At 41.4% G+C, this 144,179-nt stretch overlaps 1 protein-coding gene and 2 long non-coding RNA genes across 8 annotated transcripts; all 3 read left to right on the top strand.

Moving 5' to 3' along the window:
• Positions 1-13,690: 13,690 nt before the first annotated feature.
• Positions 13,691-22,338, top strand: LOC110344476 (uncharacterized). Of its 2 annotated transcripts, XR_015447124.1 has the most exons (3): positions 13,691-14,639; positions 15,328-16,295; positions 18,747-22,338. It is a non-coding gene; the product is annotated as an uncharacterized LOC110344476 (long non-coding RNA). The 2 variants fall into 2 exon arrangements; XR_015447122.1 differs by lacking the exon at positions 13,691-14,639 and having other exon boundaries at positions 14,646-16,295.
• A 10,647-nt stretch (positions 22,339-32,985) lies between these two features.
• LOC147829964 (uncharacterized) lies at positions 32,986-54,445 on the top strand. Of its 2 annotated transcripts, XR_015447115.1 has the most exons (4): positions 45,828-48,008; positions 49,311-49,424; positions 52,700-52,807; positions 53,141-54,445. It is a non-coding gene; the product is annotated as an uncharacterized LOC147829964 (long non-coding RNA). The 2 variants fall into 2 exon arrangements; XR_015447116.1 differs by lacking the exons at positions 45,828-48,008; positions 49,311-49,424 and adding an exon at positions 32,986-33,530.
• An 18,011-nt stretch (positions 54,446-72,456) lies between these two features.
• Sp3 (Sp3 transcription factor) lies at positions 72,457-120,861 on the top strand. 4 transcript variants are annotated; one of them, XM_087200499.1, is made up of 7 exons: positions 72,457-72,630; positions 73,204-73,334; positions 73,703-73,828; positions 82,529-83,888; positions 110,595-110,787; positions 116,503-116,699; positions 119,125-120,861. In XM_087200499.1, exons 1-7 carry the CDS (start codon positions 72,624-72,626, stop codon positions 119,439-119,441), a joined length of 2,331 nt encoding a protein of 776 aa, XP_087056625.1. In that variant the 5' UTR covers positions 72,457-72,623; the 3' UTR covers positions 119,442-120,861. The 4 variants fall into 4 exon arrangements, with proteins under 4 accessions (XP_087056625.1, XP_087056640.1, XP_004857750.2 ...); XM_087200514.1 differs by lacking the exon at positions 119,125-120,861 and adding an exon at positions 118,023-119,114; XM_004857693.4 differs by lacking the exon at positions 73,703-73,828.
• The last annotated feature ends 23,318 nt before the right edge of the window (positions 120,862-144,179 follow it).

Below are 144,179 nucleotides of genomic sequence, written 5' to 3'. Positions count from 1 at the left end.
GCCATGGATAAGGGTCCAGGATGAGCTGGTGGGCTATGTTATAACAGAAGAGGGGAGAAAGCAAGGTCAGCAAGACAGGAGAGCTTTGGTAAGAGAGAAAATACTGTGCACAACTGACAGTGTGGCCTTCCCTTTCCACCTAAAGCCATTGCCAGGTGTGGCTGAGCAGGGGTTAGCAAGATACCGCTTGTGCCTCAGAACAGCCCACATCCAAATTCAAGCAAGATGGGTCTGCGTCTGTAGCTCAGTGGCAGGGCGTTTGTGTAGCATGCACCAGGCCCTGGTTTCGATGGCCAGCACATACACACACGCACGCATACCTGCCTAGAATTGAAGTGGGGAAACTACATGTAGCCTGTCCAGGGAGTGATGTTTAGAGACCTTTCTTATGAGAGACACTGTATTTTCCATCAGTCATTGTCATTCAGAATATCTATTTTTAATTCCAAACGTCTACATACATCTACCCTCTAGAGATCATGATGTCTTGTACTGTGTGCTATCTCAACGGAAAAAAATGTTTTCCCCGAATGTGTCAATTCTATTTTTAAAAAGGTTCAGTGACCTATTTCTGTAATTTTCATATACCCTGAAAGAACAGCAGAATCTGCTTAGTCTCTGCTCTGTTGCTGAAAAATATTACCCCTGCCAGGTGTTCCCCAGAAGGCCCCACTGTCTTTGCAGGGAGAAGCATAACCAAGAGGGAGGCGTGTGCAGCACACACACATTCACACACATACACACACCCTGCAGCATGCTTCTCCACTTGTGCACAATGTCATGATGACTACTCCCCAACAACTTTAGCCTAACTTGACACTAAGAGATTGCTTAAGAGTGAACCATTTCCTGGACAAAGAACTTGAAAAGATACTGAAGAAAAGAGGAACTACAACTCACCAACTAAGATGTGGAAAAACAGTTGGCTCTTCTAGTAATCCAGGAAATGAAAATTATAAAACCACTTTCCAAAACTAATCTCTGCTGTCAGGTCAAATAGCAATCACCCTTGGGTGGGGTGGAGGAGGGAGAAAGAGGCTGCGGCCTTGTCTCTGGGTTTGGGAGGCACAGCACTTAAACAGAGGTGTTTGCATGTCCTGCCCCATGCCCACCCCTGCCCCTGGGATTGGACTCAGGGCCTTTGCATTGAGCTGCATCCTCTAGACTTTTTTTTTTTTTTTCCCAGAGACAGGTTCTTGCTAAGTCACTGGTCTGGAACTTCCAGTCCTCCTACCTCAGCCTCCCAAATGCTGAAAGGACAGGGGTGTGACACCATGCCCATGCTGAAGGTGTTCACTTCTTTATGGAATGGACAATAATATATGACAAACCTCATTTTAAAGTTATGTATGTATTTTGATCATAGCCTACAAAATTGAAGCTATCATACACCTAAAAGTTTCAGATATTGCTAGTCATAGTACACATTAATATAGCCTTTTGGGGGAGCATTCAACACAATGGCTTTAAAATTCTTAGAAACATTCATATCAATTTACTCAATAATTTTATTTCTGAGACTCTATGTTAATGATCCTAAATGCTGAAAAAGCTTCATGTACATGTATGCATTACAAAAACATTCATAATAAAAAACTAGGCCAGGATTTAGCTCAGTTGTTACGCCGCCTGCCTCCCAAGCACAAGGTCCTGTGTTCGATCCCCAGTACTGAAGAAAAAGAAGAAGAAGAAGAAGAAGAAGAAGAAGAAGAAGAAGAAGAAGAAGAAGAAGAAGAAGAAGAAGAAGAAGAAGAAGAAGAAGAAGAAGGGGAACTTATAATAGCAAAACATTAAAAGCAATCTAAATATCCAACTATAGGGCAATGGTTAAGTAAACTTGGATAGTCACCTGATAACATTTTATTCAGTCATTTTATTCAAGTGAGTAATAACAGAAGGAAACACAGCATAGTAAGTAGGAAAAGCTGGATGTGAAATTGTACGATTATGAATATGTTTAAGAAGAGGAGGAGGATGGGGAAGAAGGAGGAGAAAGAGGAAGGGGAAGGAGAGGAGGAGAAGAGAAGCTTGGTGTGTTGGCACATGCCTGGAATCCCAGGACTCTGGGAGGCTAAAACAGCCTAAGCCCGGCCAGGGAATTTAGCAATTTAGCAAGACCCCCTCTCAAAATCAAAGGGCAAGGGCAGCACGGCGGAAGTAGCTCCATGCGAAAGCCCCAGATTCAATCCCCAGTGGCCGACACACACACACACACACACACACACACGCACGCACACCAGCACCAGCATCAACAATAGCCTTTCGCAGGGAAAACTGCCAGAAGGTAGAAGAGACGCTGTGCTTCATGTCCAGTGACATGTCCGGGTGATGTGTTTCCTGGTGGCTCTGGTGAAGGAGGGGTGCTGCAAGAGTGAGCTCTGTGTCCGAACCCCTTCCCCTCTTCTCAGAAGGCCCAGCCCTCTGGCTGTCCTGGTGACCTGTGGCCTCAGCAGGCAGACTGTGGTCTGGTGCCCAGTGTCACACTCCAGGCCAGTGGAGCCAGCATCATTTAAGCTGCTGGCCTCATTTCCTTCTTTCTGCAGGGCTGACTGTGAGCTGTCACCTCAGGGGAAACACCGAGGCGAGGGCTGCAGCCTTCTGTTCTGCGGCAATAAAGGAGGCTCCTGTTAGGGTTTATAGCTGGATGTCTTGCTGAAAGAGAAGAAATGTAGCTCTCAACCTGCTAGATGTCAGAGATGCCAAGTTCGTGGTCCCACGACATTGAGGAATGAAGTCGTAAACCAAAGGAAGAAGTCAGGAGAGTTTTATTGGAAATAAGTAGAGAAGAATAGCTCTTTATTTTCCAGGAGGGGTCCTGAATGGGGTGACCACCAAGGCCCTACGTCAGGTAATTTATACAGCAAAGTCATTACAATGTGGGCACAACGTGAGTCAAACTACCATCAACCTAAAGGATTACAAGTATGGCTGCTTAGCTAAGGATGCAATAGGGAAACAAGTCCCTTAGCAAGGGTACAAGGAAAGAACGAAGGCATTTTGGGAAGGGATGGGTCCAGATGCTTTGGTCACCCAACCACCTGAGCGACTGACTGATGCCTATCTCGACCTACTGGACCAGCTGGTGCTCATTACAGTATAATCTCAAGTTACTGTTTATCCCTTAGGGAGGCACATAGGCCTGGCCACTGCATCTTTATCCTGTGGCCTGGCCTTCTTCAGATGCACCTCCAGTCACAATTCTGGCATCTTTATTTTTGTGTTGATGTCCTTGAGAACCCAGTCCCTCTCTGACTGTATATCAATTTCTATCTAGCTTAGCTGCCTGTAATACCCCCAGACCTCATGTGCTCCCAGGTGGGGCTGGGGAGGTGACTGGATTGGTGTGTTATGGCTGAACGGGATGATGTCCTGGTTGGAGGAGTGGGCACTGGGGACATGGCCTGGGTCCATCTCCTCCCTCCTCCTTTGATCTCACTCTGCTCCCCACCCCCATGCCATGAGCTGCTGCCCCTCTCCCATGCTGCCCTGCCTTGGGCCAGCTGACTGTGGATGAAACCTCTACAAACTGTGAGCCAAGATAAACCTCTCCTTTCAGCTCGGTTGGCCAGTTGTGTGGTGGGTGATGGAGCAGTTGCAGTGTCCAGTGTATTCATTCTCTCTTCCTATCTGCCAACCCTTCCAGTTCAGGGAGAACCAGACGTCACTTTCTCCCTCCTTTCTTCCCAACAAAGACAAGTCTTTGATAAACTTCAAAGTCCATCTTCAGACCCCATTGCACCCCACTGCCCTGACCCCCATCCTTACCACCGATCCTGAGTGTCTCTGGCCCACATGTGACTTGGGAAGAGGGGTAGCCAGGACAATAGTGCCTGGATTGCAGAGAAGGGGACTAACAGGATTTTATTTTATTTTTAAATATTTTATTAGTATCCCAATTGCACAATAAATAACATCAAGAATCAACATGGGAGGCTGAGGCAGGAGGATTGCTGTGAGTTTGAGGCCACCCTGAACAACATAGCGCGACACTGTATCAAAAAACCAAAAGCTAAACCAAAACAAAGCAAAAGAATTAACAAATGGGGTCGTATCGAATTAAAAAGCTTCTGTACAGCAAAGAAAATAACAGAGTAAAGAGAGAACCTACAGAATGGGAAAAAAATTTCCAGCTATTCCCCAGATAGAAGACTAGTATCTAGAATATATGAAGAATTCAAAAAATTAGACTCCCCCAAAATAAAAGACCCAAACAAAAAATGGCACCAGAAATGAATAGGCACTTCCCAGAAGAAGGGTTTTAGGCCTAATCCCTACTTTAGTCAGTGCCTTTGTTCGCTCCCATATCCCCCGGTGAGCCACGCTGTCCACCTCCGGTTTGCCAAACGCATCTGTGACTCCGCCTTGGCAGCCCTCACACCTGCAGCTGAGCCTCCCTCCCTTCCAACACCCAGGAGGCAGCGCACCCAGCCCTCTTCAGGTCTCCTGCTCCATACAGTTGCTTCTCCTTCATGGACACTCCTAAAATATGGGCCATTCCCTTTGAACCCTGTTATGGCTTGTGTTTAGATGTCCCCCAAAGCCTCGTGTGGTCTTAGGAGGGGCTTTTCAGAGGTGGCTGGATATAGATTGTGTGATGCTGGGTTTAAGGGTATGTGATTGCTAAATTAGTCCACTGATTGGCTTGGCACAGTTCTGGGTAGGATTAAGGGTGCCCCAGCCTTAGGGTGGGTAGCCTGGATGGAATATAAGGAACAGATAGAGGGCCACTGTTGTCACTTGCTGCTGCTGCATCACTACTTTGCTGCTTTGCTGCCTTCTGCCTGCCATGAACTTTGCAGTGCCCCTCCACCATGCCCCCTGCCTTGGAGCCAGCCAGCTATGGACGGAAACTTCTGCAAACTGTGAGCCAAATAAACCTTTCCTCCTTTAACTTTGGGTGGCAGGTATTTTGTCTCAGCAATGAGAAAAGTCACCAAACTAAGGCAAATTTGTCCCTTCTCTCCATAACCTCCATCTCGAGGCTTCAGTTTCCTGAGGCTTCAGTTTCCCCTGGTTTCTGCCCACATCCTGTATTTGAGTGGTTCCAGAAATGGGCAGGGCATCACCACCTACATCTGTGTGTGACCTGGACAAGTTCCTTCACATCCCTCAGCTCAGGTTCATCTGCAGTGTGAAGGCAACAGTAGTGCCTTCCCCCACAGGGTTGTTGAGAGGACATGGTGCTGGCCTTTCTTAAATCTAAAACTGTAGTTCAGGATGATCTTGAACTCACTATGTAGCCCAGGCTGGCCTTGAACTCAGTGTGATCCTCCTGCCTCAGCCTCCTGGGTGCTTGGATTATAGGCATATGCCACCATGCCTGGCTAATAATTTTATTTATTTATTTACAGTGCTAGAGATCAGACCCAGGGCCTTGTACATGCTACGTGAGTGCTCTACCACTAAGCTACATCCAAAGCCCCGTTTCTTCTGAGACAGGATCTCACTAAGTTGCCAAAGCTGGCCCCAAATTTGCAATTCTCCTGCCTCAGCCTTTGGAGTATCTGGGATAACAAGTGTACACCACCATACCAGGTTTATTTATTCTTTTGAGATGGGATCTTGCTAGATTGCACAGGCTGGTCTTGAGCTCCTCCTGCCCCAGCCTCCTGAGCATTGGGTTACAGACATGTAGCAACATGTCTGACTATAAGTTACATAGAATGTCTCAGAAACAGCGATGCAGTGTAGTGACGTAAGATGTGGAACAGGCACACATTTCAAACCTGTGCCGAGGTGCCTGGGGCTGGGAGGTGGTGCCAGCCAAGCCATCCTTATATCTTCCCTGAGGCAGGAAGAGTCCTTAGGGTCCTGTCTCACCCATGAGCGGCTCCAAAATGAGCTTTTATTCAAGTCCTTTCCTGCTGACATCTGGCCCAGGCTCCTCAACAGTCCCACTCTTTGGGAACTAGGAATTTATTTCTTTGTTTTTAAAGTTTTATTAGTACATGCTTGCCTGACTTGAGGCCAGACGGGCCCCTCCCCGGCCTGCACTGCTTTTGTCCAGTGCTTTCCTCACCAGACTGTAATCACCTGTCCCCCGAAGCCCTGGGAGACCCGAGGGCAGGGACCGGTCCTAGAGAACTTGGCTGATGCCCCAGACATCAAATCCCAAACATTCAGATTCAGAATCCCTGGATTTAAACTGACTGAACCTCTGACTAAAAATATTCAGAAAACAAATTCCAGAAAGTTCCAAAAAGCAAAACTCGAATTTGTAGGGTGCTAAGCACTGCTGGGTCCCTGCAAGTGCCCTGACAGCAGGTCCACTGCCTCGGCCTCTGGCCACCCCACGACCCTCGCCTAACTCTACATCAGTTTGTATTTATTTATTTATTTATTTATTTATTTATTTATTTTTGGTACTGGGGATGGAACTCGGGTCCTTGTGCTTGTGCAGCAGGCAGTGAAACCACTGAGCTAAATCCCCGGCCTCCTCTACATCATTTTTATAAAAGGGACCTGGGACCCGCAGATGTCAGTACCCACGGGGACCCTGGAGCTTGTCTCACTGGAGTCCAAGGGTGGAGGCGCAGGGCTGGAGAAAGGTGGAAGGATGGGATGCTCAAGGGCTAGGGGTCTCTGGCTTGGTGCTCCATGTACAGGGGTCTCCAGTCTGAACCCAGGTGAGGGGCCAGGACAGAGAAACGGGGCTGGCAGCTACCAATATACACGCCCCGCCCCACCCCGCACCAGGCCCCATTTTACAGATGAGTCAGCTGAGGCCCGGAGTAACTCCCCTACAGGCTCACAGATGCTCAACTCGACTGTAAAGCAGGTGACATTCAAGGGAGAATGAGGCTGGAAATGGTCCAGGTGGTGGTGACAGCTGTGAGGAGGCAGCAGGCAGAAGCTGTGGGGTGGGACTGCTGGGGAGGGGAGGACCCGAGTCAGCAGGTGAGGAAGGCCAGGTTCAAGGAGCCTTTGCTGTTTTACACACATATTCATACTTTCTCCCACCTCAAGAAACAATTGTCAGTTAAGACTTCTATAATTTTCATATCTTTGAAACATTGTCTTTGAGTGTAGCAATAAAAACCTAAGTGCATCTCTATTACCTTTCTGTCTCTTCCTTAAAGCAGCAACATACTTTGGAGCCTTTTCATTCAGTATTCAACATCATGGAGGAGGAGGAGGAGGAGGAGGATGATGATGATGATGATGATGATGATGATGATGATGATGATTTGTACTGGGGATTGAACCCAGGGGGATTGTACCACTGGGCTACATCTTCAGGCCTTTTTTTCCTCTTTCTTTCTGTCTTTTTTTTTTGAGACAGGGTCTCGCTATGTAGTTCAGGCTGGCCTTGAACTCACAGCAGTCCTGCCTCAGCCTCCCAAGTGCTGAGATCATAGGCATGGGCCATCACACCCGGCATCCCTGGCTCTTTTTATTTTTTTACTTTGAGACAAGGACCCACTAATTGTCCAGGCTGGGTAGCCTCCCAGATCGCTAGGATTTCAGGAGGGGGCCGCCATCCCTGGCTGGGGTTTCCTGTATTATCTTTCCCTACTCTCCTTTCCAGAGCGCTGCTTCCTGCTGAGTCTCAGAGAAGCCAAGAGGGATGAGACAGGCCTGAGGATGAATTGTGGCTTTGCCTTTGTCGGAATTGGGAGGGACAAGGAGTACTGAAGACTTTGAAGGGGCCAGGGACTCACACAAGTGGCATCTTAGGATGGCTACGCTGGAGACGGGGTGGCCACTGGGCGAGAGGGTCCCTTTCCTGAAGTCCCATTCCCTCCTCCATGTCCCGTCCTCAGAGCCTTGCAGGTCAGCGGGGGCCTTCTCTGCACCCCCACTCTCTCCGAGCTCTCACCAGAATCGGGATCTGGAGGGGTGTTGAACAGCTTAGATTTGGAGGGAGGAGACAGACTTTGCTGTTCTCCTTTCTGGGGGGTGGGGGGTATCCACAGCTCGGGCATGGAAATGGCACCAGCGCTTCGAGCACTTCCTCCCACTTCTCCTACTTCAGTTCTGTGCAGCAGTGACGCTGGAGCTCCAAAGGAGTAAAAGGCCCTAGACCTTCCCCTGGTACATCAAGAATAAGGACGAACTTAGAACCACAGCCCGTGTTACAATCGGAAGGCAGACTCCAAGAGGGTACCCAGCCCATTAACGCAGGCACCTGGAAGCGGCTTCCCTGCCATCGCTCCACACACACGCACACGTGTGCACACTCACAGACATGCTTTCTTTGGGCCCTTGAAAGATCAAGGCCAACTGCGAAGCACCCATTCCCCAAGACTCCTAATTTATATTGGGAGCTAGCTAGAAAGCTTCTCCTAGCTCCCAGTCTTCCCTTGCAATAATACAGAGCACGTCACATCACACTAAGTGTGGCACTTAATCAAAACCCCTCTTCTTTAACAAACGCTTCACCTCCAGCACATGAGCGTCACCAGGGCCAAGGGAAAAACCAGGGAGCCAATTCAGGTGGCACACGCTTTGATTAAGATGATACAGATCTGCTTTTATTTCACTTTCATCAGAGTTGTAAAATTTCACATCTATCCCTTTTTTGATTTGACAACAGCATATTTCAATAGAAGTTGACGCCCAAAAAAAAAAAAAAAAGACCGAGACTTGTTCTCTCTTCAACCAGAGTAGGCCATAATTTCTCTGAATCCCCTTCAGTAATGATCGCCAGCACTTCTGATCTTCCTTCCCACGAGCAAGTTTGCAGGAACCTGGTTAAACTGAAGCACAAGTCCGGCTGGCACCGGGTCCCTTTCTTAAGTGATGTCCAAATACCGTTCATCCGTGGCCCTGGAAAAGACCTCCCCTTCTCTGTGTGCTTCCTCAGGGCGTTTTTTTGTTTGTTTGTTTTTTGTTTTTTCCTGAGACTTAAATCCTCAAGGGAATTCTTTTGCCAGATTTCTGGGGCAGGAAATAAACTTCCCTGCCACCCAGCACTTTAGGCCTTCTGGGGGTTCCAGCAATTGTCTATTTCTATTGCATGGACCATGACCTTTCTCGTGACCTATTTAGGACTGAAGTAAAGGGCACAACAGTAATGTGTGGTAGAATGGGACACGCAGGCACAAGTATCCCAACGCAACGTCAGTCCATGTATGCAGTGAGTTTGGGCATCCACCTCGTGCCAGCCCCAGGTTTAGGCACTGAGAGGTAGCAATGTACAAGACCAGATGACACACAACACTCCTGCCTACAAAGTACTTAGGTTCAATTAGGGCTAGGCAACATTTTCAACTTTTGTAAATTCTTTTTTTTTTGGTAAGGGACTAGGGGTTGAATCCAGGTCTTACACATGCTAAGCAAGCAGTCTACCACTAAGCTACATCCTCAGCCTTTCTTCTTCTTTTTTTTTTTTTTTTTTTGACAGTGTCTTGCTAAATTGCCTAAGCTGGTCTCAAACTTGCAATCCTCCTGCCTCAGGCTCCCAAGTTCAGTAGCTGCATCTGATGACTTGTAGTTCTTTTTACCTTATTACTGAGACAAAGATGGAAACTATAAAGAAGGCAGGGAAAAAAAGCAAAGCTGGAGAACCCAGCTAGAAAACTATATGAACATCAAATATTAAACCTGACAGATAAAGTACAACTAGAATTTTTTAAAAAATTACCTTTTGTTTCTGCAGGAGGAATCTTTCCTTATGAGTTGCTCATCACTCAGGCAAGATTTCAGCAACCAATTCCCCGGGTCCTACCTCTCCACATGCTACCTTCCCTTTCCCTCTGGAGGGCTGGTGCTGTGGTCAGCACAGGAAAGGATGAGGCATGGCCCTGCTTACCCTTTCCTCCAGGGTGTAAAGGGAAATAAAACATCGGGTGTAGCTCACCAGAGGGCTGGAGTGCTCGCTGAGGATCATGGGAAAGTGTGCACACTGTCACACAGAATCCCCACCAGAGCAAGGTCCCACACTGGTTCTGAACAGACAGAAGGAAGTCAGGGTTGGATAAACAGCTGGCTTGCCCAGTGGTCTGGATGCGAAGCTCTGTGAGGACCCAGAGTGAGTGAAGATGATTAGGACCCCCAGAGGCTGCACCCCCTCTGCAGCCCTCATGTGTGAGGCCTGCACGCAAGGGCATGTCGAAGAAGGAAGACCTCTGTAGGCCTTCGAATTAGTAAATAGTTTATATACCTAAAAAATAAGCAAAATCAAGTATATTTCAAGGCAGAGGGGAGAAAGGAAAAGAGTTTCCTAGAAAAGCCTATGTTACAGGCCAGGAAGACAAGCAGGAGTCAGTGCCCAGGCTGGGCCAGGCCAGCCAGAGGGAGTGTGTCTGGCCAGGCTTTGGCTCTTAGCAGACGCTGTCCCCACCCAGGGACAGCTTCCTCCCCGGCTCTGTGCCCAGTGTTGGGGAGGCTGGAGAAGGAGTCACAGTCAGCGCGCAGATGGGGCAGCACTCAAACCTAGGGCGGGCAGCAGGAGCAGCTGGGATGTAATGACAGGAACTGTCCTTGGTTGTCACTCAGCGGCACACAGTCTGTGACAGTCTGTGTCCTGCTTTCCCCTGGCAGCTTGGGCAGGAGGAAGCCACAGCCCTGGAAACTGCAAGTGGGGCAGAGGCTGCAGGGCCTCGAGAGACAGAGTCATCTTAGGCCCCTCCTGGTCACTTCCCTGGGAGGATTCAGTCACCACCAAGGCATGGAAACAGGTGTGTACTGGTCCTTCTCCATGAGTTGTTTTTTTTTCCTCCTGGTACCGGGGATCGAACTCAGGACCTTGTACTTGCCAGCCAGGCGCAATGCCACTGAGCTACATCCCCAGCCCTCTCCATGAGTTTTTGTAAGGATTCTTTATATTTCAGGCTTTTTACTACCAAAAAAAAAAATTCATTAAATAAAAGTGGAGAGAATAGTGTAAAGAATCTCACATATACATCACCTAGATTTAACCATTAACACCTTGGTATATTTGCTTCTTTTCTTTTCTTCCTTCTTCCTTCCTTCCTTTTTCTTTTCTTTTCTTTTCTTTTTTTTGTTCTTTTTTTGCTTTGCTTTTTGAAGTATTTAAAAACAAATCCCCCCAAAAAAATAAAAATAAAAAAAATAAAAACAAATCCCAGGGCTGGGGATTTAGATCAGTCACACTTGCCTCGAAAGCACAAGGTCCTGAGTTCAATCCTCAGTACCAAAACAAAACAAAACAAGACAAAACAAATCCCAGACATTACATTACATTTTACTCTTAAATGCTTCAATATACACCTTTGAAACAGTAAAGACAGAGCCAGGGATGGTGGCAACATGCCTGTTATTCCAGCATTCAGGAGGCTGAGGCAAGATGACCCCAAGTTTGAGACCAGCCTGGGAAAGATAGTGAGTTCAAAGCTGGCCTGGACTACATAGTGAGACCCTGTTTCAAAAAACCAAAAGCCAACCAAACAAAAAGATAAGGAGATTTTCTTCTATAACAACAAAATCACACACCAAAATGAACAATTCTTTAATATTTTGTAATTCCTGATAATCCCAAAATGTGTCTTTACAGTTGGTTTGTTTGAATGAGGATGCAAACAGGGCCTATATACTGCATGTGGCTGCTGTCTCTTTGTTCTCTGTCATCTGGAGGATGGCTGGGGAGTGTCATCCAGTGGACCATGCTCACCCCGCTACCCTCTGTCCTAGTCCCTCTGAGTACCCTCCAGGCGCAGACAGCCTGATGAGTGGCCAGGTCTGAAGGAATGAGCCCTGGCATGGAACCAGAAACTCATGGATTTTTAAAATTCCAGGCAAGAGACCACAAAATTTGTGTGTGTGGGTGAAATGTATGTAGTTTCTTTGCCCTGGCCCTGAACAAGATAACCCTTCCACCAGACCGGAAGAGGAAGACAGAGAGGCATTGGAGATAGAAGGGTGCAGGAGCTCGTGCAGAGGGCAGGCAGCCATCTTCCGTGGAGTCTCCCTGGGGTTTGGGGGGCTTGGCCCCTTTTGTTGTCCAGCGGGTAGGATGCCCATCTCTACCTGGGGAGCTTCACAGGATCCTGGGAAGATCTCTTCATGGGAAGCAGGGGCCCTGGCTGTCTAGAGGGTGGGTAATGCATAGAAAGAAGCCTCCTTGCCCACCTCAAAGCTGGCCACATGACTTAGACCCGGTCTGTCCAGCTGCCCTAGGTGTTCCTGCTGCACTTCTGAGAGTTCAGCCACGTGCTCAGCTGATTTCCCAAGTACCAGAAACTTGGATGGAAAAGAGGGGAGCCTGGAGCCTGAGCTTTGTCTCCCATGCTGTACTCTAGCTGGCCCCATTGCTGAGTCCCCAGACCAGGGGTCCCTGCAAGCCCTGCAGGCGAAGACAGCTGTGCGCTCAGCCTGGGCACTTCCAGAGCCAGCAGCATTTCTGTTTGAATCTATAGCATGTCTGAGGGCCATCCGTCTCTCTCAATGGCCCTTGAGTGCCCTTTGGGCTGTGTCCTCTCTTTGTGGGTTCTGGTGGCATTGACACTGGAAGGTGCTGCTCTCCTGGAGGTCCCCAGGGGACCCGAGGTCCTTACTGTACCTCGGTGGAGACACTGGGAAGATGCTGCCCTGCTGGCCTCTGCATGGAGCACAGACCTTGGTAGCTGGCAATCTGGCCTGCATCTGATCAATTTTATCTGTAAAGTATTCTGAACCCCCCACCCCCACCCCACATAACATATTGACCCTCTGAGGGGAGGAATGAAATGTGGGTCGCCTGTTTGAAGACATTCTCCATTCTGAGGAAGCTTGTTCGGAAACCCAAGATAAGCCTCAGAAGGCGAGCCAAGCGGGCAGGGGCGGGGCTCCTCTGGTGAGTCTCTGAATCTCCCTTGGCCTTCCATTTTATGTGTTTACCGATTGTGAAAGCAAATCCAGCTGTTGGGAGGAATTGCTTCCAGATGACATTATGGGAAAGGAAAACACGCATTATGAAAAAGTTGCAGAATAAAAACCAGAACATGTACACTCTGTGGGCCAGGATTTCATATGGACTATTTCCTGAGATTGTGCAATAAGTCAGCTCCAGAGGTAGTAAAAAGAACAGCACAGATGGGCTGCTGCTAGAGTCAGCAGATCAGAACTGGGACTGGACTTGGCAGAACTTGGGGAAAACTCACTTAATCTCACTGGGCTACTGTAGCTTTCTCCTCTTTTTTTTTTTTGTTGTTGTTCTTATTTTTGATACTGGAGATCGAACTCAAGACTTGGTGCTTGCTCGGCAGGCGCCAGAACCTCTGAGCTAAAGCCCTGGCCCTAGGTTTCTCTTCTTGAAGACTCGGTTCCTACCTTCCCTAGGGATCCTTGTGACAGCCCCAGAAAGGGTCTTCTGTGTGCTGAATCACGTGGGTAAGAGAACCAGGGGGGGAAGAAGCAAGGACATTTCACTTTTGGAAATGGGATGTTTCTCGGCTCCCCTGCACAGAATTTGCTGCGTTGGCTTTCACAAAGATTTTAGAAGCTCTCTAACAAGCTGGAATTAAAGTGTCCCTTTACTAATTTGGTTTTACAGGTCACTGGATAAACTTACTTAGAGTGCTTTGGAAGAGGATTAGGACATTTTTGTCTCTTCCAAGTTGACTTTCCAGGCAGGATCAGTCAGCAGCTGGAGACTCCCTTGGCCAGGGGCCAAGCTCTCACAAGCTGCACGTTTTGAAGGGCCTGGCGAGCACACTGCAGCTCTGCTCAGTTGCGTAAAATGAAAATGCTTCCATGCAGGATGTGCATCCCACGTTTGCCTGCCCGGAGAGAACCAGAAAGCTCAGCAGCCCAGGTCCCCAGGGCAGGCTGACCCACCGGCGCCGTCACTCTGCTGCTTCAGCCTTGAGCAACTCTCCACCCTCGAGGGCAGAGTGGGCCTTAGGAGCTGGAGAGTTGGCTCCTAGATGGCACTGTAGTCACTGGCCACAGGGGCTGTGTACATTAGAATTTAAAATTCAGTCTTTCAGTCTCACTGGACAGATTGTAAGTGCCACACACAGCTAGCGACAACCATACGAAACGGTACAGATAATGAGCCTGCACTCATTGAACAAATATGTGTGGGGTGCCACTGCAGTGAACAAAGCGTACTAAATCTCTGCCCTCCTGAAGTTCATGTTCTAAAGAGGAAGAAAACTAGACAATAGCTGGGCAGGGTAGCGCACGCCTGTGATCCCAGCACTCTTCGAGGCTGAATGAAGCAGGAGAATGGTGAGTTCGAACCCAGCCTGGGTAATTTAGTAATTTAGCGAGACTCTGTCTCAAAATTTATTTACTTATTTATTTAGTTTTTGGGGTTTTTTTGAGACAAGGTCTCACTATGTAGTTCAGGCTGGCCTTGAACTCACTAGGTAGCCCAATCTGGCCTCGAAGCGATCCCCCTGCCTCAGCCTCCGGAGTGCTGGGATTACAGGCATGCACTACTACACCCGGCTCTTTCTCAAAATTTAAAGAAAAAAAAAAGACTGAGTTGAAAAACAGACAATAAACATAAGTCACTTTCAGTTGCCGTCCCAGTGGGTAAAGAGCAGGGGAGGTTCCCAAGAGACAGTGGGAGAGGTCGGCATGGGGCTCAGAGCCCAGCCAGTGAGCTCCACCCCCGACCCCCAGTGGCCCAGGGGGAGCCAGAGGCAGGATGGGAAAGAGCGGGGCGGGGGGCGGCACTGTGTCCCGCATGATCTTTCAGCCTGGCAGCCTGTTAGAAGGCAGCTGGTGCAGGGAGGCAGCAGAACAGGGTAAGAGGCAAGCGCTGGGGCGAGCGGTCACGGTGGGGAGGGCGCGTGGGGCGCAGGACTTCTCTTTGTCATCCTGTCCCTTCCTTCTGCTCTTAGGCAGGACTGTGCCTCCTCCCCCGTGCCTGGCATCAGTGGCTCTTGCTCCTGCCACTCGTTGCCTTCTCTCTGGGCCTCTCTCCAGTTCCTCGAGGGCGGCTCTGCGGCTGTCAGGGAGTCTCTGTCCTATGCCACAGGTGGAGCCGATTTTTATTTCTTACTACGAAGACTGTTTTTAGACAAAATAATTTTAGCATAGAGAAAAATTGAGAAAATAGCATAGAGAATTCCCATATCCCCTACATCCAACTTTCCCTATTACTAATACCTCACTGTAGCATGGGACATTTGTTAAAATCAATGAACCAATCATGACATATTATTAAGATCTATATTTTATTCTGATTTCCTGGGTTTATTTTAAATGCCAGAAGATACTTTTATTTTCTTTTGCTGCTATTTAGAAGATGTTCTTCTGTGTTTTAGCTTTGTATTTATTTTATTTGTATTTATCCATGTTAATAGCAAATTTTTTCACCACAGCTGAAACGCCGCAGAGATCGTCTGAGCTGTTACTGTCAGACGGACCTGTCTCCATGTCTGCTCTGCCACTCTCTAACCCCAGTGCCTGTTTTTTCTACTTCTCTCCCAGGGTTGCCAAAGCTAATAGAGAAAAATCATGAGTCTGTGGTGAAGCGGCCCAGTCCACTGAGGTAATGTGTGGAACCAGGAGGCTGTCAGAACACAGGTGACAAATGCCAGGTGTCCTCAACAGCTTCCCAGCCAACCACAGCTTCGGGGTGCTCCCTGCTGAAAGCCCTCAGAGTCCCTCAGAGTGTATCCATCGTCCCCTGATGTTCCCCGATCACGTAGCCAGGGCTTAGTTATACAAACTAAGAGATTAACATTGACAGGAGGCTATTAACTAAAATACAGACTTTATTTAGATTTCACCAGTTTTCCCACTAATGTTTCTTCCTGTTCAGAAACCAACCCAGGATGCCACACAATACTCCGCTGTCAGGCTGCCTTAGGCATCGCTGGTCAGTGGCCGTTTTGCAGGCTTTCCTTGTTTTTCATGACCTTGAGACTTTGGAGTAGTACTGGTTGGGTTTTTTGTAGACCCTTTCCTTTGATTTAGGTTTTTGTAGTGTTCATGCCCCTGACCACACTGGGGAAGAATAAGGGATGTCCCTTCTCCTTCAGCGCATCAGCAGTGCATGACCTCCCCATGTCAGGCGACAGCTGCTGTTGACCTTGATCACTAGGTTAAGGTGGTGCCTGCCAGGTTTCGCCACTCTGGAGTTATTACTTTATTTTTACATATTCTATCTGCTAGTGGTAAATTACTAAGTTCAGCCCATACTCTGGGGATGAGCAGGGGAAGGAGTCTCCTTTCTTCTCTGGAAGACATAGTATCAAAGAATTTTTGAACATTAAAACCACCATAATAACTAATATTTGGGATTTTGGTGGGGTTTTTTTTGGTGTTTTCTTTTTTGAGACAGGTTCTTGCTCTGTAATTCAGGTTGACCTTTAACTCACTATGTAACTGAGGCTGTCCTTGAACTTAATTAAGATGATCCTCCTGCTTCAGCCTCCTGAGTGCTGGGATTACAGGTATGCATCTCCACACCCAGCTGTTAACTAATATTTTTGGATAGATGCTTTGAGACTACACAAAGGTTCTGTTTCTCCTTATAGTTTCACCCTCTAAGTTTAGCATGCATCCATAAACCTGTCCTGCAGCAGTTATTACTGTGGGGTTCAAATGGTGATTTCCTGATTCCTTCATTCTTCTACTTTTGTAATTTGGGCTCCTTCCATAAGAACAGTCTGTCTCTTCTAGTCACGTATTTATTTATTTATTCAGTTAATTATTTATACCAGTATGCACTGATGGATGTGTGTGTTATTCTTTGGGTTATAATCCAATGCTGTTGTTATTTTATTGCTCAAATCGTCCTAGTTTTGGACATCGGGAGCTTTTCGGCCTTGATCCTATGACCTTTCCACATGACCTCACATCCCTTTTTGTGTTTTACATTGTGTAAATGTGCGTGTTGGTTTGAGCACTACTTTACTGCCTGTCAGTGGAAGGCTCACCAGGCCCACCATGTAGCTTCCAGCCCCTGCTGCCCCAGCCCCAGCCCTGACCACTCCCCAGCGGGCCTCCTGGGCCTTGAAAGTGTCCCTCCCACCATGCAGGTCCTTTCATTTAGGGCCTGCCCCAGATCCTTGCCTTAGGAGCAGCTCTCACAGCGGTGGAGTTCAGTAGAGCTCTTGTTCAGAGATCATGCTCTCTTCCATGAGATGAGGGATGGCAAAGGTGCTTCCTCAAGGGCTGGCTGCAAGGATTAAAGGTGAAGGCTAGTGGGGTGGCTGCACTCCTGTTCTAGTTCTCAGCACATATTTGTTGGTGATGATGGAGGCCTGTGGCTTCTGGTGAGGACAATGATTCCCAGGGTGCAGGCTCTGGACGAAAACTGCCTGGCGCTGTAACCCTAGTAAAATGCTCTGTACCTCAGTTTCCCATCTGCTGACAATTTTGGGGTGTTTTCTCTGAGAAAAAAGTGGGGATAGTAACAATGCCTATGTTACAGAGTTTTTGGAGGATTAAAGGAGTCAGTATACACAGAGCACACAGAACAGGGTCTAGTGTATAGGATGGATTTGTTGATTGTTAACTATCAATGTTTTTGTAATTGTTTTTATTGTAGCCTAAATGTCTGGCTCTTTTGGTGGTATCCTACCTTCAACTGGTAGGCCAAGAATTATGGTAATACAAATTAAACTACCTTGTATTATCAACAAAAAACTATACCATTTAAAGGTATAATGGTTAGCATCATGAGTTTCATCCTGTAGCAGAAAGAACAGCCAGATTCATACTCAGAACTACTGCAGTTTGTTTGCCGCCCTGTGCCACCAACACCCTCCTCTGAGGTGTTGACAAATGGCCGAGACAAAATTACTCAGCTCACATTTGTCTACACTGATGCACAAGGCCCCAGTGGCCAGTGGCTTTGGGGAAACTGTGTAAATCCATCAAATTTGGCCATTAAAAAATGATAACTATGATCAGCCAGTGCTGAGGGACCCATTTTGTGGAAGAAAGAAATGAAACCAACACAGTTAGTGACACAATAATTAGGATGCAGGGGAGACTGCTGACAATTTGGAGATGTTTTCTCAGGGAAAATATCAAATGCCTTACAGTTTGCAGGACATTAATAGATAATTAAATTGGCAATTTATTGCCACAGAGTGACAGTTGTGGCCCTCTCCTCCATGTACACAGAGCCAAACATCCGAAGGCAGTTCCTGCTCTGTCTTAATTGCAGGACAGAGGGTCATGAGAATGCCCTCCCTCCCACTGAAAGCCCCACTGGGCTGTCTTTCAAGAATGTTGGGATTTTCTTACTGTTAGTGTGAAAAGTACAGCCGAAAGTATAATCTCTGGTTTGGTTATTGCCCATAATCACAAAGATACACGTCCTTCAGCATCAAAGATTGTTGAATAAAATTTCTGTCAGGCCACTGTCATTTATTTGTTTTTTCAGACAAAGCCTCACTATTTAGTTTAGGCTGATGTCAAACTCTCAGTGATCCTCCTGCCTCAGCCTCCTGACTGTTGAGATTATAGGCACGTACCACCACACCTCATGGGGCCACTCGTTTGGACTGAACACCTGCACTAGACCCATCTGGCCAAATGAAAATGGAGTCACTCATACTGAAGTTCCTCATCACCAAGCTGAAACTAAGTTGCTACCTGACTCTGAGAAATCAGAACAGAGAGAAAGATTATAGTGAAGTCCCCAAACAAGCCAGTTTTAGCTGCATGGTAAAAGGTACCCACTGCTTTTGCCACTACAGGGAAAGTGCCTTTGAAATAACCATCCTGCATTACGTTTTCTGTTTCTGCGTTCCTCAGTCTTCTGTTATAAACCAAACTGTTTTGCTCAGCTCGCCAGAACACTGCGACAAGGCATTGCCCAAATGTAGGATAGCAGATAAAAGCCACTGAAGATCTTTGGACTAAATTTGTTGTTATTTTGTCTTTGACAGGCCTAAAGTGGATGAAGATGCCAAGTGACAAACACCGGATCCCCCCCGATACTAGCTAGGCAGAGACGGTTCTACTGGAGCCCAGAGTGCCTAAGAGGAGGCTGATGGGAGGGGCCAAGCACAGCCAGGCCCCAGGGGACCGGAGCACACAGGCAGGGGAGCGCAGGGGAGCGGGGACCTTACAATGGAAGCCCTGGAGGGCTGTGAGCAGGGAGTGACATGGACAGGTTGGTGTGTTTTGGCCATGCTGCGGCTGAGAACTCAGGTCAGAAGCTTCAGGACTGGGCACAGTGGGGTTACTACTGCCGCGTCCAGATGAGAAGCCCAGGCAGGGTGGCTAGCTGAGGTAGACGCGATGACAGACTCGAGACAGCTGAGCCGGCGTGGGGAGGTAGGAGGAAAAGCAGCTTAGGATGACCCTGGCCGCTGGCATAGGGGACAGTTATAAACAGGGGCAGGAAGAGGAGAGGAGGGTCAGGATTTGGGGACAGGGGACACATTCAGTCATTCACATGATGAACTGGAGGGGTCGGTGACCCTTTCTTTTGGAGACTTCTGCTCTTTAGACTCAGTGACTTGGAGCTCAGGATGGAGGGCTGGGCTTGAGAAACAGATTTAAGAGTCCTAGTGTCTATAACAGGCACCGGAGAGCTCATCCATGCTTGTTTTCAATAAAATAAGGTGCATTTTGAAGCATAGTAAAATTCATGTAAAAACTGCCATACTAGCTGGGTGTGGTGGCGCACACCTGTGATCCCAGCACGTTGGGAGGCTGAGGCAGGAGGGTCACAAGTCTGCGCCCAGCCTGAGCAATTTAACAACTTAAGAAGGCCCTGTCTCAAAAAGCTTTTAAAAAGGGCTAGAAATATAGCTCATCAAAGGCCCTAGGTTCAATCTCTAGTACTGAAAACAAAATCACCATACTCACTCTTTTAAAGTATACAATTCAGTGACATTTAATATATGCCCAGTGTATGGGCCAGGGATTTAGCTCAGTGGTTCTGACGCCTGCCTCACAAGCACAAGGTCATGAGTTCGATCCCCAGTACCAAAAAAAAAAAAAAAAAGAAAAAAAATCTTTGCAACTTTTGGGCAGGGGATTTAGCTCAGTGGTTCCACCGGCTGCCTCGCAAGCAGAAGGAGCTGAGTTCGATCTCCGGTACCAAAAAAAAAAAAAATATATATATATATATATATATATATATATGCCCAGTGTTTTACAATTATCTCCACTGTCTAATTCATGAATATCTTCATTGTTCCAACAGTAAAGTCCAACACAATTAAACTCTATCACAATTAAGCTCCCCATGCCTACCCCAGCCCTAGCAACCACTAATCTGTTTCTGTCTATACCTATTTGCCTAATCTAGACATTTGATATAAATGGAATGATATAGTATGTGGCCTTGTGTGTCTGGCTTTTTTTCAATTTTACATTCTCAAGTACACATTCAAATTTCATTTATACATTCATAAAACATTTCATAATGTTTTTAGGTTTCCATGTTGCTGTCTGTATTTGTACTCCATTCCTTTTTATGGCTGGGGTAGATACACTGGTTTGTCCATTCACTGCCTGAAGGACAACTAGGTTATTTGCAAAGAGGTAAATTTAATAAAGTATGGAAAGGAAGGGGAGACTAAGAAAGAGATGGAGAAAGGAAAGTCTGAGAAATTGGGGAAACAGCACCTGAGAGAGGATAATGTCAGAAAAGGAGGGTCTGGTAAGCAATGTTAGATGTTCAGAGAAATACTGGACATTAGCCATTGAGAGTTTGACCCAAGAAAAGACCTGACGTTGAAGCACAGGAGAGGACAGGAGACTCAGGTTCGAAGGCTCCTCTAGGAAGCAGGCTGGGCTGCGTTTACTTGCTCGAGGAGACACAGGAGGAGAAGGAGCTGGCGGCCGGAGAAGGGGGCAGGAGCACACGTGACAGTCACCTGCATCTCGACCCACTGTCACCCAAATCTCTGGCGGTGGGGCCCAGCATGGGTGTGCTTGAAAATATCCGCAGGTGGGCATCTAGCAGGACTGAGAGCTACTGATGACCTGGAAGAGAGGGAGCCCTGGGAAGACCGGAGGAGAGAGAAGCTACAGTGCAGGCTGCGACATCCGCCATCTGAAAGAAGCAGGCTGGCCCTGCTTATCGCTCATGATTGTTTTATACTCTTTGACTGTGAAACCAGGATACTTATTTCCATGTGGACTGCATATAATAGGGGCTGTACTACTTTTCTTTCATCCTCCTTACTATTCATTTTCCATTTCTTTTTCCTTTTTTTTTGGTTCTTTTGAGACAGAGTCTTGCTATATAGTATAGCTGGCTATGTAGCTATGCACCACTATGCCCGGCACATTTTCCTTTCTTTTTTCAAAAATCCTCTTGCAACAATTTGAAAATGAAAATAATTTAATTCTCAGTCTTGATCAAGTAAATTCATTGCCTATTTTTTTTTTCTCTTGAAGTAATCTTACCCCAGTGATGGCCAAGCTGACTGGACAGTATTTCTTTCTTCAGGACTCCCTTTACTTTCAATCCCTGAGAAAACATAAACAAACTATAACTGGGTGCCATGTTTGGCAAAACAAATGCAAACTGTATGGGGTAACACTGTAAAAAGGGAACTGACAATTATATAAGTCGTGTATATGTATATACCACATTCCTCTCCCAAACTCAAGTATTCTGAGTACCCGAATAGATGAGGTCAGGAAAAGCATTGCAGATTCAGCAAACATGCAGATTATCAAAATGCTAGGTTCTTCACACCATTTCTATTCATTTGCTTTGGAGAATTTAGAGTTTTTGTTACTTAGGTGGAACCAAAGTTTTGTTTTGTTTTTTATGGATAAACTGAGCTACTGATGGCTGAGTCACAGAAGTTATAATTGAGGAGATATCCATTCCCAGCGGTGCCTGCATATATTAATCCCATATACATATTTTGGATAGTTACAATGACTAAGTCTTACGTCCATGACATTTATGTTTCTTTTAGCGATAGCTGTTACACAGCAGTGTTTCTCAATCTTCTTGGATTTTTGTTATACTTTTGAATAGTTTTCAGTGTTATAGGTAGTTGTAGCCCAGAAGTTACATCTCTGGCAGTCAGAGATTAAGGTTCTTTGTTTGCTCTTCTGCATCACTGGAGATGGAACCCAGAGCCTCGTGGGCACTAGGCAACCACTCTAGCTTGGCCCATAGCAAGAGTTTTGATGGTTCCATGAGTGTTGTCCTAAAAGTCTGAATTAGCTGACAGCGTTTAAAAACTAGACCATTTCACATAAAAATTCAGATTTCTGGCTTCTCTTGAAAACTTGAGAGGCACAGTCACCTGGCCCTGCATGGCTGAGCTGTCACACGGTCAAGGCCCCTCTCTTCAACCCAGGCTGCTTCTCTGCTCCAAGCCTGGCCTCGCACCTGTCTGGGTTACCTGTCTGAGACTGACCCGACTGCAGGCAACCACTGTCTCCAAGGGAAGGGGAACCCCTCGAGGGTTGGGGGTTACTGGTTTTCTGTGCTTGTGTGCCTGTAGCCCTGTGCCTGGCAGAAAGGCACTCAATAAATTTTGATTAATGAGTGCATAAGCCTTTTCAAATTTATTGTAATGTAACATAGTAGATATTAATAAAAAATGTTAAAACTCTGAAAAAATAAAATTCCATCACAAAATAGAGAAATATATATATAGATATATAGGTATATCTAGGTATATCTATATATCTAGAGAGAGAGAGAGAGAGAGATTATAGGTAAATAGGAAGTAGGGAGAAGTTCAAATAATCCCCCAAATTATCTATTATGTTGTTTCAAAATATTATAAGATATATGTTAATTGGTTTCATTTATACTATTAGTTTCTTTTTGTTCATTGAAAAGCATGTCTTGTCCTTTTATTCGTCTCTTCCTTGTAAGAGTCTTTTTGTCTATGACTTTTACTCTGAGTGCATAAGGTCTGATTCTGTGTAAGCATTTGGCTTCTGATGAGGAAATTGAAATCACAGTGATGAGCCTTAAAGACAAAAGCACAGATATCCTGAGTATGAGATTAGTCCAATATAGCCAGGGTGTAGTGGTGCATGCCTATGATCCCAGCATTTGGGAGGGTGAGGAAGGAGGATCACTGAGAATTTGAGACCAGCCTGGGCTACACAGTGAATTCAAGGCCAGCCTGAACTACATACACATTGAGACCCTGTCTCAAAACAAAATAAAAGGGATTGGCCCAGCTTGCCTATGAAGATGTAAATAAAGGGTGGGCCTGATGATCAAGGGCATTTCTTAGCAGATCGGTCCTGAAGTGCTGACCTCCAAAGACCTGAGGAATTCTGCAGAAAACACCAAAGACCCACTTTACTTGGTGTAGCTAGATGTTTTCCAGTCGTCTCCTTTCTCATTATTTTGATACCTAATCTTGGATTTTCTAACATTCCCTCCTCTCAGATGTTACAGAGGGCAAGCTCTTTCTTTCTTTTTTTTTTTTTGGTACTGGGGATCAAACTCGGGACCTTGTGCTTGTCGAGACAGGCGGTGGAACAACCGAGCTAAGTCCCCGGCCCGGCAAGCTCTTTTTAACTGACGCTACACTGAAAGCGTCCTGGTTCAGAAAACCTGGAAAGACTTGGCCAGTCTCTCTCAGGGCACTGCCGCCACGGCTTTGGGAAACGCAGTTTTCACCGCAGTCTTGTTGGAAGTCAGGATTAGCGTGTTTCTTTTTCTCCTTTGGGCCATAAATCTCTAAAGAGATAATGGCTTACATGTGTACGGCATTTAATAGTTTACATTATCACATGCATTATCTCAATTTCTCCTCATAACAACCCGGAGGGAAGAAACTTATTCCCTTTTACACGTGAAACATGGTGGAAGAGCTTCAGCGCCTTGGACTTGCTCCCCACCCAGAGCCGGCCAGAGGGATGCCCGGAATTAAATCACTCCATTCTAGATCACGCCTCGCAACCCCCAGCCCACCACACACACATCACTTAGCTTTTTGGTCAAATCACAATGTTGGCCAGCCGGGGATTTAGCTCCGTGGTACTGTGCCTGCCTTGAAAGCGCAAGGTCCTGAATTCGATCCCTGGTACGGGGGGAAAAATATTCAGAATGTTGGCTGTAAAGATCTGGGGTCCTAATACCCTCCCCTCAAGCTAACATAGTGACTCTGCTGCTGCCTAGTGAAGCTTTCTTTTCTTTCTTTCTTTCTTTTTAGTTTTCCGAGGTGGGGAGTAACTACGAGGTCCAGGCTGTCCTTGAACTTGCTGTGTAGCCCAGGCTGGCCTGAACTCCAGCTCCTCCTGCCTCAGCCTCCCGTGCGCTGGGATTACAGGCCAGCGCCACGTGCTGGCTTTCTAGTGAATCCTTGAGGAACCCCAAGGGAAGGCGCCGCTGCTAAGTCCACACGTTTTCTCCGGGGAGCCACAGTCCCGCCTCCACTTTCCGGGTCCTGCGCGGGAGGCTCTCATGGGAGAAGCTTGCGGAAGGGCCCTGTCCACCCTCACCAGGCTGCGGGCGCTGCGTGCTGTTGGTGCAGTTTCTGGGTCTGCAAACGCGGGGGCCCGGGCGCAGGGGTCTTGAGGGCCACAGCCTGCAGCTTTCTTGGGGTCGAAGGGACGGTCACCTCGGCTCGGGGGTGCTGTCCCCAAGGCAGAGAGCACAGGCCGAGGGCGCAGCCTGGTCCCTCAGACCTGAGGACCAGCCGGGGCGCCCGAGGGTCACCAGACTCCTCAGCTGTCCCTGGGAAGCCCCGCGGCCGGGCCCGGGGGACTGCGTGTGCTCAGGCCTAGGACCTGGGGCCCTGCACCTGTGAGAGCCAGGACGAGGATGCCTGCAGGGGACGGCTGGTCGGCGCCACAGGACAGGGGCGCTGGATGTCCCCTCACGTGCTCACGGGCGGGCTTTGGGCGAGTGACTAGATTACCCGATGCGGTGGTCGGGTGGGAAGAGGCGGGTCCCTGGGGGGGTGACCCGGAAGGGTTTATCTCTCTCCTCTCTCCACCCTTCTGCCCGTCTGCGTGCCTCCTTCCTTGGAGCCAGCCACCTATGGGCTGAAATGTGAACCAAGAAAAACCTCTCCTCCCTTAAATTTTGAGAGTCGGGTATTTTGTCCCTGCGAAGGGAATTAACTATGACAAGCAGTGTTGAGTGGTGGGAGAGCTCCAGACCAGCCTGGCCCTCTGTGCCGCCCACCCAGGTTGATCCCCTGGGATGCTTATGAAAACAGATGCTCACTCTGTGTGTTCTCCTTCTTGCCTACTATCCTCTGCTCCCACTTCCAGGGTATAAATTCAGACATGTCTCCACTAACGCTTGACTGCAGGTTCCCCCTACTCTTTGTGCGTCTCCCTGGGCCTTTGGGTTTCTCCTAGAAGACTGTGTTAAGCCCAGCTGTGGAGATAGACTTTCACCAGTTGAATGAATCCATCACCAACTAGTTTTAGGACTTTTTGAATGTTATTTAACCTTCCTACAACAGCGTGTGCAACTGTAAAATGGGAATGATAGAAATAATACCCACCTCACAAGGTTGACTGGAGAATTGAATGAAACTATTCAAGTAGAGTTTATCTAGTGTCTTAGCATGTGTTGTGTTGCTGTAACAGTATTCTTGAGCCTGCATCATTCATAAAGAAGAGATTTGACTCATGGTTCTGGAGGCTGAGAAGACCAGGAGCATGGTGCAGGCTGTACCATCCCCAGGAGAAAGGTGAAAGGCAAAAGATAAGAGTAAGGAAGCAAGAGAGGGCTAACCCACTTTGACAGCAAAGCCATGCTTCATGATAATCCACTTACCCATGAGAACAATAATCCATTAATAAAGGCAGGATCCTTATGACCTAATTGCCTTTTATATGGCTTCACCTCTGTTATGGTTTGTATCTAAAATGTCCCCCAAAGTCTGATGTGTTCAGAGGTGGGGCTTTTAGAAGGTGGTTGGGTCATGGGGGTGCTGTCCTCACCAGTGGATTAACCCACTGTGGATTTCCTAGCTGAGTGTACTCCTAGGAGCTGGGGCCTGCTGGAGGAGGCAGGTCACTGGGGGTGTGACCTGAAGGCTGTATTCTCCCAGCTACTCCATTCTCTCTGTCTGCTTCCTGGCTGCCATAGTTCCTCCATCATGCCCTTTCTGCCTTGGAATCCACCAACTGTAGACTGAACCCCCTGAAACTGTGAGCCAAAGCAAGTTCCTCTTTTAAGTTGTGGATGTTGGGTATTTTGTCCCAGAAATGACAAGTGACTCATACAACCTCCCAAGACTGTTACATTGAGGATTAAATTTCCAATACATGAACTTTGGGGGGCACATTCAAACCATAGCATCTAAGCATCTAGTGTTATCTACCACAGTCAAGAGCCCTCTTTCTCCTAAACTGCCCTTGGTCTCTCCCTGTCAACTCCTCTGTACTTTGCTTCCTGACTCATTACAAGGAGGTTGCCTGACAGTATGTCTTCTTTGTGTATAAATAATTTATCTCTTCAAGCTACTCTAATTTTTAAAACATTTTTCACTTTTTTTTCAGTACTAGGGATGGAACTCAGAGAACTCAGAGACCACTGAGCTACAACCCCAACCCTTTAAATTTTCATTGTGAGACAGGGTCTGGCTAAGTCACCCAGGATATCCTTGAACTTCTGATCTTCCTACTTCAGCCTCCCAAGGAACTGTGACCCACCATGATTCACAAACATAGTCACTTCTAAATATACTGAAGGCCACCATCTTAGTACACTGCAGACAGGTTGTATTCAATAAATAGTTGTGATTAATATGATCTTGCTCACCAGGGCTTTAGCTCAGTGGTTCTACCACCTGCCTCACAAACACAAGGTCCCGAGTTTGATCCCTGGTACCAAAAAAAAAAAACCAAACAAACAAACAAACAAAAAACCAAGATCTTGCTCTAGAAAGAGTTTCCTAGAAAATTTAAAGTAATGAAAACTTTCATGGGGCATAATGAGTAGAAGAAAACTCAAGATATAAAGCCACCTATTACTTTAGGACCATGAAAAAATGTATCATATATGGTAGTGATGGCAAACCTTTTAGAGACCAAGTGCCCAAACTGCAACCCCAAACCCACTTATTTATCACAAAGTGCCAACACTGCAATTAAACCTGAATACTGAGGTTTTAGTTAAAAAAAAATATCCCAAACTATTATCCAACGCAAGGCTTCTGGGTGGGTGGCTCGCATACTGACAGAGAGGACTCTGTGTTCCTGCTGCAGTACGTGAGCCATTGGTTCGTCATCACTGCTGTTTAACAGTCTCAGTTATGTAAAGTACAAAAGAAATGGAGGAGAACATGCTGAATGCTATAGTTGGTGCCTCATTGTAGTAGGATTATGAGTGATTTTTCCCCTCCTCCTTTCTACTTTTTGGTCTTTTCTACACTTAGTATGTATTACTGAGCTACTCTAGAGTAGCACTTCAATTATATAGAGAGAATGTACCTGATAAAAATGATCATATTTTGGGTATTTAGGGATATGAATGGCCTTGGAGAAAAAAATTCTGAGAACAGAACAATAGTTTTTCTCCACCCCCCCCCACAATTAGCCAATTTTTATTGATTTGTACTAGAAATCAACATCAGTCTGAAATGTAAAGACAGTTTCTTTTCAGTGACCAGAATATTTGTGTTTCCTAACTAGGAGACTTCCTTTGAAGTATCAAGATCCAGGCAGCAGCCAAAATCATAGAAGTTTCATCCTAAATCCAGAGTCAAGCAAAGTGAGTCAGATGGTCCTAATGCTTATTTCAGCAAGTCTGGTGAACATCTGCCTTCCTAGTGGATCTCTCTCTCTCTCTTTTTCTTTTTCTTTCTTCCTCCTGCCTCAGCCTCCTGAGTGCTGGGATTATAGGTGTGGGCCACCATGCCCAATTTGTAATACTTTAAAAACAAAATTCCTAGGCTGGGTGTGTAGCTCAGTGGTAGAGCTCTTGCCTAGCATATGCAAGACTCTGGGTTGGCTCCCCAGTCCTCAGAATACACATGCCACACCACACACACATAATCAAATTTACAGTTCACTTAAAGTTACCTTCCATTTTTATTGAATATTAGGGGAACACCTTGATTTGTCTGTGCACAGTATTTATTCATTCAACACAAATTTCCTAAGTACCTACCAAGTGCCAGGCTCTGTGCTGATACTGAGGATACCGTGAAAGACTGGTCCTTACCTTTCAGGAGCTTAGGTTGGAAGTGACCAACACTCATATACAGTGACAACAGAGAATCATCTTGGGGCCTGGGTAGACCCGAGGAGACAGACTTATAACAGCCAGTGAGCCATGAAGGACCAGCCAATTATAGTAGGGGAGGAGGAGGCCTGAAAAACTTCAGAAATAACTAGTTTTCCGGCTGATTATAAATCCTCAGCTTATAAATGAGTTGTCCTTCCTGATGTGAGACTATTGTTGTTTTTTGGTTTTCTATTTTTTATTTTTAAAATTTTTTATTTTCAGTACACAGTAATTACATTTATCGTGAGAAGTTGGTAAGTGTACATAACACATCTAAGACTATTGGTTTTTGTTCTTTGCCCCAATCATGTTTTCTTATATATAAACCATCTGATTGTATTTTCTGATACATTCAAGATATGTTTTGTGATTCTTTACTTCCTTCATAAATGAATGAGTTTATAACATTCAAATCCTATTCCATCATATTCCATTAGCTAGTCAAATTTAAAATATATTAATCTGTATCAAGTATGATTGGGATTTATAAAACATATATACCTCAACTTTATTTTTATATAAGTCACATAATTTTACATTCATTCCTGATCAGTAGATGTCAGGTTCAGCGTGTCAGTCATCTGAAATTCCTTGTTTTTGTAGACTAGCCCCACTCTTCATACCTTAGGTCTGTGATTTCTGTCCTTTGTTTTTCTAAGTGAGAAAATAGCCACAATACCAGTATGGAGATCTTTTTGGCTTTGAAATTTATTTTCTTAATTTATTACAGTTTTCTAACCCACCACTAATTTGTTTCCCACCACTAATTTGACAGCAGTTTCTATCATTTATTTTTTAGTGACCTTTATAGTCTTCTCAAATCATTTAACTTCATTTTTATAATCTGAGGTTTTTTGTTTTGTTTTGAAGGATTTTTTGTGCTCATGTTTCATTGTTTTGAGTAATAGACATAAATATGCTTTAGAACAAATAGCTGAGTCTAAACATATGATTCAGCTGAAGTGTACTGTTGCTTCATTTTTAAAATGCTGGTCATGACCCAATGAATTTATTCCACCCCAGTAAATCAGTATGACAACCTGCAGATTGAAAACTACCATGTTCAAGAGCAGTCTTCTTGCATTCAGGGCCCACTGGCAACGGCGGCTGTAAGGAAGGGACAGAGAGCTGAGATTAATCCGGAGAGGTGGTTAGGCAATGTTCCGCTAAGAAAGCTTCTACTGTATTAAAATTTTGTTGGATTAAATTTCTGGGTCAACCACTAGGGTTTGGAAATCTCACTGCACTCAAGCTTTGGCTGTTATGGGTTGAGTTTTAAAGATTCCTAACCTAGATCTAACGCTGTCAAGCTTACAGTTGGTGCTAATGGCCCACAAAGTTCATGTTACATAGTTAACCAACCATCACTGAGCCATTTTAAGGCCATGTGATTATATTGTTTTCTATGGATTGATATAAGGTCTAAGCTATTTGAAGAAAATGTTTTTCCTTGTTCATGGCAATGTTTGAGGTTTCCAAGAACCTCCAGTTAAGTCTTAGCCCTGTATTTTTTTTCCCCCAAGGATAAGGAACTTGAAAGATACTGATGGAGCCAGAAAGAATATGGTAAGCAAGAATGTTTAAATTGAAATCAAGATATTTCTTCTTGATGGAGGCTCTCAGATACAAAAGGCATCGGGGTTGTGCTGTTAGCTCAGTAAAGTCAGATAAACTTTTCCCTGGGTAGGCAGCTTTATTTACCCAAGTCTTTAGGTCTGGCTCTTTCAAGCAAAATCCCTGGGAAAGGCTGGTTCATCAGTTGCAAAATACCAGGGAATCCCTGCCTATGATTCAGGAACTTTTTTTTTTTTTTTTTTGTGGACAGGGTCTTGCTGTGGAGTTCAGGCTGACCTTGAAATCACTAACTTGCTATGGAGCCCAGGCTGGACTTGAACTCACAGTGATCCTCCTGCCTCAGCCTCCCAAGTCCTGGGATTACAAAGTGTGTACCACTATACCCAGCCTTCTATTCCCTTTTAATAAGGTCACATATTATGATAACTTTATTTCTGAGAATGTTGGGCCTGGACCCTTGAAAGTAGGTTTGACCTGGAGACTTCTGGCAAACAAGGCTGGTGAGAGAGGTGTACTTTCTTGAGTCTTCTGGCTTCTCTGTTTTTCTGAATCTTCTAAGAGGAAGCTCCCTCTTGTAGTTGTACAGAGGACCCATAATGTCATAAGGAGAAGCCAGCCAATTCTGCAGTGTTTCTTAGTCTGACTTCTGTTGCTATAACAAAATGCCTAATGCTGGGTAATTGATGAGGAATAGTATTTAATTTGGCCCTTGGTTCTGAAGGCTAAGAGTCCAAGAGAATGGTGCTGGCATCTGCTTGGCATTTTAAGTCCTTTTCCTGAATCGTAACATGGTGGGGGGCTCCACAGAGAGAGACAGAACATGTGTGCTAGCTAGGATCTCTTTTCCTCTTTGTATACAGCCACCAATGCTTTCATGGGGCCTCCATCCTTGTGAATTCATTTAATCCTAATCACTCCTGTGATGGCTTGTATCTAGATGTCCCCCCAAAGTCTCATGGTTCATGGGTGGGACTTTGGGGAGGTGGTTGGATTGTGGGGGTGATACTCATCAGTGGAGCAGTGCAGTGACCACTTTCCAGCTAAATGTGAGGTTGGGAGGGGAGGCCTGGTCAGAGGAGGTGGTCAGCAGGGGGCGTGGCCTGGAAGACTATATCTTCCTCCTCCCTTGGTGGCTCTCTGCTTCCCACGGCCATGTCATGAGCTGTCCTCTGCCATGCCACCTTGGTTTGGAGCCAGCCCACTATGGACAGAAACCCCTACAAACTGAGCTGAATGAACCTCTCCTCCTTAGAGTTGTGGGTGTTGGGTACTGTGTTTCAGCAATGAGAAAGTAACTAAGACAGCTTCCTGGAGGCCTCTTCTCCACTGCTGGGAACATATAAATTTGGGGATTAAGTTTCCAATGCATGAACTTCTGAAGTACATGTTAGTAGGGGAGTGAGCACAGTGTTGTAGCCCTCACAACTCGCATTATCAAAGGGAACTGAGTGACCAGGCTCTCAGGGACTGATTCGTGCTATCCTCGCTCACTGGAGGCTTTGCAAGTAAACAGAATCCACAGTGGGACTCAAGTTCTCCAGCACCCTCACTGGGGACCCTAGGCACCTGGGGAACCAGTCTAGTAGCCAGAAAGTCGATTCATTTTTAAATGGGCAACATCACCGCAGGGTTTGTGTTTCTCTTTTTGTTTTGGTGCTAGGGATTGAATCGAGGGCCTTGTGCGTGGTAGGCAAGCACTCTACCACTGAGCTACACCCCCAGACCCCAGAAAAATTGCTTGGTGATCTCAGAATCTCAAAACAGAAACGGACAGTGTTATGGGTGGAATTGTGTCCTCAAATTCATACGTGGAAGTCCTAACCCCTAGTACTTTAGAATGAGACTTTATTTGGAATAAGGTTGTTGCACATGTAATTAGCTAAAAGGAGGTCATACTGGAGTAGGGTGTGCCCAATAAAAAGGGAAATTTGGACATAGACATGCACAGAAGAAAAACGCCATGGGAAGATGAAAGCAGAGATCGGGGGAAGCCAAGGAATGCCAAACACTGTGACACCTCTAGGACCCAGGGGACAGGAGGGGAACAGGCTCTTCCTCACAGCCCCCAGAAGGCACCACCCTTGCAGAATCCTTGGTTTCAGACTCTTAGCCTCCAGCCCTGGGAGACAGTAAACTGCCGAGCGTCCAGCTCAGAGTACTTTGTCCCAGCATTCCGTGCAAACAGGATGGAAGCTGGAGGACGGTCCCACATTGCAGAGCTTGACAGAGCTCCGTGACCTTGTCATCTCTAGGACCTAGGTCTTGTCTCTTGGCCAGTACTGGAAAAACACTCCCCAGATTTTGTTCTTTGTGTTTCTTTTTCCTAAATCCAAGAAGACTTTCCTTATGATGTGTTAATACCATTTGCCGTATCTCAATTCTCTTAGCCACACTCTGTTTGTATCTCGCAGTCTATCTGTGTTGCTGTGTGGCGCATTTTACAGTCCCTGGACTATTCTCAGTTCTAGTGAGAAGTCCCCTAGGGCTGCTGGTTTTCTCTTTTTTTAAAAAAAATAAAGTAAGAGAAAAAGAAAGAAAGCCAGGCATGGTGGTGCACATCTATCATCCCAGCACTCAGGAGGCAGGAGGATTGTGAGTGAGAGGCCAGCCTGGGCCACATAGCAAGACCCTGTCTCAAAAACGAAAGAAAGGAAAGCAGATTTATGATCTCCCTCCCTGGAGATTATGATTGGACTGTGGTGGAACCAGGAGTAAGCCCGTTAAATCAGTACCACAAGTGCTGTTCATCATGTTGATTTGCTGTTGATTCTTACCAACTTCTGAGAGCATAACCTAAATTCCAAGCTTGGGAGACCCACACTTGTTCCTGCTCTGGTAATGTTCCCAGCTGTGGACTTCGGCATTTCCTTCTAAGACATTAGAAGTAGATCTGTATCGGGAGCCGACCATTCACTCATTCATTTGTCACAATTTTTTGAGCACCTGCTATGAACGAAACAACTGTTCTAGGGCCTGAGAACACATCCGTGAAGCAAATAAATAACAATTCCTTACGTTCTAGGGAGGAAAACAGTAAATCAATACATAGAGCAGGCGAGAAGTGCTGTGGTGAAGACCTAAGAGCGGCAGGGGGCTGCGGGGCAAGGCGCCAGGCACTGCGCTCTGTATGGGTTTTTCGCAGACCTCACTCACAGTGACTCAAAGGCGAGCAATGCGGCTCTCTAGAAAAGTGCCTGGAGCAGAGGGGACACCCAGTATAAAGTCCCCGACTAGCAGCGAACACACGCGGTCGGTTTCCAGGAAGAGAGGAGGCGGGGTGGCTGGGTGGGAGGGAGAGAGAGGGAGAGGGGCGGAACTAAAGTACTGAAGTTAGAAGGGTTTCGAGGGAGCCAGATCAAGTCAGCAAGGGCATTGCAAGGTCATTGGCTTTTACTCTGTGATGGGGGCCCTTGGAGGTTTGAGCAGTAACATGATCTGACTTTCTTCCCTCCTCTCCTCCCCCTCCTGTCCTCTTCCTCCTTCCTCCCTCCCCCTCTCACCCCACCCCCCATACACACTGCCAATCAAACCCAGGACCAGTCCACCACTGAGCTACATCCTCAGCTCTTTTTATTCTTTAACTTTGAGACAGGATTTCCCTAAATTGCCCAGGCTGGCCTTGAATTTGTGGTGCTCCTGCCTCATCTTCTAGGATTACAGGTATGTTCCACCACCTGTAGTTCAATTTACTTTCTTTTTTTCCCTGGCACTGGGTATTGAACCTAGGGCCTTTCACACTGAACTACATCCCAAGCCCTTTTTAATTTTTCTCCCCTTTAGCTAAGTCACTAAATTGCCCAGGCTGGGACTGAATTTGCAGTCCTCCTGCCTCAGCCTACCAGAGTGCTGGGATTACAGGTGTGCTCTACCACTCCTAGTCTGAGGATTCTAATCAGGATAAATCTTGGAATTCATTCTTGGAATGCTGAGCAGAACGGAGCATCTCCATGAGGAGGTATGTGGCTAGGCTGGCAGGTTTCTGGCAGTCATACTATGCCCATGAGGAGAGCTAGCCTGAGGTTGGAGCCAATGCTGCAATTGGTAGGGCAGAGTGGCAGAAAGAAACTGATTGTGAGGACAGTGCTGAGCCACTGGATCTACACCCAAAGGCTGAGCTACTGCTGCACTTTCAGTTGCATGAACCAATGAGTCCTTGCTGCTATTTATTTTCTGTTCCTTGCATCCAAAAGCGTGCTTACTGCTTCTGTGACTTGGACTCTTGAGAAGCCTGTCAGATGCATTGCTTGCCTAAAGCAACTTCTGAGACTTTATTAGAGCAGTTTTAGGTTCACAGCAAAATCAAGAGGGAAGTAGAGATTTCCCTTGCACCTTCCCCCAACATGCTCAGCCTCTTCCACTATCAAGTTCCTCACCAGAGCGGGATCTTTGTTAAAAAATAAACGTGCACTGACACAACATTAGCACCGAGCACCGATGTCCAAGGTTCCCTGGAGGCTCCCTCTTGGCGGTGTATGTTCTAGGACTTTGGGCAAACACAAATGTGGGATGACATATATCCATTATTAGAGTCTGTTGCAGAGGATCTGTGCTCCACCTTATCATCCCTCCTTCTCAACCACTGATCTTTCTACTGCCTCTAGTTTTTCCATCTCTAGAGTGTTTTGCAGTTGGAATCATATAACATGTAGACTTTTCAGATTGGCTTCTTTCCCTTATTAACATATATTTAGTGTTCCTCCACGTCTTTTCATGGCCTGGTAGCTCATGTTTTCTTAGTGCCGAATAATATTCATTGTTTGGATGCACCACAGTTTGCTTAATCCCTTATCTACTGAAGAACATCTTGGTTGCACCCAAGATTTGGCAACTTCATGAGTAAGACTGCTATAAAGGTTTTAGGCCCATTATTAAATTGAGTTGTTTGCTCTCTCTCTCTCTCTCTCTCTTTTTTCTTGGCAGTACCAGAGATTGAACCCAGGACCTTGACCTTGATCCACATCCCTTTTCATTTTGAGACAGGGTCTCAATGAGTTGCTAAATTGCCCAGGCTGGGCTTGAACTTGTGATATCCCCCCCACCCCCACCCCGCCTCAGCCTCACAGAGTGCTAGGATTACAGGCTTGTGCCACCACACCCAGTATTCTTTTTTTTTTCCATCCCAGTATTCTTATTGTTGAATTTTAAAGAGTTCTTTGTATATTTTGGATAACAGTCCTTTATCAGATGTGTATTTGCAAATGTTTTCTCCAAATCAGTTCCTTATTTTCTCCTTCTCTTTACAGTCTTTTAGAGAGCAAATGTTTTAAAATTTAATGAAGTCCTTTATCAGTTGTTTTCTTCGTGAATTATGCCTGTGATGTTGTGTCTAAAAGCCATCGTCACACCCAAAGCCATCTAGGTTTTCTCCTCTGTTATTTTTCAGTTTTATAATTTTGCATTTTACATTTAGATCTGTGATCCAAATTTTGAGAGGAGAGTAAAAGATCTGGGTCTAGATGCTTTTTTATTTTATGTAGATGTCCAGTTGTTTCAGACACATCTGCAGAAACTATTCATGGTTCCTCCAGCGCTAGTCCATAGACCTCAGAAACAGTTTTCCCAAAACATTCTTTCTCATGGATTTGGTCTCTTGGCAAATTGCAAACTCCACCATGTCAGAGCAGGGTCAGATCTACTCAGCATGGTAGAAAGCCTGAAATTACTAGCCTAGCATCCTGTGATGGATGGGAGTTTATTACCTGTGTTCTAGAAAGCTGAGAGCAGACCTTAAGGAACTTACCCGAGGTGGGAAAAGTCCCCTATTTCAAACCTTCGATTAGTCTGTCTGACTCATTATAATATACGATCACATAGAACTGAGTAGAGCTTTTCAGGAGGAGACTATCTGCTTCACCAATTGGCAATATATTAGTACCGATAAAAGAGTTCTACTTTACAGTTCCAATAACTTCCAGACCTCTTCACTCAAGATGATGATGAAGCCGACAAGGATCAATTCATTATGGCCAGAGTTGTAAGGGTGATTTGTAACACAGCTTGTCCGATTATTTACAGTGGAAAGAGTTTCTCACACTTAAGAAGCTGTAGAGTCTTGGGCTGGGGATTTAGCTTAGTGGTTTTGCTGCCTGCTGCGCAAGCACAAGGACCCGAGTTCAATTCCCGATACCAAAAAAAAAATTATTTTGGATGCATATCGAGGCCATACTCTTAAGTGAAATAAATAGGACACATGTGTAAATACCAAATAGTTTCTCTAGTGTGAGAAACTGATAGTGTAAACAAGGGTTAAAATGGTTAAAATGAATAATTGATAATTTGAAATAGGAAAAAAGGTCCAAAGAGGTAGGGGTGGTGGGAGGGGAAGGGGAAAGGAAAAGAGAGAAAGGAAAAACTATGAGAAAATTTAAAAAAATGGAAATGATGTTTATGTAAATAGGGAAGGGTGGAGGAGGTGAAGGGCACACAGGTAATGGGGAAAAAATAAGAACCAAGATACATCATGTACAGGTACAAACACCCAATGATAAATGTAAGTGAATTGTATACGTAAAATGTACCAATAAAAGAACTAAAAAAAGAAGAAAAAAAAGAACCGTAGGCTCTTGAGTTGGGTTTTTTTTTTTTTTTTGGTACCGGGGATCAAACTTGGGTCCTTGCGCTTGCGCAGCAGGCGGCGAAACCACTGAGCTAAATCCCCGGCCCCCTGTAGACTCTTGAGTATGTCTGTTTGACAGATATTTCATTCCAATTTACACGTGAGACTAGGAGATCACTTGACCAAAGCAGTCATAATGCAGATTCTTTCTACTGAGACTGAGATGGTGCTGTATAAAAAGGTGATGATGCAGGTGATGTTTGTTTTAACATTTTTAGAATAAGAAGGCCCTCAGTTCAATTCCCAGTACCAAAAGAAAATTTTTTTAGAATATCTTTAATATAAAAGCAAAAAATTTAGAGATTCTTTTGAAGAATTCATGGGCCTTGAGAATAGGATTAAAGGCTCCAGTTTGAAAAACTGCAGTAGGAGGAGGGCTTTGTTTGAAGACTGGGGCTGTAGATAGACACGGGATGCTCTAAAGCAAGTTCTCTCAGGAAACCAAGCTGCAGATTAGAAGGCAGATTGGTGAGTGTAGGAAAGCAGTCAGCCTTCTCAGGAATCGGCCCTAGACGGGGCAGCTAGTGGTCCTGTCTGCATTTACTGTTTGCCACATAAACATTTCTGTTTAAGGTTCTACTGGAGCACAGAGCACCTCTTTCTTGGATTATGACACAGAAGCCTGGCTAAATTATCACTCACTTCCTGTGAAGTCTCCCTGCCAAGGAACCATCTCTAGATAAATAAGAGTTGTGCTTTCACCTTCCAAGGAGAGTTGGACAAATCATTGCAACTCCACAGCCACACTCTTTCCATCTAGCACATTTTAGTTTCTGATCTTTTAAAGTCTATTTATTTATTTACTTACTTGTTGGAGTTCAGGCTGGCCTTGAACTCACCCAGGCTGGCCTTGAACTCACAGCAATCCTCCTGCCTCAGCCTCTCCAGTCCTGGGATTACAGGTGTGTGCCATCACGCCCAGTTTAGTTTCTGCCCTTGAACTAAAATTACAAGGGACCCTTGTACAATATGGGCGATGGTGAAAACAGCTTGCTTACTCTTACCCAGTTTTGTCTATGGCAATCTGCTCATCACTCATTCCCCTCAGATCTTTCATACCTTCAGCCTCAGCTGAGTCCTTTTTAGGAATCAGGACACACCTGAACCCAGGCCCTGTAAGGGAGGTAAAGGACGGGTGGTTGGCCATCGTCCTCGGAACAGGGCTCCCTGAGGTCCCAGGCCCACTGCCAGGCCAGGCACTCCCCTCCCTCGGTCCCATGCACCCGGAGGATGAGCAGGTACTCAGCAAGCACTGTAAGGGGCTACACTGAGGGGCTGGGGAGGAGCTGGTGATCAAATGCTGCCCATGGCCTGGGGGAGGGGGGTGCCGCCTGAGCACAGCGGCGTCTCACGGTGCTCGGAGGCAGCCCAGCCCCAGCCTGGCTTTGGTCCCACCTGGCTCCTGGGCCCACAGGGACACCGGCCAACCTAGTCCTAGCACCAGCTCTACTGAGGTTGGAGGTGGGAAGTCCTGAGAAACGGGCCCCGTAAGAAGCCTTCTATGATTTACAACCAGAGGGATCCCCTTCCCTTTGTTTTTCAATTGCCATACTCTTTTTCCTGGACCCATCTTCAAACACAAATGACTTTCTGGTGTCCGTTATGGTTGCTGATGAGCATTTCTTACTACCTTACCAGGAAATAAGGTGGGAGGGACATCAGGGCATGTCCAATCGGCTTGGCTTTTCCCATAAGGTTCTGTGTACACTGTAGGCACTGAATGCTTGTAAAGTGAATAATAAACTAGAAGTATTGTACACATGTTACACAAATTACGGAAGACTGGACCCTTCCCTAGTTTCTCTCCAGAAGCTGCCCCTAAGGAGGGCTTCCTGGACCTTCTGACCTTCCATTCATCTGCACCCACAAGGGCATAGTGCAGGCATGAGGAGCCACCAGGTCCTCAGGCCAGCAGAAAGCCAGAGTCCCTCTGATCAGCCAGTGCCTAGGGCTTAACCAGTTAAACACCATGAACATCAGCCCTGCATGGAAGACAGGCAGCACTCCAGTGACGGTCACGGAAGAGACCCTGGATACAAATGCATGTTAGAGCAGCTGTGTGTGGCTCCCATGCCATGTGTGTTGAGGGAGTGAGAGAAGTTGGGGAAGCCAGGTATTATCAGAAGCTGAAAACCAGGGACAGCCATTCCACCTTTCATGAATTGCCTGGGTAACACTGAGCAAAAGTGCAGCAGCTGGAGTCAAGGGCCTTGGGTCCTAGTTCCAGTCACTTCATCTCATCACAGCTCATTCATCCACACAATGAATGGAGTCTGCTGTAGACCCATGGCTGCTCAGTGGATATAGAAAGTCATGAACCTGTCCTTGAGAGAGGACAGGCCAAAGGGAAAATGTTTGGAAGAAAGCTTTCATTTTCTTGCTGTGCCTTGATGGGTTATATTGGTTCTAGACCAAGGCCTGGACTTGAGCATCTTGTAAGATGTGGAAAAGAAACAAGGGGATTTAACTTTAACCTGATATCGCAATGCTTAATGTGCCTAGTGGTCTGAGGTATTTTTGCTTGAGATAGGAAATGTTTCTTAGCTGTTTAAATCACAATTAAACTACGCTTTTTCTTTGTAAACATAACTATTGTTTTGTCTTCTAATAGGGTTCATAACACGTTGCCAGCAGGTTATATCCAAGTTTGGTGTAGTTTAGTTTATTACCATTGATTTTCTGATTTGTCACTTGTTGATCGTGTTTTTCTGTGCAAACAGAATTTTGTAATAGAAGAAAAGGAAATAAGTAACTGTCAGTAAATCATCCAAAAGCAGAAGTTGAGCTCCTTTGACACGCGTTTTCAAGCACTGGGGCCGCAGTCTCTGGTCTTGGCAGCTCTAGACTGGGGCAGACTGAGGCTGGGGTGAGCGAAGCAGGAAGTGAGGTCAGGGAAGCCCTGAGCGAGCACAGGAGTAGCCTGGGAGGTGGTAAGGGGGCTGCATCTTAAGCACAGCCTCCACCAAGTAGTGGCGATCACCACTCGGAGACCCGGTTAACCCATGAGACAGAAACGAGTTATGGACTCTCTGATTTCTCAGACATGTGTTGTAGTTCAGGAATCTTGAAAGCTCCATGTGGGAACTTTCTCTAAGCGATTCTGTTCACAGTCAAACCCCTGGCCTGTTGACCAATAAGGTCATTTTCTACATTTGAGAGACATTTGGAATTTGAGTCTTAAAAATAAATATATTGTACTATGCTGGAATCTGGAACAGGGCTTTACGATTTTCACAATGTGCACTTAAACATGAGCTGTTACCATCAGTTACATGTCAAATTTATCCAGTTCATAATTCCCAGCCTCTTTTCGTTCCAGATAAAAGTCATAAATATAATACCAAGTGGAAAATAAAGGCTGATGGGTGAGTAGTAGGACAGCTGATTGTTTTTCTGGCAAAGAAAAATTTCATAACTTTCATACACTACTTAATTTTCTTTTAATTTTAAAATAAGTGCTTTTTTTTTCTGGCTGCCCAAGCCCAGGATCTTTCGAAGTCTAGCCAACCTCCCTACAGCTGAACTACAGCCCAGCCCTTTCTTTTATACACTGCTGAAGTAAAGCTGAGACTTGCTGGTGGCTATGAATTATCCCCTACACGCATTTGGTTTGTGTTTTCAATTTTTCTTTTTTCTTTTTTTCTTTTGGAACTGGGGATCGAAATTGGGTCCTTCTGCTTGTGAGGCAGGCAGTGGAACCACTTAGCCAAATCCCTGACCCAAAATGTACATTTTGATCCTTATTATTATTTTTTCTTTCTTTTTTTTTTGGTACCGGGGATCGGACTCGGGTCCTTGTGCTTGCGAGGCAGGCGGTTGTGTTTTCAATTTTGATAAGACAGCATGGGTTACTGTGTCTTCAGAGAAGGAGTAGTACCTGGAGAGTAACATCAACAAATAGCATTTAACAAGGGGACTTTTGTCATATAAAAGGATTTAAGGGGTGGTATTTTAACACATTCAGCCTCAGCAAAAGTAAGGTTTATAATTGCTTTTGTTATTAAAATGCAAGTGTTCAAAATGTGTCCGATTAGCTTCATGACAAGACACCTCCTCCCCAGTTCTACTCATACCAGAATAAACTCATGCTCCCCTCCCCTCCCCCTCCCCCTCCCCTCCCCTCCCCCTCCCCCTTCCCTCCCCCCCCTTCCCCTCATCTCCCCTTCCCCTTCCCTTCCCCTCCTCTCCCCTCCCCTCCCCTTTTGGCAGTACTAGAGATTGAACCCAGGACATTTACACTGAGCTAAATCCCCAGTCCTTTTTAATCTTTTGTCTTTGTTTTGGTTTTGGTTTTTTGAGACAGGGTCTCACTATATAGTTTGTCCTGGCCTTGAACTGTGCAGTTTAGGCTGGCCTTGAACTCACAGTGATCTTCCTGCCTCAGGCTACCAAGTGCTGGGATTACAGGCATGTGCCACCACACCTACTTTTATTATTATTTTTTTTTTATCTTGAGATAGAGTCTCACTGAATTGTCCAAGTCAGGCTTGGATTTGAGATCTCTGCCTCAGCCTCCCAAAGTGCTGGCATTACAAGCATGTGCCTCTATGCCTGGCCATTTTTACCTTAATTTGATGTGTTAAGAAAGACTTTACATGTGAGTACTGAATTATAACTAAAGGGCAGCACAAATGTCTCCTCCAGCTCTGTAACCAATGTCACCATCTCAGTAAGGGGACTTTAACTCTACCTTATTTAAAACTGTGACACTGCCCCAGCCCCCACACTCTGTTCTTTTTTTCCATAGCACAGATCACCTACCAATCTACAAATTTATTTATTACTTTCATTTTTTATTATCTTTCTCTTTCCATTAGAAAGGAGCCTCCATGAAGGCAGGACTGCCGTGTTGTTCACTTAATATATTTTGTAGTGCCAAAACAGCGGCTGGTTGCAGCAGGTGCACAGTAAATAATTGTTGAATGGCTGAATGGACATCTATATGCTTGCACTTTTGAATCCTCTTCTGTTTCGTAGAATACTACCACCCTCAGCTGGGTGTGGTGGTGCACTCCCATAATCCCAGCACTGGAGGCTGAGGCAAGAGGGTCACTGTGCATTGAAGCCAGCCTGGACTGTGTAGTGAGTTCAAGGCCAGCCTGAACTACATAGAGAGACACCACCCACTCGCCCCCCAGAAAGAATACTACAAACCTCTCAGAACCCTAAGGTGCATTTCTTAAAGGTAAAACCCCTGTGGATGTAAGTGACCAAAGTATAGTTATAGTACAGATAAAGTGCTGATGATGAATCACAAATGTTTGGAATTCTAGTCACTCTTCAAGTGTTGTTATTATCATCATCATCATCATTATTATTTTGTGTGTGTAGTACTGGGGATTGAACCCGGGGCCTTCACACTGAGCTACATCCCCAGCCATTTTCTTAGTTTTTATTTTAAGATAGGATCTCGCTAAGTCGCTAAGTTGCCCAGGCTGGGGTTTCCACTCGTGATCTCCCTGCCTCAGCTTCCCAGAGTGCTGAGATTACAGGCCTGTTCCACATCTCACTTCTTTAAGCATGTTTTAGAAGATGCAAAGAGCCACCTTTCACCATTGTATAGGATGTAGAGTCAGAGCTCTCTGTTTCTGGAAAGTGGAGTGAACGCGTTATCTGAGAAGCATTCACTTGTGGGCATGTGGTCTCAGCTGTCTGTGAGGCTCAGGCGCCAAGGAGAACGTGTGCATTGTTCCCAACAAAGTTGCCACCTGTCGTGGACAGTCTTGACGGCAGTGTTTCCCTTAGGGTTCACAAGTCTTACTAGCAAGAGGATCCACCTAAGTTTGGCAAAGGAACTGCTCTAATTTGAGGGTTTTTCTTCCTCTTAGTCCAAGGAAGATCATTAAAAGTGCTTGCATCTACTTGCTCAGACCAGTAGCTGATTCCTTTGACCTGATGAGCATAGATTTTTTTGTTTTTTTGAAACAGGGTCTTGCTAAGTAGTTCAGGGTGGCCTTGAACTCACTACATTGAAGCAGGACTTAGAGAAAAACAAGTTCTCAGCCTTGGGCAGTCACCCACATCATCCCCCTCACCCCCTCATAGTTAGAACTCCTTGTTCTGGTACAGATAAAATTGGCAACTTTGTCCTGTGAACAAAGTTTACTCATCTTACTCTCACAAGATTCACAAGGCTCTGTCTTCTTTCCAGGCTAAATTACAAAACCATCTGCCTTTGTCCTGTTCCTATAAACTTGCTTGCTACATCACTAGAAAGACCAACCCCTTGAGCAAATGTATAAAAACTGAAACTTTTCTTTGTTTGATGCTCTTCCTTTAGACATTAGTTCATTGAGCCTGTGTTCACCTAAAATAACATCCTGCTGTTTCCCAATGGTCTCTTTTGTCTCTTAAATCCCACAACAATGTAGCCCAGGCTGGCCTCGAACTCACAGCAGTCCTCCTGCCTCAGCCTCCTGAGTGCTGAGATTACAAGTGTGTGCCACTGCATCCAAAGATATATATATATATATATATATATTTATTTATTTATTTATTTGGTACCAGGGATTGAACTTGGGTCCTTGTGCTTGTGCAGCAGGCGGCAAAACCACTGAGCTAAATCCCGGCCCCCAAAGATTTTTAAAAGCAATCCTTTGTGCAAGGGAGCTGAGCTGAGTATTTTCAGAGCATCTCTGTATCTGAGCATTCTTGTTTAGGTGACAGGGGAACTGGCTGTCTTCTGCTTCCTGTCAATGATTGAGTCACGAGAGACATCTCTTGTCCTTTGACTAAACCCTGAGTCTATGCTGGACACTTCCCCTGTGGTTCCTAATCATAGCCCCAGACCCTTCCTAGCCTGTTCTTGTGTCCTTATCCCAGTGCGTACAGTCACCCTCTCTCTTACTCCGGTCACTCCACCTCTACCCCACCTGTACATCAATGCCAGATTAACCATAGCTTTGCCTTAGAAGGCCCATCTGAAGGGATTTGCTCTGTAACAGCTCATAGAACTGAACCAAACTGCTCCCTGCAGAGCACCATGTAAGCCCTCCACGAAATGGTTTCCTGTGGCTGAAATGGCCTTGGCTCCTTCCTGACAGAGTGAACACTGTGCTTCAGTCTCATCTCCGTTCTTTCCCCTTCTATTTTCTCCTGTGCCCTTCCCTGGCTTTTATCCTGATACTCATCTCTATACCTTTATTTATGCTGTTTCTTAACCACCCACCCATCCATTCATGAAAAAGATACTGAACTTCTTCCAGGTAATGGGCAGTGTTTGGGGTCCTGGAGATATGAACTTGGCAATTTGGATTACATCCTGCCCCTTCTCCCTCAATCCAACCAATCCAAGTCATACTCTGCCTTCAGGGACCAATTCAGCCCTTACCTTCCCAAAGGTTGCCTCAGTCTGGAAAGCAGATGAGTGTACTAGTGAATAGTGAAGACTTAGACTTAGGAATTAAATACAGCTGGGTTGGAATTTGCTTTTTTTTTTTTTTTTTTTGAGACAGGCTGGCTTCAAACTTGAGACAATCCTCCTGCCTCAGCCTCCCAAGTCCTGGTATTACAGGTGTGTGCCACGATGCCCAGCTAGGTTGGAATTTGCTCTGCCACAAAGAAGCTGTGGAACATTGGGCAAGTTGTTTAATCTTCCTAAGCCTCTTATGTGTAAAATGGAGACCATAGGTACCTCAGGGTTATATTGTAAGAATAGAGATAATGACCAATAGTGATGTTGCTACCGTCTTTTCCTCCTCTGAAAACATATTTGCAGGATAAATGATAAAAGTAAATAAATAATTTTATTTATAAATAAGTATGATGATGCCTGGTCACTTAGGAATGAGTGAATATTGTTTGTGATTTTTTTTTTTTTGGTACTGGGGATCGAACTTGGGACCTGTGCTTGCGAGGCAGGATTTGTGATGTTTTTATGCATCTCATGAAACGCCTTCCTTGCTCCACAGTACTTAACACATGCACGGGGAATGAACGCAGTCTCATTGTCTCTCCTCCTGCATCTCCAGTTCCTCAGGGACTTGGCTCCCGGCTGTCCATCTTGTCCTCTCTCCTAGTAAAGACAAACCCTCCCAAAGACTGAAAGCCATTGAGATAGAAGCAGAGATGCATTTGTCGGATCTGAGGCTAATGGGAGAGGGAAAGTCTTACAAACTGCAGGGTGCTAGAATTCCCAGCTAGTGTTAAGCAGAACCCATGGCTTCAATTGGTCTGTCAAAGATGGAATTAAAAGTAAATTTGAAGTTTCACAACATGGTTCTCTCTATTACGGGTGCTACTGCGCATTAAAATTGTGTGGGCTCACTGGGATGGGTAGTGATTCATTCACTGCGAATGGCTTAGGGAAATGGGGTGGCGAGAATTAGGGTCATCTATCCTGCCTGGGGCAGGGGGCGGGGCGTGTTTTCCTGTCTTGACATCTTGCCAACTGGAGCTGGAGGGAAATGTTTCTCCGAACTCATTGAACAGCCTACTCACAAATCATAGAGATAGCTGGATTCAATGAGAAGAGACATAATTTTTATGTATTTTAATTAAGATTTGCTCCACCCACTCACAGTTGTGCAGAGCACCCATTAGGGCCCCTTGAAACTATACCACATCTCTAGGTAGAAGCTCACTTCAGCAAATGCCATGAAAACTGGTTTCCTGTTGTGAGCCTACTTATATATCCCTGGTAACATTTTGGAATATTCCAAGAAAAATATCATGTGGCCAATACTACCAGATCCTACATATTTAGCCATCAGTAGATAACTAAGATACTGTCTAACTAGGTATAATATTTACATGTGGTATCTGTTTTGTAATAAATAGGTTATGTGGGTTTCAAATCAGTTTTATATTTTCGCAAAAGCTTTCATATTTCTCATCTGGTTCTTATGATAAGCCTGAGTCCAGGGAAGAGCACATCATGATCATCATTTTATAGTGAAGAAAGAGAGAGGTTAGATGACTTGCCCAACATTGCAAAGCCTTTAAGTCTTACCGGTAGTACAAGGATCCCAGTAGCAGCCCAGTGTGGTGACGCACACCTGTGATCCCTTGGAAGGCCACGAGTTTGAGGCCAGTCTGGGCTGCATATGAGTTCAAAGCCAGCCTGAACTACATAGTGAGACCATGTCTCAAAAAAAAAAAAAGAATCCCACTGGCCATTATTATCGGGATGACTATTATATTGACTCCTTGACGTAATTCTCTGATTTCCTCTCTGCTGAGCTGTATAAAAAGACTGCAGGACCACGTGTGTCCTGAGCTGCTTCAGTCTACACTGAGCTAGAGCAGAGTCCTCGGCTTTCAATGGAGTGGATAGGGTTGGAGGCCTGGTCCGGCCCTCCTGGCCCATTTCATAGTTTTCCTCAGGCCAGGCTTGGGTGGGATGGTTAGAACTGGAGCCTTTTTGCATTTCATGTTTTTCTGGTTTCTAAAAATGAGAGTGGCAAGCAACCCCTGCAGCAGGAGTATTTGTTCCAGGAAGGGTGCTTCCTGCCAGCTCCTCCAGTGGGAGGCTCTGCCTGTGGGGCATTCCTACTCCCAACCGCAGGGTGCGATCACGCCAGCCAGTTTTCAAGCCATATCACAGTCAGTGTTTCAGGCATGTGTGGGTCTGAATATTAGATCAGAGTGCAAATGTATTTCATTAACACAAATTCTTAAAGTTGGGAGGTACACACATTTGCCCCTGGGGATCTGTGGCCTTGGCTTGGTGCAGGAGGGAGTGGCGGTGACCACATGGGGACCCCACACATGCTGGGTTAGTGGTGGGGCACAGCAGGATGGCTCATTATCAGACGTCACTCACTTGGGGTCTTTGCTTGAATTTCTGAGAGAGAAAGAGAGACAGGCAGACACAGACACAGACAACCAAAATTCCAGGTAACGGAGCTTCTTTAAGTTGGGGGCACCAAGGTTGCATGGGAGGATTTTCATTGCACAAGAAAATGTAAAAGCCCCTTGCTCCTCTGTAGCTGGACCTCCCATATTGCATGCCTGCCTTAATCATGGTTGTTCTGAGGGCAAGGGCCTGGGTTTCTGATGCTCATGAATCAGAGGATGGGGCCACGGGAAACCCAGAGCTACTCAGCTACACTATCTGAGAAGGCAGAGCTGTTCTACCCTCTTGTTGGTCTGCTCCTGTCTTAGGTACCGCAGATTCCTAAAGCGGCAGGGGAAGGCCTGTCTTTGAAAGTCTCTGGTAGGCTGAAAGAACATGCTTTCCCACATAAGCCCCCGGGACATCTGGGGAGAGAGACAGACAGAAAGAGGGGTGGAGGCAGGGAGACCTTCCCTGCTTAGAACAAGCCAAGAGCGCAACAGGAACACAAACGTGCCAGACGAAGACAGGCAGATGGCCAAGAAGCTCTGAGCAGAAGCTCAGAGGAGGGGCAGGCCCCTCTCCTTGCAGGCCACTGGCCTAGAAACTTCGAAGCGGCCCACCAGTTGCCTAAGCAACCAGGGGTGTCTAAATCCCAGAGGGGGTGGTGTGTCTGAGCACTGGGCTCCAAGTGGGGCCTTGCTTATTCCTTTCTAACTGTGCCGAGAGCAGTTGGGACTATGGGGCTTTGGAGCCGGACAGTCTCAGTCAGTCTCTCTCTCTTCCTGCCAACAGTCTCTGTCCTCGGTGTGAACAGGAATGGACTGCATCACGTACACGAGCAGCTGCATGCCTCTCAAGCTCCTCTGCATGTGAAAGCATTTCTGTTGTTGTATCCCACTCCTTGCCTCATAGCTGTGACTTATTTTAAAAGTGTCCTTTGCTGGCTGGACAAAGGGCGTCACAGGGACCTCAGTCTCCTCCCTAGGGTCTCCCAATCTCAATTCCTGAGCCTCCAGAGCTTGTGTTTTCCCCTCTCCCATCCCAAGGTGAAAGAAGCTGAGTATCATGACACTTAAAGTATGGCATCCCCCACATCTGAGGAGGGTCGGGCCCTGGGAGAAGGAGGTGGCCTTCTGTTCACCAGCTGCAACGGGTCCATATGTGGAGCAGGTAGGGAGAGCCCCGAACACTGCTTCTGCTGCCTTGGCACCTCCTCTCTTTTCAGCCTTCTTCCTTTCTCACCCTGACTGTGTTCCTAAGGCCTCCTGACTGGATTTCCTGGCTCCCAGAAACCTCTGCTGTGAGAACAGGCAGAGGAATCTCCTGGGGTGTACTTGGAAGGAAGGGAGTGAGCTGGGGGTTGGATAACTTCCATGAGCAGAATCTACATGAGTGGTTCTTAGCCAGGCTACACAATAGAGTCATCTGGGAGCTGTTAAAAAAAAAATCGCACCACCCAGGCTTGGGCCCAGAGATTCAGCTCAACAGGCCTGAACAAAGGTTTTTTGTTTTTGTTTGAAAACAACTTTTTGATAAAGGTATTTGTAAAAACAAGTCCCAGGTGACTCCAAGATGAGAATCACTGAGCTCAAGGGGAGTGGCCTGGGCTCCATAGAGGCCCCTGTGGGCCACATAATGAGGCCTGGGCCTTGCTGGTCAGCAGGAAGCCGCTCATTGCGGGCCACCAGGCAGCTGTGCCCATCAGTGGCGCTGGCTCTCTTCATCCGCCAGATGTGCCCTTAAGCTGCTCTCTACTTGAAGGAAGAGGTCAGGGATGACAAGAACCCAGCACGGTGGCACCGTTACAGGAAGGGAGCATTGGGGAAGTCAGCCGAGGAGAAACAGGTTTCAGGGCCCTGGGGAAGCGGGGCTGGCTGACTTCTTTCTGCACATCTAAAACAAAACCCAGAGGAGGGGTGGGGCAGAGACAAGAGGAGAGAAGAACAAGAAGTGAAACAGCAGACAGAATTGCAAACGAAAACAAGAGGCTCCAGAAAGATGAAAAACCCGCACACACCTGTCTCTGAAGGTCTTAGAAGGTTGGGCTTTTGACTAAATTACAGGTGGCCTTCCCTGGAAATTTTCCCCAATCTCTGGATAGCTATAGCTCAAGCAGCTGCTTTGGGACTGTTATTTCAGTGTCCCAGAGGAAAGATATTTTGGGGTTTAGTCCTTGCCAGAAATAAGAAGCCAAGGGAAAAGGAGAAACATTACAGAATTTCCAAAAATATTTTGATAGCAATGCAAAACTTCGCAGAAGCTTAAAGAAAAATTAGAGTACACTCTTATTTTAAGGAAGCCTAGTGGGCTGGCTCTGTATTTTGTTTGTAGGTAAATATGTTTCCCATATGGTTTGATCTGTGGAAGGGCCTATCAGTTCACAGATATACATGTGAGTGTGTGTATATACTGTACTGGCATGTATGTAGGTACTTGTATATATGTGTGCCTTTATTTGTAATATGTATTTTTAGGGTTATGATTTGTATACATGGAACAGGTAAGTAGTATTTAAGTTTCAAAATAATATTGAACCAAAAAATAAAAAAGATTAGGGTGCTAGAGGTGTAGTTTAATGGTAGAGTACTTGCTTAGCATGCTCAAGGCCTTAGTTTCAAATATATATAGTTTTTCCAATTTTGGAAAATGATGGAGATAACATCACGTAAGACTGATAGGAAAGTTAAACAGGGCCAGCTCCAATTGTGATTTAAAGTTGGACTATACATCTTAGGAATGTGACCTTGCCCAGCTGTGGTCTTTGGGGCAGCACTGGCTTATTACCTTACTCAGGGTCCTATTAAAGCCTGCTGTTCTCCAGTTCTTCCCTCCACTGATACCCATGTCTCTTGAATTGCTAAGGGAAAAAATCTCTTCTTTCTAATGTGAACCAGTCTTAGTGGTTAAAGGACTTTGCTCCTCTCCCAGCATCCTGGCAATAAGACTATTTTATGAGTTCTCATATTCAATTAGTATAGCTATAACTTGTTGTTCCATAATATTTTATTTGTTATAATGCACTCATTTTCTCTACTAACACCCAAGGGCAGGATTGCACAGGGTGCGATTTTATAAATAAATAAAATAAAATAATGTTAATTGTGCCCTGGAGGTTGGCAGATGTGGATTTAAGAATGATTGCACTACAAGGCTATTCCTCGGGCTTGTGCATTAACGATATCTGCCCAACCTTCAACCTGTCCAGGCAGCCAAATCTGTAGACTCAGTTTTGGGTCAAAGTGACTGAAAATCACAAAGCTTTGCTTATCTCAGCAAAGAAGCTTTTCATACAATGTGGGACCAACTAATAAACGTTTCTATGGTGGAAAATTAAAATACAGGACCTGAAGAAATGAGATTTTCCTCATCATCAAAGTGTGGGAGCCCTTTGAAGGATGGGCAATGGCTGCTGAGAAGAATTCAGACTGGAGCTGTGGTCTAGATGCAGCAACTGAGTAAATAATTGTTCTATAAGATGTGGGGGAGGGCCGGGGATCTGGCTCAGTGGTTTCACCACCTGCCTTGCAAGCGGAAGGACCTGAGTTCAATCCCCGGTACCAAAAAAAAAATAAGAAACTAAGATATGGGGGAAAAAACTCAGCCCCTGGCTCTTTGTTAAGCATTCATTGTGATAAGGAAAAGAAATTATATATTAAAAAAGAAAGGATATTTTCATGCACATAATTGTAACTGCAGGACTTTGCTTTGTATTCTGTATTTCTAGAATTGACATTAGTAACGTACCCTCCTCAAAGCGAAGTTTTAAGTTCACTTCACAACTAAATTTAAGATTGAGCTTAATTTAGAAAGTGAAGGTGAATGCTAATTGATAATGGTAATTAAAAATTTACAGTGCTTCAGAGTTTATTAAAAAAAAAAAGCATTTGTATGCTTGCTCACTTAATTTTCACAACCTAGAGAGGTATATCAGGCTGGTTTTATGTCTCTACTTTATGGGTGGAGAACCAGGCTACAAAAAATTAAGGTTCTTGCCCCAAGTTATAAAACTGGTATGTGAAGAAATTAAACCTGACACCAAACTTGTACTCTTGTTTGACCACTAATTGATTAGTTGGTAAGGACTGTAAAAGCCAATGAATTATGCATAGGGGTCTGAGATCATACAGTTTCTTATTAAAGTTTTAGATTTTGTTATGGTCCTGTAAGGGAAATCTCAGATGGGAGCAAACTCGAGCTTCCTGGTCTCTCTCCCCTCAAAGCACCAGCACCGCTGGCTCAGGCCACTGTGCCGCCTGGTCCTAGTAATGAACGAGCTTGGGAAAGATTCCTTCCTCTTAGCTTAGTCCAGCCCACTGTGACAACATTGGACCCTTTCAAAATTGGCTCATCCTAGTAAACTGAGAAAGAAATTACAAAAGTGGGTAAATGGATTAACTTATGCAATACAGATTTTCAAATTCTTATGAATCCTACTGGGCTGTAGTCACTGGGGCTGTCAGGATATACCACACCAGTGCCTGCCTTGCTTTTAATTCTGTCAGTGGCAACAGAGGGAATGGGATACCAAGGTACTCAGATACATAGGCTGGGGCAGATTTCCGGTGTTCCCTATTCACATATTCAGTCCTCTCTCTTGTTCTTCCCAGTGTGAGCTCTTTGTGACCAAGGGCTGCCATTCCTCTGGCTCTTCAGACCTGTTGGTCCCAGGATGGGTGCCATTTTGTTTTGGGTTTTAGTTTTTGGGTTTTGGTTTTGTGGTAAGAGAGCAATAAGATGGAAAGGTGCTGGGCTGGAGGATGGGCCCAAGGTAAATGTCCAGACCCATGTGTGACACTGGCAAGTCATTGCTTTTCTGGCCTCAGTTTCCTCATCTGGGAATACATGGATTAAGCTGGACCTGCACATACTTTCCCCCTCTGCCCTGAGCCTTTCTCTATAGTCAGAGATCCCCAGTGACCAGAACCTAGGCAGCCCAGGCTAAGGAGGGGAGGAAGGTGCCATCTTCAACAGGGGCATGTGAGTACAACAAAGGCTGAGTGTGGACCTGGGGCCCAGAAATGCACATTCTCCAAAGACCTAGGGGGCTGAGAACACTCCTTTAGGGCCCACTGATGCAAACACCAGGGACAAACGAGATTAATAACTTCAAGGAACACAGACCTGTAGAGAAGATGCGAAACTACCAAAAGGGCTGACAGATGACACCAGATGGGATCTTTTCTGTTAAGATGTAAACTTCCAGGCCGGGGATTTAGCTCAGTGGTTTCGCTGCCTGCTGCGCAGGCTCAAGGACCTGAGTTCGATCCCCTGTACCAAAAAAAAAAAAAGATGTAAACTTCCCAGGGTGGGATTTTTGTTGTTTAATGATGGATCCCACACATAAGCACTTGATGCGAGCTTGTTGAATGATGAATGAACACTTTAAACTTGTGATAAGATAAACGAGCAATGTGAGATTAATTTACCTAAAACTGCATTCACCCTAAAATTATACCTGGGTCGTAGTAGTATATTTAAATCACTAGCCAAGCTCCTATGTGTGGACATCAAATGGCTTGACCTTAACTTCTTTTTGTGTTTTTTGAGACAGGGCCTGACTATGCAGTTTAGGCTGGCCTTGAACTTGTGGCAGTCCTCCTGCTTCAGCCTCCCAAGTGCTGGCATTAACCTTAACTTCTACAGTATTCACTCACCCTAGTTTGAGCCGGCCTGTGGGGTGGTTACTGGTACTCTACCCATTAACAGTTAATCAATATCCTCAGATCCTCATTCTTTAATACAATTCAGTCATTGAGTTGTAATGGGCACTTAATATATGATAATACAATCAGATGGCAGCTTAGACTGTATGGAACTAAGCAAGCATTAACATGTGGGTGGATGTGTAAATAAGTAAAAACAGCATTAAACTGAGAAGAAAAGGAGAAAAAGTGGAGAAAGTTGCCAAGTCTCCAAGGGTGCCTCTCTGTGATAATTGGGAATGTGCTCAGGTCCGTTCACAAATACTCTGCCTGTGTTCTACTTTGAAAACAGACTATGGAAATCAATTTCATCACCATCACTCTACATATAAAAACTGCAGTCAGGAGGTTTTGAACACAAGAAAAGCCTGATACAAATATGGAACAAACCAAATGCTGTAATAGGGTTAGAAAAAAAGAAGAAAATGGGCAGCTCTTGCTTGGTCTGCACTGGGGCTGCTCCAGAGCTCAGACCTGTTGTCAGGCGCCTCCCACCTCTGATTGCTGGGCAGCCTTCTTGCTTCTAAGACAGGTTCAGGTTTCCCCCTCTCTGGCTTATCTCCTCTTCAGAATCTAATTCCATAATCTGACAATTTGGCTCCTTTGCTTAATTCCTACATTAATAGCTGCTTTTCTTTTCTTTCGTTTCCCATTTCTACCACCCTCCATCTGTCTGTGCCTGTGTCTTAAGAAACATGTCCCCTGGCGTGCCTGTGCTGTTGGGACATGCACGAGGACAGATGGACAAGTTGGAGAACCCTGGGGACCCTTCCCAAGGGGCTTGTAGGGCTACATAACTTGGGTTTAGATGTCATCTTTGTCCTCTAAGCAGTTTGCAACCAAGCAAACTGATGAGAGAGGCAAATATTGGATAGGTAAGTAAATCATATGCCTAGGACAATACAAGTCATGAGGAAGATATTTAAAATGCATAGTGTATAGGAAATTGGGTTAGTTGTTTTTAGTAGAGACAGTGAAAAAGGTCTAGGAGACATAATGGATTTATGATTTGTTTGTTCCTTATCCAGGGATAATCAAATAAATGTGCTATGTTGGACACTGTGACGGGAAGAAGATGGAAGAGAGAGGATGTGAGCATGTATATTTGAAGACGAGGGAAAGAGTGGCTGTGGCAGGTAAAGCATGATGACTTTGGCTGGGAAGGAGGTGGACACAAGTGGGATGGGCTGGAGGCATGGGGTGGGATGTCAACATTTCCAACCTGGTTTTGCCTGGTCACTCATGCCTTGAGGTAAAAATAAGTCACATGAACTGAAAAAGACAAAAACACAAACAGAAACGCATTTTCCTAGCCAGTATTTGGCATAGTAGCATTTTCAGAATCTTACACAATCTGTTCCCACTCCAGTACCGTATTTTGTTAGCAGTTAGCAGGGCAAGAGCTCTTAACCTTTAAGGATCACATCCTCTTTTGAGAACCTGATGAAACTTACAGAACCTCTTTCCAGAAAAATCAACTCGTACACTGAGTGAGTCATGTGCAGTTTTCCGGAGTACACAGACTCTTCACCTATGGTTGGATTCCCAGGGGACCATGGTTCCTAAGGTAAGGATTCCTAGTGGAGGGTTGTGGAGCTCACCTATCCCAGCCCTTGGGAAGCTGAGGCAGGAGGATTGCTGCGAGTTCGAGGCCAACCTGGGCTACATAGTGAGTTCAAGTCCAGTCTGAATTGCGTAGTGAGAACTTGTTGCAAAATGACCAAAGTGTGTGGGGGGGAAGAATTCCTGATGCAAGCAGTCCCTAAAGTACAGAAACTATTGGTGTCGAGAGCCATCTAGCATGTTCACAGAGCCAGGAACTCTGGGAGTTTTAGAAGCAGAAGCCATGTTTTCTCTGGAGTTCCTAGCTCTGCTGTGGGCTGATCTGGAAGGCTGTAAGGGCCAGCTTTAGTGCTAAAGCAGTGGGTGTTGCGTTATGCACCTGCATTTACCCCCCCCCCCCCACACTTGGCCGGAGTGAGTGATGTACTTCTGCGGGGAACTCATATTTTTAAAATTTCCACTGGCGACTCCGCTGCCTGTGACGTGTCCCCCAGTGCCTCAGGATGTCATTTTCGGGCGTCCCCTCCGCCCTTGGCACAGACTCCCACAGGCCCCCGACGAACTCGGATGGATCTTCGCCCTGGCCAGGAGCCCAGCCTAAGAGCCAGCCCGGACAGCGCTGCCCCTCCCCTCCAAGCGACAGCATTGTGAAGACTGGAGAGCAAAACGGGTCGCCCACAAGGAAACTCCAGAAAGCGGGCAGTCAGAAGTGCTGCAGGGAGCACTTCCGGCACAGCCTCTGCGGGCGGTCAGAGGTGCGGGCGGTCAGAGGTGCGGCCTGGGGTCGCCGGCGGACTGTTCCCATGCTTGTGAGTGTCGGGTTGTAGGAGTGGAGCAGCTTCTAGGAGTAGTGACTGGGTTGGTATGACAGCCAGGGCTCTCACCTTTGAACCTCAAGTGAGTCCCTCCCTGAGGACCAAGCTGGGAGACCCAAGAAACACACTGGGCACCGCCCCTCTCTTGGCCGCTCCCACTTGAATCAAGGCCACCAAGACCCTTTTCTCACCTGGAAAGGGCAATCAGGCAGATCTGAAGATGGCCGTGCTGCTAGAGGAAAGTCTGCACGCCGCAGACTCAGCAGCACCACCCGCTTCACAGACCTCTGTACCTCCCAGGAAGTCTCTTACCGCCAACAGTTTCTCACCTCCTCTGTCTGGGTATCGGGTCAGTCTCTTCAGAAATAAACCGTGAATGGTGTTTGTGACAGAGAAGTATTCTAGGGAATGTGTGGGGAGAGCACCGTCCTGGTTCCCTTGATTCACTATACAAAATCAAACTGCTTATATCTGTTAGGAGGGCCATGATCAGAGATGGAAGACATGTTGGTGAGAATGTGGAGGAAAGGGAACCCTTGCACGCTGTTGGTGGACTGTAGATTAATGGAGCCCTATGGAAAACAGTACTGAGGATCCTTAGAAAATTAAAAATAGAGCTAAGCATAGTGGCACATGCCCATAATCCCAGCAGTCTGGGTGGCTCAGGCAGGAGGGTCACAAGGTCAAGCTTATCCTGGGCAATTTATCAACTTAGTGAGACCCCCATCTCACAATAAAAAATAAAAAGAAGCGTTGAGATGTAGCTAATTACAAAGCCCCTGGGATCCATCCCCAGTACTGCAAAGAAACAAAAAAAATACCACGTTGCTTCTTTGGGCCATTTTTCTGCTGCAATAATAGAATACTACAGGCTGGATAATTTATAAACAATAAAGGGGTTATTTGGCTTACAGTTCTGGAGGCTGAGAATTTTGAGAGAATGGCATCAGCACCTGGAGAAGTGATAACCATTTTCTTGTGTGTGAGGCAGTATGTAGTTTGGGCTGGTCTTGAACTCCTGGCAGTTCTCCTGCCTCAGCCTCCTGAATGCTGGGATTATAGCTGTGTGCCATCATACCCAGCTTATGTCATATCATAGCAGAAGAATAAACAAGGCCTCAAAGACATAGAGAAAATTAGGCTAAACTCATCCTTTGGGTCAGAAACCCACTTTTGCAATAATAAATCTACTCCCACAATAATGGCATTAATTCTAATCACCTCTTAATCCTGGTACAATAGCAATTAACTTCCAGGAGGCAACATTCAAGCCACTGCAAGTGTGATCCAGCTGCCCCACTGCTGATACATAGGCAGTGGGAAGGAAGCCAGTGTCAAAGGGACGCCCATGTTCCTGTGTTCACTGTGGCCCAGATAAGGAAGCAACTTCTGTGTCTGTCGGCAAAGAAGGCATAAGGAAAAGCTGCTATATCTAAACACGGTGAAAAACCACTCAGCCTTAAAAAGAAGGACATCACTGTGCGTGGTAGGCCAGCCTATAATCCCAGTACTCAGGAGGCTGAGGCATGAGGATCACTGCAAGTTCGAGGAGGCCAGTCTGGGCTACATAGCGAGATCTTGTCTCAAAAAACCAAACCAAACCAAACAAACCAGTATGTTGGGTCTGAGGGTGTAGCTCAGTGGTAGAGTGCTTGCCTAGCTCGCCTGAGACCCTGGGTTTGATCCTCAGCACTGGACACAACAAAAACACAACATTGTATTGTTCACCATAAATCTATATATTCAGTTTTCGTCAATTAAAAAAAAGAAGCAAACTATGTCTGCCAAATGTGAACTAGGCCAGGCCAGCATCTTGCCTCAAATTTTCCTTTTCTATTTACATATTTTTTTCTTTAATGTGAAGCTTTTGCTGTCTTAAATATTTTCATTTAAGTAGCTAAACAAGCCAGGCGTGATGGTACATACCTGTGATCCCAGCATTCTGGAGGGCGAGACAAGAGGATTGCTGAGTTCAAGGACAGCCTGGGCTACATAGTGAGCCCTTGTCTCAAAAAAAGTCAGATATTTAATATATAAAATTATATTAATGACGTATTAATTTTTTAAAGTTGGTTAAAAATAACACAATAGTAATCTATTTTTTACCAAAAAATGTATATATAGAAAAAAGACTAACGTCTCATGGCTGCAAAGGTACTTGGGCATCTTCCAAGTTTAAAATTTTTAAAAATGTGTAGAAAAAAAAATAAAAAAAAATAAAAATTTGTAGAAATTGTTATTTCTTGTTTTTGTTTTTTTTTGAGACAAGGTCTCATTATGCAGCTCAGGCTGGCCTCAAACTTGTGATCCTCCTGTCTCAGCCTCCCCAGTGCTGGGATTATAGGTGTGCACCACCATGGCTGGCTCAAAATTGTGATTTTGACCTTTTTTTCCCCCTGCTGTTGCCATCATTACCTCTTCTGATTTTGACCTTTTGCAACAGTAATGTGAGTACTATATTAAGAATCAGAAAATTCACTCTGACTTATTGTATGGCCTCAGTTTTATGATTTAATTTAGTCCCGTTTACTTAAATGATATTCTGTGGAATTTGAAATCCATAATGGTTAATGGAACTATGAAAATAAGCACTGACATTTGCAGAGTTTAAAAATAAATTAGGACCCCAAAGCCCATGACAGTCTATTTTTTTTTTTTTTTGGTACTGGGGATTGAACTCGAGTCCTTGCACTTTCGAAGCAGGCAGCAGAACCACTGAGCTAAATCCCTGAACCAACACAGTCTAAATATGAGGAAAACATCAAGTGAATCCAAATGGAGGCACCTTCCACAAAATACCAATACTCCTAAAAGAATGAAGCTTATGAGAAACAAGGAAAAGAGGAGAAATAGGCCAGAGATACCTAAAACAGGCGACCTAAACACAGTGAATGTGGTATAGTAAGGAGACCCCGTAACAGATAAACGACATCGGTGGAAAGACTGGTGAGATCCAAAGCAAGTTTGGTGGTTAACAGTCATGCACTGAGGGCCGGGGATTTAGCTCAGGGGTTCCATTGCCTGCCTCGAAAGCAAAAGGCCTCGAGTTCGATCTCTGGTACCAAAAAAAAAAGTCATGCACTGTTAGTGTGCTCCCTCCCCACACACTGGGGATGGAACTCAGGACCTTGCACTTGCCAGGCAGGCGTGGTGCCATTGAGCTACATCACTGGCCCTAGTGTCTTGGGTTTGACAGACACACCAGGGTAAGGTAAGACACTAACAGTACTAGGGTGACAGGCCCTAAGGGCTGGCGTGGGAGAGGGGTTCTTTGGATGTGGGACTTGTAGAACTAAAATCAGGGTAGTCCAGCAAACTGATCAGCCCATGCTGGGGGAAACTAGGTTAGATATATATGGGAAATCTTCATTGTCTTTATTTTTATCTCTTTTGGTACTGGGAATTGAACTCAGAGCTTTTGTACTGAGCTACATCCCAGTCCTTTTTCATTTTTTATTTTGAGACAGGGTCTCACTAAGTCACTAAATTGCCCAGGCTGGTCTTGAACCTTGTCCTGCCTCAGCCTCCTGAGTAGCTGGGATTATAGGGGTGTGCCACCACGCTGGGCTTTTCTAACTTTCTTTTTTTGTGCATGTAAAAGTATTCCAAAAATTACAAGTTTATTAAAAAATCCAAGACAAAACTGAAAACAGGTTAGGAACAACTGATTAATAATAGGATAACAGGGCTAAGAAGTTAAATGTCTGTCAAGCCAATAAATGCATTGAAGTCCTACTATGTGCAAAGTTTTCTGCTGGGCCCTGCTTTCAAATGACAACGCAGACGCATACAAATCCACACTGCTCTTCTTGCTGTTGTGTTGCTGTTGTATTTTCAGAGATACACATCTGCATTTGCTGGGAGCTCTGTGGGTTTATTCACTTGGCCTTTTCAGGCATTTTCTTTTAGTAGACAGAAAATAAGCTTTAAGAAGTCTATACTTCTTTTTATTCCATTGCTTCATCCAAGAGTTTTACCTTTTTTCAAAACATTCATCTCTAAGCTGGTGTTCATACACTCTCGTCTCTTCCTAACAAAGTTCCAACAATTAAACAGTCAGTGTTAAAGCCTTGAAGCTGGGCTTGGTGGCACATGCCCAAATCTCAGCACCTGGGAGGCTGAGGCAGGAGGACTGCTCTGAGTTCAAGGCCAACCTGGAATACACTGTGAGACCCCATCTCAAATAAATATATGAAAAAATGTTCAACAACACTGATCATTCGAGAGATGCAAATTAAAACAAAATAATGCTGAGATTCCATCTCACTCCAGAAAGAATGGCTGCTATGAAGAAATCAATCAGTAAGAAATGCTGGAAGAGCTATGGGGAAAAAGGAACCCTGCTCCCCTGTTGGTGGGAGTGCAGACTGGTGCAACCACTGTGGAAATCAGTGTGGAGATTCCTCAAAAAAATAAAACTAGAGGCTCCATTTGACCCAGCTCTTCCCCTTCTTGGCATTGTCTCTAAAGAATTAAAAGTGATACATGCACAGCCATGTTTATAGTGACACAGTTTGTAATAGCTAAATTTTGGAAACAGCCCAAATGCCCATCAACTGATGAGTGGATAAAGATGCGGGTTTTTTATACAATGGAGTACTACTCTGCCATAAAGAAGGATGAGCTTCAGACATTTATAGCTAAATGGATGGACCTTGAGATGATACTCTCTTTTTTTTTTGGTACCGGGGATCGAACTTGGGTCCTTGCGCTTGCAAAGCAGGCAGCAGAAACACTGAGCTAAATCCCCAGTCCCGAAGACCATACTCTTAAGTGAAGTAAATGGGACACACATGTTTAAATTCTGCATTGTTTCCCTGGTGTGAGAAACTGAAAGTGGAAATAAGGACTGAAATGTATAATGGACGTTGGGAAATGGGAAGAAAGTGTTCAAATGGGAAGGGGAACAGGGAGGAGGGAGGAGAGAGGAAGGGACAAGAAAAAGAGTGAGAATAGAAGGGAAAAATGGAAACAAGGTGTACAAAGGGAGGAGGAATGGGATAAAATAAAATAAAATTTATTTTATAAAAAAAAAACCCCTGAATAAATAAAACCTCTAGAGACAGGATCTGCATCATACCCTGTGAAATTCTCATAGAACCTTCTTTTGGTATTCTAGGCTTTCTAAGGTGAAGAATATCTTTCTGTTTACTTCTTTCTCCCATTAAAAAAAATTAAGGTGTAATTTAAATATATGAAATTCATCCATTTTAGGGTACAGGTCTATGAGTTTTTACCATGAGATTTTCACTATTGTAAGTAAAAATATTTTTCTTGCTGCTTTACCCCCAACCCAGGTTGAAGCCAGAGCCTTGGCACTGCCCTTTTTAATTCTTTTTATTTTGAGACAGGCTCTAAGTTACTAAGTTGTCCAGCCTGGGCTCAATCCTCAGCTTCTCAGAGTGCTGGGATTATAGGAGTGTGTTAGCATTAGATTTTTTTTTTAAAACATTATGTTATAGTTTAATTGGCAGCTGTTTTACTTTCTAGTGGTATATAAACAACAAAAATACATCATTTGATAACAATGCTTTGGATTTACTGAAGCATGCTATAAAATTTTAGTTTAATTTAAATGGGATGATTTATGACCTAGTGGAAATGTTAAGAAAGTATGTCCATGAAAGCCAGGGATTTAGCTCAGTGGTGCCGTACCTGCCTCGTAATCCCTAGTACCAAGAAAAAAAAAAAAGTCCCTGGCCCAAAGTTTAATTTCTGTAGAGAAGATATTGGTAGATTTCATAGGAAATCAATGATTAGAAAAGGAGTCAGGCCAGGGATTTAGCTCAGTGGTTCTGCTGTCTGCCTCACAAGCGCAAGGACCCGAGTTCGATCCCTGGTACCAAAAAAACCCCCCAAACAAACAAAGAATGAAAAAAATAGAAAAGGAGTCAGCATGGATTCCTATCTGCCTCACTGATGTGAAATAACTTCTGGGTCTAACAAGATATACCAACTGACGAAAGCCATGAACCAGTTACTTGGATGCTGGGATAAAGATACTACACAGACAACTAATGCAGAAGTTAGGTAAGTATGCCATAGGGATGAACTACTTAAGTCAATTAAACATCTATTTTGATGTCAAAGTGCAGGATAGTTTGGAATGGATGGGTTATAAAGCTCCAGTGATCAATACTAGGACCAATTCTATTCATTTTATATGTCAATGACATGGAAGAAGGAGCATGCAGTAAGCTTGTTACACAAAACTAGAGGGAGGGTCAGTCGATACAAAGAAGGAATGAAGTGACTTTCATAGATGAGGAACATAAGCACATAAATAGCTTATTCAGTTCAGTGTGGAGGAAATATGAAGTAGAAAGATTATCTCCCAGGTACATGAACTGAGAGCATTAAAAACAGAGTAAAAAAGAAAAAATTTAAAGAGATGAGTAAACAAGCATGCTGGAAACAAAGTCATTCAAATGAGTGGGGGAAAAATATTGACTATAGAATTTAAATAAATATATTTTTATATACTTTTTTTTTTTTTTGGTACCGGGGATCGAACTTGGGACCTTGTGCTTGCAAGGCAGGTGCCGTAACCACTGAGCTAAATCCCTGGCCCATTTTTATATACTATTATAAGAAGATAATTCACTGAAATACATATAATTAGAGCAAAACTAAGAACATTTTTTTTTGGTACTGGGGATTGAACTCGGGTCCTTGCACTTGGGAGGCAGGCGCCAGAACCACTGAGCAAAATCCCTGGTTAAGAACATTTGTTTTTGTTTTTTTTGGTACCGGGGATGGAACTTGGGTCCTTGCACTTGCACAGCAGGCAGCGAAACCACTGAGCTCAATCCTCAGCCCAAGAACATTTGTTTTTGAGGATGATAGAACCCTTCAGTTATGGGTGGTCTATCAGTAAGAGAAATCTCTTAAACTCGGTGGAGTTACCTGATTTACCATTTATTATGTTTTATAATTTACATATACATTATATATGTCTCAAATAGTTCCTAGTAAGAACACTTAAAGATTACTTTGTAAGTTTAAAAAAATCTGTTCAACTGTTGAATATTAATTTTGTGGCCCCTTTAATATTCAATAAGTCATTAATCACTTATCCATTAAAATAAGTAAATCCGAAATTTCTCCATTAAAATAAGAAGTCTGAAGAACAACAAATCATGGTTTGTGGAAATCAATGATTTGTTCAATGGGTATTTGTTAATTATCTTCTATCTGATCACCACTATAGAACTGTTTCTTGATCTCTTTCATTAAACAACATGCTTCTTTTGATAAGGCAGTAAAAACCTCCACATTTTCTTTTAGTATTTGAAATTCAAGTAAATTAAATGTCATAGCTTCCAAAATAAAAGTCCCTGTGGCACAAGATCTGTTTTGTTTTCAAAGTATACTTCTTTCTTTCTTTGAAAATCATGGCTTGAAAACCACTGAAGGAGGGTAAGATGTTACGCCGCCATCAGAGTGCTTATGATTAAATTGTGGCTGACAGTGCTGAGTCATGGAGAGGCGCCCTCCCAGTGCAATGGAGAGTGAGAGCCAGAACTACCAATAGCTGGATGGAATGGCACAACAGAGAGAAGCTGGGACTTGATCTGAAGCTGAAAGTCTTGTCGACACAGGCAGGAGGCGGGAAGAGGGAAGGCAAATGCTGGGTCCAAGTGAATAAACCCTCCGAGGCTAGTGATTAACTTCTGGACAGGGAGCAGCTGTGAGAGATGCCCTTGTATGGGAATCACTAAAGTTTTTTGAACCAGAGAAAGGAAGAGTAATATGGTGGCAGGTGTAGCACTCAGAGGGCCAGGAAGGTCTGGGGTCCCGTGTAGGTCTGCAGAAGCCCGCCCAGGACCGCTCGCTCTGCTGCCCCGATTTCTGACCTGGGCAGTACATTCATCATCCCTCTCTCTGCTATTCGAATTTGTGAATGTTTCTATTTTATCTTTTTTTTTTTTTGGTACCAGGGATCGAACTCAGGACCTTGCGCTTTTGAGGCAGGCATGGTGCCATAAATCCCCAACCCTCTATTTTGTCTTTTATGGGGACTATCTGCTTCCTGAGGGTAGGAGCCATATCATCTTGTAAAGTGGGATTCCATCAACTTTGTGGCTTCAGGCCAGTTGTGGTCATGCACACCTGTAATCCCAGCTTCTTGGGAGGTTGAGGCAGGAGGATCACAAGTTCGAGGCCAGTCTGGGTGACTTAGTGAGATGCTTTCTCAAAAAAACAAATTTTTTTTTAAAATGCTGGGTATGTAGTTCAGGGTGAGCCCCTGGGTTCAATCTCCTATACCAAAAAACAAAACAAAGAACCAAATTTTGTGGTTTCAAAGAACAGTTTACTGAGAGACTATGCAGAAAAACTGGCCGGCAGGTCACTGGCCCCATGAGAGAGGCAGGAGAGCCAGGTGAAAGGTGACTTCAGGGACAGGCTCACTATGGGAGAGGACATCAAAGGGAGGCGGAGCAAGGTCTGTCTGAGTGGAAGGTGGAGTGAGACACTCCCGAAGAATTTAAGGTGCCTGAGGCTATGGAACAGAACCAAGATAAGGCTGGGCCGGAGTTTAGAGGAGAGGGCAGGTTTTGCCCGCTAGTTGGGCTCCAGCCCCAAGAGTCTAAATCTAGTCTGCAGTCACTTCATATTCAGGTGCTGGAAGGAAGAAAGCAGATTCTAAAGAGGCACTGTCCAATATAAAAGTCCCTGTCACATGTGGCGTGGCTGTTTCAGTTTAGATTTATTAAAATTAAATAAAAATTTCAGTTCCTCAGCCACACTAGCTGCACTTCAAGTGCCTAACGGCCACACATAGTGGCAACTATAATGGGCAGGGAAAACAGAAGGTTTCCATCGCCACAGATTGTTACGGGACAGCTTTACAAAGATACACAGAAATCTCCAGTGGAGAGAAAACCGGAAAGCAGATGAGGTTTAAGGAAGGAGAGTGTCTTAAGGAGGAAATGTTTATGGTGTCATGTGCTGAAACCGGTGTAGAATTAAATTAGGAAGGCAGTGGGACATCACTGAGACCTTGGACAAGAAAAGGAAGACGACAAGGACTGGAAGCAACTCAGCATGGAGGACTTCTGAAGACAAGGAGACTCGGCTGAGTTTGACAGTACAGCAGCCGAGGCCTGCCAAGACGGCAAGGGCTTCTCCTTCTAGCTGTAGGTTCACATTTACAAGTGTGTGTTGGTCATCTCGGGCTGTCCTGCGAGCACTTCCAACGCAACCCATCTAAAAGCACATTCACGATTGTCCATCGTTCCCGGCCCATCTTTATATTCCTTTCCATTCATCTTTCCGCCTACTAAAGTTGGAACGCTTGGTCACACTGAATCATTCTCTCCCTCCCCAGGCAACCAGCTGTCTAGGCAAACTTGCTTCACTGTGCCTGTCATTCCTTCATTTGCACATCTGTTTATCAGCCAGTGCAGGGGTTTGAGCCCAGGGAGTACTGAGCTATGTCTCCAGCTGTCTACTACACTCCACCTTTAAAAATATTTTTATTTTACTTTGAGACAGTCTTTCTAAATTGCCCAGCAGACCTTGAATTTGTGATTCTCCTGCCTCAGCCTCCTAAGTAGCTGGTATTACAGGCCTGCGCCACCATAGCTAACAATTAAAAAAAAAAGATTTTGTAATATTTCAGGCAATAGTATAGAGAAAATTGTAATAATAATATGATACTAGTTTAAGTAAAACTTGCAAGAGGCCAGAGATTTAGCTCAGTGGCACCGCACCTACCTGCCTCTCAAGTGCAAGGTCCTGAATTCCATCCCCAGTATGGGGTGGGAGGGGGGATGACACACAGACAGGACGGGATGACAATGATGGAGGGACTTGCAAATATAGAGTCCTTGGGAAACCTGCTAAAACACTATTCTGAACCAGGTATGGGGCCGCACGGCCATGATCCTAGCACTTGGGAGGCTGAGGCAGGAGGATCACTTCAAATTTGACGCCAGCCTGGGCCACACAATGAGTTCAAGGCCAGCCTGAACTACACAGTGAGGCTTTATCTCAAAATACTCCCCCTCCCAAAACAACATTCTGCTCTTCATACCAAGGATGATCACTATTTATTTATTTATGTTTGCAGTACTTATGACTTGCACGCTGAACTCAGCCCTTTTTTTTTTGGTACTGGGGATTGAATTTGGGACCTTGCACTTTCGAGGCAGGCAGCGGATCCACTGAGCCAAATCCCCGGCCCCTCAGCCCCATTTTTTGAGACAAGGGCTTACTAAGTCACCAAATTGCCCAGGGATGTGCCACCAACCTGGCTTGATAATGGCCATTTTACTTCTTTATTTTTGAGACAGGGTCTTGCCTTGTAGTTCAGGCTGCCTTGAACTCAGTATGGAGTCTAGGCTGGCCTAGAACTCACAGTGATCCCCCTGCCTCAGTCTCCCAAGTGCTGGATTACAGGTGTGTGCCACTATGCCTCATTGATGATGGCCATTTTATATTATTATTATTATTATTATTATTATTGCAGTACTGGAGATCGAACTCAGGACCTTGTGCTTGCAAGGGAGGCATGGTGCCACTGAGCTAAATCCCTGGCCCATGGCCATTTTAAATTTAGCATTTATCATTCCCTTGCAAGATAATGTAGTGTTAGGGGGATTGAGGGGGATGAGATAAAATAAAATAAAATTTATTAAGGGCCAGGGATTTAGCTCAGTGGTTCTGCTGCCTGCCTTGCAAGCGCAAGGACCTGAGTTTGATCCCTGGTACCAAAAGAAAAAAAATTATTTAAAAAAAGATAATGTTGGGCCAGGGATTTTGCTCAGTGGTTTCATTGCCTGCCTTGCAAGGCCAAGGTCCTGAGTTCGATCCCCGGTACCAAAAAAAAAATAATAATGTAGTGTTACTACACACACTTGTATCCATATTTGGAATAGAATTTGGTATGTTTTATAACTTTATATAAATATTATACTGTTTATCCTTCTGTCACTATCTTTTTTACTTAATATTGGTTTTGAGATTTATTCACAATGATAGTTATCTCTTCATTTATTTTAAATATCATTTCATTAATCCCTCACCATTTATTGATCTATGTGCATTATACTATGTCTATATGTATATATGCACCTTTTTTGTAGTAGTAGTGGGGATTGAACTACACACTTTGCCCTGAACTACATCCCCAATACATTTCTCCATTTTTCATTTTGAGACAGGATCTTGCTGAGCACTCAGGCTGGGCTGGAACTTTTGACCCTTCTTCCTCAGGCATCCAGAGTGCTGGGATCACAAGTGTGTGCTACCAGTTCTGACTCTCTGTGTGCGTGTGTGTGTGTGTGTGTGTGTGTTACACCTATAGACTCTGGTGTAAGTGTCCCACAAAGTGCTCAGCCTGAGCCTGATTTCCAGGATTGCTCTGAGGACAGGAGGTACTTGTAAGAGGCAGGGCCTGGAAGGAAGTGCTCAGGTCTGGGGCATCATCCTTGGGTGAGATGAATGCAGTTATTCAAGGACCCAGTTACTTTCCTTAATAGCGGAGGTCATAGAAAGGTAGAGGCTGGCCCCTGCATCTGGCTTCTGTCTTGCCATGCGTCCTCTCGGGCTGCAGCCTGTTCCCTCTTCTCCACCATACTGTGAACAGCAGGGAGGACCTCACCAGAGGCTGAAAAGATGAGGCTGTCCAGTCCTGGACTTCAGTCTCCCAAATTGAGAGCCAAATATGCTTTTCTTTGTAAAGCATTAGCTTCAAGTATGTTGTCACACAACACAAAATGGACAGAGATATACATGTGTATAGAACTGTATTTTTTTCCTCTAGCTCTTTGGTTGAAATAAGGACTTCACATTTTATTTATGCATTTATTTGGATGACTTCACTTTTATTTGCATCACTCTTACATGCAATACTCCAATGTGTTACAACAGTAAGCTACAGTACTGAGCTGTACAATCAACAAAAGTTCTAGTGTTGTATGAACAAGGTGTACTGTACAAAAAAAAAGACAGTGAGGCTCTATCAACAAGATGTACAGAACTGTATATAAAAAGAGGAGTCATAAGTCTGTAAGTCCCAGCAGTTGTTAAACAGATGGGTCCTTAAGCGAGGAATGTCTGAAATAGGAAGAGGAAAGGACAGCAGCAAGGACAGTGGTATTGGAAGAAATAAGGACGCTGGAAGCTGATTAGATTTCTAGAGGGAGCTTTAGAAACTCAAAACCCAGCAATGATTGCTCCCTGTTGTGTGAGGGACATCACATTTCAGTGTTAGGTTATTATTATTTAAGTAAACTTATCTCTTAAATTTGCTAACTTACAAACAAAAGACTTTCTAGCCTTCTGTATTCTTCTAAGACAGTTATTAACAAGGTAGAAATATATAAACTACTTTTCCTCAGAAAACTGCCCTTAACTTAGAAATTTAACATCAGTGGACTACACTCCCAGGACTGACAGGAAATCAACTTTCTTAATCCGCCCCCCCCCGCCAGTATGGGGATTGAACTCAGGGTCTTCCCACTGAACTTCATTCCAAGCCCTTTTTATTTTGAAACAGGGTCTTGCCAGGCTGCCCAGGCTGGGGACTTGAACTTGCAATCCTCCTGCCTCAGCCTCCCGGAGTGCTGGAACTATAGGTAAGCACCACCATGCCCAGCTGAGATTTTTTTGTTTTTTAATTTTATCAGAACATGTTTGCAGTACATAATGAGAGATTTCTTAAATTATACGGACATTAGTACTTTTTGTAGGATGGTAATATCCTTGATGTGCAGCTTGAATGAAAATTAGGGTCTAACTCATTTGGGGAACTTGATCTTGAAAGAGGTGAACTGTTATAAGGTCAAATACATTTTACCATACAGTATTATCAGTTAAAGTTTTTACTCTTTCATTTTCCCACAAGTTATTTGTCTTGACAATCTTTCTGCCTAATATTAAACATTGACAACATTCAAGCATTGTTTAAAGCATTCAAAATATATGATCTCTGACACAAGAAGCTCACAAACTAAGGAAGATTTGCTTTATGTACTGCTTTTGTTTCCTTCCTTGTGTCCTTGTTTTGAGTGTGGCAACTGAACCCAGGGCCTTACACACGCTAAGAACTTTTTCTCCTACCCAGCTACACTCCTAGATAGATGAATCATTTAAAATGATCATTTGAGAAGACTTGATGTGGATTGGCAAGACTGACAGAAGAATCAGAGGAAGTAGGGACTGTGGCGCAAAGGGCACAGTCCTTTGGGTGTGGTCCAGTGAGCTGTCCCCCCCCATATAAAAAGTTAACCTCAACCCTTTATTTCCATACATAAAAATAACTTGAAAGGATCTATGAACCTAAGTATGAAAGACTAAAACTATAAAACTTTAAGAAGAAATTATAAGGGAAAATGTTTATGAATTTAGGGTAGGAAAGAATTTCCTAGGATATAAAAAACATGATGTTTAAAAGAAAAAAATTGATAAATGAGATTCCATCAAAATTTAGAACTTTAAATGACATTGTTAAGAAAATGAAATGTAGTCCTTAAACAGACCATATTTACAATGCATATGACCTATGACCAGGATATATAACTCTTACAGCTCATTAATAGACAACCCAATTAAAAAGTAGACACAAGAAGATGATAAATAGCCAGTACAGCACAAGGTGTGCAACACTAGAATCAGACACATACTAATCAGTACAATAACAAGATCGAATTATACACTCATTAGGGAAATGAAGTTAAAAGTTTTAAAAGAACAAATGTCAGCTTAGGTGTGAACCAGTTAAAACTTTCTAATACTGCTAATGTGAATATAAAATGATAAAACCATTTTGGAAAACAATATAGAAATTACTTGTATTGCTGTTAAGAACCAACAGTCCTGTTCTTAAGTTTTTACTTGAGAGGAATGAAAACACATGTTCACAATAGATTTGTACATACAAGTTGAGTATCCCTTATCTGAAATTCTTGGGACCAGAGTGTTTCAAATTTTCGTTTGAAATCCACTTGACCTGCAAAGAGGATAGCTACTCCCGCTTTTTTTTTTCCAGGTTCCTGTCACATGGAATATTGTTTTCCACCCTTTAACTTTCAGACTATGAGTTTCTTTTTGAATTAAATGTTTCTTGTATGCAGCATATTGTTGGATCTTGCTTCTTGACCTATTCTGCCAGTCTATTTTTTTTGATTGGTGAATTGAGACCATTAACCTTGATGGTTGTAACTCATACATACTGACTTATCATTGTCATGACTTTTTCTGTCTGTTGGATTCTCCCCCTTTGTGTTTAATTTCTTGTCACACCCGATGGATTCATTCTGCTGGGCTTCCTGGGGTTGTGATCCTTGTTGTCTTTTCCTAGGATATTGTCTAAAATGTTTTGGAGTGCTGGTTTGGTATTCATGAAGTTCCTAAGGTGCACTTTGTCATGAAGGTGTCTTATTTCTCCATCAATTTTGAAAGATAGTTTTGCAGGGTACATCAATCTGGGTTGGAGGCTGTTTTCCTTTAGGGCTTGAAATACATCATTCCAACCTCTTCTTGCTTTGAGGGTTTGCATTGAGAAGTCTGCTGTGATTCTGATGGGCTTTCCTTTGTATGTGATTTGTTTCTTCTCTCTAACTGCTTGTAGAACTTTGTTCTTCTGTTGGATTTCTGGAATCTTAACAATTATATGCCTATGTGTATTTTTTTTTGATCAAGGCTAGCTGGAGTCCTATATGCCTCACTTATCTGTATGTCAAGTTCTTTTCCCCTCCTTGGGAAGTTTTCTGCCATCACTTCTGTGAACAGTTTTTTTAATGTCATCTGCACTCTCTCCTGTTTCTTCACTGACTCCAATCAGTCTTTTTTTTTTTGGTACCAGGGATTAAACTTGGGTCCTTGGGCTTTCGAGGCAGGTGGTGGAACCACTGAGCTAAATCCCCGGCCCTACTCCAATCAGTCTTATGTTATTCTTCTTTGCATCTTCTAGCAGCTGCTGGATTGATTTCTCGTGGTCTCTTACAATTTTAAAGCAATTTTTCTTTTCCTGGTCACTAATTGCAATCTTATCTTCTATATCTGAAATTCTGTCCTCACATTGGCTCATTCTGTTGCATAGACTTTCAATGGAGTTTTTACTCTTCTGGAAATGTTTGCATCTGTTTTATGGATTCTATTTGTTTCCTATGTTGGGATTCCATCATGTTCCTGAGCTCCTCTTGATTTATTAATCATGTCTTGCACTATGAGCACAATCTCTGCTGTTATCTGAGAAATTATTTCTGATTTCATTTTTTCCAGATCCTCTTTAGTTGCCAGTTCAGGGAGTTCAGGTGGTTGAGTATCAGTGTTCCATCTCGTTTCCCTTTGGGGTTGCTGTAGGTGATCTGGAAGTCTGGTTTTGAGACTTGTTTACATGTCTTCTCATTTTGAAGGGGGAGGGAGTGCTGCTGGTGCCCACGTGGCTCACCTCCTCTCTGCTGGCAGGGGTCATATGGTGGCCTGGAAGCCTCCTCTTGTGTGCTGGGAGTGGCTCACCTCCTGTGTGCTGGCTGTTTTTTTTTGGTACCAGGGATTGAACTCAGGTCCTTGCACTTGCATAGCAGGCGGCGAAACCACTGAGCTAAATCCCTGGCCCTGAGCTGGTTTTTAATACAGAATGACTGGCTCTTGTGGATGTACGTTAAGCAGTATTGTGTTCTCATGTCTTTGTAGAGAAGAAAACAGACTCTGAGTCAGTAGGTGCCTAGATGACTTTAAGGACTTTCAAAGTTTATCAGATTTCCATAGAATTAAGAAAAACTTACAAAAAAAAAAGAGGGTACTGTGGGTAAGGAAAAATAAAGTGACATCAGATCTCTGTATGTGAGTGCCTTCTAATCATGTGGGAAAGGAGGACATAAAAATATTCAGCACAGTGCTTCTCTCTCTTAAGCACCTTGGAGGTTCCTATGGAAAAATAGAAATATGTGCCATTAAGAGACCACCTTCTACTAAGAAAATAAGTATCTGTTTTTTTTTTTTTTTTTTGGTACCGGGGATCGAACTCCGGTCCTTGTGCTTGTGCAGCAGGCGTCAAAACCACTGAGCTAAATCCCGGGCCCGAAAATAAGTGTCTTTCAATTAAACTATATCTCATGATTTGACTACAGTACTTCAGTGAGATCTTTCAAGAAACTACTTACATTTCCAGCCATTTTAAGATTCTCAGTGGCAGTAAGTCAAGTGCAGTTTGAGGAAGTTCACTGACCGGACAGTAGTAGTGATGTTTTTGCTATCTGTGTCATTTAAGAACATAGCATCAAGAGCAGAATTCAGGTATGTTATTTTCTCTTTTCCAGGAAGATTAGAAGTGCTTTTGTTTTGTTTTGTTTTTTGAGACAGGGTCTTGCTTTGTAGTTCAGGCTGGCCTTGAACTCATTATGTAGCCCAAACTGGCCATGACCTTGTGGCGATCCTCCTGCCTCAGCCTCCCACATGGTGGGATTATAGGTGTGTGTCAGTCACCACACCTGGCCAGAAGTGTTTCAGAATGGTCTATGGAAATAAAGAAGAAGAATTTCTCAAGTCATTTGTCAATTGGCATCAACAAGAGATGAATTCAATTCTCATGGCTAAGTACTTTGCTTTTTATGGTGACTAGACTAACCCTTTGCAAGGACACAGAGAGGGTGATTTACACCCATACAACATAGCCTTACTCCTGGAAAAACACCTGAAAATGTCTGCAATACCCCTTTCCGGTTAAAAGCTATCCTGTATCCAACATATCCACGTAAAGATAAGAGTGGTAAAACCGAGTCCTTCTTTTCCACTCCTTTCCATCTTTCCTGCTCTTGAAGACACCCATTTTTCTCTGTTCCACCCTGAGCTTATTCTATGACTTTTATTTTCCCTTAAAAATGTACGTGTAAAATAGCACACCATTTGTACTACTTAAATCTTTTAAGTGATTCTTCTGGTTAAATATTAGAAGAGATGAATTCTGTCCTTGAACTCAGGATTTTGGGTCTTGTTTGTATGTGGCTTTTAAGTTAATTCCCTGGAAATCTTATCTTTGCACAATTAGGAGGCAAGTACCGCTATGTTTCTCATTCTATGAGCATAGGTGGCAAATATGTGTTTTGGAACTGAGACGCAAACTCAGTCTCTAGTAGATTTAAGATTTTTTTTTAGTTAGTGGACACAAAATCTAGTTCAAGTGCTTGTACTTCACAACCTCATTCTCCCAGCACAACCTCATTTATTATACAAAAGTATCATCACAATAATTGGACACTGATTTTTCAGGAGTTACCATTTCTTGAATTTAACCTCTTCCTGGCAACCACACCTACAGATAATAGACAGAGATGTCTGGCAGAGCACACACACATAAAACCTGAGCATTTTCCCCCAGGATGACAGTAAGATATTTCAAGGAAGCCAAGGAGGAAAGGACAGTTAACCTAATCCAATGAAATAAATCAAGATTTAAAAATAGAGTGTAACTAAAAATGGTCGGAGGGTGGAGGGAACTTCAGTGAGATTCAGGGAATTGTTAACTAATATTTTTTAGGAGGTAACACCTGACTTGGTATTAAGATGATGAAGCAGGAAACAATGTATGTCCAACAAACTGACTTTTTAAAATGAAGAGACTGTCTTTAGACATATACCTGCTCCACATAAAACAAAATATACTTTTAAGTCTGTGTCTTGGTGCCACTGGCCAGAACTAAAGGTCTCTTCCCATATGTAAGGTGAGTAGACTTCTTTGGCTTTAAACCGTCTGCCTCCTGGGTACGTGAAAGTGGGAGAAGGTGGAAACCTGGGGCTTAGGGGGATGGGAACGGGATGGCTCCACTGAGAATCCGAGAGCTCCAAGTGTGAGGAGACAATCCTCCTCCAGCCTCGGAGGGGGTGTCTCCCCCAATACCAGCGCCCTCCCCCCGGGCCCGTGGGGCGGATCTGCTTTGCTCAGTAGCTGCGGCGGCGGCAGAACCCCGGGGCTGGGCGGCGGCGGCCTCCTGGCAGCGCCGGGAAGCGGCGGCTCGGAGCGCGCGAGGCCCTGGGGAGAACCCGCCGAGGCTGCGCCAGGATGGAAGAACGTCGAGTGGAGCTCGAGCCACCGGGGACGGATTTCCTCCCCAGCTCAGCTCCTCTACAGCTTGGCGGGGCCCGCTCCGAGCGCCAGCAAAGTGGAAGAGGCCTGCGTTTCGGGCTTGGCAGCGGCAGCCGACAAACGAGGCGGGCACAGCGGGGTAACGGACGAGCTGTGGCCGGTCTCGGGAACATACGCCGCCTCGGCCGCTCTTTGTCTCTCCCCTTCCACCCGGGGGGCAAACAGGAAGCGCGCCGCCTGGCTAAGCGACGGACGGGCGCCCGGACCAATGAGCACAGCCGACAGAGAGCGCGACGGCGAATGAGGGCGAAGAAGAGGGGCGGGACTTCCGGGCGGGCTGTCACCCTCTTCCCCCCTTTTGGGCTGGAGGCTCCACCTTTTGTGTTTCCCGCACAGTCAATCAAAATAGGAAAAAAAATCCCCGGACCGCTCCGGCCGTGTCCGCCGCCGCTTCCCGCATCCTCTCTCGCCGCCGCCGCCTTCGCTCCTCACCATGTGTAAGGCGGCGGGGAGCCCCGCCTGAGGTGCCCTAAACACACTATGACCGGTACGTAAAGCCGAGAGAGAGCAACCCTTGCTGCCGCCGCCGCCGACCACAGCCCGCCTGGGGCCGCCGCTGCCGGCCCCCGGCCCCGAGTGTGCGACCGAGTGTCTGTGAGAGGCAGAAAGCCGCATTCCCCTCCGCCTCCCCTCCCCGCCAGCCACCGTGCAGCCCTCCAGCCCCAGCCACGCCGTCTTCCCGCCGGGCCCCGGGGCGGGCGGCCCAGCCCGCCGGGAGTGCGTCCCCCTGTGTGCAGGCGCGGGTGTATGAGTGACTGACGGTGCGAGAGGAGCGAGCGCGAGTGCGAGCGAGCGGCGCGAAGGGAAAGGGGAGGAGAGGAGAGGAGAGGGGGCAGGGGCAGCGCGGGGAGGAGGAGGAGGGAGGAGGAGGAGGAGGGTTACAGCCGCGGCGGGCGGGGGCAGCAGCAGCAGGAGGGAGGAGGGAGCCGCGCGCGCCGCCGCCGCCGCCGCCGAGGGGCGGGTGGGGGAGGGGAAGGGGCCGGGGCGGCGCGGGCGAGGCCGCGGGGCCCCCTCCCTCTCCCCACCCGCCGGCCTCCCCACCCCCGCGCTGTGCCCGCAGCTCCCGAAAAGCCCGTGAAGCAGGAGGAAATGGCTGCCTTGGACGTGGACAGCGGCGGCGGCGGCCACGGGGAGTATCTGCAGCAGCAACAGCAGCAGCAGCAGCCGCACGGAAACGGCGCGGCGGCCCAGGTGAGGCGCGGCTGAGCCCGCGCTCCCCCCGCGCCGCTCTCCCCTCCCCTCCTCCCGCCCCTCCCCCGCCCGGGAGCTGCCCGCCCGAGGCGCCAACGCTCGACCCCGCCCGCCCGCCTCCCGCCCGCGCTCCCGCCGCCGCCATCGCCGCCTTTCCCGTGCGGGTGCGAGTGCGAGGGTGCGCGCCCTCCCGCCGGTTCCGGGCGGAAGGCGAGGCCGGCGCAGCCCCTGCCCGCCGCGGACGCGAGCGCGGGAGAGCAGGAGGACCGGAGGCCGCGCGGGACCCCGCCGCACTTCCGGTGCGCGCCGCCCGCCCTAACCGCCGCCCCCTCCCCTGTCTCCTCTCTGAACCCGCCCCTCGGGGGTAGGACACTCAGCCGTCACCGCTCGCTCTGCTGGCCGCTACCTGCAGCAAGATAGGGCCGCCATCGCCGGGCGACGACGACGAGGAGGCGGCCGCCGCCGCCGGGGCCCCCGCCGCCGCCGCCGGAGCGGTAAGTCCCGCGCGCCAGCCAGCCCGCCGCCCCGCCGCCCCGCCGCGGCCTCGCCGCCAGCCCGCGCCCGCCCGCGACACCGCCCGGAGGCCTCCACGCGCGGGCCGCCCGGGCCTGGGCCTCGTGTCCCGCGTCCCCGCGTGGAGCCCCAGCCGGCCCGGGCTTTCTCAGAATTGTCACCGCGGCCCCGCGCTCCGAAAAGCTCTACAAAATGAAGTCTCCGAGGGTGGGGGTGCAGGACTCCAAAATGGATGTTTGAGCAGTTCCGATTCTGCCAAAAACTCCTCCGCCGAACACTACGTTTTTAAGCACAGCCTATGGGCCATGGATAGGATCAACTGCAGAGGCAGTGGCTTTAGTTTTTAGCATGTTTGAATCTGGAGGTTTTTTTCTGCAGGAAGTTAATATATCTTGTTGATCGTAAAATATAAAGTAAGAGTTTGCTCTTGATGTCGTTTTGTGGGCAGGAACTAACATTCTTGAGAGCTTTTTAAGTTCAGAATTGTTGGACTTTTACTTTTTGCAGACTCCTACAAATTTGCACTAGTTTTCCGTCCTCAAGTAGGGTAAGTGAAATGTTTAATTAGTGACCGTTGAGATTTGAGTTAAATACTTAACCATTGAAGTTGAATATGAATATCTGTTACAAAAATGCAGGTAAGGAATTTTATTTACTTGCTTGCTAATGCATATCATACTTTGAATTTGGTTGACAAAACCTCATTTAGTATGGCTGCTAATCTGATAGGACGTAGAGGGATTCTTTTGGAAGTGTTTAATGGGGGGGGAGCTGCTAGTGCGTTATGAGGGCTTAATAGAATATTAGGAACAGATTATTGGCAGTTATGCATTTTACACTTGATCATTGATGGTGCTTTAGTTTAATATATAGATGTGTTCATCTATTAAAATAATTGAAATTGTTCTCAAATCTAAATTTTTTGAGGAGGCTTATAGGAATTGGTTTAGTGTAGTGATATTTTGAATAGTCACAGTGACCAAAAAGTTTTGTTTGATATAGCAAATACATAATATGTGTAGGTATAAAAGTTAAGCTAATGGTTGATTCTTGGTATGTTTGTAATTTTAATGCTTCACTTTATACTGTGGGGGGTGTGAATAGTTTTAATGTCTTGCGCTTTTGTAAGCAGGTTAAGGTGTAAAGGCATAAAATTACGTTTGCGAGAAGCATTGTTAAACTTAAAAGATTCATATACCTTTATGTAAACTATATCCTTCCAATCCCAAAGGGCCAAAACAGATTGAATGTTTACTATAGTAAACCACTGCAGGAGTAAAATTGAAAAACATTTCTTACGCTTTTTTATATTTCAAGTAGAACAAAAACTTTTTTTTAATTTACAAGGTTTAGGTATCAGTTTACATATGGGGGAGGGGAGAAGTGAAGAAGGAAGTTAAGGGTAAAACTGTGATAGTCCCAAACTCAGGATTAGAGTACTGTCTCCAGTTTGGCCAACTGTGGCCTTACACTGTTGTAGGGTTGTTTACATGGTTCTTTAGGGTCTTCTCTGAATTAGCAAATCACTACTGACAACACATTTTCCGCCAGATGAACATAAACTAGAATCAGTCTGAGAAATCTGAGATTTATCAGTCAGATACCTCATAATGTGGCAGTCAAATAAAATACACAGTTTTTTAAGGACAACCCCTCCCCCCACATAGATTATTTTTGTATGTTTGGCACCTGTGCATAAAATTTTTCACTTTGAATAAAGTTGGCAAGACTGCCTTGTATATTCTGGCTTTAGCAATAACAAATACATCAGAAAATGGAAGAGAAATTAATTTAGATGAGTTCATGAGCGTATTTTTTTCCATTTAAAAATGGGCTTAGGTAATCTTAGTTTCTCAAATTATTGGAAATCCCGAGAGGTCTATAGAGCTTTTGTACTTGTGTTTTTAAAAAAAGTATTATGGAATAATTTTAGATTTATAGGAAAGTTGAAGACACAGAACTGAAAATTACCTTATGCTCTTCATCCAGCTTCCCCTAATGTTAACATAGCTGTAGTATATTGGTCAAACCTAGGCAATTAACACTGCTATATTATTAACTAAAGTAACTGTAGACTTACTGGGATTTTGCTAGTTTTCCCACTAATGTCCATTTTCTGCTCCAGGATCCAGTGTACAGTATACATTGTATGTAGCGTTGTGTTTAAAATGAAATGGAAATGTGTACATACAGTTGAACTTTATGCCACTTTAGCTTGGTATTTCAAGATTAAAAGGACCTTGAAAAACCAATTGCCTATAATGTCCTACAACATGGTTTTACTCCTAAAGATGGTTTTATAGCAAGGCTCTTTTGTATTTTATTAAAAGTTGTATGATTAACTTTACTAATAAACTAGGAAATAGAAAAAGGAGATCTTTGTGCCAGTATCAATTTGTTTAGATTGCATTTGTGTGAATTTGTCGGTTATTTGTACTGCATTTGTACTGCAGTGAGACTGAACAAATGAATATTATGGAAGTCATTGCCTGATCTTTGGCTTATATTATAGTGTTCATTAGTTTACCATATAAATGTTGGTGAACTAAAAAAATGAGTAATAACTTCAAGGAAAGGTTATTTTTCTAATATTGAAATAAAATCTATAGTGTCTTAACTCATTTATTGAAGACTGAGTTCTATTATGTTCCTTGAAGATTTTATGAAACTTGAGTACAGTATTTGTTATTCTTAGTTTGATTATTACACTTTAGCTTCACTTTAGCTTGTTCTTGTTTTCAGTTAAATTCCTTCCTTTCTGGCTTTCACAAAGCCACTTGTGGGGACTGAGAAGTTCATTATCCTTTCATGTGGATTTTATCTTTTTTCTTTTCCACAGGTATTATCTGAGAAGATTCACTCTCTTTTTCTCTCAGCCCCACCTCCTTCATTTTTATGTCCAGTTGCCCTGAAGTATGCCCTTGCAATGAATTACTATAGCAACATTACTGCTGGTACCACCCTCTGGTGCCAGCCCCCCAGGGCTACTGTAGTTTGTGGTCCTTTTTATCTTGTGGTACAACTTTTTACAGTAATACCAGCTTTCATGTTCGATAATGTTTTATTTGTTAATTGTCCAATAAGTATACTAGAGTTGGTGAGAAAAACACTGGTGGATTTTTCTTTCAGTTCGTAAGCTTATGTAGAGTTAATCTTCCACCTAAACCAATACTACTACTTGATTGGGTTGTGTTTTTATGGCTCCTCCTTTGTTTCTATAACATTTCCAAATAGTTTTAGCATTGAACATTTTTATACCTTTTTTGGTGTCAGATGACTGTCTAGTTTATCTTTCCCATGTGGTATTCAGTATACTTTTCTTTTTTAGAAGTGTGATGTTGATGAAGTATTTTTACTAATGAATGGGCTTAGAAGACTATAGTTTTGAAATGTTTGGGGGTTATCTGTTGTGGAATTACGGGAAAAAATAGGCTTAAAATTGGTTCATAGTTTTTTCTTTTAAAGAAGGCTCTAATGCCTCAAAGTCAGTTTTATCGATCCATTTCTAGCATTTTCTTTGCAATGATTTTAAAGTAAAATACCTTTATCCATTCAATAAATTACATAATGATGTTTGTGATAGAATTGTGCTAGTCATCTATGGATGTTTTTGAAGTCTGTTCTCATAATCTTAGTAATATAATGATACTTTGGAATTGCATGGTGCTTAATAGTTTATAAAATTTAAGACTGATTCTTTTGTCCCTCCCTGAAAGGTAATTATTTTTTTGCATTGTTAACATGAGGAAATCTGGTCTTGTTCTAAAATCACATGATTCTACAGTTCTAGCTAGGACTAGAGTTTAAATTTATTTTTTATTAATTTTTTATTTTTTTATTTTTAGAGTTTAAATTATTAAAAGTCTGATTTGGGCTTGTGTTTTCCATTCCATTCCATTAAAAAACGTTTAGCAGATTTTTTTTTTTTTTTTTGGTACCAGGGATTGAACTCAGGGCCTTGCGGTTGCAAGGCAGGTGCTGGAACCACTGAGCTAAATCCCCAGCCTAGCAGATTTTTTTAAAGGTGCAAATTTGTTACATAAAAAATTGTCTTTCTTACCTGTTTTTGCTGCAAGCTATCTATCGGGGTTTGCCCCTCCATCTTTTTTTTTTTTGGTACTGGGATCGAACTTGGGACCTTGCGCTTGTGAGGCAGGTGGCAGAACCACTGAGCTAAATGCCTAGCCCTCATTGGTGTGTTTTATATATGCCTTTCACCTTACGTTTATTCACAGAAGTTTGTAAAATACAATTTTGTTTTAGATTCAGGTTTTTTTTCTTCATTTAATGGCTGTATGGCTTGTGTCTAGATGTCCCTTCAAAGCCTCATGCAATCAGAGGTGCGGGTTTCCAGAAGTGGTTGAATCTAGAGTATGTGATCGATTCATAGTGCAATGGCAGGATTAAGGATGCTAGGATTAAGGGTGGGTGATTACTAAATCAGTCCACTGATTGGTCTGGCACCACCCAAATCCCAGTAGCTTGGATACAATATAAAGGACAGAAAGAGTCTTGTCTTGTTTCTTGCTCGCTTTGCTACCTTTTGCCCATCATCAACTGTTTCTCTGCAATGCCCCTCTGCCATGCCATCCAGCCTTGGAGCCAGCCGATTATGAACTGAAACCTCTACAAACTGAATTAAATAAAGCTTTTTCCTTTAAACTTTGGGTGTCAGGTATTTTGTCTCAGCAATGAGAAAAAAGTAAGACCATGACCCTTATTACTTAGGGAAATGGTTACTACAGTTTATTTTTATTTAGCTCTGGAAGGACAGTGACTTGGGCAATATTTACTTAGACTTGTCGTTTGAATTGTATTTATTTTCAGGGACTTTCTAGAGTAGAAAGCTGTTCACAGCCATTATTACTTCATAAAAAAATACTGTTAGTGGCATAAGTTTGATTTTTTTTTTTAAAGAAAGGAAAAGGGACAATGCCAGTATTGTAAAGTTAATTTATGCATGAGATACAGTATTCTTTTACAAAAGGTGCAGATTTAATGCTGGCCAGAAAAAGTTTTAAGTTGATTCTCCAACAGTAACCTATAGCTGAGTAGTAGAGTGCTTCTCTAACATGTAGGAGGCCAAGATTTAACCTTCAACACCACAAAAAAGAAAAAAGAAAAAAAAGAATAAAGATTGGCCAGGTATGGTGGCGCACACCTATAATCCTAGCTCTGGCAGGCTGAGGCAGGAGGATTACAAGTTTGAACTCAGCCTGGTCATTTTAGCGACTTCATGAGATTCTGTCTGAAAAAAATAAAAAAGGGGAACCAGACGTGGTATATGCCTGTAATCCTAGCACTTTGGAGGCTAAAACAGGATTGCTGTGAGTTTGAGACCAGCCTGGGCTACATAATGAGTTCAAGGCCAGATATAGCAAGAGGGAAAAAAGGGGAGGCGGTGTGGAGATGTAGCTTGGTGTGAAGGCCCTGTGTTCAGTCTCTAAATCCCTAGTATCTACTCCCTGCACCCCAACACAAGATAATGATTGAATTTTTTTTTTGGGGGGGGTACCGGGGATCAAACTCGGGTCCTTGTGCTTTCGAGGCAGGTGGCGGAACCGCCGAGCTAAATCCTAGGCTGAATTTTTTTTTTTTGGAGACAAGGTCTTGCAGTGTAGTTTAGGCTGGCCTTGAACTCACAACAGTCCTCCTGCCTCAGCCTCCTAAGTGCTGGGATCACAGATTGTAAATACATTCGGTTTACTTAAGTTGCCCAAAAGACTGAAATGAAAAGTAAATTGTTATGGTAATGTAAAGAAAGTTGACATAAGCATGTAGTGTCCATACCAAATTGAAGGATGACGTGACTTTAATGTCTAATCATTTATTTATTTTTTCCTCCTGTACCAAGGATCAAACTCAGGACCTTGCGCTTGCCAGGCAGGTGCAGCACCACTGAGCTCCATCCCCTGGCCCTCTGATGCTTCATTTTAAAGTTTAAGATTAATAAGTTTCATTGTAGTGCTTGTATTTAAATGATTACAGTTTTAAGTTTAAGCGTAGAGTTTTGTACTTGGTCCAGTTTTCTCTCCCATGTCTCTTCCAGCATTCTTTGTCTCCTTCCTTGGGCTTTAGTTTTTTCTCTAAAATACAGATATGATTGCACCATTTACTTGCTTATAAGCCTTTTATAGCTTTTACTATTTGCGGGGTAAAGTCCAAGCAATTTAGTAAGATCTGTGAGGCCATTTAGAGGCCTTGATAAAAATGTCTAGTCCTTTTTTCCATTACTTTCATTTATAAATATAAGCCTTTTCTGGATCCTCTCTTGAACTCCAAACTGCATATTGTTATTTGTATACTTTAATTAATGCTTCTATTACTAACTGACCACAGTGAAATGTTCTGTTTTAATACTACACATTCCTTTTATATGAAACCTACTTTCTTCTAGTCTTCTAGTTCTCACATACTGTTTGGTTGTATGGCCAGTATATGCCATTTTTCATATTGTACATAAATAGCATGTATATGTATGTTTGCTTGGACAGAGTAAGAACCATTTGAAGGAAGGGATTGTATTCAGTATGCTTATTTCATTTTGGAAGATATGTTCAAATGTTTGAATTGAGTCATTAAATTGTAGTTCATCCTTTAAAAGGTACACTTTTCAACTACATAAAAATTACATAGTAAGTTTCCTTAAATTGAAGATGTTTTGGTTTAATATTTGCATTAAATTTTATGGAATGATATGTTAGGTGAACAGTATTTGTCCTAACCTTTGTTTATGGTCACAGACTGAGAATATGATGAAACTAGATGATCTCCCTTCCATTCCAAATTGGTTTCTCAAAAGTTAATAGGCTGTTTTAGAGGATTTGAAGATCCCTTGAAGCAGTCATGTGTCCTATGTTGACAGTCCTGGTCTAGGTATATTATACTTTTATGCTCTCACTGTTTAGTGATGTGCAGTTAACAGAAAATCACAGATCTAGATGTAAGTGAGATAGGATTGGCTTTATTTTGGTAGACTAAATTATATAGGGGTCTTATTCCCAGTGTCTTTACCCCTGATCTTAATGGAGGGCAAGTATGATCTAGTACTTAAGGGTCTGGGTTCTAGAGTTAGGCTTAGCTTAGTTTTAAATTCTGTCTTGGCCATTTGATAACTGTGTGACTTTTTTCCTCAATTTTCTCATCTGTGAAATAGGCATAACTCTTACCAGTAGAATTGTTTTAAGGGTACATGATATAATCTTACAAACTTTCTTTTTTTTTTCTTTTGGTATGACCATCGAACTCGGGACCTTGCACTTGTGAGGCAAGCAGCAGCACCACTGAGCTAAATCCCTGGCCCACAAGCTTTCTTACAGTACTTGGCATATAAAAGAAAAGGCTAAATGTTATATACTATGTCAGGTGTGGTGGTGCATGCCTGTAATTCCAACACTGGAGGCAAGAGGATCACAGGTTTGAGGCCAGTTAGGGTTACATAGTGAGTTCAAGGGCATATATATAGCCTGGACTATATATAGCAAGACCTTGTCTCCTCTCCCCTTCCCTTTATATGTATGTGTGTTTGTATATACATTTAAAACAATTTTAGATATTAGTGTGTTTAATCCCTTTAAAATAAACTACCATGTGACATTAGTATGTAGGAATTTATTGCTTTGTTTTCCTACATTGGAATTTTCCAATCTTGCCTAACCCATAAACTATTGAGTTGATACCTGAGATTGTAGCAGTGTACCGAATATAAAACATTCATGCCTGGTTTTCTTTTGCAGTTTGTAGGTAAAACCACAGTATGTGTCTCCCAGCTTTCAGACTGTCAAAAAACTTTTCATGCAAGCTTGCTTTACTAAGCAGTCTAAGGGTAATGACTTTTCCTCACTAAGGTTTTTAAAGATCTCTCTCTTTCCTAGTTTTCTTAGACAGGTAATGAGTTTGGTGGCTTGTTAATGGAATAGCTATAGCTATGAGTTTATTCTAGAGTATGTTAATGCATATCATGAAAGAGTAGCCCTAATTGTTTAAAGTTTATAGTAATAATATCCAATTCAACTAACTCGATAACTCTGCACCAATGTTTCTTTTCTGTTCATAAATGGAGTGCGTCTGATTTAGTCATATATTTTTAGTGGCTTGTATATCTTTTAACTCTCCAGTAGTTGAGGTAATATTAATCCCTTCTAGCTACTTCTACCTTGAAAAACACTGTACAACATTACAATTGAGGAAACAGATTAATTTGTGTATCCAGGCTCAGTGGCACATATCTGTATACCCAGCTACTCAGGAGTCTTAAGGGAGGAGGATCACAAGAACACATATATTTAAGATCAGCCTGGGCATAGAGAGACTCTGGCTGTCCACCCTCCCCCACCCCCACTCCCACCCAACCGAACAAAAAGTAAAATAAAAAACATTCTAGAGGGCTGGGGATTTAGCTCAGTGGTTCCACTGCCTGCCTCGCAAGTGCAAGGACCTGATTTCGATCCCCGGTACCAAAAAAAAATTTTAGAATATTCTGGTTAATATTTCCCCTCTCTCCATTTAAATAGGATGGGCTGTCTTTGCAATAACTAACAAAATTAGAGGAAATAATTAAAAATTCAGTGTGTTAAGATGACTTTCATTTTCATGTAGTAGAATTTATACTAGTTTAGAGGTTTGAGTATTGGTTTAAACATACCATAAATATATCACAACATTTTTGTTTTTTCATCCAGACAGGTGATTTGGCTTCTGCACAGTTAGGAGGAGCACCAAACCGATGGGAGGTTTTGTCAGCCACACCTACAACTATAAAAGACGAAGCTGGTAATCTAGTACAGATTCCAAGTGCTGCTACTTCGAGTGGGCAGTATGTCCTTCCCCTTCAGAATTTGCAGAATCAACAAATATTTTCAGTTGCTCCAGGATCAGATTCATCAAATGGTACAGTGTCCAATGTTCAATATCAAGTAATACCACAAATTCAGTCAACAGATGGTCAGCAGGTTCAGATTGGTTTTACAGGCTCTTCAGATAATGGGGGTTTAAATCAAGAAAGCAGTCAAATTCAGATTATTCCTGGCTCTAATCAAACTTTACTTGCCTCTGGAACACCTCCTGCTAGTATCCAGAATCTCATGCCACAGACTGGTCAAGTCCAGGTTCAGGGAGTTGCAATTGGTGGTTCATCTTTTCCTGGCCAAACGCAGGTAGTTGCTAATGTGCCTCTTGGTCTGCCAGGAAATATTACCTTTGTACCAATCAATAGTGTCGATCTAGATTCTTTGGGACTTGCAGGCAGTTCTCAGACAATGACTGCAGGCATTAATGCCGATGGACATTTGATAAACACAGGACAAGCTATGGATAGTTCAGACAATTCTGAAAGGACTGGTGAGAGGGTTTCTCCTGATATTAATGAAACTAATACTGATACAGATTTATTTGTGCCAACATCCTCGTCATCACAGTTGCCTGTCACAATAGATAGTACAGGTATACTCCAACAAAACACAAATAGCTTGACTACTTCTAGTGGGCAAGTTCATTCTTCAGATCTTCAGGGAAATTATATCCAGTCGCCTGTTTCTGAAGAGACACAGGCTCAGAATATTCAGGTTTCTACAGCACAGCCTGTTGTACAACATCTACAACTTCAAGAATCTCAGCAGCCAACCAGTCAAGCCCAAATTGTGCAAGGTATTACACCACAGACAATCCATGGTGTGCAAGCTAGTGGTCAAAATATATCACAACAGGCTTTGCAAAATCTTCAGTTGCAGCTGAATCCTGGAACCTTTTTAATTCAGGCACAGACAGTGACCCCTTCTGGACAGATAACTTGGCAAACATTTCAAGTACAAGGGGTCCAGAACTTGCAGAATTTGCAAATACAGAACACTGCTGCCCAACAAATAACTTTGACGCCTGTTCAGACACTCACGCTTGGTCAAGTTGCAGCAGGTGGAACCTTGACTTCAACTCCAGTTAGTCTAAGCACTGGTCAGTTGCCAAATCTACAGACAGTTACTGTAAACTCTATAGATTCTGCTGGTATACAGCTACATCCAGGAGAGAATGCTGACAGTCCTGCAGGTGAGTCTTAAATGATACGCTACGAAAAGTGCACTGATATGGGAAAAAAATTTTTTTTAACTTTAGGTATTTATCGGTATCAGTCTTTCATTAAAGGTGATAAATATTTCTGTATTTATATGTAAAAGTAGATATTAAAGTATCTTTCAAATTTTTCAAAATTGTTCTATTTTTAAAAGTTTGTAGTTTTTGAAGTTAAGGACTCATGTTTTTATTACACCAGTTACACTCAGTACTTATTTTGACATTGGATCGGTATTGTCAAGCATTACAGAATTTTTATTTGGCAGGTAGTTAGTGTCATGGTTGGCCTTGTGATTTGGGTTGAATATTTTATGCATTATATTTGGTTGGGCAATCAGGTTGGCACAGTGAAAAATATGGCATTGGGAATAAAGAGTAAACTTAGGTAGCTGTCTCATCTACTAGCTAGATGTGTGATTTTGGTCAGGTATTTTTCCTCCCACAAACTCAGTTTCCTCATTCTGTGAAATGAGGTGTTGGAGTAGGTAACCATACCTAGGGTACCTTCTAGACTAAAAATTGTTTGGATTTGTGTTCATGGGCATCACCACATTCATGACAGGGCTGTAATTTGTATGTCTTGTTGCCGGACGGCTCTGATTTGAATTCGATTGTTCCCCTGGGCTTGAACCATGGGTGGTATATGCATAACTTTCCCATCCGGTGGCTTGTACCACTTCTCAGGGAGTTTTTGATTATAATAATGTGAAGAAAGGCACTAATGTAGCAGACCAGATGTCATCATATTACAGTTCTTTAAGGAAAACATTAAAATGGTATAAAAATGTAATGTAGGGCCAGGAATTTAGCTCAATGGTTTCGCTGCCTGTTGCGTAAGCACAAGGACCCAAGTTCGATCCCCGGTACCAAAAAAAATGTAATGCAGGTATAGCAACAGTAAATGCATATTATATATACCAGCAATGGGATGATACTTGTAAGATTTCTATGTTAAAGTTTAGAGAATTAATTACTGATAAACTATTCACAAATACAATTTAATGAAATTTGATTATTGTAATAATTTTAAACTGGTATGAATAATATTAATATTTATATTTGGGCAGTAATTATTCAAGCAACTAATTTGGTCCATTTATAGACGTTTTTATTAGTAAAAAGATCGATGAAAGTGATTAGATCCGTTTGTACCACCAGTGTCAAAGCCACCTGATGGGACAGCCATGTGTATACTACTAGTGGTTTAAGCCAATGGGAAAGTGTTAAGCTTAGCTGGGCTAGAAATATTAGTATTCTTTGGTTCTGTGATAGTGGGCCTTAAATTTAGAAGTGTTAAACTTGGTATGGTGGCGCACACCTGTAATCCCAGCACTCAGGAGGCTGAGGCAAGAGGATTGCCCTGAGTTTGAGGCCAGCCTGGGCTACATAGTTTGTTTAAGCCCAGTCTGAACTATGTAGTGAGAATCTGTCTCAGAAAAACCAAACCAAAACTTAAGTATGCTAGAAATAGCTATTGATAAGTGTGGGTAGAAATTTCTTAAATCTACTCTTTGAATATTATGCAAGAATTAAATAAAGTATTAAAAAGATAGCATCATTTTTACTCTGTTAACATTACACTGTATGTCAAAGTATTATTGAGTGTTTAGTTGTGCACTACAACTTGAATTTTTTTACTGTAACTCTTTGAATTTGGGTGTCTGTAGATATTGTACTACATAGGATAGCCTTCTGGGTCAGTGATTCCAAATTCATTAAGGGCATTTGAGTTAAATTGATTGATTGCAGTAACTTCTGCCATCCATTTGATGATTTATCTTTTTAAATTTCCTTTAGAGAGATTTTTGATGTATGCGTAGAAAATTGAAACTGTCCTGAATTCTTAGATCTGTATTTGGCAATCCCTCTAATTGAATTGGAGTCTTCTGAAGCTGGGTTTAGAGCAGCATTGCTCAGTGTGACTGGTGGAAGAACCCTTTCAGGAGTCTTCATGTTATAGTATTTTTTATAGCAATGCTAAGGAGTTGCTTATTTTATTGTGTTCACACTTTCACTGATGGTGGCTTAAACTTCAAATGTACTATTAGTTGCTGTATTGATGATCATATACTTGGAGCAAAATTCAGTTTTATCAAAGAGTGATCTATATGCACCAGTAAAAATCATTATTTTTACTAAATATTGGCCCTTAAATGCTGTATATCTTTTTAAAAAATAGTTTTATTGGGATATAATTCACGCACCATAAAATTTACTCTGTAATGCATACAATTCAGTAGTTTTAAAATATAGTCACTGAGTTGTACAATCATCATCATTAATTTTAGAACATTTTCATCACCCCAAAAAGAAACCCATACCTATTAGCAGTCATTCATGAACTTCTCTTCCACCCCTGACAGCCTCTAACCTACTTTCTATCTCTTGGATTTGCCTGCTAGTTCATATTAGTAGAATTGTACAATACATGGCCTTTCGTGTTTGCCATCTTTCATGTAGCATAATGTTTTTGAGGTTCATTCATGTTGTAGCATGTATTAGTACTTCATTTCCTTTTGTGACCAGTAATATTCCATTGTATACCAATATTTATCTTTCTGTTGATAAACATTTGGATTGTTTCTACTTTTTGGCTATAGAACAAATATGCTATGACATTTTTGTATCTTTTTTTGGGGTGGACATACATAGTTTCTTGAATGTATACCCAGGGATGGAGTGCTTGGTTTTATGGTAATTCTATGTTTAAATTTTTGAGGAACTGCCAAAAGGCTTTTCCAAAGAGACTGTACCATTTTACATTCTCACCAGCAGTATATGAGGGTTCTGATTTCTCCATATCCCCACCAGTGGTTATTACTGATTTTTTTTGATGGTGTTGAGGTTTGAACCCAAACCTTGAGCATGTGCTAGATAAGTGCTCTCCCACTGAGCTACACATTCCCTGACCATCTTTTGTTTTCTATTTTTTATTTTTTGTTTCTTTTTTTGAGACAGGATCTCACCATGTAGACCAGGCTGGCCCTGAACACTCACTATGTGGCCCAGGCTGGTCTTGAACTTGCAGTGATTGTCCTGCCTTAGCCTCCCAAGTGCTGGGATTACAGGTGTGTGCCACCACGTCTGGCATCTGACCATTTTTTAATAGCCATCCTGGGGGTATGAAGTGGTACCTCCTGGTCTGGTTTTGGTTTTGTGGTGCTAGAGATTGAATCCAGGGCCTCATGTATGCTAAGCAAACAATGTACCACCGAGCTACATCCTTTTTTATTTTTAAGTAGGGGCAGGGATTTAGCTCAGTGTTCCGGGGCTTGCCTCGAAAGCGCAAGGTCCCAAGTTCGATCCACAGTACCAAAAAAAAAAGGGATACTTTTTATTTTTAAGTATGAGATAGGGTCTTGCTAAGTTGCTTGCCCTGACCTCTTGCTTCAGCCTCCTGAGTAGCTGGGATTACAGGCATGTACCAGCAGGGAAGTAACCTTAGTGATAGTGTGCATCTAACATGTGTTGGCCATTAACTCAGTATCCAACACACACAAAAACAGTCCTGAGATCAAAAAGTTGGAAGGCTGCTGGTAAGGTAGCAGCTTTTCTTTTGAGACAGGTTTTTGCTATATAGTACAGGTTGGTCTTGAACTCACTGTGTAGCCCAGGCTGGCCTCAAACTCACAGCGATCCTCTTGCCTCAGCCTCCCAAACGGTAGAATTACAAGTTTGAGCCAATGAGCCCAGCTAAGGTTGACACATTTCCTTTTCTTTTCTTTTTGGTATGGGGATCATACTCAGGACCTCGTGTTTGCCCAAGCAGGCGCTGTCCCGCTGAGCTAAATCCCCAGCCTGGTTGACAAATACAGTCTAAAAATCTGCAAGTTCTCAAAACATTATAAAAACTTTTGAAAATAGTTTTTAGAAACCAGTTTAAAAAGATGTATATGAGGTTATGGAGCTGATATGTTGGTTTTTGAATTTTGTTTTAATTTTGAAGGGATGGGGAAAGGTTTTGAGAAAGTAAAAGCAAATAAAGGTTTTAATGCTGAATGGTGTGCAGCATATTTAGTAATGAAAACAAGAAATTTTCATTTTGAGAATATGAGGTATTGGGAAAACTTTCTCTTGACGTACTGTGTTTAATTGCCAAGAAGAGGACACAGGGTTGGTGGGGCTGAGTGGTAGAGAGTGTGCTTAAATGCACAAGACCCTGAGTTCAATCCACAGTACTCATCCCCACAAACAAAAGATCATTTTAAGATTTTTTTCCTTTAAATTTTTTTTTTTTTTAATCTGTAGCAGGCATAGTATGTCCGGAAGAAAATGCTTAAAAATTTGACATCCTTGGCTTGCATTTTTTGCTAAGTATGAAATTTATGTAACAATTTTCCAAAATAAAGTGGTGCCTCAGTTCACGAACTTAATTCCTTCCACAATTCTGGTCACAAACAGAATTGGATGAAAACCAAATCAAATTCAATGCTTAGGTTCAGTGTTGCCCTTATGGGGAAGTTTGATTTGGTTCTCGTCCAATTCAGTTTGCAACCAGAATCATGGAAAGAAGTTCATGAACTGAAGTACCACTTAAAGGAGAAAGCACTTCTCCCTTCAAGCACACACACCCAGCCACCCGCCCACCCACCCACTCCCGTTTCTGGAATTTATCCTTTTTTAAAAAAAGCTTTCCTGAGAGCTGGGGATTTAGCTCAGTAGCACCAAGCCTGCCTTGAAAGCACAAGGACCTGAGTTCAATCTCTGGTACCAAAAAAAAAAAAAAGCTTTCCTGTAACAAAAATGATCTCTGTTCTGGCTTTTACAGAGTAGTAAATCTGACCTTGGTTTCCTCTTGTGAGACTTTGACTATCTCTTTTCCCTTAGGAGCAGATCCCTGCAACAGAGGAAGGACAAGACTGATAGAATAATATAGGCAAAAGGAGAATGACTTTGGCCAGGTTAATAGGAAAATTGGGAAAGGGTGGGGTAAAGAGGGAATTTTGGCTTTGTTGAATTTGAAGTTTTTATTAGGTAGCCAAGTAGATGGTTTAAGTAAATAGTTGGACTTTTGGGGGATGATAGACTCTCTTGGAACTTTAAAAAAAATGCCATCAACTTGTGTTTATCCTTTACCCAGTTCTACTTCAATTCCTCTGTGTGGGTCTAGGAAAGAATTCCCCAAGAGATTTTGAAGTATGGCTGTATTTTTGAATTACCTAACTTAGTGGAGAATAAGTACAGTAGAGAAGAGGTTGGAAAATAGTACCATTCCAAGTCTGAAATTATTTTTCCACATTTTTCAAATGCAGTGTTAAGCACAGAATCGAAGGTAACTAGTCATGTGAGGTGAGAAGACACCACAAGAAAGAATTAGTAGAAACCATAGAAAAAGACCATTGGAACTAAAATTATCAAACATGGTAAAATTATCAGGACAGTGGTGGTGAACCTATATCATGGCATGCCACAGAGGGCTGTTTGTACCATTGAAAGCTCTGTTTTTCTTTTAATATATGAGTTTTTTCTAAACTAAAACCTCAGGATTCAGGTTTAATTGCAGTGTTAGCACTTATATATAAGGATGACAAAAGATGATCTGAGGGTTGCAAATTGATAAGTTTTAATTGATTGAATGTGTGTTTCTAGGTTGAAATGACATTTGATAGGAGAGGTAGAGAGGTGTGAGAGCTCAGATATATGCTGGGCTCAGGACATATGACCAGAATTGTATGGTTAGAGATTATAGGACCCCCCCCCCCCCCATGTTGGGAGTTGGGAGTTGGGCTCAGTGAGCTTTGAGCTACATCTTCAGCCCTTTTTTTGTTAATTAGGTTTTTTTTTTGGTACGGGGGATCGAACTCGGGACCTTGCGCTTGTGAGGCAGGTGGCATAGGTTCTTAAAATTAATTTAATTAGGTAGTCTTGCAGAGTTCCCTTGGTGGCCTTGAACTCATAAACGTCTTAGCCTCTCAGGTAGCTTGGATTACAGGCATGCACCTCTATGCCTAGCATTAGACATTGAAGTCAGGAGATTAGATAAACTGAAACAAGGGGGTTCATAAAAGGTAGATATTTTGGGAAATTTTGAGGGTTGAGTGGAAATATAAATTAACCGCTCTGTCAGCATCAGTAAGACATGCAGGAAAATGTACATTTTCATTTTCATTTAAGTCTTTTAGAACAATAAGGTTTTAGCGGATAATAGATTTCTTTGGCTCATAGGATTACTCTCTCCCTTGATATCTGGCTTTAGCAAGTTTACTTTGGTATCAGTGGATAGTTTTAGTTTTGGTTTTGTCACCTTATTTTCCTTCAGAAAAATAGCTGTACAGATTGCCTGTCAGTTCTAGATAATATCTACCTCTCCTTTAAAGATTGGTCATTAGTAAGTTAGAGCACTTAACTTCAGTAAGTTTTTTGTGTTTGTTTTTGCAGTACTGGGGAGTGAACCCAGGGCCTCAAATGTGCCATGCTGGGCAAGTGCTCCCCCATCGAGGTATATCCCTAGCCCTGTACCACCGAACTTTAAAACAAAATTTTTTTTTTTTGAGACAGGGTCTTGCTATGCAGTTCAGGCTGCACTGTGTAGCCTAGGCTGTTCTCAAACTTGCAGCAATCCTCCTGCCTCAGCCTCCTGAGTGCTGGGACTATAGGCATGTGCCACCCCACCACACCTGGTTTGACTTACCTTTTACAAGGAGGAATTAACTGCAGTCTACATATATACCAATACATTTTTACCCCTGGGTAACATTTGTTGTTATATTTATGTGAGCTTTTATATAGGTACAACCTAAAAGTATTTGACTCCTAATATTTCATGTAATTCAGCCATAACTATGGGTCCCCAATATGCCAGGATTCTTGAATGCTCAAGTGAAGATGGAATAAAATGTAAACATTTATAGGAGAAAGGAATTTCAGCCTTAGATCTGTGAAACCAGTATTTAGCTGGGATTCTAGATACTGGTTCTTATTTCTTAGATAAAGTAAGCAATTAATCTAGTTTAAAATGGTAGAAAGTTAACTTACAAAGGCTATGAGGAAGTCTTTCTGAAAACTGGTAAAACTGTCTTCAGTTTTTATTAACATTCCTAATTAATTAGTTAAATTTGTTTTGAGGCAGGGTCTTGCTGTTTAGTTCAGGCTGGCCTTGAACTCACTATGTAGCTCTGGATGGACTTGAACTGAGGGTAATTCTGCCTCAGATGCCCTGTTTTGTTTTTTTTCCTTCTCTTTTCCCTTTTTTTTTTTTTTTTTTTTTTTTTGGTGGTACTGAGCCACATCCCCAGCCTGCCCTGTTTATTTTCTTCTGTTGCACTTTTGAGGAACAAATGTGTTCTTTCCCTCCCACCTAATTTTCCTTCAGCCTGCACTTGTTTCAGCAACAGTAATTACTCGGAAACTCTTGGTGTAAGAGAAGTCTTTTTTTTTGTACTGGAAATCGAACTCAAGACCTTGTACTTGCCAGGCAGGTGTGGTGCTGCTGAGCTACACCCTAGGCCCCAAAAAGGGAATTCTTAAAGTGGATTTGAAGTACTTGTTTGCTGAAATGAAGTAAAAGGAATAGTACTTTAGCTTTGTTCACATCTTTTCCATTGCTTTTACCAGATCTTCATAAATTTTATAGAAAGGGAAATTGTATTGCATGGTAAAAATTTTTATTTTCCCTGGAGTTGCTTCTGTGTAGTTAGTAGTAACTGTCAGTGTGTGTGTGTGTGTGTGTGTGTAGAGTGCCAGAGATCAGATTCAGGGTCTTGAACGTCTGTTAGGTGTGCACTCTATCACTGCACTACATCCGCAGCCCCTTTTCTTTTTTAACCCCCTAGTGAGATGGGATCTGTTTCCCAGGCTGGGCTGGTCTTAACTCCCGAGTTCAAGTTCAAGGGATCCTTCTGCCTTAGTCTCCCAAGTGGATAGGACAAAATGTGTGTGCTACCGTACCTGACTCCTGTTTTATTTTGAATACAGGGTTTTACTTTGTAGTGCAGGCTGGCTTTGAGCTCACTATGCAGCCTAGGCTAGTGGACTGAATGTCCTCCTGCTTCAGCCTCCCACGTGCTAGGATTACACGAATGTGCCACCATACCTGGCTCTTCCTTATTTGCTTTTTAAAGCAGGTTTATATTGAAGGAAAAATAGAAAATTAAAAAAGAATTCTTTGAAAACAGTTTGGAAGTCTTAAATAGTTACTTAAAAAATGAGTATAGTAGTCACCAGTGCTGTCTTATCTGATATTTGTGGTTCTTTTCATGGGCACACCAGAGTTGGGTGTCACTGTGTAGTTTGTTTTAGTCATTATGCCTCAGTGACTGTCTGCTCTTATTGTTGATTGGGGACAGCGTGCAATACACCCTCAGCTGACCTGTGATGGTTATAAGTAAAAAATAAACCTGTGTGTAAAGCTACTGCAATTTGAGGGGTTGTTACTATAATTTAATTTTGCCCTGCATGGTTTTATTTGGTAACCACTAGCTTTGTGATGCTCTTGAACACTTGAAATGTACCTGGACTGAATTCAGGGGTGCTGTGAGTATAAAACACACACTACTCTGAAGGGTTAGTATAAAAAAATAGAATGTAAAATATCTCATTAGTAACTTTTATAATGATTGTGGTTCAAATGTAATTATTTTGTACTTAATTGGATTAAACAGTTAATTTTACTGGTTTTTTAATGTAGCTTCTAGAACAGTTTATATACACGACTTGTATTTTATTTCTGTTAGACAATGCTTATTTATAGCCTACTCACATCAAAGAGTAGTGTACTCTGACAAAATAACTATGGTTTGCTGAATGTTTATGTGACACAGAAACATTAGAGTCTGGGGAGATGGGATTCAGAGGAGAAGCCTTGGTAAAAATTTCCTGTAGTAACTTGGAAGGCAAGTAATGTACCCAAAGTATTTGTAGCTTTAGGGAAAGAAATTGGAGAACAACTTGTATTTTAGCTGCCATTGGCTCTATTCAACAAGATACTATAATGAAGAGATAAGTTAGAAAATAATTGGCTCTTTGAAAAGCAGAATCTAGAAATTTGGGGGATTGATTTGTTGGATGAGAAGCAACTGCTTCTCAACTCTAGTAAAAGATGAAACTCAGAAGGCTTTTTTATTTCTCTTTTTTTGAGACTCGTGAGTATTTTATTTTATTTTATTTTTTTGGGTACCAGGGATCGAACTCGGGACCTTCCGCTTGCAAGGCAGGCGCCGGAACCACTGAGCTAAATCCCCAGCCCTCAGAAGGCTTTTTTAGCTAATAATTAAAACTCATTCTTTTGACAAGGATCTATTTAAGGTTATGACCCTCACTTCCATTGTTAAAACTTTGGAAAGGATTAAGGTGACTGGAGTAAAGGTCTGTGGGGGTGTGTGTTTCAGTTTTGATAGGGAAAAGAGAAGTATGAGTTCCCGGCGAAAGCTAGGTAAGCTAAAGTTACAAGTAGAGAGAAGTAGACATGCAGTCTTAAGGGGCAAGAAAGCAAAGAAATGTGGTAAACCTAAGAGGCTTATCTTAGGAAGAAAACTGTGGTTCTAGATGTTGGCACATGGAACCAGCTAGAATCGAATAGATGAGTCCTGTTAAGTTTTTCAGAGAGTTACATAGGCAAAGAAACTACAGGCAAGGACAGAAGTCTGGAAAAGGGTGATTTGGAGAGTTAATGATCTCTCTGCCCCATCCCTTCCTAACTTTTCTACGTGTATGCTTAGAATTGTACTCAGCTGAGGTGGCACACACTGATGTCTGCTTTGCTCTTGGTGGGAGATGATGGATGATAACAGGTAAGGAAAAACTTCCCAGAAGAGGCACAGGGCACAGTGGACTGAGAAATTCCTCCCAAGGATTGGTCAGAGCATTCCCCACTCTCCAAAGCTGAGAGCCCTTGTACCATCTGTTCAGTTGGGTTCATGAACTGCTGTGAACTAGTGAATGTCCTGTTCCTCTTTCTTCTTTTGAATAGGAGTGTAACCTTGTTCTGTTATTTTATACCTCGTGTACATGTGTGTATGTGTTTGTGTATATAAGTAGGTAGACAATTCCATTACATCTAAAATGATACTAAGGTTATTTGTGAATTACCTACAGATCCTGGTCTTCCATCCACTGTGACTAGATGAGATATTTGAGTTACTTTTACCTTCTTTGCAGGGAGAGAATAAGTATATTTTGGATTTAGAAAAAAGTAAATTGAGTATTTGACTTGCAGAGGGACTTGGTAGTCATGATTTTTCATAAGCAGTCTACTTCTCTTCCAAACACATGATAGAATTGCCCTTTCTGTAGTGGTACCTTGGTTCACGAACTTCTTTCCACAATACTGGTCGCAAACCAAATTGCATGAGAACCAAGTCATATTTCTCCATTAGGTCAGCATTGAACATAACCACTGAATTTGATTCTGTCCTCATCCAATTTGGTTTGTGACCAGAATAATGAAAAGAATTAAGTTCATAAACCGAGGTGCTACTATAATTCTTAAAGTTAGGCATGGACACGTGCCTTTTTTTGGCGGGGGGGTAACCGAGGATCAAACTCAGGAATTGGTGCTTTCGAGCCACAAGCACGGTGCTACTGGGTGCTACTGAGCTAAGTCCCAGGCCTGCCACATGCCTTTTTTAAAACCAGTAAAAAAATGTGAGTGAAAGTTTTAAGAGCAATATGTGATTTGCCACAAACCCTTCTACCTTCCTTGGTAAGGGAATCTTTGGAAGAATTCTCAAGTGGAGCCTAGATTCCTGAGGGACTGTTGGGAGCAGATTTCCTCTGTCAGCCTGAATTGGACATGTCAGATTATTGAGAAACTTTTTTGTGTGTGTGTAAAAAGCTATTGACATTTGGGGTTGTTCATATCTTCTTTTTTTTTTTTTTTTTTTTGGTACCAGGGATTGAACTCGGGACCTTGCGCTTTCGAGGCAGGCACTGGAACCACTGAGCTAAATTCCCAGCTCCTGGGGTTGTTTACTATAGCAAACCTACTAGTCCTGATTGATGATTTAGGATATAATTTTGGATGTTCAATATTTGAGTTAAATACATTGAAATTTGAGGACAAAAGAAAAATGTACAAATTCTAAAACTGTCAAGATTTAGCCTTTTGGCTTATGTTCCTTGAAGTAGGTAGTAGTAAATAAGTGCTTTGTTACATAAATAATATGGCAAGGGAGGTAGTTGGGAAAAATAAAGACAGTGATGCTTATAACGGTAACTAGAAGTAAATATTCACTGTGACATATAGGTGTGATTTAGTGGATCATTAAATCATTGTTTTCTCTTTGCTGATCTCAACCCAAATTAGAATTGTTTTCAATCTATAGAAAGTACTGTAAATAATCCTTAGAAAAATAACAATTCTGTCTAACACAAGTTTGAGGAAAAAGGATCATTTTGTTTTGTTTTAAGGCAATTTTTTTTAATGAGTTTTTTTGAAGGAAAGGAAAAGTAGTCTGTAAAGGCTAGCAGGTGGAAGAAAGACAACTTGGGGAAGAGTATTATCTGCAAATCTGAAATAATTTATAATATTGATGTATATCTTTCGTAATTATTCTGAGCTTCTTACCTTTGACTTTATCCTGAATGGTCCTAAAATAAGTCCTCCATTAAGTGGGAAGCAGCAGAGGGGGACAGTTTCTCTCTCTTTTTTTCTTTTTTTCAATAATTGTGGTTTAAAAAAAACCCTACCTACTACTAAATTTACCATTTAATATACAAAATAACCATTTATTTAAATTTAATAAAAAGATAACCTTTTTTAAGTGTTCAGTTCAACAGTTATTCAGATTGTACAGCTGATCTTTAGAACTTTTTAGAACTTTGTTGTCTTGTTGCAAAACTGAAATTCTGTACCTATTCTGTTCCCTGTCGGCCCATGGCAAATTCCTTTCTACTTAGTTTCCATGGTTTTGACTACTTTAGGTGCTTTGTATTTATGAAACCATACAGCTTTTGTCCTTTTGTGCTTGGCTTACACTTAGCCTAATGTCTTTTAGGCTTGTCCATGTTGTAGCATGTAAAAGGATTTCCTTTTTTGAAGGCTGGATAATACCCATTATGGTATGGTATATACTTAAAATTTCTGTATCCTTCCCAGATTTTAAGGTGACATTAATCTTTGATCAAACTGCAGTTAAAATCACATATATTTATGTGTGGGGGAAGCTGACTTAATGCTGCCTTTCCTGTGAACTGGCCTTGGTAAAGAATGGATCTTTAGTAATACCTGCAATGGGTTTTATGTCCCAGTCTCATCTGTTTTAACTGTGTGTTTTTAGGCAAACTAGGTAACCTCTTTGTTTTGTCACCTAAGGGGGAAAACCACTAATCTCAAGGGAGTTGGGAGCTTGTAGTGAGATAATATGTTAAATGCTTACAACAATGCCTGACAAGTAGTAACTCTTGATGTGTTGGCTATCATCATCATCATCTGATAGAGTTGAGCACTCACTGTTCCCTTCATAGATTTATCTAGTCCTTCAGTAGATCAAATAGGTGAGGCAAGTAATTGTTCAGTGTATTAAGTGCAGGTCACATGGTCTTTTTCTCAAATTTTTGCCAAAACTATAAAATGAGGTGATCTGTAAGGCACGTTAGAAAACCAGTCATTTCCAGGTATGTTCATATGTATGTATGTATGTATGTGTATCTTCAATAAGATTTAATAGGAAGAATGATCCTATTAATGTATAATCTAAATGGGTAGAAAAGGTTTTTATAGCCATTTTCCCAGATAATCTGGAAAGGTGTTATTAAAAAAATGGAAGATGAACAAAAGATTAATCTTAATTTGGGGAAACAGACAGTCATAAAGTAATGATCCAATTTAAGGAGATGGAGTTTGTGGAAAGAGATTGCTTAATGTCAAAACAGATAATATGGCGTATTTATTTTTTGGTAGTGTTTGGTAAGAGTAAAATTTGGTTTTAAAAATTGGCCCCTAAAGTGTTAATGTCTTTAGATTAAACTAGTGAAGTTATGCTTTTAGGAACCCATGTTTATAATTTAGAATTATCCTCTTAAAAGCTGGAAAAAAAATCTTTTTGGTAACTCTGAAACATCCATATGAATTTGAATATTTATGAAAATCTGCACAATATATGAGATCTTGTAGGACTATGCTGTAATTCTATTAGGTGGTTTTTATGGCAGGTGACTCTAATTAAAGGGAAAATGTAAATAAACTTTTAGAATCAAATGAAGTAATTTCATCAGTGCTTAAAAAATTGAAGACAGAGACTGAAAGACTTTGATAAGAACAACAAAATCCTAATGATATGCTATTGATAAAGGAGAATGTCTCATTTTATCAACAGCACTCTAATTCATATTTATCTAGTGTTAGCTATTTAAATTAAAAATGCATCTTCCAGTCTTGATAAACCAGTTAAGAATTTACCTTAAATATTCTGTTAGCTGTATTGATAAAAAATTAGCAACTAGTTTTAGGAACAGGTATTTAGGATTTTTTTTCTGGTAATATTTTAAATAAAAATCTAGGCATGCCCTGAGCTATTAATACTTTTTTGTTTTTTGAGACAGGGTCTCTCTTGGTAGTTCCGGCTTGCAGCAATCTTGCAGCAGTCCTGCCTCAGCCTCCTGAGTGCTGGGATTATAGGAGTGCATTGATACTTCACTAATATTGAAAGTCTTATTTCTGTAGTCATATTGTAAGCTTGTGTATTCATTTCATCATTTAAAAGTGCTACCACACCCAGCAAGGAACCACACATTTTGAGATGGAGTACAGACATCATAAAAAAACCAGTTGCTGTTGGTTTGTAAAGTTCTTAAATATGATGTTTGAATTTCTGTCATTTTAAAATTTTACATTTAAATTGTTTTTCCTCAAATACCAAAAATCATTTAAATAAGCATATTCACTTTTTATACTGCGAATATTATTACTCAAAGGCTAGTTTACAATATTTCAGGTACTCTTACGTGTTAAATCTACTTTTGTTGTCTAATCTAGGAAATTTACTGGCAGTTTATAATGTTTGCTGTGTTAGTTTTCCACCGCTATATAGCAAATAATTGAGATAACCAACTTACATAAATAGAAAAGGTTTACCTTGGCTCACAGCTTTGGAGGTTCCGATCCTGTGATCATTTGGCTTGCTTTGAGTGAAACCCTAAGTACATCATTGGAGGAATGCATGGTGGAACAGAACCACTCATTTCATGTTTGGGAACTAAAAAACAGGACAAGCTGGGCTCTCGCTAGCTCCCCCTCTTAAAAAGATTCTTCTACTTTGCAGTAGTGCCACTCTGGAGAATAAACTATCAGTTTGGTTTCACAGCAAAACTCTTGGAAAGAGTTGGTTATACTTGTCTTTCTATTCCTTGAATCTACTGTTCTCACGTCACTGAAACAGCTCTTACCAAGATTAAGAGTTGGAGGGAGCAGGGAGGCATGGGAGGAGAAGGGAACCAAAAAGAAAATTAAGATGTGTTATGTACACGTACCAACTCCCCCGCAATGATTGTAATCATTACATACTAATAAATAGACAAAAAATTACCATTATCAACATTGTTACATCTGAAAGTAATTTCTTATTTTTAATTTTACTTACCAGGCATTTTGATATGGTAATAGTCTCCAAATGATTTCTTCATTTGACTTCTGGGTACCTGTTTCCTTCTTCACTACCCAGTGTTTATCTCCTCTGCTTGTTCATTTCAAAGAGCACCAGGGTTTTTGTCTGCTTTAGGTTCCGTGTTCCTCTAAATACCAGCTGTATATGCTAGTGATACCCAAATTTATATTGACAGGCCAGTCTTCTACTTTAGCTCCAGACCCATCCCACTGTCTGATCAGTGTCTGTTTGTTTTCTTATTTATTTAATATTTTTAAAAATAAATTTTATTTTATCCATTTCCCCCCTTACTGATCAGTGTCTTCATCTGGATATTTAAAAAGTATCTCAAAACTTTCATATATAAAAATAGGCTCCAGATTGGCCCTCCTCCACTACAACTTTTTTTTTCTTTTCTGGTACCTGGGGATTGAACTCAGGACCTTGCGCTTTCGAGGCAGGTGTGGAGCCACTGAGCTAAATCCCTAGCCTCCCCTTTTTTCTTTTATTACACATTTTTCATTAGTACCATACATTTGCAATACTTAATGATTAAATTTATCGTGGAGAGTTTGTGCATGTGTATAACACATCTCAATTCTTTTTGATCCCCTTCCCATTCCTCCCTGAACTCTCTTCTAACTCTTGGGTTTTTGAGACAGGGTCTCGCTTTGTAGTTCAGATTGGCTTTGAACTCAGTATGTAGCCTAGGCTGGCCTCTAATTTGTGATTCTTCTGCCTCAGCCTCCCAAGTGCTGGGATTACAGGCATGTGCTACCACACCCAGCTTCCAACTCTTGATCCCCTTCCCATTTGAAAAAGCTCTATTTCCATTTTTTGATTCTTTAAAATTATTTCTCCCTTCCTTCCCTAGCCCCTCTATCTTTTGTTCCTCTTCCCATTTGAAAAAGATTTTCATACTTCCTATTATCTGTTCTTTATTTTTGCTATTTACAGTATAAGGTTTCTCATCAAGAGAAACCATGCAGTATTTATTTATGATGCAAAACATTTATTGCTACATTTTAGATATACATAATGATAATATTCATCATAGGGAATTTGTACCTGTACATGATATATCTTGCTGCTACTTTTTTTCCCCCATTCTCTTTCCCTCCCTTCAACCCCTCAGTCATGCAGTATTTAAACCTGTGTCTCATTTATTTCACTTAACATTATGGTCCCAAGGTGTGTCCATTTACCTATGAATGCCTCCAGTTTATCCTTCTTTATGGGAGAGTAGTAGTCCCTTGTGCATAAATATCACAGTTTTAAAATCCATTTATCTGTTGATGGTCATTTAGGCTATTTGCAAGATTTAGCTATTATGAATTATGCTTCTGTAAATATGGGTATGCATATAATACTGTAATATGACTAACTCTTCTGGGAAGACTCCTAGAAGGGCAGTAGCTGGGTCAAATGGAATTGGAGGAATCTCCATACTGATCCATAGTGGTTATACTAGTTTATATTCCCACCAACAGTGTATAAGGAGCCTCCGCCACTGCCTTACCAGCATTTGTTATTATTTGATTTCTTGATGATAGCTATTCTTTCTGGAGTAAGATATTATTTCATTGTTGTTCTAGTTTGCATTTCTCTAATGGCCATCCATGTTGAACATTTTCTCATGTATTTATTGGCTGTCTATTTTTCTGAGAAGTGTCTTCATTTCAGATGCCCAGTTTTTGATTGGTTTCTATTTTTTGGGGGGGGGTCTTATTTTTTTTGAGTTCTTTTTATATTCTAGATATTAGTCCTCTGAGGAATAGCTGGCAGAAAATTTTTTCCCCTTCTGCAAGTTGTCTCTTCACACTGTTGGTTATTTCCTTTGATGTGCAGAAGCTTTTTAATTTGATATGATGGTATTTGTTGATTCTTGGTATTATTTCTTAAGACATTGTAGTTCTGTTCAGAAAGTCCTTACCTACACTTAATGTGTTCTAAGAGTTTTACATATTTCATCTTCCAGCAGATTTGTTTCTATTGTTTCTATTTTAACATTTAGATATTTGATCCATTTTGATTTTAGTTTAGTACATGGTGAGATATATGGGTCTAGACTCAATCTTCATGTGAGTATTTAATTTTCTCAGCACCACTTATTAAAGAGGCTATTTTTCCTACAGTATATGATTTTGGCCCCTTTGTCGAAGATCCAATAGTTGAATGTGTTTGGGATTGTTTCTGCTTCCTCTGTTCTGTTCCATTGATCCACGTGTCTGTTTTTGTGCTAGTACCATACTGTTTTTATCACTGTGGCTTTATAATGTAACTTCAAATTTGAGATTGTGATACCTTCTGCTTTGCTATTGTTACCCAGAATTGGTTTTCCTGTTCTGGGGCTCTTCTGGTTTGGCACACATTTTTGGATTGTTTTTCTAGGTCTGTGAGGAATGCTTTTGGTATTTTGATTGACGTTGTATTAAATCTATATATGAATTTTGGAAGTAGAGCCATTTTGACGATATTCTGTCCATCCAGGAACATGAGATATCTTTTTATTTTCTGATGTTCTCTTTGATTTCCTTTTTCAGAATACTATATTTTTCATTGTAGAGGCCTTTTAATTCCTTGGTTAAGTTAATTCCTAAATATTTAATTTTTCTTGATGCTATTGTGAATGGTATTGTTTTACGAATTTCTCAGTGAGTTCATTATTATGTATAGGAATGCTCTTGACTTTTTATCCTGCTTACTTTGGTTATTATTCTAGGAGTCTTTCAGTGGTAGTTTTGGGGTCTTGTTAAGTACAGGATCATGTGAAAATAATGATACTTGGACTTCTTCCTTTTGTATACCCCCTCCCCCTTTTTGGTGTTATGAGACAGGATCTTGCTATGTAGTTCAGTCTGTCCTTGAACTCACAGTGATCCTCCTGCCTCACTCAGCCTCCCAAGTGCTGGAATTACAAGTGTGCCACTATGCCCAGCTTCATATACATAATCTTTTTATTTCTTTCTCTTGTTCAATTGCTCTGGCTAATGTTTTGAGGACTGTGTTGCTGATTTTAGAGGGAAAGCTGTCAGTTTTTACCCATTTAATATGGTCATAGGTTTGTCATAAATGGCTTTTATTAGATTGGGATATTGGATTTTGTAGAAGGCTTTTTCTACATCTGTTGAGATAATCATGTGATTTTTGTCCTTGCTTCTATTTATGTGATGAATTACATTTATTGATTTGCATATGTTCAACACTCCTTGCATTTCTGGGATGAAGCCTACTTTGCCGTGGTGTATGATCTTCTTGATAATTTGTTGCATTCTGTTTGCCAGTGTCTGGTTAGAATTTTTTATCTGCATTTATTAGAGAGATTGGCCTGTAATTCTCTTTTTTGGTTGGAACCTTGTCTAGTTTTGGAATCAGTATTGCTAGCTTGCAGGAATGACTTTGGGTGTACTCCTTCTCTTTCAATTTCATTAAAGAGTTTGAGGAGTATTGGCATGTTAGTTCTTCCTTGATGTTCTTGTAGAATCTGGCAGTGAATCCATCAGGTCTGTGCTTTTTTTAGTTGGTAGGTTTTTTTATTACTGCTTTGATTTTATTGCCTGTTACTGGATTATTCAGGATTTTAAAGTCTTGGTTCAATTTTGGTAATTCATATGCATCTAGGAACTACTCCATTTCTTCTGAGTTCAGTTTATTGGCCTATAGGTTTGTGAAGTAGCTTGTAATAATCTGGATTTTAACAGTGTCCATTGAGTTTGCATTTTTTCATTTCTTTTTTTTAGGGGGCGTGCACTGGGGATTGAACTCAGGACCTTGTGCTTGCGAGGCAGGCATGGCTCCACTGAGCTAAATCCCCGGCCCTCACTTTTTTAGTTCTAATTGCATTGATTTGTGTCTTTCCTTTTTTTGATAAGATTGTCTTAAGGGTTTGTTTTTGTTTATTCTTTCAAAGAATCAGGTCGTTGATTCATTATTCTTTGTATTGTTTTAGTCTCCATTTTATTGATTTCTGCTCAGATCCTTATAATTTCCTTCTTTTATGCTACTTCTGGATTTGGACTGTTGATTCTCTATGACCTTGAGGTGCATCGTTTGGTTATTTTTTTTGGACTCGCTCTGTTTCTGTGATGTGGGCATTCACAGCTATAAACTTCCCTCTTAGGACTGCTTTCATTGTGTCCCATAAGTTCTAGTATGATGTACTGGAATTATTTAATTTTAGGAACTTTTATTTTTTTCTTAATTTTTTTTTGTGACCCACTGATTATTCCAGAGTGTGTTGCTTAATTTCCATGCATTTGCATGATTTCTGTGGTTCCTTTTGCCATTTATTTCTAGTTTCAGGCTGGGGATTTAGCTCAGTGGTGCTGCGCCCGCCTCAAAAGCACAAGGTCCTGAGTTTGATCCCCAGTACCAAAAAAGCAAAACAAAAAAACAAGCTGTCTAGTTTCATTGCACTATGATCTGATAGTATGCATGGTAAAATTTCAGTTCTTTTGCATTTTCTTAAGCATGCTTAATTTGCTAAAAGTGATCTATTTTGGAAAAAGTTCCATGTGCTGCCAAGAAAAATGTGTATTCTGTTGTTCTTGTTGGGTGGAATACTATATATATATATATCTATTAAATCCATTTGTTCAAAAGTTTGGTTCAGCCAGCTGTGGTGGTGGATGCCTGTAATCCCAGCACTTGGCAAGATGAGGCAGGAGGATCACTGTGAATTTGAGGTCAGCCTGGATTACCTAGCAAGACCCTGTCCAAAAAAAAAGCCAGGGATTTAGCTCCATGGTTCTGCCTCCTGCCTTGAAAGCGCATGGACCGACCTGAGTTCGATCCCTGGTACCAAAAAAAACAACTTTGGTATTTCTTTGTTGTTGTTTTGTTTAGTTGATCTTTTTGTAATAGTGGGTTATTGCGTTCCCCCCTATAATTATACTGATACTTACCTGATCTTTTAGGTCCAGTAGTGTTTGTTTTATGAAGTTTGGTGCACCATTGTTTTTGGTGCATATGTTTATAATTGTTATCTCTCCCTGTTGAATGGTTCCCTTAACCAATATGTAGTGACCTTCTTTGCCTCTTCTGATCAGTTTTGGCTTAAAATCCAGTTTGTCTGAAAATAGAGTAGCTACCCCTGCTTATTTTCAAGTTACTGTTGCATAAAATGTTGTTTTCCATCCTTTGACTTTCAGCCTATGAATTCCTTTTTGGGTTAAATGTGTTTCTTATATTACTGGGTCTTATTTCTTTTGTTTGTTTGTTTTTTTTTGGTACCCGGGATTGAACTCGGGTCCTTGCGTTTGCGTGGCAGGCGGCAAAACCACTGAGCTAAATCTCCGGCCCTGGGTCTTATTTCTTGATCCATTCTGCTAATCTATGTCTTTGGCAAATTGAGACCTTTCACATTGATGGTTATAACATATAGGTATTAACTTATTCCTGTCATTGTATTATTTTATTGTTGCTGATTCCCTGTTTTCCTTTCTTTTTTTTCTTTTGGTACTGGGGATCGAACTCGGGTCCTTGCGCTTGTGCAGCAGGCAGTGAAACCACTGAGCTAAATCCCTGGCCCCCTGTTTTCCTTTCTACTTTAATTCCTTGCCCTTCCTGGTATGTTTGTTCTATTGGGCCTTTTGGCACAACTTTCTATCTACAGTGTACTCTTAGTTAATGGCACCTGGTCTTTCTAGTTGCTTAGGGCAGAAACCTTTAAAGCATCTTTAATTCTTTTTTGTTCTCACATCTCATACAGTAACCTGTTATCAAATCTTTTAGCAGCTATCTTTGGTTCTACTTTAAAAATGTTTCCTGGGTGGCTTCATTGTACTACCTCCTTGCCAAAATCCTAATTTTAGGTCACTGTCATCTTTTGCTTTAATAATTAAAGTAGCCTCCTACAATAGTCTCCTTGCTTTTTTCCTTGCCTCCCAACACACACAGCATCTGAAGTGATCCTGGATTTATTTTAATAAAATGCAATCCAAGTTTTAATATGTTTTTCAATCCTTCATAGCTTTCCTCAGAATAAAATGTAAATGCCTTAAAATAGCCTACAGGGTAATTACATAGTTGCTTGTAACATCATGTATGATACCCCCTGTTATTTTTTTTTAACCTCTGTGAGCTTTAATACTGCCCTTCCTCTACATTCATTCTACTTTAGTGACACAGATTTCCTTACTTATCTCAGAACATAACAAGCACATATCCGGCTTGCTTTTCTTTTTCATTTGACTATACAGCTCTATTGCTTTCTTTAGGTTCAGTGTCATTACACTGGCAGAAGCTTTTTCTGTGTGTGCTGTTTCAAGTAGCAGCTGTTGATTCAGTTCAGTGTGGTGGCACAGGCTTAGAATCCTGGCTACTCAGGAGGTGGAGGCCTATGAATCCTGAGTTTGAAACTAAAGATAACTACTCCCTTTATTTCACTTCCTGTTCCTCCTTATCCTTCTTTTTCTCTATAAATAATTACCATCTCAAGTACTGGGAATTTATTTATTCTGTCTTTTCCCAATTAAAGATGAACTCCTCCATAAGGACAAACTTCACTCTTCACTGCTTTCTCCTTAGAACCTAGCAGTGATAGGCATACTGTTGCCACTTACCTGTTTGTTGAGAGAATAAAATTACATTCTAAACTTTAAATTATGAACTTAATGTTTAGAGCATACGTAAGTTTTTAGAGTTTGTGTATAAATGAGAGAAAGGAGCAGAAAGCTATATGGAGATTAGAGATTAAGCTACAACAAAAGAAATAGTCTTTTAACAATTCCTAAGAATTTCATGTAGATTTTTTGAGACAAGGGCTTGCTATGTAGTTCAGGCTGGCCTTGAACTCACTGTGGAGCCCAGGCTGGCCTTGAGCTCACAGCAGTCCTCCTGCCTCAGTCTCCTGAATGCTGGGATTATAGGCTATCACACCCAGCTTCCTGTAGATTATTTCAAAATATCTTGTTTAGAATAATCTTTAAGGGATTGGAGATGTAGCTCTGGGCGCTTGTCTAACATGTATGGTGCCATGGGTTCCATCCCAGTGTTAGAAAAAAAAAAGCAACCCTAAAAACCAAGAACCCAACTTATTAAGGTATAATATCTGGGAATTTTATAAATCATGTGTGTACAACATGAACACATAGGATAAACTGTCACCTAGATCAAGAAGTTGAATACTACCAGCAACCCAGAAATCTTTCTCTACCAGATACTAACCCTCTCAGAAGTAGTCACTATTTTTTTTGGGGGGGGGTACTGGGGATCAAACTCAGGACCTTGTGCTTGTGAGGCAGGCGCGGTACCACTGAGCTAAATCCCTGGCCCTCAAGTCACTGTTCTTATGTTACCACAGAGTGGCCCTCTTCTCTCCCTCTCAGACTTTTTTCCAGAGCAGTTAATTTTCTCAGTAGAATTGAAAGAAAGATACAGAAATATCCCATATATCTTCTGCTCCAACACTGGCATAGCTTCCCCTGTCATCAGTATTCACTTTTTTTTTTTTTTTTTTCCTGTACCAGGGATCAAACTTGGGACCTTGCGCTTGTGAGGCAGGCGGCAGTACCACTGAGCTAAGTCCCTGGTCCCTATATCCACTTTTAAAGTGGTTTATGTGTTACACATTATCACCCAAAGCTCATACTTTACATTAGGTTCCCTCTTGGTGTTGTATATTGTATGAATTTGGATAAATACATGACATGCATCCACCATTATAATTAGAGTATTTTCACTCCCCTAAGATTCCTCTGTGCCCTGCAAATTCATCCCTCCCTTCCTCTAACCCCTGGAAGCTGATCTTTTTTACTGCTTCCATACCTTTGCCCTTTCTACAATGTCATATAATTGGAATCAACCTGTTGATTTGAGACACAGAAATAGAATTACATAGGGCCGGGGATTTAGCTCAGTGGATTTGCTGCCTGCTGTGCAAGTACAAGGACCTGAGTTCAATCCCTGGTACCAAAAAAAAAAAAAAGTAGAATTCCATGAAAAATCATGTGATCCTATTCTTTGTATATTATATGGGGGGAAATGTATATGTATTTATAGAGTATGTATGCAGATGTGTGACGACTTGTTCAAAATTAAGAGATTTACTCCAACTCTTTGGATGTAAGGTTTTTTGTTTGTTTGTTTGTGGTACACGGGATCGAACTCAGGACCTTGCACTTGCGAGGCAGGCACAATGCCACTGAGCTAAATACCCGGCCCTAAGTTGTTGATTTTTATTGGTTTCATATATTTTAATTGTATAAAGGAATATTTTTTAATTCCATACTAGCAGGTATGTGGATGGTTTTCTAATTTAGGTGGTGACAGATGATACTGTTGTGAATTTTGTACATTTCTTGGTGTCATGTACAAGGGGTGATACATGGTGATGTTTGAATTTTTAAAGTGTATTACGGTGACAGACATATTGCCATTAATGCCCCTCAAAAATACACCCCTTAATTTTGAACGCACTTAACCTCTTGTTTGGAAGTTTTATTTTGTGAATGTCTTTAACGTGGTGCGATAAACATTACAGTGAATGCTGCTGCCAAGTGTCATCTAGTGGATAATCAGGCTTGTAAAAACATTACAGTGTGTCCTCATTCATCTACCTTATTCACTGGATCTGGCATTTCGGTGCAACTTCTGGATCTTCCCCCAAAATCAAAATAACCATTTTAGGGCCGGGGATTTAGCTCAGTGGTTCCGCCCCCTGCCTCGCAAGTACACAAGGTCCCGAGTTTGATCCCCAGTACAAAAACAAAAAACAAAAAACTTTTAAATTGAGTTCACTAGAACTGCTTCAGAAAGTGGCAAGAATAATGACATATGTGTGTTTGAATTGAGGGACAGTATTTTGAGGGACAGTATTTTGAGGGGTGGTAATGGCAATGTATCTTTTACTGTAATACATTTCTTATATTTGAACATTCACCATAGCTTTTGGTCTCATTTTGTGTATGTTTCTGTTGGATACATATCTAGGAAGGAATGGGCCGTATGGTATATACATAGACTCATCTTTAGATGATAGGATTTATGGTTGAAACATTTTGCAGAGTGGTTGTATACAGTTACAGACCTACCAGAAGTGTGGGAGTTTCAGTTGCTCTACCTCTTTGCCAACATTTGACAGTCTGTGTAAAATTTTCTGTCAGTCTAGTGGATATGATAACTTATTAAATTTATTCCCTTTATGTCTAATGTTTAGTACATTTACATACTTTTATGGGTTATTTTGATGAATTATTCCCTTTCTTAGAGCAGATTGCTGAGAATACTTACCATGTAAGGCACTAATACAGTGCAGTATTTTCCTGTAATGTACAGGAAGACACTGAAGAAGATACAAACTTGACTGCCTTATACTGAAAACTTACTTTTAAGGTACAGATTGAAAAATCCCTTATCAAAAATGCTTGGGTATTTCAGATTTTGGAGGGGTTTTTTTTGATTTGCATAAACTTTACCAGTTAAACATCTCAAATCTGAAACACTATGAAATCTGGAACTTTCTGGATTTTTGGATTAGGGGATGCTCACCCTATATTTGTCTTAAATTGGTATGAATTTGGCAAAGGAGACGTACTAAGGACTTGCTAGATTAATTTGATGACTAGGATTCTAAAATACCAGAAGCATATGAGTAAGTGCAGTCATTTAAAACTATGTATGACATTTGTTGGGTAGTAATTTATTATCTTTTTAGTGGGAGCACTTTGTGATCCTTTCTGTATGAACAGACAGTCTTAAAACTTTCTGTATTATTTGCACATAGAAGGAGCATAGAAAAGTAGAAGACCCAAGTTTTCTCTTGTAGATTATAACCTATATTGGAAATTCTTCCTTAAGGAAGATTGGTTCATTTAGTCAAATATTTTTTGAGCATTTTTGAGTGAAGCATTCATTATCTAAAGGGATATATGAACAAATAAATATAACTACCATAAGTATGTATAAAGGAGGTAATTTAGATAGATGTTAGATGAAAAACAGCTAAAGAACAGTCTGCAAGAGGGATAGCTCATGTAAAGATGTGTGACACTGAGAAAGGATATGTTTTTAAAATGATGAGAATTTCAGTCTTTTAATTTTTTTTTCAGTCTTTTAATATTAAAGTTGGAAGAGCAGGGTAGATCCAGATTGAATACCAAGTCATTGATTTGGACTTTATGTTGTAGAAAATACAGCATTGGTGCAGGTGTTATATTAAGAAAGTTATGCAATTAGATTTTTTTTTTTTTTTGGGGGGGTACTGGCGATCGAACTTTGGTCCTTGCACTTGTGCAGCAGGCGGCGAAACCACTGAGCTAAATCCCCGGCCCTGCAATTAGATTTTTACCTAGAAGAACATTTTGGAAGCCGAGTAGAAGATGAATTGGAGAGATAAGAGCCTGGGAATAGACAAATAGAACTTAACTGAAGACGATAGTTTGAGTAATTAGTTGGTTGAGTAGTTTGAGTAGTAGGTAGATTATAACCAAAGGAATGGAAGAGTTTTTGGGTGGACAAAATACTTTCAGTTAAGTTCTGCATGCCTGTGGTTTATCCAGATGCAGTAAGAAAATCTCAGTAGCCAATTTTACTTTTTTGTTTTTTTCTTTTATAATTGTATTGGGGATTGAACTGAGGGAGCAGCAAGCTATAGCCCCAGCATTTTTAATTTTTATTTTGAGTTAGAATCTTGCTAAGTTGTCCAGGCTAACCTCCATCTTGCAATCTTCCTGCCTCAACCACCAAAGTAGCTGGAATTACAGGTTTGTACCATTGCACCTAGCTAAATCTTTCTTTTTTCAGATCCTGTCTAGATGACTTCATCCATTCTTGCTATTAGTATTTTGTTTCACTTTTTTTGTCATATCACAGATGACATTGAATAAATACTCATAGAAGACTGAAAATTAAACTGAAATGAGCAGCTTAAAAAACATCTGGTAAAATTTCTCATTTTGTGGACTTAAAATTTATTCAGCTATGTGTGATACCCACATACTGTCTTTTATTCATTTTGTAAAAGCTATTACTGTGCAATACTTGTTCAGTGTTTGGTTATAATGATAACAGAAGTGAGTACCTGATTATAAAGGAACAGAGATTAAGACTTATATGGTGTTAGGCTGGGGATTTAACTCAGTGGCACCGTGCCTGCCTTGGAGACGCAAGGTCCTGGGTTCCATCCCCGGTACCAAAAAAAAAAAAAAGAAGACTTATATGGTGTCTGGCAAGATTTTATTGTACTTTTCACTTCATCTCTTCAGTTAGACTATAGAGACAACAGATTGGCTATCCTTTACCTTTTCCTTAATTTCCAGCCACCAAATGAAATTCACTCTGCATTTGTGCAGATAGTGCCTTTACCTTTTTGTCCCTCATTCTAACAGAGGAAAAGGTGGTTGTGCTCCATCAGCTAAACCTGCTGGATTATCATCTCTTTCTGACTTTTAGGAAATTTACTGCACCAGGCGGTGAATCTTTTCTGATAAGCATTTAAACATGTTTGTCTTATCTTTCAGAACAGAACACCTTTTTCTTTATGTTACCCCAGCTTTTTTGGATAAAGAACAGTTAATTGGGTCTTTAGTTTGACTTAGAATATGATGTTGTCTTATTATCAATGATAATACATAGAGATGTTTGTCTCTGCTGATAAAATGGCTCATTCCTGCCATATCCACTATTTTTCACCATTGCGTGCTCATTTTATTTCCCAGTCTGGTTTATAATAAAACCCAAGGATAGAAACTGTCTTGTATCACTTCTGAATATCCTTCTACAGTCATGTTGTGGACCTTATAAACATCTTAGTAATGATTAACTTTAAAGCTTAAGTTTGTGAGTAACAGTTGCAAATGAATGTTTCCTTCTTTTGCATTCCATTTAGTTCAGTGAAATGGATGCAAATTGTAAAAGATTAAAGGCATTAGAATTTGTTTTGGCCTGAATTGATTATTGGATTTGTTGACTAATTCAGCAACTGTAATTGAAGTTTCCCTCCCTTTCTTACTGAATTCTTTAAAAGAGTAAGCCCTCTTGCTGGCTTTAATATCTCTGATATTGAGTAGATTGTTTGGAAAGGAATGAGCTATAAGGAGCAAAGATTATGCTGTATAAAGAAGTGATTTTTTGACTTTAGATAATATTCATTTTATCTTAGGGAAGTTCAAATCTCACTCTTTCTGGGCAGAGGGCTATTTCTCATCTGTATTTTTTTCTTTAGATATTAGGATCAAGGAAGAAGAACCTGATCCCGAAGAGTGGCAGCTCAGTGGTGATTCTACATTGAATACCAATGACCTAACACACTTAAGAGTACAGGTGGTAGATGAAGAAGGGGACCAACAACATCAAGAAGGAAAAAGACTTCGGAGGGTAGCTTGCACCTGTCCCAATTGTAAAGAAGGTGGTGGGAGGTATGCAGACCTAAACCATATTCTGTGGTGTTTGTTTGTTTGTTTAAGAGAGTGAATATCATCACCTTAATTTTTTAAAAATGCTGCATGCTATGTCATTTTATTTATTTATTTATTTATTTATTTATTTATTTATTTATTTATTTATTTTAAGTTTTTTGAGACAGGGTCTCTGGACAGTCCAGTCTGGTCTCACGGCAGTCCTGCCTCAGCCTCCCAAGTGCTGGGATTACAGGCTTGTGCCACCATGTTAGGCGCATATTGCTTAATTATGGGAAATTATTTCACTATATGACCATTTTAGGTGTGTGACCATATGAGTGTGGCAGAAGTTAGAAAGCAAAATGTGTGAAATTCAGTTTTCAGATTTGAAGCCCCTTTAAACTAAAATTTTATGTTTTTTAAACAGTGTGCCAGATAGTTTTACAGGCCCACATCAGAAATTAGTCTACTTGCAGACTAGCTATTGCTTAAATAAAGATTTAAAAAATTTATTCTTGGCTTGAGAATTGCAGTTATGTAAAAAATAAGCTAAGAAGTTCAGAAATAGTTGATAACCGTAGAACATTTCTATTTTCAACAGAAATGGAGAAAAGGGCCATAGTGATGGGACTCAACAGTGTTATTATAGTATTTCAAATCAGTGTTTTAAAAAATAAACACAAAGACAAAATAATAATAAACTCAAAACCATCCGTAATTATCTTAAAAGTGGATGGATTATGTTTATTGAGAAATTGTGATTCATGATTTTTAAAAAACCCATAAAATCTGTACTAATAATTACAAGGAGCACCTCAAATACTTGACACAATGAGGATGAAGACAGATTAGGCAAATGTTGACAAAAAGAAAACTTGGATAGTAATGCTAATATTAGGCATGGTGGGATTAAGGTAGAAAACATTTAATGGACAGATAATGTATTTCTTGTTAATAATAAAGCTTTACTAGTCTTAGTACCTTTTGCACAGCTTTGAAGTAGAGTAAAATCTGATGGAACTCCAAAGGCGTATCAACCAAATCTTCAAGTCATAGTGAAAAGTTGTAGCTCTTATACACTGTGTAAGTAGGTGAATATACAATATAATTATGTATGAAAATAAGTACAGTTTACAAGCTTGTTGTCTTTCTCCCTCTTTGGGTTGGTCTTATTAGATGATTGATACTTTGGTCAGCTGAGCGATCTGCAATCATATTAATAATAATGACTATTAACTGCTAGCATTGAGAACTTAGTATGTTCCAGACAGTCTTATAAGTGAGACATAGAGAGTCTCAATGACTCCTTAAGAACACAGGCACCTGGGATTTGGACCCAGTTACTTACTCTAGAGCCTTAACCATTATACTGTACAGCCTCCAGAGTGGATCTGCTTTTGCATCTGATCCTTATATATTTGTATTTATTGTAATCAGTTGTTTAAAATGATTTATTTGTTCCAGTGTGGAACTCTGGCTAGGCACTGTCTTTTCTGAGATTGACTCTCATTTTAGAGGCACTTCAGGATATAATTATTTATGTAAGTCAGATCTAATTGGAGGCCAAGTCTGACCTCTATTTTACTTAACTCTTTAAAGATCTTTTAATTAATTTATGTTTATTAAACTAACACTTGCTTCTAAAAATTCAGAAGTAATGAATATTTTAAAAAGCACCCAAATCCTACTCCATTTGAAGATAACTATTATAAGCATTTTCTATGTATTCTTCTAGACATTACATGTATTTTAAAGTAAAATCATTTTTTTTTCATGGTTTTACATGTCTCCTTTTGAGAATTTTTGTGACCATATTTCCAAGTCTGCATCATTGTCTATGGCTATATAGTATTCTTATTGTATGAGTGTATAATAATTTTAACATCTTTCGTTGAGGGACTTGTCATAACCCTCACATTTATCTTTACACATTTGTCTGATAATCTTATATAAGTTGGTAGACGTGAAATTGCTGGGTCAAAAGGAATTGTCTGCTGGAGAGACTGTATTAGGTTCTGTTTCCACCAGCAGTGTTTTAGTGTCTGCTTCCCCATATTCTGACCAATAATGGATTTTCATCATTTTATAACCTTTTGAAGTTTGATAGGTGAAAAATAATTCCTCAGTATATTGTTTTGTTTTCTGTTTTATTTAATGACTTGGTGAGGCTGCACATTTTTTGTGTGTTTTTTACCATCTTAAAATTTGTGAATTGTTTCTTTTGTGACTGTTAATTTGTGTATTAACTGTCGTATGTGCAAATATATTTTTTCCTGATTTTATGTTACCTTCAACTTTGCTCATGTTAGTGGCCTGCAAAATGTAATATAAGTAAAGGAGTTCCACCACTTACCATTTTTAACCTTTTTTTTTTTTTTTTTTTAACTACAGTTTAAGTTGGTTGATCTTTTATGATGCCTCATTACCATACTATTAAAAGCTGTACTCCCAAGAATTATAAAAATACTGTTATTTTTTTCTAAAACTTTTATTTGTTTTTGAGACAGGGTCTCACTATGTAGTCCAAGCTGGCCTTGAACTCACTGTGTAGCCTAGGCTGGCCTCAAACTTGCAGTAATCCTTTTGCCTCAGCCTCCCAAGTGTAGGGATTACAGGCGTGCAGCACCATGCCTGGCTTCATTTTTAATAGCTTATTCTAAGCAATAAAAATTAAGGTTCTTAAGAAAAAAATTATTGTTTCTTAGAGCTCATTTGAACAAATTCAATTAATATATACACAGTAGGCACATTTGTTGTATCTGATTAGTAGAAACATAGTGAAACCAAACTATTCTAAAGTATTCTGCAAAGATGAGGCAGGGGGCACCTAAGTTTTAAAAAAATTTTTTTTAAAGAATATTGGCTTTTTTTCTCATTTAAAAAAGAAAGGTGGGAGGGCAAGAGAAGGGGAAAAAAAAATAAGAACGAAGATACTCATGTAATGGTACAAGATCCCAATGATGTATGTAACTGTATTTTATACCTAAAATGTACCAATAAACTTAATGGGAAAAAAAATTAAAAAAAAATAAAAAAGGAATATAGACAAGATAGTATTTTTAGAGAATTTCATGCATTTCATCTTTAAAAACTTTTATGTTTACCTTTGTGAGCAAGATGTAAAATAAAATATTCAAAAATTATAATCATTTAGCCGGTTTTCATTGAGCAGAGCCAACCTTCAGAGACTAGTAGGAGAGACAGTTGCATTAAAGTAAAATTCTAAAGACATTGCGTAGGCTTTGTATGGATTAAGCATCAATCCATATCAAATTATTTTGCAAAATCTTATTTTCTTTGTCAACATTTCAGTTTATGTCGTTTCTCTCACCCTAAGCAAAAAACACTGGATGTTTTCTTAACTCCTCTACTCTAAATTCACCTATTCTATTTCACTATATTGTCATTATTAAATTATCGGAAGCAAGTTTAGGCATTTAGGAATACAAACTTAAAATTGTTAATTTTTTTCTAGTCATGTCATAGGTATTAGTATGATCATGTGTTAAGAAGAAAACATGATCACTTGACATTTGTTGGGAAATTGACTTCGGTTCTCTCCCTTCATAGGACAGGCCATTAATACGTATCTAGCATTTGGAGATCTTAAATCAAATTTTCTAATTAGGGAGAAAGTTTGATCTTAGTGTTGAACATTTTCCTTTAAAAATTATAAGCAGTTAAATTACATTTAACTCTGCTCTTGTTTTTTTTTCCTTAGATGTTTGTACTATTTTTAAACAATGAATATTTCCTCTTTTTCTCATAATTCAATTAAAAATATCTTTCACTACTGTTTCTCGGTCCTTTGAGAACCCTGTTGCCATTAATTTATTTTAGTTTTTTGCTTTGCTAGTGCTCCAGACTAAATTTTGCTCCATTTGTGAAATAGCACTTTTGGGTTTAGAAGCACATCGATTGACCTGAATGATAGTGTCTTAGAGGAGAGGCAAGAAGTCAGGAATTGATGGGTGAACTGAATTGGGTTCTCTGTGAAATTGCTATGGTGAATACAATATGTAAAATTGGTTTGTACACCGGGCCAGGGATTTAGCTCAGTGGTTTCGCCACCTGCTGCGCAAGCACGAGGACCCGAGTTCGATCTCCGGTACCAAAAAAAAAAAAAAAAAAAAAATTGGTTTGTACACCAATAGCCACAAACATTGCACTTTTCTTTAGGATGATTTAAGAATACAGCAAATTTTAAAAGGCTAAATTAACTGGAAACAGTAAGTCTTTGGCATAGCCAGTAAGGCAGAAAACCTGTTGTTTCATTCAACCCAGCTGTTTGAAGAGAATTGTAGGAAGTGGGGGTAGACTGGAGCAGAAACTAGAATTGTATTAGATTATGACGTCCTTGCCCGTGAGACAACAGCATGACTCCTCCTTGTCTTTACTTATGCTATTCCTCTGCCTGGAATGCCTTCCCTCCTTTCTATCTAAATCCTATCCACCTCCACGAAGCCTTCTCTAACTACTGGAGCCCACATTGATGTCTCCCTGTTCAGAACACCTATGGCATCTAACAGCCAGCACTGCACCGTTTAGCACTGTTTGTCCTATGGCAATTTCACATGCTACTGAGTGTGAGTACATTAAAATATAAATGTGGTGACATATGCATTTTCTAGTAAAATTTGAAAAACAGGTGTATTGTGTACAGGAGAATTTACAGGCTAAGGGAAGTTTACAGGCTATACCTAGAGTGAGATGGGGGGGTTAAATGTACCCCCCCCTTTAATCTCAGATAAACATTACAGAGTTTATACAAAGTGATTTTGCTAACTATAGTGTCTAAAGTCATGTTTTAAAAAACTCTTTATTTAGTAATGAACCTAATTTTTCTTTTTAGAAGTAACATTTTTATAATGTTTAATGCTATTTAAATATCAGTTCTGGAATCAAGAGTTTTCTTCTGGCTTAGGCTAAGATGCTACGGATCACTCATCTAAGCACATGTCTCTCTAACTCTGGTCTTGCTATCAAATACAAAAATGTAATGTCAAGTTTTGTGATGTGGAGAAAATGGTATTTGTTACAGCACTTGTGTATTAATTTTGGCTATCTTTGCATGGTTTATGGGAGGTAAATTTTTAATTGTGAAGATAACTTTGATTTGTATGTGTTTCATTGAATGCTAAGGGAGTTAAGACCATAGCTTTTAGCTGGACTTTTTAAAACTTTCAGTCAGTATACAGGTTTTGCCATTTGAATATTTGAGTAAATATGCTTAAGTTGTGTTAGCTTAATGCTACTTAAAGTGTCTATCCACATTTAATTGTACCTGTGATGTTATGTGTACATTTATCCTTTGGTTTATGTATTTTTTAAAATTAATAGCATGGCTTTTTGAATAAAGAGTAGTTTCCCATACAGTTAATTTAATTTCCCATACAGTTAATTTAATTGGGCCTATGCATAGTCTTTGTGAATGGTTCTGATGGAATAGTAATTAGTTTTGTTGTACATTTGTTATATTTTAAATGTCCCTTTGATTACATAATTCTTGAGCATATTTATATTTGGAGAGCAGTCATTAATTCTTGAGTAAAATTAATGTGTAAAACATTAAAATATATAAATTTTCCTTTATATTTAAAATGGTTTTGGTTTCTGATTGACCTCATGGTAATAATGTCTTCTATTTGAAACTGAACATGAGGATATAAGATAAGTGGTAATATCTGTTTGAATCCTTTCATGAAAGTGTGTATTATTCTGTGTGTTTTTTAGAGGTACCAATCTTGGGAAAAAGAAACAACACATTTGTCATATACCAGGATGTGGTAAAGTCTATGGGAAGACCTCACATCTGAGAGCACATCTGCGTTGGCATTCTGGAGAACGCCCTTTTATTTGTAATTGGATGTTTTGTGGTAAAAGATTTACTAGAAGCGATGAGTTACAGAGGCACAGAAGAACACATACAGGTTACTAAATTTACGTTGTTGTTGTTCTTGTTGTTGTTGTTGTTGGGATTCAAACCCCTAGGCCTTTCAAATACTAAGCACACATTCTGCCCCTGAGCTATAACCCCTAGCCTTTCTAATTATTTGCTTTTAATAGACAAATGAATTAAAGGGCTATATGACTTGTTTGAAATTTGTTGTAGCATACCTTTAAGTTACTTGCTCTCACTCTTGATCCATTTTATTTCTTCTTTCTCCTTAATGGTGTAACAAGAATAATTCTTACAAATTTGGGTATTTCACCTTTCCTGCTTTACTATCAGCTAAAGGAGTAAAAAAGTACTCCTTTTGCTAAAGGCTAAAGGAGTACCCACAGCATTGTTGTTGCCAAAACTTTCATTTGTTTTTATATGGTATTGTATGGTTGTTATGAGATGGACCTAGGCCTGACCCAAGCAGAAGTCTAACTTAATATGATTTTCTCCTGCTACCATGTAAAATTAAATGAACAAAGTGTTCACCAGTCTATGCTCAACATTGAAGAGTTGAAAAGTAGCTGTATTTACAATTCCTAGAGAGCTTAGAAGGAAGAATTGTGGTGAAGTGGAAAACAACGTGAATTTTGAAGTCAGCTACATCTGGATTCCAGTCCAAGTTCTCTGTTAGATCACACAAATAAGCTGTCTCTGATACTGCTTCATACTTAATTTGACCTTAAATATAGTGTAAAATAATTGTGACGTATGTAACAGATTCTCTCTGTTTGCTTTAATTCTGATCTCTTTTATCAGGTAGCTAGACAGGTGAGATTAACCTGTGCGCAGCTTCAACAAACAATATAATTAGATTAAGTAAAAATATTCTGTGTTGCAGTTTGTGCTGTTGAATGTGCTCAGAAGGAGACATAATTATTGCTTGGGATAGTCAGGTATTCTTGGATAGTGAGCTGGGGTAGTAGACCTGAAAATGGTCCCTAACAGAATTTTCCTCAGTGGAATGTGATCATTAGGTTGTAAAAAAGGAATAATGTAAATAGAAGAAAAGATCTTTGATCAGATAAATTGTGGGTTATGTGATAGCTCAGTTAAGTACTAGTACCAAGCACCTATGGTATAAGGCAGTATAGTACTTTCTTGGACTTGAATGCATCTTTAAGTGGGAGATGTAATATGTATGGCATTTCCCAACTTTATTTGATTATTGTGCAATTTGGTATAGACTGATGTCCCAAGAGGAACTTTTTCACATAGGAAAATGATGATATGTTGACAGAATTAAGAGGGCATTTTGCTAAAAATATGAGTGAAGATGAGTCATTTTTTTTTTTTTTTTTTTTGATACCAGGGATCGAACTTGGCCCCTTGCACTTGTGAGGCAGGCAGCGGAACCACTGAGCTAAATCCCCGGCCCTTAAGATGAGTTTTTACATAACCCCCTTTCTGTTAAATAGGTTTGAGATACATTATAGAAGTCTGTAAACTAAGCAGTGGGGCATCTATCTGAATTGTTATCTTCAAGTTACCCTTGCATTTCCGTATCATTTAATACAAAGTTGAGGTTTTAAAGTATAATAAAATTGGGTATTTTAGGAAGAGGGTCTGGCATGGATTTGTTGGATTGCAGAGGCCATAACTAGAGTTCCGTTGCATTGTAGTTCAGGCATGAAATTTGATGTGAACCTACCTAGAATAAAAGTGCTAGAATGAGAAAGGAAAAAAACTAAGAAAATGTTGACTAGATTTATTGATTGATTTCTCTCTGGATTCCTTTTAGGGTTGATTTTGCCTTTTCCATATTCCTCTTACATAGTAGATCTTTGATGTAATAGAAGTTCAGTCTGTCTTTTATTGGAAAGTATTTTATTCATGCTGGAAAATATGTTAACAACTGTAACATTAACATATTAGGCTTGTTCTTAGTTACCCATCTGAAATCAGATCAGTCAACCAACTCCATTCTTAGAATTGATCTTATTGAACTTTGAGCTTACATTTGTGCTTTAATCTAGAAGTACTCTGTTACTTGATTTCATACTTGTTGGAAGTTAAGTATCATAGACCATGCTTGACATGTTAAGTTTAAAAAGAAACTTTTGTTTATTTAGACTTTAAAGAAGTCTGTTATAGATGGTTCTTTTTTGCTTGTTTAACAGGTGTTTCAGACTCTTAGAATAGTTGAGGAATTAAAGTCTTATTTGAATATGAAAAGCAATACATTTGAGGACTGCTTTTCATATAAAAAACTAAAGATAACATTTATTTTGGAGACATTGTGTAAGAGAAATCATGAAGAAGGGACAACTCATGAAACCAATACAACTTTAACAGATTCTTGCCCCTCACCATCAACTGTCAGTGTTAGTGTGCTTTCTGTTTCAGGAAAGAGACTGAGCAGGCCACCACAATTGAATTTTAAAAACTAAGTAACCGAATTTTTTTCTTAACAGGTGAGAAGAAATTTGTTTGTCCAGAATGTTCAAAACGCTTTATGAGAAGTGACCATCTTGCCAAACATATTAAAACACATCAAAATAAAAAAGTTATTCATTCTAGCAGTGCAGTGCTAGCATCTGTGGAAGCTGGGCGAGATGATACTTTGATTACTGCAGGAGGAACAACACTTATCCTTGCAAATATTCAACAAGGTTCTGTTTCAGGGATAGGAACTGTTAATACTTCCACCACCAGCAATCAAGATATCCTTACCAACACTGAGATACCTTTACAGCTTGTCACAGTTTCTGGAAATGAGACAATGGAGTAAATATTACACAAATACTTATTCATTGTGGTTATTTTTATACAGTAGTGAGAAGAATATTGTTCCTAAGTTCTTAGATATCTTTTTATTGATGTGCAAAAATTTTTGGATTGACAGTAACTTGGTTATACATGACACTGAAATGCCTTACTTTGTATGATATTCCATAGTATATTAAAAATGGTAAAATTGCATGGGTTTTGTAGGTACTTTTGGAATCTAGAAGAAATGAAATTTTACCAAGTTATATAAAGAGAAAAATTGAATTTAACAATGCGAATGGTAGTCTAACCAAATGCAACAATCCTGTGTGGTTTAGTGTAAAAATGAGAACATGTTGGTATTTATCTATTGTAAGATAAAAAGTTGGTGGGTGAAAGAAATCATGTTATGATAAAAATTTTTGTAATTTTCTTGATGACTGGAATTTTTATTATGCATAACTGACAAATCAAGTTTCCAAGCAAATGTTACATAGTGTAGGCTTTACTTAGCTCTATCAATTTGTCATTTTGAAGCTAATTATTTTAATTAGGTTAACTATGTACAATATTTTAAGCATTACTCTTGTAAGATTTTGAAAACTACATTTTAACATGGAACTCTAGGGATAGTCACCTTTTAAATCCTGTTGAAAAGCCATGTTTAAGATTTAATTTGCCAAAATAATGTCTTGTTAATATTCTTTCAGTAATGAAGTCGGGCAATATAACCAATGTTTAAAAAAAAAGTTTAAAATGTATAGGTTGAGGCATTTGGGTGGCAAGAAAATGTTATAGTGAATTATCCCTTTTCTTGAATATTGGAGGACCAAAAAATAAGGTGTATTGCGTCTTAGCAGTGATTTTTATCGAATCTTGTTTCCAAAAACCGTATGTCTGCCAGGGCCTTAAAAGCCATTATGTAAATTACCAGTAAAGTATAACATATGCAAACATAACAAAATCACTTCCATAGTGACAATACTCCAACCATATGGATATTAGTCATAGAAAACTAGAGGTTTTATGATATTTTTTTAAGTCTTTTTTTTTTTGGTCTAGGTAGTCAGTCTGCACTTAAATATCAACCATTTTCCTTTTTTTTTTTTTTTTTTGCTTCTTCCCTTAAAATTTATATGTATCCAATAAACTTCATTGAGAAATGTATGTTTTTTATTATGCTGTATTTTCTTTTTATTTTTTAATTATTGTTTATATTTTCAATTAAAAATGTACAAAATAAAGTTACAATGCTGGTCTTGTAAGAACTATACAATTTTCTTAAATGTATACCTATAACTGCAGCAGTTCACCTATTTCAAAAATTTGGAATTCTGTTCATTTGTTATCTTTAAGACCACCTCAAATTTAAAGGCTACCTTATTGTACGTTTAAAGTGTATTATAACAGTGTGGTAGTTAATAAAACACTATTTTTTTTTCCTTTTGAGTTTGTTGTATTCCTGTGCATTTAAACTCTCGTGATGGGGAGTAAGAAAATCTGTGTGGTTTTTCTTTAACTTAGTCTTTTATATTCAGATTCTTGATTTCAAATACTGAAATTGTAAACAGGTATGTTTATTTTTAAAAAAGCTTTGTAGACACACTGATAATTTTGGGAAAAATTGTTAACCTTTAGCTTAATACTAGTTTATATCAATTTTATCAATACCAGTTTGCAAACTTCTTTTTTGTTTTCTGTTTTAAAGCAGTGCAAGGTATTTTGATTTATCAAAAACCTGAATTTATATAAAAACTCCTGAAAACGATAGCATTAAAAGACTTCAGTAACTATTCAGGAACTATTCAAAAAAGTTGTTTTGAGTGTATTTAATCATTATAAAGGCAGAGGGGGAAGAATAGAAGAAATAACGGAACATTAAAAGCCAAATTCCTTTCCATGTGTGTACAGTGGTAGTAAAGATTTCCATTGTCTGTTTTCTAGGCCCACTTTGACGTTGTTACTGAATGCATAAGACAACTCTAAACACACAGAAACATGGACAGGTTTTCTAAATGTAAGACTTGTGATGTGGAAAAGGAAGTGCTGCTTGGAATTATAGAAATGAATCAATGGGGAATGTACAGTTACTTTGAACTTTTGAGGATTAAAATTTGAATCTTCAAACTCTGTTAGGTAATTTCTAGAGTTTATTAAAATTATGTGAAGATTATGTTAATCAGGGGAGTTAACCTTTTTAGAGTGATGATAGTAGAGTTGTTTTTTTTTTTTTTTGGTACCGGGGATCAAACTCGGGTCTTTGCGCTTGTGCAGCAGGCGGCGAAACCACTGAACTAAATCCCCGGCCCTAGTAAAGATGCTTTGTAAGTAATACTGAAATTTTTACAGTAGGTTCTTAGAGCACTTGATTCAAGAATTTTAAACATTTAGAGACAATTCAAGGAAGAAAAGTAGCCTTGAAAGTTACTTAAGTCTTAGATTTTCTCAATACCCACTAGAAATATATTAGTGAAATTTAGATCTTTTTCCTAACATAAATGTTCAACCTTAAGTTTAAGCAATTTTGCATAGTTCTATTTTTTAAATGATGAATAAATTCTGGAAATGTAATACTTGAAGAATTATTCTGACATCAGATATTTATAGTTACAAAATCCCTATTAATGTATGAGAATCATATATAAGTGTATTATCTGTCATAAAAGTGTGTGCTCTGACATTTGCTTTGTTTTGTAAGAACAAGAGTTACTAATGTATATTCAGTGTATTTACATAAGTAATTCCTATTGTAGCACAGTCATCTAGTAGATTAGATGTCTACTCTGTATGTCTCAGAGAAAATAATCACTTAAGTACCTCTCATTTTCTTTAGATGAATGCCTAATGATTTTGAAAAGTGACTCAACCAGAAAGTGCATAAACCCTTAAAGGAAGTACGCCTATTGCAGTCAGGTGCCTTGCAAATAACTTTGGCCCTTACAATAGTGAAAATGTTTAAGGTATTTTAAAATGCATGTACAGATAAGCTGAAGGCATGTCAACCATTTTGATAGAAAATAGTTTTTAACCGTGTTAATCAGAAAATGCTGGGGAGCATTTTTTAAAAGTCAGCATGCCTGGCCTCATCCTTGACCCTACCGTGTTTTGCAACAGCTCTTCAAATGGCTCTGATACAGTCTTGTATTAGAATCACTCAAAATTGAGCAAGCATTCCCTTACAATCTTAATTACATATAGTTTAAATCCTGGTGCTACCTCTACTGGTTTCCCAGAGTTTTCACTTTATTAAATTTTATTAAGTATTTGAGATTTTGGATTGTTGCATAAGTTATTTTGTAATATTTGGTTTTAAAATTACATTGACATGTTAATCATGCTACCTATTAATAGACATTTTAATTTTTCGGTTTAAATTATGTGAAGTTGGTAAAAATTGGTTTTAATGTGAAAGAATTCTTTGCTTCACCCAGATAGTATGTTTAAAACGTACTGCCCTGAATGGATATTAAGTGTTTTGTTGTCTGACAGTGAGCACAAAACAAATTAGTTGACTGATACCTTGGGAATAGAATTTGATATTTTAGAGAAAGGCAGATGGTTGGCTGAGGAAAAAATTTGACATTTGTATATTGAAGAAATATGAATATAAAAATTAAAATGACGGTAAGCCACCCAGAAATGACCATTGTCTCAATTTTTTTCTTTAGAAATACATGACAATTGAATTTAACAATTCATTTTCATTTGTACTATAAAATAAACCTTCATGATAGTATTTTTAAAAAAATACAGTACAGTGGTACCTCAGTTTACAGACTCAATTTGTTTTTTGATTTTGGGAAAGATGGTTGCGTTTGTATTTGTGTGGGGAAGATGGCTGTGGTCGTGTTTGTCACCTGATGGCAACTTGGCCAAAAGCAAAATTTTGCTGAATAAATATATATATATATATTTATATTTTTTGGTACCAGGGATTGAACTCGGGACCTTGTGCTTTTGAGGCAGGCAGCAGCTGAACCACTGAGCTAAACCCCTGGCCCAGCTGAATACTTTTATTTGCGAACTGAATTGTTTTTTTGTTTTTGTTTTTCTTGTTGTTTTTTTTCCCCCATTAACTATTGGTACATTTTAGGTATAAAATACAGTTACATTCATCATTGGGATCTTGTACCATTACATGAGTCTCTTGGTTCTTATTTTTTTCCCCCTTCCCTTGCCCTCCCTTCACCCCCTCCACCCTTCCCTATTTGCAAAGACCTTGTTTCCATTTTTTTCCTCTTCTCATATTTTTTCCTTTCCCTTTTTTCCCTTCTACCCCTCCCAATTCCCCTGCTCTTTTAGACCTTTTCTTCCTGTTACATAGTATCAGTTATACATTTTTAAAATTACAATATTAAGATCTAGGAGACATTACCACAAATTTTACAGAATTTAAAAGGATATAGAAAGCATATTACAAAAATCTTTTTTGAAATAAATTTGACAACTTCTAAGAAGTACCTTGGAAGACAAATTAATGAAACTAACTCTGGAGGAAATATAAAATTTGAATAGCACCTACTAATGAAAGTATATTCCTAGCTTGAAAACCTACCTATATAACAACAGCAGGCTCATAAACATTTTAACTGATAAATTATATCAAACATTTAAAGCAGAAAAAAAGGAACACTTCTCCCCTCATTTTAGGAACTCAACATTGTGCTAATCCTAAAACTGGATAAAGATAATAGAAGCAAAAAGTGTGAACATAGATAGAAATTTGTTTAACAAAACAAACTATTAGATCTGGCAGGATGTAGAAAGTGGTTTTATTATAGGGATAGCAGTGTTGGTTCAGCACTGGAAGATCCACCCTCAAAAGTCATCATTTTAACAGAGGAAAGGAGAAAGCCATATGATCCTGTCACTAGTTGGAGAAAGAGTGTTGGACTAAATTCTACAGCTGCGAACTGAATTGTTTACAAACAAGTGTTTGTGAAGTGAGGTATTATTGTATTTAAATACTGCGTTATGTGCTGTCATGTGACATGCCATTTTGCTAAGATTGGTGTATTAAACTAAGAATGATGTGTTGAAAGGAGGTTCGGCCTGTCCTATTTCCTGCTCCTCACCCCCAACAGTGGCAAAGTTTCACATTTATTAAAGGTAGGGAAGGAAAAACAGGCTCTGCAGAATGACTTCAGGTCAAGTAGAAGTAGGAAAAGGTCAGACGAAAAGCACCTTACAAAGAGGCGGGATAGCTCCATTTCCTACTTTTAAACTATTATAAGTCCATGCTAAGCTTGTACTAGATGTATGGTATTGGGTAGTTTTCTTAGTTCTTAAAACCCAATTCTCATCCATAAAAAGGATATCTAATAGTACTTGGAGGATGGTTGTGAGGATTACGATGTAAGCATTTAGGATAGTGCTGAGCTTACATTAGGAACTCAATAGGATCCCCCAACCTCTAGCATATTAACTGAAGACTTGTGAAAGGATCAGTGTTCTGTGGTTGTTTTTGTTTTGACTGTGGTTTGCTCCTTGAAGTCTCATTTCTAAAGCAAAATATGCAAAGGAAACATTTGAGTCTAAATTGATGGTGATATGCCTGAAGTGTCTGCCCCATCACAAAGGATGGAAAAAGAAAAGAATGAAGCATCTAAATGTGCTGTCTTGAAATTTTTTCCTGATAAATTTATTTTAATATTTCTAAGAATCAGCCAAAGAATGTTTAGGTTCATTTTGATTGAAAGGTAACATTTAAATTATTAAATAATAGTTAAAGCTTGGAAAAGACCTTTAAAGAAATGTGGCTTATTTCTCAAGTGTCTACGATTGCAGTAAATAGACAACGGAAATACAGGAAGTGGTAGAGTAGATGCCATTCAGAATATCTGCTGAGTATTTCCTGCTGCCTTCAGAGAGGAACTTTTCATATTATTGGACAACTAGTGGACATTTGGTGAAAGTTGAGCCATTTAGGTGCTTTATCTTGCAAACATGAAATTGGGAAAATGTTTTGGGAGGCTGAATTTGAAAAAATGCATTGGAGCCAGGAAGGGAATAAAGCAATAATGACAGACCATCAACCTTGGAAGAAAAACATGAACAAAATGGTTGCTTTGATCTCTGATAACCACAGCTTTTATCTTGGTGTTCATGCCTGCATTTTCTGCCTCTGGAATTCTAAATCATTTCAAAACCTTGCAGTGAAGCCAGTTAAGCATGATGGCAATATTCCTGTATTCCGACCACCGAGGGAAGCTGAGGCAGAAGGATCGAACATTTGAGCCCAGTCTGGGCAGTTTAGCAATTTACAGATCCCTATTTCAAAAACAAAACAATTTACAGTTACACTCCGTTTTTTCTTAGGAGAGTTTAGGAGGTTGTTACTTGTGACCAAATAATGCCAATGAGAATATCTTGAGTTACAGTTCATTCTGGCATTAAACATGATAGTTTGAAATAGTTGGTGTCTTGGTCCTGAAGAAAATACTAACGGGAAAATAGTGCCAGGTGAGTTAGGTTTAGATGAAGGAGAACTTTAGAACTTGGAAGAGTCAGAAAGTGAGGATTCCGAAGGACCAATAGAATGTAATCATGAAAACAGATTAAAAGACTTAGAAGTGAGCGGGGGATTTAGCTCAGTGGTTCCGCCACCTGCCCCGAAAGCACAAGGACCTGAGTTTGATTTCCGGTACCAAAAAAAAGACTTAGAAGTCCCTCTGTGGTGTTAGGACATCTTATCAGACTGCTGAGTCTGTGTGTGGTCTTAGAGAATAGTGACTTTCTGCCAGCACCAGCCTTACTTCACGCCATGTGATCTTCCCTGTATGTTTTCATTATATTTTCGAACTCTGAATAAGTTTGTGATGGGGAGGGTTAGTCCTGGGGATTGAACCCAACTCTACCACTGAGCTACATCTCCAGCCTGTTTTTATTTTTTGAGACAGGGTCTTGCTAAATTGCCCAAGCTGGCCTTGAACTTGAGATTCTCCTGCTTCCTCCTTCTGAGAAGCCGGAATTACAGGTGTATGCCACAATGCCAGACTGCCCATCAATTTTTTTTTGTCCCAGTTAGTTATTTCTCACACCTTGATCCTTTAAGAATTCTTGGTTGTATTAATTACCTCTTCCTCAGTTTTTTTCTTGCCAACTTTGTGACCTCCTCCTCATCATGTGACTAAGTGAAGCCTTTGATGAAATAGGGTAGCAAGGAAGTCCATAAGTATTGGGTTTAAACACACCCGGTCTTGTATGTGGCTCTGCAGCTTTGCTCTGTGACTTTGGATTCTACCTTCCTATTCTGAGCCTCAGTTTTCTGATTTATAGAATGGAAGGGATAGCCTTATCTCTGTAGGGTGCTTATGCAGATAAATAATGCAGTGGTTAATGCATGTAAACCACTTCTCACAGTGCCTGGCATGTATTAAGGCATTATTACTGTTAGCCTTGGAGGAACCAGTATTCTTCCTGCTGTTAGAGATAACTGTACTCTTATATCAATAAGTTCATTCATTTTGAGCCACCTGGTTATGAGCAAACAATAAAACTGCTAGTATTTGGTACCTTTTTAAAATGAAGTATTGTAAATATACTTGTGTTTCCATCATTTGGCTTTTTACGCTCATACCATTTTTATCCACATTTGCTTGTTTTGCTGAAAAGAAAATGGTTAGAGCTGTAATTCAAAATCTGTATAGCCCTGTCTCATTCCATTTCTCTCCCTTTATTCATAGAGGTAACTGCTGCTTGGATTTGATGTTTATTAGAATGATATCCTGAACGGCTTCATATGCTTATTATATGTATACAGATATAGGTCTGTTTTTGCAACTATAAAAATGGTATCCTGTATATAACCTATTTGTTTTATCACTTGTTTTTGTGATACAGCTATGCTAACATGTTTCTCTAAATTCATTTAATGCTATAATTTATTGAGTACATCACAAATTTATTAATTTTTTTGTTGGTGGACATTTGTTTTTCCCAGTATTTCACTGTGATAAACGATACTTTAGTGCAATACTTGGCGTGTTTACTTGTGCACCTTGTGGTAATTTCTGAGGTATATATCTAGAAATTGAATCAGTGTCCAATACATTATATGTATCAATTCTGCTCCTACCAGTGGTTTTGAGAAGTTCACATTTTCTCTAGTCCTTGGTCTTAAAAGATATTTTTTCCAGTTGAAAACAATATGATTTTAGTTTAGAATTTGACAAAATGATTCTTATTTATCTGGGGAAACAACAAGCAATTTTAACTAATAATTTTAAAAGGGTCCCACTCCCAAAACCCTAAGCAGTGATACACATAATGTATATACGATACCAGTAGGCATAACTAAACATTAACAGTAGCGGAAACAATACGTGTTTTTCTTACCAGTCACACCTTTTAACTTGTTTAACCCCCTGTCCAGGTATGACACTCGCCTCTCACTTGGGCTCTCCACACAGTAAACAACCCTGTGTGGTTGAATAGTGTAAAGAAAGCTTAGGCCCAGCTAGCTGTTTTCCATGCTGTCCATTTCTTGTAAGATATGGGAGTGTGGCCACTACCTAGGATGGATTGATGGGTAAGAAGTGGTAACTCATGATGTTAATTATTTCCCTGTATTCTAGTGAGGTTGAGCATATTTTCATAACTCAGGCTTCCTCTGCAGAGAGCTGCCTACCTATTGAGCTACTATTTACTTTTTTTGGCTTTTTGCCTTGATTTTTAAATATTGCTAATAAATTCTGCATACATATTATTTTAGAGGTGTAGGTCCTGGTATTATCTTTTAACTATGGTATTTTGTGTGTTTTGCACTTAAAAAAAATTTTTTTTTGCACTTTTACTATGAGTTGTTTCTTTTTTCCAGTTGTATTGCCTGTGCCAGTTCAGACATTTGTCTGATAAAATTCTCTCCCTGATGTCTTATTAGTCCTTTTCTTCAAAAACTTAGTATTTTACCTTTCAGTTTAGATTATTAGTCTACTTTGAAGCTTTTTTTGTTTATGATGTGGCGTTTAGTATTTTTTACATGGATAATCAGTTGCCTTAGCAGTTTATTGAATGGTCCTTCCTTTTTAATGTTACCTCTGCCATTTGTCAGGACTGCATTTGTGTGTGCGTCTGTTCTTTGCCTCCTTTCTGTATGTCCCTCAGACCACCCGCTCAAGTCATGGCTTTAAAGTCTTGTTATCTGTTAAGGAAGCCTTTTCTGCCTGCCCCCCTTTTGTCTTTTGAAATAATTTTGGCTATTCTTGAACTCTAGCTCTTTCTCTGAATTTTAGGATTAAATTATCAGTCAATCATGTTAATAGTTTTATTGGAGCCACACTTAATTTCTACATTAAGAGGAAGAATATTAACTTCTTTGTGGGCATTCTGTATCTATTTACGTCTTTTGGGCGGGGGCACGCAAGTGATGGTGGTGCTAGGAATTGAACCCAGCGCTTTCACACTGAGAGATTCCAGTCCATTTGAATACTCATTCATTTAGAGACAGGATGTCACTTGTAGTTTAGGCCATCCTTTTTTTTTTGAGACAGGGTCTCCCTTTGTATTTCAGGCTGGCCCTGAACTCAATATGTAGCTCAGGCTGGCCTTGAACTCGAGGCAATACTCCTTCCTCTGCCTCCCAAGTGCTGGGATTACAGGCGTGAGCCACCACGCCTGGCAAGTTTAGGCCATCCTTGAACTCACTGTGTAGCCCAGGCTGGTCTTAGACTCACAGTGGTCTTCCTACCTCAGCCTCCAGAGTTCTGGGATTACAGACGTGAGCCACCATATGCAACTTCGAGTCTTTACTTCTTTTCATAAATCATTTTCACTTGGAAAGGTCGTATATCTCCTTTCTTATATTTATCCTATACAACTTCCCTTTGTTATTGCTATAATGAACAGGCTTTTAAAAATTAAATATTTAACAGCTGGGCATTTAGCTCAGCAGCACCGCACCTGCCTCACAAGTGCAAAGTCCTGAGTTCGATCTCCGGTACCAAAAAAAAAAATTAAATATTTAAGCTGATTAATGCTGGTGTCCATAACATCTACTGATTTTTGTCTAGATAGACTTACATAATTCTTTGGTAGTTGTAATAGTTTGTAGATTCTATAAATTTTCTATGGAGACAGTAATACTGTGTTATCCTCAAATAAAAGATTTGTCTCTTCATTTCCAATTCTTACATCTCTACTTTTTAAAAGAAATATCTGATAGCATCAGCAGCTTGTTAGTAAATAGAAGTGATGGGGTTAGGCATTTCTGAGCTGTTGCTGACTTTTGTTTACTTTTCTTTCCCTCTTGTAACCTTGTTTGACATTATGAGATAGCCTTATCTCCACTTATAGTTGAGGACTAGGTAAGTATTACAATGATGCTCTAAATTTTCTGACTTCAAATTCTGTGTGACTATTCCAAGTACCATGTCTGCCTTATAGAATTTGTAGGATTGATGACCTTTAGTTCATTCTTCCATGAACATGAGTACAGGCTATGTACTCTGCACTTGGGATAAAATAATGATCATTTTATAATTTCTGTCCTGAAAGTCAGAGAGGCTGATGACATTATGACTACAATTACTTTTCTGACTTTAAAATTTTTCTATTTAGTTTCTCTAGTTTCCTTTACTTTTCCCATTATAACAACATATTCCTTTTATTTAAAAGTTAGGGAAAGACTAGCTCCTCCCCCCCAAATATGTTCCTCTAAGAGCTGCACCATAGCCCTGCTAAATGCCCACAGATGTGACATCTGGAACATCACACCCCACGCATGCAAGAGCCTGAATGTAGGCCCTCTGGCTCTTGGCACGGTTATATTCACAAGGGGACCTAAGGATCCTTTTATGACAAGGAACGTAGAGCCTTACTTACTTAGGCTCTAATGCAAAACCTGAGGCTTGCTTGATAGGCCAAATTCAGGGTAAGAAAAGCAATGTAGGAAAAGTTATTTAGGAGGTTTGTCTTTCTGAGCCATGTCTCCTTAAATCTACTTTAACATTGGAGGCAGTGAGTCCATGCTGAGATGGGTGTTAAAAATTATAAGGCAGCAACATATGTGTAAAGCCAGCTTTATTCACAGTAAAGAAGAAAAAGCAATACCCTGCCCTAAGTCATTTGTTGGCACACCTCAGAAAGGGCAGGGTGTGAACACCCCCAAACCAAGGGACTCATGCTACCTGGCCTCCATTGGATTGGTTCCTTTTTTCAACTGGCAAAGAATAAAGGGATGATTTTTGAGATATTTCTCATGTCCCAGAATTTAAACTGAGGGCAGGGAGAGATGTGTGCAGTTGGCAGCCATGTGTAAGACAGCCCCTTGGGATGTGACAGGGTCCTGGGGGCAGGGCTCAGCCTGCAGCACTGGGTGGGTGTCCCCTTGTCCCCTTAATCTGTTTGAAGAGCTGCTGACGCAGCTTGCAGAGGGCTGTGCTTGCTGCTGGTATAAAGTCTTAACATTCTTCGACCCTGGCTTTCTTGGACCATTGAGATCACAGTTTGTTCCTGTGCCTTTCCCCATAACTTTGAGAGCTATTAGGGAGCAAGTGGCTTAAATTTCTCTGTGCCAGAGCAAATAAAACTCCTTTTCAGACAGTCATAAAATTATTAGGGTCACGGCTTCTACCAAGTTGCTAGACTTCCACTGAGTTGCATCCAAGGACTTAGGTCATGCTTATCATTGATCTCTGAGGATTTAGGGCACTAAATTGCTAACTCTTTGCTTTTGGCCCAGTTATTCTCCCTTCTTCCCCCTGTTGGCTCACCAGCAGCAGCAGCTAGGTGAAGTAGAGATTTAGTTTGTCCCCTATCACCTGCTCTTCACCTGTCCCATATCCCCTTGAAAGGGTTGTCCACCAGCTTTCCAGTTCCTCTTCTCCCACTCTTAGTTTACCCCATCTGGTTTCTGCTCTGTTACTCCATTGAAAATGCTCCTGAAGAGGTCAGCAGGGGCCTCCTGTCCTGCTTGACCTCAGGGTATTCACATCAGGTAGCTAGCTCTTCATTCCTTGGATCAGACTTCCTCTGACATCCAGGGCCCACTTGTTTCCTGTGATCTCTTTCCCCTCCTCTCTTTCCTGTGCTGGCTTTTCTTTCTGTTCGTTGCACTTAGACATTGGATTTCTCAGGCATGGTCCTGAGCTGATTTCTCTTTCTGCTCTCTTTCACTGGTTGACCTTATTCATTCAGGAGATTTCCTTTTACTGCAGACACAGAGAGTCCCAAGTTTTCCATCTGTACTCCACTCATTTAAGTTGCAGGCAAGATAGTGAATTACCTGTCTGACCTCTCCATTGGAAATTTCACAGGTACCTCAAACTTTGTGTTCAGAATTCAGTTTCAAATTTCATTGCCCTAAACCTGGACTTTCTCAATGAAAAGCATCATCATATGTATCTCAGAGCTCGTGTCAATAATGTGAAAGTTAATGTGGACACCCCTCTCCTCCCCACCCCTCACATTGAGACTGTTGATATTCCAAGGGTCTCAAAGCTGGGAACCTCTCTGTATCTCCTCTGCCAGCATCTTGGCCAGCAGCCATCATTGTTTTGTTTTTGTCTTGTGTTTTGGGCCTGGATTATAGCAGTATTCTCTAATTTGGTCTCCCCAGAAATTCCTGTTGACCCCAACTGGTCTGTTCTCCAAAAAGGAGTATGGAGTGATCTTTAAAAATAACAGTTTCAGGGGCGGGGATTTAGCTCAGTGGTTCCGCCACCTGCCTCGCAAGCACAAGGACCCGAGTTTGATCCCAGGTACCAAAAAAAAAACAACAAACCAGTTTCAGTTGGATGTCATGGCACATGCCTGAAATCTCAGCACTGTGGGAGACTGAGCCAGGAGGATTGAAAGTTCAAGCCCAGCCAGGGCAGTTTAGTGAGCCCCTATCTCACAGTGAAAATAACAAATAAAAAAAGGGTTAGAGATGTAGCTCAGTGTGAAGGTCTGGGTTCAAGCCCCAGTAATGCAAAAATTAATTTTAAAACATTTTTAAAGGGCTGGGGATGTAGCTCAGTGCAGAGGCCCTGGGTTTAATCCTCTATTTAAAAAAATCATCTTCTGGAAACTTTTGATTGGCTCTTCACACAGTACCTCAAGTCTTTGCCAGGGCCTGGCTGGGCCTCGAGGCTTTTCCAGGCTCTCTCTGGTGAGTCTCTCCTGCAGTGGCCGGGCTCAGCCACATGACCTTCCCTACTCCTCAGATAGCTCATGTTCCTTCTGGCTCACCTCTGTGAGCTGGATTTTGGCTTTTTTTTTTTTGGTACCGGGGATCAAACTCAGGTCCTTGCCGCTTGCGCAGCGGGCAGCGAAACCACTGAGCTAAATCCCTGGCCCTGCATTATGGCTTTTGTGGCCTCTGAACATTTTTGCCATATGGACTCCTTTATGCATTTTAAAAAATTATATTTTATGACTGTATTGGTATAAGACATGCAATCTGGGGGTTTTATTTATTTATTTGTACCAGGGATTGAACTCAGGACCTTGAGCTTGTGAGGCAGGCACAGCGCCACTGAGCTAAATCCTCAGCCCTCACTTCTTTTTTATTTATTTATTATTATTATTATTATTGGTACCGGAGCTTGAACTCGGGACCTTGAGTTTGCGAGGCAGTTGGCAGAACCACTGAGCTAAAATCTCTAGCCCAGTCCTCATTTCTTTTATTGAGATAAAATTCACCTGGCATAAAAATAACCATCAACTACTTAAAATATTTTTAACTGGGCTGGGGATGTAGCTTAGCAGCTCCATGCCTGCCTGGCAAGCGCAAGGCCCTGAGTTCGATTCCTGGTACCAAAAAATTTTAATTCACAAAAAATTATATATTTATGGTGTACAACATTTTTTGAAATATGTATATACCGTGGAGTGGCTAAATCAAGCCAATGAACATATACATAATCTCATGTACTTATTTTTTTGAGTTCAGAACCCCTAAAATCTACTCTTAGCAATTTTCAAGTGTATAGTACATTGTTATTAAGTGTAGTCACCACATTGTACCATTAACCGTTTTAAAGTGTACCTAATATATTCATAATGTTGTACAACCACCACCTGTATCTAGTTCCAAAATATGATCCCACAAGAAATTAAGCAATCACTCCCTCTTAGCCTGTCCTTTCAGCCACCAAGAAACTAAGCTTTTTTTTTCCAGTGGAATTTTTTGTATGTTTCATATAAATGGAATCATATAATATGTGGTCTTTCATATTTTGATTCTTTGACTTAACATGTTTTGAGATTCATCTATATTATATCATATATCAGTATTTCATTTATTTTTATGGCTGAATAATATCCCTTAGTATGTATATACTACCTTTTATTTATCCATTTATCAGTTGTTGGACATTTGCTACTGTGAATAGTGCTGTTATGAACATTTGCATTCAAGTATTTGCATGTTTGTTTTCAGTTTTTTTTAATATATACCTATCAGTGGAATTGCTGGATTTACGATTCTCCTGATTTATTTTGTTTTGTTTTGTTTTTGACACAGGGTCCTGCTTATGTAGTTCAGGCTGGTCTCAAACTTACTGTGTAGCCTAGACTGGCCTCAAACTTGTAGCAATCTTCCTGCCTCAGCCTCCTGAGTGCTGGGATTACAGGCATTTGCCACTTTACCTGGCCAATTCTCCTGATTTTAAAAGAAAAAACATTTTCATGGGTTTCTAAATGATTGTGAGCCTGGGCCCTGCACCTGCTGTGCCTGGGGTCATGCTGACCCTGCATTCTCTTCCATCCTGAGCTGCTTCTAGTGCACCTTTGCCACCAGGAGAGAGGCAACCCCAGCTGGAAAAGGGGCAGCCCAGCCAGGTCAGGTGGGGAGACCTCCCAAGCCTCGTAGAGCAGAGGCCCACTGATAGGATAGAGAGGACCTATTCTCCATTTCCCTCCCAGAAGAAACATGGATTGATTGCAACAGTCAGCCTGAGCTCTAGGCAAGGACCTGGTTGGCAGGCAGGCGCAATCAGTTCGCTCTTGGCTGGCTCAGCTGTAGTAGGAAGACAGCCCATCCCAGGTCTCAGCTCCTGGCTGGCCAGTGTGCAGGCAGCCAGGGGCCTAGGTTCACGTGCGCCCTCCATTTCACCTGTGATACCTCCCCTTGAGAGCCTGACCTTAAAGAGGGGAAAATAACTCATCCCTCTAGTCTTGAGTATGGCATGGTGGCGTTAGACCAAGGATAGATAGTTAAATATAAGTAAGTTACGCTGACTTTTTTTCTTTTTTTAAGAACTTGGGCTTATATTCTTGTGTGAACTGGGGCGTCTCAAGTAAACCTTGAACTTTATGAAGAAAAAAACTCCAGTGAAATAAATTATAGTAAAGGGCATGGAGATTTCCCTAGCACCCCTACCATATATCTCCACTGCTATTTCTGCAGCAACCTGGAGAAAGCAGAAAAGGAAAAGGATGTTTTATTTCAACACTTCTTTCTCTTTTTTATGTTAATGTTAAATTTCTTTATCTTCCATTTCTTTCCTTCTGTTACTTGGATGTTAACTTGTGCTAAGAGACAAAGGAGGGAGTAGTACAGGGTTTTATGAAAGAGTGTAAAGTATTTAAATTCTCTAGCCTCATGTGCTATCTTGGTCTTCTCTTACTTATCTGCATACCAGGTGTTAAAGGAAAGGTCTGGAAAGATCTCTGTTCATGCTCTTTGCATCAGTGCTTCCCTATGCCGATATTTGTAACAAGAGGTTATAGTTAAGAAAAGTCCCTATCCCCCCTTTTATTCTGAGCAAAACCTACAATATTTTCCATTCCCCCTTTTAATTACAATTTCTCTGTGGTTTGGGTAAGCAGACCACATTGCTTGCTGCCTAAATTATTTTCCAACTACCAAATTGCTGTCCCTGACAATGTCCCCAAGGCATCTCGTACATATTTTTAAGCAAGCTGTCTTTTACAACACTTCGTTTGTTTGTTTGTTTTTGGTACTGGGGATCGAAATCAGGACCTTGTGCTTTGGAGGCAGGTGGCAGAACCACTGAGCTAAATCCCCAGCCCCTTTTATAACACTCTTTATGATGACATATAATCACAGCATCAATGTCAGTACACCTTTTGTTACAAATATATGGTAATTATTTTTCCTGCTTCAAAGTTATCACAGTACTTAAAGAGTACTGTGAACAGAGTAAGTACTGCATGGAAACTGGAAGAAAATACAGAGAAAGCAGAGTTTCTATAAGTTAACCTACTAACTTTATATTTGCCATAATACTTCTTAATATGTTTTGTTTGTTTTTGGTACCGGGTATCGAACTCGGGACCTTGTGCTTGCAAGGCAGGTGGTGGAACCACTGAGCTAAATCCCCAGCCTTCTTAATATGTTTTTGACAGTAATTAGTGGATTTCTCTACTTTTGAATTATTTTGTGAAATCAAATGGATAGTTATAAAGCCTAGACACTCAGTAATCTCATTTTATCTTGTTAAAACTAGTTCCATTTGTTATTTATTATTATTTATCAAATGTTTCACTGTCCCGGAAAATTGCCTCTCTACTTTTGTCAAGAGCACAAGATGATAAGAAATACCATGATCATACAGAGTGGCTAATGGATCTGGGAAACGAAGACATAGGCCAAGACTATTAGATTAAGAAAAGAAAAGAACAAACCAAACAAACAAAGCAAGGACAGATCTCTGTCAGAAGGGCTTTCTAAATCTAAGATACTGTGATTTTTCCCAAACTACCATATTTTAGGAGAGAAATTAGACATGAAAGATTTTTTTTAGTCTACTTGATAAATTTTTCTCCTTTCTAGTTTCACATCTATCACTATCACTTTTAGGTCTGTCTTTAATTTCAAATTTTGAACATGGAACTTGGGCCTTAACAGTCTTAATTCTCAAGATAGGATCTGCTTACTGAAATCATTCTATCTGGTGGCCCAGGAACATACCGGAAGACCTAAAAAGGTACATTGTGAAGCTTAAGCGTAAAATCTGGATGTGTCAGTTTAGTGGCAGAAAGAACTTTAGGTCTTTGGCCATCACTACTAGAAAGGCAGGTGAAGGTGTATGACTGGGAGGACATTGTTCACGAGCCACCTAATTAAGATAATAAAGCAGAACCTATCAAGGCCTTCCCAGAGTTAATTAGCTCTCTCCATTATCCACTGTTTCATTACCTCCTAAGTTTCTTACAAAGTCTCGCAAGAGGTGTTTTATGAACAAGTTATAATTATTTTATGGATTTTAGTGATTTAGACTAGATTCATGATCCACAACCACATTTACCATTATAAGTGATATAGGCTTTATTTTTTCCAGATTTTGTGCACTGAATATCAATTTTTCCCTTTGAGTAGTGTTTAAGAATGATGTTTTTAAATTCTTTTTTTTTCTTTTGGCAATTGAACTCGGGGCCTTATGCTTGCAAGGCAGGCAGCAGAACCACTGAGCTAAATCCCTGGCCCTAAGAATGATGTTTTACATGTATTATATGTGATCTTTTACAACTGAAATGAAAATGACAGGAGATTTTGAAACATGTAAGTTAACTTTTGTCCCCTGTGAAATCTTGGGCACTGGGAGTTCTCTTTCAGTGCGAAGGTGCCGTGGGAACACACACAGAATGTCACAATGCAAAAGGGGCCCCTTGAACCAGACCTGAGGTTCATGGAAGGCTTGGCTTCCTGAAGGAGTGACTGAAGCAGAAGATGGAAAAGAGTTGGGCAGATAAAAAGGTCAGAGTCAGTGAACTGCATATCTATTTTGCTTAGCACTATTTCCTCTAGCTTGATAGAGGGCTAATTTAGGTGTAACAGCAGTCAGTATTTGTTTCACAATCAAGGAAAGGGCTACTAAATGTGGTATCCTTCCAAAGTCACATGCTTGCCTTGGCCCATCTGGAAACACAATACCTTGGCCCAGTGCAAATATTCGAACAGCAGCACGCTATTGGGAGGAAGTGCTTAAGAGCAGATTGTGCCTTAAGTTGTCTAAGTGGGACTTTTCTTCTGTTTTCCAAATCTGCATTCTGTCACCGCTTGTGATACTGAAAGAAAAAAGGAGACAGATGCTTATGCGGGTCACCCGAGTGGACTTTTGGCTTTCATTTGGTTCCACCAAGGGTGTGTGGTGCACCATAGAGCTGGCATCAGTCCTAGGGAGACACCAAATCACCACTGGCCCAAAGTGAGCCTTGGCTATGACTATTAGCTGGAGGAAAAGCTGCTGAAAAGGGTTTGGACAAAGTCAAAATGTTCCCTAACTTTGACTGTAGTCATTTCTGCAGTAAATAACTTAGCAGTCAAGAGAGGGGTCAAAGGTGTATTTTTGAGTTTTCACTGAGTAGGATTCTTTCCTTCATTGACCCTTACCTCTAATCACCCCAAATAATATGTCACAAAAATGTCCAGTAGAATTTGTTCCAGTGGCTCTGTCACCGAAGAGAATTGATGCTGCAAGGCTTTTTCCTGTGTGACAGCTTCCCATCCTCTGCCTCCAGCCACTTCCAAGCTTGGATGCATAGTTGAGGTGGCAGGCAATGACGCCTCTTGTCACGTTTCCCAAGGTGGAAGCGGCAGTATCAACATATCCTCCATGGGTGAAAAAGGCTTGAGAATTATTCTGATGCAAGGCTGCCACTACAAAATCACTGCACAAAGATATCCAATTAGACATCTAACCAACATCATAACCAATTAGACAAAGGTGTCACCGTGGGCAGGGACAGGTCTATGGACTCATGTTTTTTCTATTCCAGCCCTAGAAGTATTCATTTTTCCAAGGAACCCTGGTTCCTGTTATTGGAGAAAGATATTTAGAACCCCAGACCTGGGTGTGATGGTGCTCATTGCTACTGGAACATTATTGCATCAAAGCCTTCTCAGGAGACAGAGCTGGGAAACATATGTATACTAACCCATGCCTGTATACACATCTGTATTTCTGTTGTATCTATCTGGGTATGAATTAAAAAGTACCATAAATTCATATAATACCTCCAATTCCAGTCCAAAGATCTCCAGGTTCATTCTAGCCTTTCCTCTTTCCATTTTATAAACTTCTTTTATCAACAGTGAGAAACCTGGCTGACTTTACGTGCAATGTATTTGCTCAACCCTCATACAAACATAGGTACTGAATTGCTAGTCTATGCCTCTGTACCCCGACACTGCTTCTCTCCCGGAAGCCTGTCTCTTGGTCAGGCTCTCTGTACAAGGTGGCCCAGCATCTCCAAGCTTACCTTCTCCCTCCTCCCTAAGAACCCTCAAAGGAAGAATGCTTTATTTCTTTTGCCCAGCCAGAAGTTCCAGAGAAAGTTCTAAGGTGGATTGTCATTGTGTGAAATAACCTGACTAGTCACATGCCTGCTCTGGAGCCTGGAAGGTGGTGATGTCCCATCCAAACTGGAGTATGGTGTCCCTGAGCGGTAGTTACCTGAAGGAACGTTAGAGTCCTAGGGCCAGCAGAGAGGGAACTCATTCTCTGTGGGTTAGACCCACCCATACCCGTGACGTCAGCCCGCCCGCAGCAGGCAAGGGATGGTGGAAGAAGCAAGTGCAGGCAATGTTGTGTAGATGCGACTAACACAAAAATGTGGATTAAAAATGTATGTACAGTTGATACAAAGAAGAATGTTTCTCCAGGTTCACAAAAATTATTGCCAGTCTCAATAGCTTGATTTAATTTAAGAGGAATTAAAGAGACGCTTGACAACTTGGATGCTTTTCATCCACATTCATGCCAAACTCTATGACATGGCCTCTGGACTCTGTTTAGTTTCAGCAGGGCCCTCTGCCCACGACTTGGGCAGCTGCCACCTTGTGCCCAGCACTGCCTGGGACAGGAGGGAGCATTTAGGCTTTCCTGAGTTGCTGCCAGCAGTTGTCCAAGATTGCCTTTTCCCATTACTAATTAAGTGGTCATAGCTTACAATAGAAAAACTTCAGAATTCGATCGGTTTTTGCAAGGTTTGAAAGCCACACACAAGGGCTGGGTTAGGGTGACACAAGTCTGCAGTCCCAGCTACTCAGGAGGTTGAAGCAGGAGGATCACTTGAGCTCAGGAATTTGAGACCAGCCTGGACAACATAGCAGCCCTATCTTAAAAAAAAAAAAAAAAAAAGGCATAAAACGTATATATTAAAATATATTTTTAACACTTAAAAAATATAATGTTGATAAAATTGTTTAGATCTTTAATTTTTAAAAAGATGTAGTATTGACAAAAGCTGTCTAGTTTGGGGCTATGAATTTATTCTAAATCTTACCTTCAGAGGGAAACCCTTTTTTGGGATTTTACTTGCTCTGGTTTCTAGTCCTGATAAGAAATCAGCTATATCTACTTGTGGCTATCCACTATATAGACACTTGTCCTGGGATTGAGAGTTCCAGCAACAAAACTGGGTCCTTCTCGGCCTCCTGCTTGGGATTACTAGTATCTGCCTTGGCATGCTTCGTAGCCTTGCTGCCAGCTGTCACTTTCTCCTAATTAATACTTTATTTACATAAAAAGAAATTTTTTTAAACATTGCATTTCAAATCTAGAATTCTGCTAAAAGTCATATTTCAGCAAGAGTTTGTACCTCCCAGCCTCTTTTCCAAGTCATCTGCATCTTTGAGGGAGAGCTGGCCCTTTTCCTCTTTTGCACTGTTAGAATGTATCTATAATAGAATACAGCAGTTTTTATGCAGCTACCCAGTGGTTTAATCACAATGCAAAACCAACATTGCTAATCTGAACAATCTACACGGATGACAACTCATTGAAATAACTGTCAATTAACAACATAATTGTCAGTTTTAAGTTGCCAACATTAAAATAGGCAATTGTTACTTCTATGAGGCTTTTGTGTTTTTTCCCCTTCCTCTTCATGGGGTGTGGAGATGGAGCAAGGGCCTGGGTTGAAGAATTTGAACTGATGACCAAGTTAATTGTTGTTTTAATCAATGGATTGTCTTTCTTATGGGCCTTCTGAAATGAAAACAGTAGTGCTAATCATAAAATGCCACTGCAGGCTTGGCAAGGTCAACCTTGCCTGGGTTTTGCAATTCCTATAGCACCAAATGCAATGCCAGGTCCACATTCTCTTTAATTGGGTCTGTTGTAGACAGTGCATAGCATTGACTTCTCTCCTATTTTGTTTGGTCAAGATCAGATCAAAAGAAACAAACAAATAAAACCAGCTTTCATATGAAGGCAGGGTTAACATTTGCTAAAGCAACTGAAAAAAACTAAATCCAGGACTGTCAGGATAATGGTTTCAGTATCTCCACTCTATAGGATTTCAAAATAGGAAGACCTCTGTTGGACCCTGTACCTCAATAAAGGAAGCTCCACCACCACCAAGCCACTATGGCTGGGTGGACAAGAAAGAGCAGAAGGAAAAGAATCAAGATTTGGTGGGTGGAAGGACACCGTGAAAAATCAAAAGCACGATGACCATCTTTCAGGTTTGTTTCAAGGGGCAACCAGGTTCTTGGTCCTACAGGGTCACTTTGAGGAAGAATTTAAAGGCAGGACTCCAACTTGTGCATGGGCACAGACTGCTTTGTGTTCCACTAGCCAAGAGCTGGAGTGAGCCCAGATAGAAATTCCTGCACCAGTACAGCCAGCTCTTTTGCATTAGGTCACTGGTCTGCCTGGCAGTGAAGTAGTGGGTGGTACTTCCTTACTGAAGACAAAGTTTGACTTGGATCTTGTGATGAGTAGCCACCTCCTTCCGCAGAGCTCTGCGGCAGGGTTGTGGATTGGGAATAGCAGCACTGCGAGTTACTGTCAGAATCTAGCCCGATTCTGTTCTTGGATCTTTAATTTCTTTGAGATGAGAAGAATTTCACCTTTCAAGGTTGTTTAGAAGATAATCATTATCAAATTGACCACTTACCAGTCCAACTATTTAAATACAGGATGACCAAAAATTGCATATTTTTTGTTGATTTTTACAAGATAACAAGAAATATAAAAATGACAATTTTATCAAATTTGTTCCATACATAAATCGACTGGCTGAAATGACACCTGCCCAAGAGATACTCAGGATAGTCGGTACGTAAACAAACGTGCTGCCCGAGTGACGCTGGGGTAAACTGTTAAGTGGTTAATGAGAGAAAAACAAAGATACTCTTACCGACCTAAATATTTTTAAGTTAATGAAGAAGTAGTTTTGCCTCTCTGGCAAAACTACTATAATTTCCTTATGAAAGGGAATTTAAATTTAAAAAGAAATTAAAAATCATCAATTAGAGTTTCTTCATTTTAAAATTCATTTTTAAAGGCCAAGTGTGATGGTACATGCCTATAATTCCAGCATTCAGGAGGCTGAAGCAAGAGGATCGCCGTGAGTTCAAAGCCAGCCAGAACTGCGTAGCAAGATCCTGTCTTTTAAAATTCAGGGAGCTGTTACTGTTATTCCTAGGAAAATAAACTTACTAGCCATCAATGCCTGAACCAAGCTTTTCTGGGCAGCGGCCATTTACAAGTTTTGCAAATAGACTGTGACGTGGACAGGTGGGATTTAACACAGTGTAGCACATGTCCCCCCGCCCCCCATGGTCAGTCACATCATTTGATTGTACGTGGTATAGTCCGTGTTCCAAAGAAAGCAAGAACTCTATTATCCTGGCTTAAACAATCACACCACACTTGGGGAAGTTATGACTGCTTTCTGTGCTCATCAGCTCAGCATGGGTGGGTAGGGACTTTTTAGGTGCCAAAGAACAAGGTTTTCAATTATCTAATGTTTTGCATATTTTCCTATTTAAATGCTTCCCTCACCAGACTATTGTGTTTGTCCTGTCTCCTTTTGGTGCATTGGGACATCTGTATGCTTCTCCAGCTGTGTGAGAGCTGCGCTTCACCTTGTGGCTCAGCCCTTCAAAGGTTCTGTTTGCTGCACGGAAGAACAGTTGACTTTGCTGATAGGGAACGTCTCACTGCACCCTTTTCCACGCCATCTGTCTGACCTGGACCCATTCCAAACACTACGGCTTTGCTGGCAGAATGGTCTTCCTGCTACAGAAGTTTTGTAATCTGCTAATTGACAGGGTAAGGGAAATTTATATTTGGGTTACAGCTGAAAAGTTGGATGTTTCTTTGATGAGGCTTTAAATACTGACATATGCTGTGCTGGGTTTTGATTTTAGACATCCCTATTTGTGCATGAGCACATGCTCTCCCCTGTGTTCTCTGCCTCATTGAGAAAATGGCATCCTTTGGAGAAGCAAACCAATATGATCTACCAGGGAATTATCCTCTACTTAGTTTACTCATTAAGCAATGATTTTATTATTATTATCTCTTTGGAATACGAGACAGATGGAAAAGGAGTTTGCTTTATTGAACAAGATCCAGTACTGGGCATGGCACCTCTCACTGAATGGCTAACACTGTCAGTAGTCATTCTGTCTAAAAGCATCCTTGCTTTTGTACAGGGCCTGGTCCCACACTTAGCTCTCAATTTAAGTGAAAAGCTGTTATCAATTTTCTTTCTGCGTGTGGGGTGAGGGCAGAAGAATCCTAGAGAAAGAAGTACCACTAAAATCACGTGGTTCCCATTGATAGTTGTGGTTGTCCTCATGTTGAATTGTGCTTTAAACGTTAGTGTGAGCAACCTCTGCTTGAGGGAGTGTGTCTGTGCCTGCCAATCTAGACCCCATCCCTAAAGCATGGCCCTCTGTGTGAAACCCTATCCATGGGTCACAGGTGGGGCACGAGTGTTCTGGACTCCCTGGGCCCCGCTAGCAGCTGCAGCCCTCCAACCTGCACTTAAACAATGATCAGCAGAAGGAAAGATGAGAATGGAAGAGGATTTCGTCCATACCTTTGAAAACTTCAAAGTTGTTCCCAATCTGGTTCTGATGATCCATGTCTCAATGCAGAGCAAACATAAAGGTCTGAAATCTGCACACTGATCGGAAATAGTTGTTGGAAAGTCAGATTTAATCCCATGAGCCAACTGATCACTACCAACAGCGATCAGGGAAAAACCAAAGTCCACAGCAAATTTTAATTTGGCAAATGCATAAAAGGTTCAAAAGAGCAGAGGTCTCATTTACATTCCTCCCTCTTATATGGGATTTTCTTCTATATTAGTAATTAAAGGGTGCAGGCTATAGAGCGCAACTATATCACATAATAGCCATCGGCACACACTAACAACTTCCTTGAAGTAACGCACACTAGGGTGTTTATGGTTCAGTGTCACATAGACTCTCTTTGATCTAAATTAGGATTCATTGGCAAACTCACAATAGGCTCCACATGTACCCCTCTCAACCTCTTTCTTTTAATCATGGAAATTAGAGATGGAAAATATCCATTAAGTCACTTAGTCCATTTCCCTGCCAGGGCAAAATTGTTGCCTGTGATATGAGGGTAGTACTTGGTCCAGCTTAAATATATATGTCTCAGGGGATACGAAGTCTCTTGACTTTATAATTTTCTTCTTTCCCTTAAAATTCAGAAGGGGGAAAAATAAAAGAGAGATAAAAGTTTCTCCTCTCCTCATGGATTGGAGGTAATGGTGGTGGGATGGGCAAATGGCCTCACATGGTGTCAGCTTTGAAAACCACACTTCTCGAAATGGTAATTCCATTACTCACAAAGTACACAGATAAATGCAAACCCTGTCCCCTAGCCATTTTCCTCTTCAGCTCAGTGGAACTCTCTAGATTCCTGAAGTTTTCGTGTCGACTTGAGTGAGTGAGCATTCCCGGTTTGTTGGGGGACAGTGAGGCCTGGGAAGGGAGAAGCTGCCTACTTTCTGTGCTCTTGTTGACTAGTTATAGGCTCTACAGCCCCTCTGATTGGAGTAGGAGGTCCCTGAAGCAGGGGGAGCTCATGATTGGGTCACT

This window comes from Heterocephalus glaber, unplaced genomic scaffold, assembly GCF_053883595.1.
Source record: "Heterocephalus glaber isolate CG9 unplaced genomic scaffold, H.glaber_assembly_v1.0 deba00000347, whole genome shotgun sequence".
Taxonomy (NCBI): domain Eukaryota; kingdom Metazoa; phylum Chordata; class Mammalia; order Rodentia; family Bathyergidae; genus Heterocephalus; species Heterocephalus glaber.
This window is presented reverse-complemented; position numbering and strand designations above follow the sequence as displayed.

Excerpts from the sequence above, each read along its gene's own strand:
- Sp3 (XM_087200499.1), top strand. Across the intron at positions 110,788-116,502 it reads TGTAAAGAAGGTGGTGGGAG|AGGTACCAATCTTGGGAAAA; the intron begins GTATGCAGACCT and ends TGTGTTTTTTAG. Across the intron at positions 116,700-119,124 it reads GCACAGAAGAACACATACAG|GTGAGAAGAAATTTGTTTGT; the intron begins GTTACTAAATTT and ends TTTTCTTAACAG.